This window comes from Panthera uncia (genome assembly GCF_023721935.1).
Source record: "Panthera uncia isolate 11264 chromosome A3 unlocalized genomic scaffold, Puncia_PCG_1.0 HiC_scaffold_12, whole genome shotgun sequence".
NCBI classification, from domain to species: domain Eukaryota; kingdom Metazoa; phylum Chordata; class Mammalia; order Carnivora; family Felidae; genus Panthera; species Panthera uncia.
This window is the reverse complement of record NW_026057579.1, coordinates 32078077-32198931: the sequence shown is the minus strand read 5'-3', so window position 1 is coordinate 32198931 and position 120855 is coordinate 32078077. Positions and strand designations below refer to the sequence as shown.

Here is a 120855-nt window from a genome sequence, read left to right as displayed (position 1 = left end):
GAAATATGCAGGAAACCTCCTTGGGGAGGCCGTATGCCACGGTAGAAAGATCATGGGTTCATAAGAATCATAAAATAGGCATGTTAAGCAAGTCATAAAAAAAGAAAGCACTTATTTTCCAAAATATGCAGGATGATTTCCAAGAAATCTTGAATACTTTTGTACAAAAATGATTACTTCTATTATTTCAAGAATGTATTGTAAAAGCCAATTGATTGTAAAACACAATAGTATCTCACTTAGTGCTATGTGTTAGATAGAAGATATATAGATCTACTGTACTAATTTTTGATAATTAAGGGCCCAAGGCCATTTCACCAGACAATCTGATTTCCCACTGACTCCTAAATTTGCCTTCTCATTCATTAGTGCTGGTTTCATTATTCTAGTTTTCAATCTTTGCTTCCGCTAATCTGGATTCTGCAATGCCTTCCATTTCTCCTTATATCCAGATTCTACCAGCTCCTCAAAACTCACCTTTTGAACACCTTGCTCAGTCTCCTATGTGTTCACTGTACTGCATAAATAACTTGATGGCCATTATATCTTTTTGCTAGATTTTTAAAAATTTTGTTTCATTTTAGAGAGACAGAGTGAAAGAGCTGGGGAAAGGGGTAGAGGGAGAGAGAGAGAGAGAGAGAGAGAGAATCCCAAGCAGGATCTGCACTCAGCGCAGAGTCCGATGCAGGGCTTGAACCCACAGACTGTGAGGTCATGAGCTGAAATCAAGAGCTGGACGAGCAACTGGCTGAGCCCCCCAGGGGCCCCCAGAGTGTAATAGTATGTGAAACGCATGTATATATCACCCAGCTTCAACAACGCACACATGACCCATCATGTTTCATTTACACCCTCACCACTCCCTCATCCTTGGGTTATTTTGAATAATTTTGAAGCAATTCTGTGGCAATTATCTCTGCGGGCTGTAAAGTACTTGTCTGACCACCCCCTCCATCTAGACCTGGTGGCAACCCTGAGCCCTAATTCATCTCTGGGTTCTCTGGGCCCAAACCAATGCCTAGTAGGTGGCACACTTTCAGTAAGTATTCCTTAATAAAAATGAATCGATCAATTTATCACTGCTCATCCTGACCCAAAGTCCTAATTCTTTGATCCTTACATCTTGGCCTTTGGCAATATTAAAAACAGCAGATCTCTATTCCAGATGATTATGGTTTCAAACATATCCATTTAAACATCTTGTGTCTCGGAGCGCCTGGGTGGCTCAGTCGGTTGAGCGTCCAGCTTCGGCTCGAGTCATGATCTCACGGTTCGTGAGTTCGAGCCCCACATCGGGCTCTGTGCTGACAGCTCGGAGCCTGGAGCCTGTTTCGGATTCTGTGTCTCCCTCTCTCTCTGCTCCTCCCCCACTCGTGCTCTGTCTCTCTCTCTCTCTCTCTCTTTCGAAAATAAATAAAAAAAACATTAAACATCTTGTGTCTCTAACAAGAAATGTCGGAGCTTAGAGTCAGGAGCCACACGCGAGGGAACACAGTGTTTTCTGCAACATAAAACAAGGTGTTCTTGGTCCTCAGTGCCAAGACCGCTCCTTCCCCACAGTCACCGGCCTGAGGGTTTGACCTGCCACACTCTAGGGTTGTTTTCCACTGAGAACAGAAGGGCAAAGCTCAGTGCAGTTTCTCTGGTGTTTCTAGGATCATCTATAACACAAACACTCAGTTCCTGGGATGTGATGAATTTTGAATGAAGTGCTTATTAGATGCCTTTGCTTGGAGCTAAGAGAACGGACTCTAGAGCCAGATTGCCCAGGTCCAAATCGTGATTCTACCACTGGCTACCCAGAGAGAGCCTTGATACAGAGAGTTAATCTAATCTCTCTCTACCTCTGTTTCCCCATTTGAAAAATGAGGATAATATTAGAACCCACAGGGGCGCCTGGGTGGCTCAGTTGGTTAGGCAGCCAACTTCGGCTCAGGTCATGATCTCACAGTGTGTGAGCTCGAGCCCCACGTCGGGCTCTGTGCTGACAGCTCAGAGCCTGGAGCCTGCTTCATTTTCTATGTCTCCCCCTCTCTCTACCCCTCCCCTGCTCACGCTCTGTGTCTCTCTGTCTTTCAATAATAAATAAACGTCAAAAAAAATTAAAGAAAAATATTAGAACCTACATCAGAGGGCTGTTGTAAAGATAAAAGGAGCATAAGCCATAAATCATTGAGTCCAGGACATCTATTTTTAACATCCTCGAAATCAGTGTGTTTTGTGTGTCATGCGCGTTTAGTTGACAGTGTTTTCTCCTCTAGTGATGCTTGAGGTAATGGTGCATCTTATCGCTAATGGGTTTTCAGGTTCAATAAAATACAATACAGATAAAGCACTTGGAACACCGCCTGACATTGTAAAAACTATGCATTAGTTATTATCACTTAGTCCTGGGAACCAAAATATTTAGAACTGTTTAAGAAAAAAGGAGCCAAATTTAGGCTCCAAATAACTTACATGTCTTGTTATTCGTTGCCATTTCAGAAACTTGGCAAGTAACGTTCAAGATCCCTCTGTCAATCTTTGCCTCCACGCCCAATCGATCCCCAAATCCTTTCAATTCTACTTGTCAGATGTCAGACCCATTCTTCTCTACTCCCACTGTTGTTGTAGGAGTTCAAACCTTCATCCTCTCTCACCTGGCCCATCGTAATCCTTCTTTCTGGTCTCTGCCTCCCACGGGAGACAAAATCATCTCTAACAGGAGAATCGGATCCTACCACACTCCAACTCAGAACGCTTCAGTTCTTCCCAAACCTAGAAGAACACATCTGCACACCTTTGCTGGCCTCTCTGGCCTTCCTATCGCCATATCGCCTTCATATCGTCATACTGCCCCTCCCCAGCCCCTCTCCCGCCCAGCCCCTCACCCACTGCACTCCCCAAGCTGAATTACTTACAGCTTGAAAAGTACAAGACCCCCCCCTTACCTCTTTATGCCTCCACATCTACTCTTCTGACTTCTTTCAACTCCCTCCCTCTACAAACCTCAGTAACTCCCATTCATTCTTCTCCATCCCCAGGAGGTCTTAAAATATCTAAGTTTCTCATCGAACATTGTATATAACCTCACTGCAGTGTTTCTTAAACCGGGGCTTACAGTTGTATTCTCAAAGAAATAGAGGGGTTTGTATTTCAATGACGGTCTTTTTAACAGCCCGACATGAGCGTATCTGATTATCTGCTTGGCCATCTCCTGAGAGTACTACCATTCGGTGTCAATGCCAAGTTTGCATTTAAGTTTACAGTTCACTGGTGCCACGTGTCACTCCTTTTATTGTCTTGCCTCAGTGATTAGAAGGGGAGGTGGCTGGTATGAAGTAACATGATAGGGACAAGTTTGAGCCAAGCAGAAGTCCGACAATGCCATGGCCTGCCGTGGGAACGAAGATGTTACGGTCGTTCAAACAGAGAACGTCGATGGAAAAAAATCGAATCAACTCCATCAGGTAGCGGCCCGGAATGCCAAAGAATTCATGCAGCGCTACGCATTCATTTAGCAAAGTGGCAGATGGCTTTCATCAAAATGGTATCAACCACCATATTAAATTAATTTGAATTACACTGGTGTGAACTTTTAATGTTTTGCTTGAAAATAATGCGGAAGTTTGTTTTGCTGTGTAGTGACACGAGAACTAAAACCACGATAAACTTTAGCCGGGTTTACGTGTACGTGTTCAAGCAAGACATTAAGAAGAATTAAGTCTTAAATGCAACGCGGTGTCCTGCTTTGGCTCCTGGAACAGGAAGAGGGGGTTAATGGAAGAATTAGCAAAATCTGAATAAAATCTGTAGTTTAGTAAATAGTATCGTACCAGGTGTTAACTTCTTAGTTTTTTTTTTTTAAGTTTATTCATTTTTGAGAGAGACAAAGTATGAGCAGGGGAGGGGTAGAGAGAGAGGGAGACGCAGAATCCGAAGCAGGCTCCAGGCTCCGAGCTGTCAGCCCAGAGCCCGACGCGGCGCTCGAACTCACAAACTGTGAGATCATGACCTGAGCCGAAGTCGGACGCTCAACCGACTGTGCCACCCAGGCGCCCCTTAACTTCTTACTTTTGATGAATGTGTCGTGGCTGAGGAAGATGGTAAGAGTAGGGGGAGCTGGAGAAAGTGTATATGGGAACTCTCTGCGGCGTATTTCCAACTTTTCCGTACATCTGAAATTATTTCCAAATAAAATGTTTGTTCAGAATAACCTACGCCAATATTGAGAGTGAGATGTCTTTTCCCCTTACCTCAATGAACATTATTTAAGGTTGAAGACTTTGTAATTTTTTATTTACTTATTCATATCTCCATAGATTCCTAAACTGCAAGACAGAGCCTCAGGTCTCTGATCCATGGAAAATGTCTCAGTTCGTGTAGATGCTACTAAGCATAGGTTGTGAGAATTAATAAGAATAAAATCCCTAAGTTCACTGCGTGGACAGGAAGTGTTCTAATTTAATATTTTACCCAAGTTTCCTCTTTTAATCTTTATCAGCACCTTATGGCGGGGGGTGGGGGGGGCGTGCCTGGGTGGCTCATTCAGTTAAGCGTCCTACTTTGGATCAGGTCAGAATCTCACGGTTCGTGGGTTTGAGCCCCGCATCAGGCTCCGTGCTGATAGCGAAGAGCCTGGAGCCTGTTTCAGATTCTGTGTCTCTCTCTGCTCCTCACCTGCTCGCACTCTCTCTCTCTCTCTCTCTCTCTGAAAACTAAATAAACCTTAAAAATTAAAAAAAAAAACCTTATGGCGGAGGCAGTATAAATTTTCCAATATTACAGGGGTGCCTGGGTGGCTCAGCCGGTTGAGCTTCTGACTTCAGCTAGGGTCATGATCTCGCGGTTTGTGGGTTCAAGCCCCACATCAGGCTCTGTGCTGACAGCTCAGAGCCTGGAGCCTGCTTCAGATTCTATGTCTCCCTCTCTCTGCCCCTCCCCTGATCTCACTCTCTCTTCCACTCTCAAAAATAAATAAACATTAAGAAAAAAATTTTTTTTTAAATTTTTTCCAATATTACAAATGAAGAAGGTGAGACTTAGGTTTGCAAAAAAGAAATTTATCCAAAGATGTTAACAATTGTTCATCTCTGGAATGGGTATGTGAGTTGTTGAAAATACTGTTTTCTCCACTTTTCTGTATGTATAAGAACAGTATAAGAACAGATCGGGGTGGGGGGGGAATGGGAGAGATAGATAAATAATTCAAGATGAGAATTTTTTGTTAAGATGTCAACTGTCATCACAATAATCTATAGATTCAATGAAAGCCTAATCAAGATCCCAGTGGAGTCTTCGGGTTTTGGGTTTTGTTTTTTTCATTTTCGTTTTTGTTTTTTTTTAGTGGAAATTGACAACCCGATTGTAAAATGTGTAAAATGTGTAGAAGTGCGAAGTGTTTTCTTCAAAAGACTTTGGGGCAAGGGGTGCCTGGGTGACTCAGTCGGTTGAGCGTCTGACCCTCGATTTTGACTCAGGTCATGATCTCACAGCTCATGGGACCAAGCCCCGTGTCAGGCTCCACGATGACGGTGCAGAGCCTGCTTGTGATTCTTTCTGTCTCCCTCCTTCTCCCCCCACTCACGCTCCCTTGCTCTCCAAATAAATAAATAAACATTTTAAAAAAGGACTTTGGGGGGAAACCACAGAGTGGAGGACTTGTACTACCTTATCTCAGGATGTACCATAGTAATCAAGATAGCTCCTAGAGTAAGAATCAGCAAACAGAACATGGAAAAGAACAGAAAACCCACTAATAAGCCCTGATTTATAGAATCGTCTGATTTTCAACAATGGCACCAAAACAAGCCAATGAGGAGAGGGAATCTTTTCAACAGACAGTGTTGGGGTAACTGGATCTCCACATGGGGAAAAATGGACTTTGAGTCCTACTTCATATCATACACATCATACAAAAGATATGAATTCAAAATAGATCATATAGCTAAACATCAAAGCTAAAACATTAGGATTTTAAAAGGAAACACAGGAGGATATCTTGTGACCTGGGGGATAGGCAGAGCTCTCTTAGGCCACAAAAAAATCTGTAATCATAAAAGAAAAGTCGATAAGTTAGGCATCATCAAAACTGGAAAGTTCTGGTCGTCAAAAGACATAGTTGAAATGAATAAGCAAAATACAAGTTCGGAGGAAATATTCACAACACATTTACCAAAAAGGATGGGTATCTAGTATATTTATGGAGCGCCTAAAATTCAATAATGAAAAAAATCTAATAAAAATATATTAGTATAATAATGACCGATAAGCACAGGAAAGTGTCCTCTATATATCTATTCCCCAGGGAAATGCAGGTTAAGACCACAATGAGCTGTCCTCCTACACATACCCAAATGGCTAAAACTAAAAATCCTGACAATACTCATTGACAAGTATCAGGGAGAATGTGGAACCACAGGGAGTTTCACACATTGCTGGGGGGCGGGGGGGGGGGGGGGGGGAATTAGTGCAATCACTTTGGGAAAACCATCTAGAATTATCTACGTAAGCTGAACCCGTGTAAACCCGAGGACCCAGCAATTTCACTCCTAGACACATACTCGATGCAACGTGTGCAATGTGGGGACCAAAAGACACTTACAAGAATGTTCACATCAGCATTCTTCATAATAACCCCAAATCTGAAACGAGGTCACCGGCACGCGATGTCTATGACTGACAATGAATACAGTCAATTGAGACGAACAAACCATCGCTACGCCCAAGAGCACAGAATCTCACAAGCATGTAGGATGGTTCAAGGAGCATGTGAGGATAAGGAAAGGTGGGGGGGGGGGGCAACTGATGGGGGAGATGGTCTGTCACTGGGCAGGTGATGGCACTGGCCTCCTGAGAGGAGGGACCTGTCACATCCTCGGAGACAAGAAAAAACAGGCGGGGGTGGGAGCAAGGGGTGTGCGGGGTGAAACATCCACAGGCTGGGAGAATTAGAAGGGATAGATGTCACTTTTCTTGAAGTAAGAGGCAAGGTCATGTACACAACGAAGGCTGCAAAGCCCAAGGGAGGGGATTCCCGGAGAGCGGAGATCCTAGCCTAGCTGAATCTCCTTGACAATTATGTATCGATTTACTGTCTTCCCCCCCCCCCCCCCCCCCCCCCCCCCGGGCGCCGCCCCCCCCCGGGCCCCCCCCCCCCCCTTTTTTTCCCCCCCCCCCCCCCCCCCCCCCGCCCCAAGCGGGTAAGGTCCCTAAGAGCAGGGCCCAGGCCTGTCTTGTTGACGACTCGGTCCCCAGCACCTGTCCTGGCCCGTGGTAGGTGCTCGGTGCATAGCTGTGGAATAAATGAAGGGGCCAGCGAGCCAAGGAAAAGGACCTCGGGGCTGCCAAAGGCAGCGCGGGTCAGATTTGTGTGGCCCCCTTCCAGCGCCACCTAGCGGCCAGGTGGAGATGGTGAAGAAGTTAGAGAGGAGCAAGGCAAGGGTTTGCTGAGCACCCGGGGGGGAGGGGGGGGGAGGAGGGGGTGATCCATGGCAAGAGCAGAGCAGGAGAGAACGAGGCTGCAGACGTGACGGAAGTTCAGACAGTCAGGCCTGGCAGGAAAAGAAGCAAAACAAGAAGGTGACAGCGCAGAAGGCGGAGGTGTGCGCGTGCACGCACGTGCGTGTGAGCACATGTGTGTGCATGTGAGCGTGCCCGCGTGCGCGTGCCGTGCGACACGCAGTGGGAGCCGGGCAGGGGAGCGGGGAGGACCGTAGGCTGTGCTGTGTGGGCCAGCGGTATCTAAGATTTCAGAGGTGGGGCAGTTTCAGGTGATGACAAGGGGCGGGGTGTGGCCACAGGAGTGGGAGCTGAAAGACACAAAGAGAAGAGCCTTGGGGTGGGGGAGCTCCAGGAGCCTAGACGCCGGGGGGGGGGGGGGGGGACGTTGTCCCTGGGGACACTCAAGCCACGCTGTCTTGGGCTGGAGAGAAATACTGCACCAAAGTCAGATGCCCGAGTTTTCTCGGAGGCAGGGGCAGGGGCCAGATGATGACGTTTCCCTCGCTCATCACTCATCACATTTCATTCATTCATTCATTCATTCATTTGGGAAATACTGCTGGTTAGCCTCCCCCTGCAGTGAAGCAGGCAGACAAGGGTCTTTGCCTGGTGGATCTCGTCATTCCTGAGCACCTATCATAGGACACATGTCTGCTTTCTCTCGTCCCTTCCTAGGAGGGACGGGGCGGGGGGGGGGGGGGGGGTGGTCAGCCGGATGTCAGAGTAAAGGGGCTTCTCCGCGGTCACAGTCTTGGAAGCATCTGGTGTGGCAGCAGCGGTTCCCCCACGAATGTTTTCAGGGGAGGGCCCCGGTGGGAGAACGAGGATGGTTGACGTGCGACTTGTCTACTTGCCTTGGAAGATGGCTCCCAGGATCCCTGAGGCTTCAGGACCAGAGGGAGGACGCAGAGCATTCTGGAAAGAACAGAGAGAGGAGAGCAGGGTGGGAGAAAGCAGGGATGACCAGGAAGTTTGCAGGGTGCGACGGGGCTGGTCAAAGAAATGAGGGTCCCCAAGGGCCTCTCCGAGCCCACGGACACGGGGCTCAGGCTCCTACCCAGCCTGGACCATGAGGACTTTGCCTAGAGATTTCACCCCTAGTTTAACCAAAGCCTTGCAAGCCCCACTTTGTAAGTTGGTGTGCGAATGTGAACCGTTTGACTTTGCGCAGGGCTTCGGCAGGCTTCCATAAAGCAGAGACTTGTGGAAATTTCCTGCTGCTCCTCCATGCTCGTGGAGAGTCATTGTTCCTTTAGAACATGCTCATTCAAAATTCCCCAGGATCGGGGCACCTGGGTGGCTCAGTCAGTTAAGCGTCCGACTTCGGCTCAGGGCATCATCTCGTGCTTCGTGGGCTCGAGCCCTGCGTCAGGCTCTGTGCTGACCGCTCAGAGCCTGGAGCCTGCTTCCGATTCTGTGTCTCCCTCTCTCTCCACCCTGCTCCCGCCCTGCCTCTCAAAAATAAATCAACGTTAAAAAAAAATTTTTTTTAATTTAAAAAGATCAAATGAAAAATTCCCTAGGGTGGTGCTGCTCAGTTTTCAAAGGAACCCACCTTAACAACCGTGACGTGTTTTAAAAAGGCGGCACGTTAGTTCATTCTATTTTATCAAATGTTGGCTGTGCGATGTTGAGATCAAGAGAGAGGGCAAGCACCCCGAGACTGACATCCCTGACCCCGGAGGTTGAGCGCAGCGTGCATCTCGGAATGATAGTTCCCGCAACGTGTATCAGCTGTGTACGAATCGAGGCTGTGTGATTCGCGGCAAGTGAACAATATATGTGTATCAAATAATTAACTATCTGATCGATAGACTTATGACATGTAATGTTTTTCAAGAGAAACTACGAGAATCCACTTTTACTAAACAAACATTTCCTGGCAACCCACTCTGTGCCAGGCACCGTGCTGGGTGTTGTTGACCCACGGAAGAGTGAGGAGTGATTCATGGCCTCCAGGGGCTCACAGCGCAGCCTTGGGGACACGTGAGTAACCAAGGGCCACAGCCTCATGCGCTGCAAACCGTCACAGAGGGATGAGAAATACCAGGCGGTATGGGAACCCAAACAGGGACCTGGAAGGGTGTCACGGGCAGGTCGTGCTTGAGCAGGCTTGTTTGTTTTTAGGCTACCTTTTTTAGCACGTGGTATTTGCAGCTGCTTTATTATTTTTTTGAATAGCATTATTGAAATATAATTCACATACCATACAATTCACCAGTTAAACTGTGCAATTCACTGCGGTTTTTTTTTTCTTCAGTATATTCATAGAGTTGCACAATCATCACCACAATTGGTTTACCTTTTCATCACCCCAAGAGGAAACTCCGTATCCATTGTCCCTTTCCATTTTTCCCCAACCCGTCTCACCCCGCCTCTCGCCTCCCCCCTCCCCCAGCTCTAGGCAACTTCTAAGCTCCTTTCTGCCCAATGGACTGGCCTATTCGAGATATTTCATATAAAGGGAATCATTTAATGCCCTTTTTTGTGTGTGTGTGTGACCCACATTGAAGCCTGTGTCAACACCATATTCCTTTTCGCTGCTGAATAGTACTCCACGGCATGGATATACTACATGTTGCTTTTCTCTTCATCAGCTGAGGGACATTTGGGTTCTTTCCACTTTGGGGCTATTGTGAAGAATACTGTTATTAACACATATGGCCAAGTGTTTGTGTGGTCACGTGTTTTCACTTCTTTGATATGTACATAGGGGTGGAATTGCTGAGTCATCTGGTAACTGTTCAATGTTTAAGGAGTTGCCAAACTGTTTTCCAAACTGACTGCACCTTTTTATATTCCCGCCAGCAGTGTATGAGGGTTCCAGCTCATCTACATACTCACCAACACCGGTTTTCTTCCTTCCTCCTTCCTTTCTTCCTTCCTTTCTTTCTTTCTTTCTTTCTTCCTTCCTTTTTTCTTTCTTTCTTTCTTTCCTTCCTCCTTTCTTTCTTTCTTTCTTTCCTTCTTTCTTCCTTTTTTCTCTTTCTTTCTTTCTTTCTTCCTTTTTTCTCTTCCTTTCTTCCTTTCTTTCTTTCTTTTTCTTTCTTCTTTCTTTCCTTCTTTCTTCCTTTTTTCTTTCTTTCTTTCTTTCTTTCTCTTTCTTCTTTCTTTCCTTCTTTCTTCCTTTTTTCTCTTTCTTTCTTTCTTTCTTTCTCTCTTTCTTTTTTATAATAGCCGTGGGTATGAAGTGGTACCTCATAGTGATTTTTTTTTTTTTTGTATTTCTTTAATGACTAGTGATACTGAATGCCTTTTAATATGCTCATTGGCCTTCTGTATATCTCCTTCGGAGGATGTCTACTCAGATCCATTGCCCACGGTTGTCTTTTTATCATTGAGTTCAGAAGAGCCCTTTATAAATTCTAGACACAAGTTCCCTATCGAGTATGTTTTGCAAATATTTTCTGTTGTTCTGTGGGTTGTCTTTCCATTTTCTAATGACATCCTTTGAAGCACAGAGGTTATTTTTATTTTTACTTCTCCAATTTATTTTCCTTCTGTTATTTGTGATTTTGGTGTCATATCTAGGAAACTTTTTCTTAACCCAAGATCACAAAGATTTACTGCTATGTTTTCTTCTAAAGATTTTATGGCTTCAGCATATTCATTTAGGTCTATGATCCATTTCGAGTTAATTTCTGTAGCTGGTAATGGGGGCTTGTGGAGGCTGTCTTTTGATGCTTTTCCCTTTCTCAGAGAATTAGCAAAGTTCTCTGCTGAGGGTGGAGACGGGGGAAGGGAAGTTGAACACAGGCGGAGAGGAGAGTTTGAATAGGTGTCTGGAAGAATGGGAGACAAAATGGATCAAGGGAGTATAGTAAATGACGGACTAGGTGTCATAAGCGGTGAAGAAGCAACCAGGAAGAGAAGGGTTAGTTTAAGTAGCTTGTTGGTACAGATTTCTTGGCTCCCAGCTCTCTGTCTCTGATGATAAGAATATCTTCCCTTCCTCCTGATACAGGGAGGGCACCTTTCACAAGGGAGTTTTCTCACCTGTTTTTAGGAAGAAGAAGGGTCATAGTGTCTTTCCTGCGCCTGCTGTTTCTTAAGTCCCGTTAATTCAAAACGGTCAATAAGCCAACTGGCATATCTTGGGGTGACATGTTCTGGGTTTCCTTCAAGATCAATCAGTGTGGTCCTGTGTTTTTCTCCAGCCACATACTGCTATAGGATACAGGAACAGGGCTGGTGGAGAGGTAGATTTGCCCAGGGTTGGATTTGGGGCCATCAAATAAAACACAGCAAGGAAGTGTCAAGAGCACGGAGAGGGTGAGCAAGGGGGTAGATACAATATGGACTGTAAAGTTTAAGGAGGGAAGTGAGGGCATGACCGGGGGTGGGGGGTGATAGGCAATGGCGAGACCGATGGATTTTGGTCCTGGTGGGGTGGACAGGTAGGGTACTAGGAAAATAGGGTAGTAGTGTTGGCGGGGGGGGGGGGGCAATAATCCACCTGGTAACTGAGGTAGCCATCTGTGTTCTTACGTGTCTTTATCCAAGGGAAAAAAATAAAGCTGCTCATATTTCTACGACAAGCAGCAACAGAAAGGTATCTTGATATTTACATTCCAAAGAGGTGGCTCCTAAAGCCTAAGAAAAGCCTCTCCGGGTGGTAATGTTGGTCAGAGGCTTCTGTAGCTTTAAACAGGATTTATATACGTGTCAAAAGGATAGAGGTAGGGTTTACACACATACTTTTCTCCAGCAAATGCTCTAATAGAAGGAAAGGGAGGGAGGCCGGGAAAGATTTCTTTCTCTTTGGGCAATAGGAAAAGTTCAGACCCTTTATCGTTGGCTTTTACAGTGGTCAGAGAGTGGGACACAGGGGGTTGAGACCAGTGAGGGGTCCCAGTCAGTGGTAATGACAAAGGCTAAAGACCTCAGGAGTAAAAGGCATGGACACCATCAACCGAAGGAGAAGAGTTCAAAGAAACAAGAGACCAGGGTGTGGCCAGAATCATTTCAGTATATGGTGGCCTCACGAGGTGTTAAGACATGAGTAGAGATGGAGAGAATAGGGGAGGAACTGAACGCTTCAGGAAGTAAGAGGATGTGCCTTGGGGGGTCTGTAGATCACCACGGTAAGTGGAAGCGGGAGGTACGTCTAAGCTGCACTGTCCAATATGGCGGACACCCTCCATGCGTCACTGTTTAACTTAAAACTAACCCAAATTAAATAAAGTGTAAAATTCCAGTCCTTAGTATAAGTAGCCACATTTCAAGTGCCCAACAGACACAGGGCTAGTGGCTACCACCTAGGGAAGGCAGCACAGTTAGAAAATGTTTCTATTCCATTGGACGCAGAAAAATTCCATTGGATGAGGCACCCAGAGATTCAAAGCTGGGGAGAGGTGTTGGGGGGGGATCGAGGAAGAAGCGGCTGGAAGCGGCAAGAAGGAGCAGAGAGGATACTTCCCACTAGAGACCCCGTGCTAGTAGGTGTGGGGTCAAAAAGAAGCCTCCACTTGAGAGAGCTCTGAGGAAAACAGCGGCCTCAGGGGAAGCCAGGTTGAGGGCAGCACAAGAAAGTGAGGGAGACAGAAAGGAGTCGGAACACCAAGGGTTTGCTGATGAGGGATGTGAGTTTCTGGGGGCACAGGTACAGGGGCTGAGCCCTTGAAGAGGGCTAAGAAGATGGACAGAAGGAGGGGTGAGAAGGGAACGTTGACCTGGGGGTCTCTGGCTTCCTGTGGTGACCCAATGAACAGGGATAGAGGGATAGTGGCCTCAGGGCACAAAGTAGGGCCAGGCTGTGAGTAGAGGTGGGGAACAGGACCCCTCTCTTCACTTCCACCGACTGGAGACCTGGAGGCCTGCAAAGGGAGATTTTCTTTTTATTGTAATACGGTTTCAAAATGATAGAATAGCCCATGGAATCTCCATAGATATAGCTATATGGTGAGACTATATGTAAAAAAGAGAGAGATACCTGTATCTGTATATATAATATATATGTTATTATTACTTTGAACAGTTTGAGAGTAAGTTGAAGACATTATGTCCCTTTGCTGCCCCCCATTCCAGCTCTGGAATCACCCATTCCTCCCCGGTTCCCTGCTTCCTTTTCACGGACAACGGTATTTAGAAGTCAAGGTTTGGACTATTGATGTTTTCAGTGCTTCTAGGCTCTCTCAATGAACAGAGCTAGGAAAGAATCTGTCTGTCTGTCTCTCTGTCTATCTATCCATCCATCCATCCATTCATCCATCCATCCACCTTAAAATCTAGGAGCTCATTACTGATACCTCCAGTCCCAATCGAGCAACACAGGGTTTCTTCTAGTTTTCTCCTTTTCCACATTTATAACTTTTTCCTTCTGTATGAGAAACGGGGTTTTGGAGTTTAACAGCAATGGGAAGCGGTTGGAGGCTTTTGAGCAGAGATGTGATGATGTGATCTGATATGTGTTATGAACCACGGCTCTGGGCTCTAAGGGGATGTGTTCATTTCCTAGGGCTGCCTTAGCAAAGCGCCACAAACTGGGTGGCTTAACCCAACAGGGCTTTGTTGTCTCAAGTTCTGGAACCTAGAAGCTCCAAACCAAGGTGTGAGCAGAGTCGTGCTCCCTCTGAAGTCTCTAGGGTGGACCTTGCCTTGCCTCTCCCTGCTTTCTGGTGGCCCCGGCAACCCTCAGTCTTCCTTGGCTTGTAGTTGCATCACTCTAATCTCTGCCTTTGTCTTTGCCTGGTTCTCTTCCCTGTGTCTCTGTCTCCTCCCCTCTTCTTATAAGGACCCCGGTCGTTGCATTTAGAGCCGACCCTAAATCCAATACGATATCATTTTGATATCCTTAACGAATTACATCTGTGAATACATCTGCGAAGGCCCCTTTTCCAAATCAAGTCCATTCTGGGGTTCTGGATGGACACATTTGGGAGACAAGTGTGATTCAACCACTACAGGAGACGGGAGTAAAGGGGATGAGAGCTCAGAACAGGGAGATGACGAGAAGAAAAGAGGTCAGGTGCAAGGTGCACTTTGGAGGTAGAACCTGGAGGGCACGCCTTGGACTGGCGGTGAGAGAGCTGCTTAAAGGAAGGGTTGAAGAACAGAACAGATGGGAATATTCTGCCTCATGTTTTTAAAGATTGTAGCAAAGCTGGGAGCACCTTTTTTGGTGATAGCAAATACTTGCTTAACAAGCTTTCAATGTTTATTATATGCCAGGCCTTTACTAATTTCCTCAGAAGGGTGAAAGACAATAAAATAAAATAAAATAAAATAAAATAAAATAAAATAAAATAAAATTTTGAAAAGTCAGGAAAAGGTAATTCAGGGCACTTAAAATTTAGCTCTCAACTGGGGCGCCTGGGTGGCTCAGTCGGTTGAGCGGCCGACTTCGGCTCAGGTCATGATCTCACGGTTCGTGAGTTCGAGCCCCGCGTCGGGCTCTGTGCCGACAGCTCAGAGCCTGGAGCCTGCTTCACATTCTGTGTCTCCCTCGCTCTCTCTGCCCCTTCCCTGCTCATGCTGTGTCTCTCTCTGTCTCAAAAATAAATAAACATTAAAAAAAAATAATAAAATAAAATTTAGCTCTCAAGAGATAAATATGTAACTAATCATAATAAAAGTTTTAATACTACTACTACTAATAATAATAAACAAAACAATGTAGCTGATAAAAATTGCCTAAGTGCCCAGCCTCCTGGAATCAAATGTGGATCACACACTGCATTTCCAAGAACAGAGGATGGGAACCTTCAGGGGCGCCTGGGTGGCTCAGTCGGTTAAGCGTCCGACTTCGGCTCAGGTCGTGATCTCAGAGTTTGTGAGTTCGAGCTCCACGTCGGGCTCTGTGCTGACAGCTCGGAGCCTGGAGCCTGCTTCGGATTCTGTGTCTCCCTCTCTCTCTGCCCTCCCCCCTGCTCACGCTCTGTCTCTGTCTCTCAATAATAAACTAAAAAAAAAAGTTGAAAAAATTTTAAAAGATAGGATGGGAATATTCAGATGCCCAAAAGAATATTATGAGGATCCGGAGAAAGAAATCGGAAAAAGAAGGCAGTCTCTCTCTGACTTTCTGAGCTGAAGAGTTGGGCAGGGATGGGACAGGATGGGAGATTTCAGAGCTCGGAACAGGAGGTGGAAAATGTGGAGACATTATCGCGCTTTAGTAATTGATGTCTGGTGGGGTGGATGGCTGCCCATCTGAATATCATTCAGGATTGTTCTTGAGTTTAAAAATGGTTTGTTTACTGTTAAAAAGTCGAAAATACAAAGGTCAAAGGAAAAGAGACACCTGTCATCCTACTTTCCAGCAATAACTGTTTCTACCGTCTTGATTTATTTCCTCTAAAAAGGGATATATACACATGCATGGTATTTGTCGTGTGATTTCTTACAAAGTTGGAATCTTGACTACGTCGCTCACTGTCCTCTAAAACATTTTCAATGGCAGCACGATCAGACCCTTATTGGTTTGCCCACCCCAACCCTCTTTGCTGGGCATCTCTGTTGTCTCCAATTTTCAATCTTTTTTTTTTTAATTTTTTTAACATTTATTTATTTTTGAGACAGAGAGAGACAGAGCATGAACGGGGAGGGTCAGAGAGAGGGAGACACAGAATCCGAAACAGGCTCCAGGCTCTGAGCCGTCAGCACAGAGCCCGACGCGGGGCTCGAACTCACGGACCGCGAGATCGTGACCTGAGCCGAAGTCGGACGCTTAACCGACAGAGCCACCCCGGCGCCCCTCCAATTTTCAATCTTGTGAGTATAATTAAATGACGGTGGATGTCATCATGCTTTAGCGTTTGTGCTGCCGAACGAAGCAAGCAGGACGTCACTCACGTTTGACGTACATAGCCACTGCGTACACACAGTGTTATCTCTTTGTGGCCTTTTCAAACCATTTAAAATTTCTAAAACAGAACAGATTTAAGAAGAGGAAGAACAACTCTCATTCAGCTTCCCCTGATCGTCCAAGCAGTCTCTGGCATTTAAGCTCCGTGCTCTAGGTGATCGAAAAAATATTCCCTGAGCATCTACTCAGCACTAAGAACGTTAAAAAAAAAAAAAAAAAAAAAAAAAAAAAAAGTTTATTTAGTTTTGAGAGAGAGACAGAGCACGCGTGAGCAGGGGAGGGGCCGAGAGAGAGTGGGGACAGAGGATCTGAAGCGGGCTCTGCGCTGACAGCAGAGAGCCTCGCGCGGGGCTCGAACTCACAAACCATGAGATCGTGACCTGAGCCCAAGTCGGAGGCCTGACGAATGACTGAGGCACCCAGGTGCCACCATTCCATTTTTATTATGACTCTCTAACTAGACCTTGGAGCCCCCATTTTATAGCAGAGGAAACTGGGGTTCGGGAAGATGGGGTACTCGGCAAGGGCACAGCTAATACACGCCAGAACTGGGAGGTGAGGTCGGGTCCTCTCAATTCCACAGCCAGAGCCCCACCCCCTGCGTGGCTCTTTGCTGTAGCCTCGTCCCGGAGCACTTGCTGTGCTCTGCTTCCTCCAAGGCTAACTACATCAAAGACATGTTTGAAGTGACTGAACGCATGAGTGACAAATGAGCCATGTGTTTACAAGAGGGCAGAATCGGTATCTTGCAAAAGAACCCTGTGAGGGGGAAAAGGAACTTGGAAAGGAGAGACAAAGGAAGGAAAAGACACAGAGAGTGTTGGCCGTGGCTAATACCCACGGCAACCTCGACCGATCACTTAATAGGGGCCGGTCACTGTGCCATATCATGGAGTCCCCAGAAAAACCTTAGGGGACAGGCACCGTTTTTATCCCTGTTTTGCAGCCCACCGAAGTCAAGTTCACTCAGCTAATGAGTAGAACTGCCAGGAACATAGTCACAGATGGAATGCTAGTGACTGGTTCTTGGGACAGGGCAGTGGAGGGTGGCATAGACCTTGTTGAGCAATATGCACTCAGGGGTAGAAGAATGAAGTTCAAGTTCCAGGTCTACCATTAACTGGGCTCTTGATTAGATCACTTAACCTCCCTGGGCCTGTTTCTTCATCTGTGAAACGAGGATCATGGCATTCTTGAACGCTCATACCTCATTTTTATGCATGTATCACATCCTGCCCAGAGCTTCGTATTCAGACCATAGGGAGTTGGGACTACTCAAACTTCTGCTTACCAAGCTGGTTTTTCTCCATCACTGGACTGAAAACTCTCATGTATGTTTGCGCTCCCCTCACTGCCTTGCAGACACTGAAAACAACAACAACCGGTTAAATGGGCAAAGGAAGACTGGCGTTCTCCTTAATCGTGTGCACTTGGGCAAAGAGACCGTGAGAAACTAAGAGACCTTAGTTTATCCAGTGAAAGAGTGAAAGCCGTCCTGATGGCTGTCCTTGAATCGCAAGGGTATTGGCTGGATGGAAGACGTAGATGAGCCCATGGGGAAATATGCTGGGCATCACTGAGCCACTGGTATAACCACCCACACTTAGGGTATAAAGACCTATGGGACATCTAAGACAACAGAGGGAGAGGGAAGTCAAGGGAACATTCGCTGAGCACACCACAGCTTCCAAGCCCCCTCTTTGGTGCCCCAGGCTCTCTCTCCCCCGCAGGATGAGCCTGAAAGGTGGACATAATTACGCACCCCCGCTCCCCGTTTTCAGATGGGAAGCCTGCAGTTGATCCAGGCTAACTAAGTAACTTATCCAATTGCCCAATTCCAAAGCCTAATCTGTTTCTCCAACACGGTACTGACGAAACAGACTGTTCTACTTACCTTTGTCTCCACCAGAGAGCTGTCCTTTTAGAAAAACTTCCCTGCGTTCTTCTCAGAAAAGCCTAGAAAAATCCACCTGAGCCACCTGCAGGTGGAATGGTGTGTCTGTGCTAATGGTAAGAGCATCCTATGAGGGCTGTGTCCACACTAGGCAACAAAGAGATCCCAAGGCCATCATTTGGGAGAGGCTAGAGGACAGCAGCCCAACGAGGCCAGCCTGGTCCTTCTGGTTCCCAAACTTGATGGGACTGTTCCCCCTTGTACAGACTCCAGCTGGCTCAATGCGTAACCAGTGCCAACTGCAGAAACCTTTCTGGACTAGGTAGCCAAAGCCAAATTCATAATTAGCTTGAGATTATGCCAGGCTGATAGTATTTCCTCCCTCGGCTTTATTCCCAGGAAGAGAGAGTATTCTTTATAACCTGGGTTCTTTCGGGATTCTGTCTATGAAGCACTTTTCGTAACCAGGGGGTATTTTAAAAGCAGTGGTCAAGGCACATAAACTTGTAATCGCTTAGCTGTAGATTTCAGAGACTTTGGGAGTGTGGGGACAGGCAGAGGAACCGAACACGGGTTGTTAAATGCTGTTTCAGGCTGATGTATGGAAGGGAACGACTTTCCTTAGTGGGAGTGCTGTTGTACACTGCTTTTGGTGGATTTCTCCTTATTTTTCTGTGTTAAAGACTGATTATAGGGAACTTGAGAGAATAACACAAGTCCATTCAAAACTGATGAGTACAGATGTTGCCTTTGAAAGCTGCAAATCAAAAGATTCCCCCTGGGGCAACATACTGTTGTTTTCATCTCTCTCTCTCTCTCTCTCCCTCTTCATTCTCTCTGTTCTTTTTTTCTTTCCTTTTCTTTAAGATGTAAGTTGTCCAACCAGATTTCTATTTACCTTTGAAATCCAATGCATCTGACTCAAATTCTGAGCTGTAGTAAATTGCTGATGACATTGGATTATCCTTTGCTGATAAGATAGGTTTGATAATTTCTTGATCTTTAAAAAACAATCAACAGAAGGATGCCGACCCTCATGTAGAATATGTAATCTCAGTCATGCCAAAAAGTCTATGCCTGTATTTACGAATATGCATTAAAAAATAACAAAGAGGGGGGTGCTTGAGTGGCTCGGTCAGTTAAGCGTCCAACTCTTGATCTCAGCTCAGGTCTGGAGCTCAGGGTCGTGAGTTCAAGCCCCACGATGGGCTCCATGCTGTGAGGTAGTGAAGACTACCTAAAAAGAAAAAAAAAAAAAAGGAAGAAAAAGAAGTAACAAAGAGAATGTTAACAGTGGTTATTTTGAGATCATGGAAATACAGGCAATTTTTTACTTTCTTCTTTATACTTTTCTGGTTTCCGAATCCTCTATACGCAGGATAGAATCACCTTGAGAAGCAGAAAAAAGTTAGTTGAAAAAAGTCATGCTATCTCTAGAACAGTAGTCATCAACTATTACAACTTCCGATGTTTCACAAGAAGCCCAAGCAAGATGTACAATAACCAGAAAGATTTTAGATTTTGAGTAGGAAGATTTTAAGTCAGACAAGGAACACTGGAGGCCCTCAATATTTTCTTTATCAGACATCCGGGAGTTATTTTGTGTCTGACTTGTCTTTTATTCCATGAAACAAGCTTGTTAGAGGAAACCATACTTACAGAAAAAATGGTGCCATAAGCAAAAGTTGGGAACACCTCTACATGTGTTGCCCAGTCTCTAAGAAGCCAGGTCAGTGGCTCTGAATGTTATCTGAAATGGAAAACGTGCTTTCTTCCCCAGAGTTACGACCCCGTCCTGCAGGCTTGCTGGGAGCAAGGCAAAGGACCCGCGGTCCCACGCGTAGCTTTGCCATTAGCCAGTGACACGACACCCAGCAATTCATGCAACTTGTGGGGCAACCTTACTCTTCTTTGTACTTGGGGTTTGCCCCCAGCTCTACAATTCTGTTTTGCCTAGCTGGAAAGAATGGCATCACGGGGTCAAGTCCAAGATTGGAGACCCCAGGTTCAATGTGCAACCAGGCCACTCCTTCGCTTGGAATCACCATTTAACCTCCCTGTGCCCATGGCGTTTCCTCATCCCTTGGTTTCAGGTGTCCACCCTCGGGAAGATGTTGCAAGGACTGACTAATGCACACGAGTGTCCCAATAACGATGATGCACGGCGCAGGTGTTGGGAGTTCCGAACTGCCAGTTCCAAACCCACAACAGGATTGCAGTGCGAGCCTGTTGTGATCTTAGAAACCACCTTTCTGTTCCGCATCTGGGGCTTCTCGTGCCAGCATCTGGAGTTACACCTTCCCTTCCCTTCCGAAGACCCGAAAGCATTCTCGGCAATGGGATGATGGTCCCCCTAGTTTTATCTAGGAAGGCACAGTTCATTCTCCAGGAAGCCGGCAAACCTTCTTCAACACCCCCCCCCCAAAAAAAACTCATTCTGAGATTTTTATCTTTCCCAGAAACCACCAAAAACATCGCCCACAGGGAAGGCTACACTAAAGTTTCCTCCATTACTCCAGAGGAAATGAAGTCGGGGTTTTCTTGTTTTGTTTAACATTCAGACGTTAATTTCGGGGGGGTTCCTTGTTTTTTTTCAAACAGCACGGATCACGACCCCACATCCTGGTACTCAGACTCTGAGTTTTAAACCCCTCCAATACCCAGGGCAGCTTTGAAGGGGGTAAGGTGAGGTGGGCGCGCCTGGCAGTGGGGAGTTTCCCTGGCAACCAGCGGCAAGCTCTCGCCCACAAGCCCAGGAAGGTCTGGGCCTCTGTCCAGGTGTGTTCCAGAACACACGTGGACCTGTGGCGTTTCTTCCCACAGATCAGGCCTCTTCGCCGCGGGATTCCCGAGCCCCCGTGCTCGGTCATCGCCGGGTGGGGGCGGGAGTCCCGAGTACTTCGCACCCCCTGCTTCGCTCGGTCCGGCACGTCCCGCGCGCTCCGCTACGTTGTGGACTGCAGACCCCGCCCGAGGCTCCCCCCGGGTCCCGCCCCGACCCACCTGGGCGGGGTGGGGGGCGGGGGGCGACCCAGGGCCCGGGCGGCCCGGGACGCGCGCGGGCCGCAGCCGGGCCCCCGCGGGAGGCGGGCGGCCGGGTATGCAAATGCCCGAGGGGCGGGCGGGGGCCGCCTCCCGCTCCGGATAAAAACTCGGGGCGGGGCGCCGCGCAGAAGCCGCTGCCTCCCGGGAGCCGGCCGTGCGCTCCGACCCCGTGCCCGCCCGCAGCACGCCCGCGCGGCCGCCGGCTCCCGGTAAGGACGCGCGGCGCGTCGGGGACTCGGGGCGGCGGCGGGAGAGGCGGCGCCGAGACCCGGGGGACCGGGGCGGGCCGCCCCGCGCACGCGGGTCCGCCGTCCCGGGCCGCGCTTTCCCGGTGGGAGCCAGAGAACCAGCGCCTCCGCGGCGCCCTCCCCAGGGCCGGGCAGGTGGCATCTCCCCAGCTTCTGCGCCGGGCCCGTTTGTCCCCAGGCCATCGGCGGTCAAGACCGAGAGGAACTGCGTCCGTTGTGCCCGGAGTTAGGAGGGACCGAGGGTACCTTGGAGTGGAGTGAGACGAGGGTCAAAAGGAAAAACTTCCAGGCCGGGGCTCTGGCTGGCTGTCGCCTGTTTCTCCCTAGCCTTCCGGAGACGCTTCGCGAGGCGATGGGAAGGGAGGCACGGGCCGAGGGGACAGAGGTGTGGGCGTGTGCACGTTTGAATGAGCAGAACGAATCGACTTTGCAAGCGGCAGGCGCTGGACAGAAACTGCCAGGCCCAGCACGATGCCCGCCTCTGCAGAGTGCACACCTGGGCTGGTGGAAGACGACTTTAGTCGTCCCCCCCCCCCCCCGGCTTTTTTTGCTTATTTGGGAAGGAGGGGAGCTCTTCTGAAGTCTTACTTTTAAGGCTAGCACCATTCTGAAGGCCGGTCAGTAAACGATCTGGGGTTTGCCCAAGCTCCTGTTGTGAAAACGCCTTGTCTCATTCCTGCCTTCGCTTCATCCCAGAAAGTACAATGTGGAAAGGAGGGAACTATTTCAGAAGGCCCCAGCCTGGCTGGCTGGCTGGCTGTCCACCCCCCTCACCCCCGTTTGTATTCTGATGTCAGGAGAGAGGGGAGTAAAAGGACCGGGAATCTTGCTGTCCCTATCCCTCCCCCCAACCCTTAAAACCAGTCAGAACCACCCTAGGGATGGTTTGGGAGTCTTTGTGGAGACCTGAGGGCTTTCCAACGGAAGACTTTGCGGTCTTTTCAAGCAAAGATAAGAGCACTGCAGATCAGCACATGGGTGTCCTTGGAACTAGAGAATCTGAATTGGAAGGTCGCGGGGGACGAAGAATGGGATATAGTAAAGGCAACACCTCCTGGAGAGGATTAATTCTGAGGGAAGGGAAGTGGTGAAGGAGTAGAGATATTTGACACTTCTCTCCTCCTGTTTCTGTTTGTGCGTGTTGCTGTGGTTCTGGTCAGTAACTGGATAAAAGAAGTCTGGAAGCCATGTCGGAGTTTTGGTTAATTTCTGCCCCCGGCGATAAGGAAAACCTACAAGCCCTGGAGAGGATGAACACGGTAACCTCCAAGTCCAACCTGTCTTATAACACCAAATTCTCGATTCCGGACTTCAAGGTAAAGTTCCTGGGGAAAGAGGAAGGACATGATGGTGTGGGGTGGGTGGGTGTCTCCTGGGAAGCCAAGGAGAAAATAACAGGTCAAAGGCAGCAACGTTGAGGATAAGCCTGGGGGGGGGGGGGGGACGATGCACAGGGAAGTCAGTGGTCTGGATGGGACTTCGTGCCACAGCCCAGAGTTAGTTGTGGTTCCCATGGACCCAAAAACACAGGACAGAATGAACAGGGAGAGAAGGGTGTGGGTAGCAGTGTCTTCAAAAAAAAGAAAAATGGGGAGAGGGTTTTCCACACCGAGGCTCTTGTGAGTTGTTGTTCTAGGATTCTTCCTGTTTTGTCTTCGACATCCAAGAAGCCCCACGATACAGTGGAAAGGTACAGGCGTGGAGAGCTTCGGTCTTGATTGTGCTCTTGAACTGGAAGCAGGGTGGGAGATTCAGATGGAATCTGATGGAGAGGCAGGAAGGGAACTTAACGGCGACCGGGCCGATGGCAGAAAGACACGAGGCAGGGAAGTCTAAGGGTTCTTGCTGTGGAGAACAAAGTTGGAAACTAACAAATGTGAGAGAGGAACGAGGTGTGCAGTCTTTTTACTTCCGGAGAGTAGCCTTGTCGCAGTCCTTCCTAAGATTGTAAGCTTCCAGAGAGAAGAGGCTTGAGGCATTTTTCAATGACAGCTATGCAGATGCACTGTGGGTGCTGGAGGGATGGCCCTAACTGCCCAGCGGTAGCCGTTCTAGAAAACTGCCCTATCCTCTTTTTCAAACCTCAGTCGGCCAGTCTACCAAAAGGGCTGCACCGTCAGCATCATTGGTGATGCGACCCTATTTGCTAGTGTTTATCGAGCGGTATGCTGGGGGCCAGGCACTTTGAACACACCATCTGGAATGTTCACAAGGCCCACGTTATAGATCAGGAAGGGCGGGGAAAGGAGACGAGGGTGATAGATCTGGTCAGTGGCAGCACTGATTTCTGAATCCGTACGTTGCTGCTACTGTTTGCCTGGCGACCGGCGCTGGGAAGGTCGGGGAATTCAGCATCCACTCGCCCGCTTACTCTTTGTAAGGCAATGTGTTAGACTGGAGGGAACAAAGATAAGAGGCAGGACCTCTGCCAAATATTGCTTAACATCAGGTCGCTTGAAAGAGAAGCAAACTGCACTTATTAGAGATAGCTGTGCTTCATCATTTCCTAACTGCCTTTCTTAAGGTATTTCTTAAAGTATTTTTTTTATATTAAAGTATACTTGACACGCAGTGTTAATCTTAATTGCTTTTTAATGTCCGATTGGGGATTGCTAATCTGAACACAGAGTCTCTCCTTCTGATTCCGGGAAGAGACCTTTAAATACAGTTTTGGGCTGTGTAATAATTTTCACATTAAGAAATAGATCATTATAAGTAATCTGAAAGGAGAAAGACTTGCAGGAATGATGAGGCGGGGGGAGGGGAGGAAGCTTGCCCCCCCCCCCCCCCCCCCCCACAAGATCATTGTTAATAACAGCAAAGCAGAACAGAGACAGGGATTGGTTGGACATCTTGGAGAAGAAAAGCGTTTAGAAATGGTGACTTCTTGGGGCACCTGGGTGGCTCAGTCAGTTAAGCATCCGATGCTTGATTTCAGCTCAGGTCATGATCTCAGGGTCATGAGATCGAGGCCCGTGTTGGGCTCTGCGCTGACAGCACAGAGCCTGCTTGGGATTCTCTCGCTCTCTCCGCCCCTCCCCTGCTCACACGTGTGCATTCTTTCTCTCTCTCTTAAAAAATAAATAAATAAAAACTAAAAAAAAAAAAAAAGGTAACTTCTTTAACTTGCTTTCTGGTACATTTCCTCCTCAGCGATGGGGATTGATCATGTGACCAGCAGACTGCCACTTTAAGAAGATAATGAGCTGGGGTCCCACAATGATACAGAAGTTGCTCCTTCCTGTGGCAGAAATGTAACAGTTCATCCTGTTGGCAGTAATAATAATAACAGCTAAACTTTAAAAATGAGAAAATATCCCCAATCCACTGATTCTCTTAAGAGCTCTTCCCAATTTCCAGTTTGGCCGTTGACCCAGAATAACTAAGGCAAGACGGAAGTCACAGAAGTCCCTGCACTGTTGTTGAAAGTGACCTACACCTTCCCTGCCATAAAGCGCGAGCCGCTAACGTCTTTGCAACCTTTCTAGGTGGGGACCTTGGATTCCCTTGTTGGCCTCTCTGATGAGCTGGGGAAACTCGATACCTTTGCTGAAAGGTAAACAATTTCTTATTTACTGCATACAAGTGAGAATTTGATGGTGTTGTCAAAGGACACAGCGCTCTTGCTTTGCCTGAACCCATGCTTGTCCAAACCCGATCCTAGAGGTCACATCAAGAACCAGTGTGGAGATGCCTGGGTGGCTCAGTCAGTTAAGCGTCAGACTCTTGATTTCGGCTCAGGTCATGATCTCATGGTTTGTGAGTTCGAGGCCCGCAGGGGGCTCTGTGCTGGCAGTTCGGAGTCTGGTTGGGATTCTGTCTCCCGTTCTCTCTGCCCCTCCCCCACTGGCTCTCTTTCTCTCTTGCAAATAAAAATAAACTTAAAAAAAATTATAAAAAAAGAGCCAGCATAGCGTGACTCTGCATGAGGGCCCCAGGTCAACAGCAACACTTGGGGTCCCTTGAATAGTTGTGTTTTTTTTTTTTTTTTCCTGGAGGCAGCAATACTGGGGGGCTGCCTTCAAAATGAAGAGGCTTATGGCATAAGGTGCTGAAACCTTTAGAAAAATAATTGATGCGGTTTCCCCTGAGGCTTTTACATTTTTAAGTTTTTTGTTTGGTTTTGTTTTTATGGTAATATTTGCTCAAAGTCAAAGATTCAAAGTACAGAAGGAAGGCTATCCAATTACATTAAACTTTCCTCTCATCTGGTTTCCTCTTTCCTGTTTCCCTCATTTCCTTCTTTTGAGGCAACATTATGACAGTCTTTAGGAGCACCTTCTGGAGACAGCCTGTACATGTGCAAATACCAAAAACAGTTTTACACAAATGATAGCATATATCCTGCACCTTGCTTTTCTCACTAAATCATGTATCTTAGAGATAGAGGTGTTTTGTTTTTTTTTTAATGTTTCTTTATTTTTGAGAGAGAGAGAGAGAGAGAGAGAGACACAGTGTGAGCTGGGGAGGGGCAGAGAGAGAGGGAGACACAGAATCCGAACGAAGCAGGCTCCAGACTCTGAGCCATTAGCACAGAGCCCGATGTGGGGCTCAAACCTACCAACTGCGAGATCACGACCTGAGCCGAAGTCGGACGTTTAACCGACTAAGCCACCCAGGCGCCCCACTTAGAGATAGTTTCATGTCAGTCCGCAGCTGGGTTTTTCTACTGGCTGTATTAGCATGAATAGACGCGCCCTAATTTACTTGTATTTCCCTATCGATGGACATTTGAGTCTTCTGGACTTTTGCTGTTACAACCAATGCTGTCTTGATGGTCCTTTTGTCTACTTCTTTGCGCACCTGTGGGAGCGGGTCATCACAAGTTGAAATGCCGGGTCGAAGAGTATTTGCATGCAGCGTTGTACACATATGCCCACATCCCTTCTCCAAGGAATTGTTCCCTATCCACACTCGCACCAAAAGTACATGAAGATATTTTAAAGTCTTCAAGGCATTTATTTATTTATTTTTTAATTGCTACACACCCGGTACATAAGCATTAGAAAATATATATGGATCACAGAAAAGCATGAAAACAAAAATACAGATCACCAGGAGTTATGCCATTCAGAGAAAACCACTGTGATGTTATATCGTATTTGCAGTTTTTTTCTACCCGCATTATTTATGCATGCATATATTAGTAACAGTGACATCATGTTATATGTGGTTGTAACTTGCTCTTCTCTTCATATCTTAAACTTTGTTGGTTTTTTTTTTTTTTTTAATTTTCTTAATGTTTATTTTTGAGACAGACAGACAGACAGATTCTAAGCAGGGGAGAGGCAGACACAGAATCCGAAGCAGGCTCCAGGCTTCGAGCTGTCGGCACGGAGTCTGATGCAGGACTCGAACTCGAAGCCACCCAGGCGCCCCATTCACATCTTACACTTTGGCTCTCGCCATTAACTCTTCCACTGTAGTGTTACGTCATAGAGATTTGCCATAATTTGTTTATTTGGGTGTTTCAAAATAATAATAATCCCTAGTTTGGGTGAAACTGAAAACATGTTGCTTACCAGATGGTCTCATTTAATTGAAAAAGAATGCAGGGCCGCCTGGTGGCTCAGTCAGTTAGTTGAGAGAACGACTCTTGATTTCGGCTCAGGTCATATCCCAGTGTCGTGGGATCAAGCCCCATGTGTGGCTCTGTGCCGAGTGTGGAGTCTGCTTAAGGTTCTCTCCCTCTCTCTCTCTCTCTCTCTCTCTCTCTCTCTCCCCCCCCCCCCCCGCTCCACTTCCCAGCTTGCATGTTCTCTCTCTCTCTGTCTCTAAAAAAAAAAAAAAGGGAAGACAAGAAAAAGAATACAGATGGAGTAGATGAGGAAAATGGCCCATGACGGCCAGGTCTTGACTAGGACACAGACCCAGAGCCAGCCCCCCGCTGGATCTCACCACCCCCACCGAGGGTTTCAGATCCTCAGGGCCTGTCGACGTTGCTGTTTTGTCTTTTCAGCGCAACGGTGATGTGACATGTCACCGCTTTGTTTTAACACGTTGAAAAAAAATTGTTTAATTTATTTTGAGAGAAAGAGAGGCAGAGAGGGAATGCCAAGCAGGCTCCATGCTGTCCGCGCACAGCCCGACGCGGGGCTCGGTCCTGTGAATGGTGAGATCGTGACCCGAGCCGGAATCGAGTCAGATGCTTAACCGACTGAGCCCCCCAGGCGCCCCCCTCCGCATTTTTATAGGAGCCCTACTGATCTTCGAGGAGTCTCAATCTGCAGATTGGTGCCGCGAGGTAGAAATTAGGTGTTCTGCTTCTGTTGGGGCTCACCCACCCCTTGCCTGAGAGTGGAAATCAGCCTTTGTTGGTAACGTTTTGCTACATGGAGGATGTTGCTCTGACCACATAAAGGCAGCCCTTGTCCCCAAGTAGTTGGCAGCACGGAGTCTTTGAAAAAGAAAGCAAACCTTTGGCTTTCTCATCTGTAAGATGGGATAGTACGGAACATTCTGCTTCCATAGAAGAATGAAAGGGAGTGAAATCATGTTAAATCAAATACTGTCAAATCCCAGGACAGGTTCTATGAAAAATGGACACCCCCCCCCCCCCGAAAGTGGCTTGATCCCTAAATATCAACTCCTTTCTTAGGCTGCTCTCCATAGGGAGGTGGGTGTGACAGACACCATGGGGGCCAGCCCACTGCCCTAGGCTGGTCATTGCTTTCAGTTTTCTCAGCAGCCCTGACAAACCACTTCATGAGGTCCTATAGTGAGAAGGGGCAATATTGCCTTTAAGAAGAGAATTGTTTCCAGGCCTCCTGCAGAAGTGACAGCTAGTCAACATTTTTACCTTTCTAGACTTTTCTAGACCCTTCTAGATCTTTCTTTGCTACCAATTATCTGCCCTAGTGCAGGTCCTTCGCCTGTTTCTTACTCCCCAAAGCCTCCTCTAGCTCTAAAATTCTGTGATGCTGGATTTTCATTTCCACCTTCATTTCCTTTGTGTTTTGCTTTGTTTTTATCCGTGTGCTGTTCCACACCTACTGGTTGCACGGCTTGTTTGTGCTGGTGGCACAGCGTGTGTCGAAGAAATAATATGAAAGTATGTGAGCAGGCAAGGTCAAGGCTATCATCGGGAACCAGAACCTATATGAATTAAGATGTTTTCTAAAAACAGGGCTAGGTGTGGTGAGAACTGACAGTCACTGTGCGTTGTTTCAGTCTTTTTCTTTGTGGGTACATGTTCTCAGGAGCCTTCCTACCGGCGAGAAAGGAAAATGGTGTGATCTGAGCCCCCTTTATTTCTAGCATTGATCTGGCCCGGGGGCCAAGGTACTTTGTCTCCGGAGTTAATACTGGAGCTTGGAGTCCAATAATGGGATACACTAACTGACAGGCTTCGGGGCTTTGAAATGCCCTACCTGACTCTTTAAAGAGTCCTCGAGTGTTATTAGCTAAATAAATGCTAGCTGGGTTTGTAGCTCAGGCAGCACCAACCTGTCGGCACTGCTTCTGGCCAGGAGAACAGAGGAGGGACGAGAGTTTTCAGGGTGTATTGTTTCCATATCCTTTTATTATTTATTTACTCGGGGCACTAGAGTGTTTTTCCATGTAGCTGGAAGGCAGGTTTCGCTTCCTGGCTTTTCTCTCTCCCTCTCTCCTTTTGTTTTGTTTTGTTTGTTTGTTTGATTTGTTCCTCCATGGTGACTTTGTTAATTTACTCTGTATTGACCCTGTAATTCGCGAACATTTGAGAAACCAAAGGATTCAGTCTTGAAAAAGACGCCCCCCCCCCCCCCCCATTAGCAGTTGTTTTGAGTTCTTCCCAGTGTCTTAGCTTGCTTCGACGATGCTGATTGAAATATTGCATTTCACAGGTGCTTAGACACCCGTATATACCTCCTGGGTTTCTGTGGTACATTGGTGACTGTCACTCGCCCCTGAGCACAGTGCCTACCTGTGGTATAGCTGGTGGCTTCTCTTTACCCGTGTGGTTGCATGAAGTTGGCTGAGGGTTAGCTCAAAGATGTGGATCGGAGATTACGTATCTGAGTGTGGATGTCTGCTGAATGATGCAGATCTTAAGGAGTGGGTTCTTCTAAGGGCGTTCTAGAAAGCTAGTTTGTTTGTTTTTTTAATTTTTTTTTTTAACGTTTATTTATTTTTGAGACAGGGAGAGACAGAACATGAGCGGGGGAGGGTCAGAGAGAGAGGGAGACACAGAATCCGAAGCAGGCTCCAGGCTCTGAGCCGTCAGCACAGAGCCCGACGCGGGGCTCGAACTCACGGACCGCGAGATCATGACCTGAGCCGAAGTCAGACGCTTCACCGACTGAGCCACCCAGGCGCCCTTGAGGGCATTCTACAGAGAAGCAAGGGGCGCCTGGGTGGCTCAGTTGGTTAAGTGTCTGACTCTAGGTTTCAGCTCAGGTCATAATCTCATGGTGTGCGAGTTCGAGCCCCGTGTCAGGCTCTGCGCTGACAGCTGCGAAGCCTACCTGGGATTCTGTCTGTCTCTCTCTCTCTTCTCTCTGCCCCTCCCCACTCATGCTCGCTCTCTCTCTCTCTCTCTCTCAAAATAAATAAACTTAGAAAAAAAACCCATTTTTTAAATAAAGAGAAGCAAAATATAAGTTAAAAAATTACCCTGGCCACATGACATTTCTTCAAGTCACTGGACAAATATCAACTGAACACCTTTTAATGATCTGGACTCCTCTAGGTGTCACAGTCCTAACCGGATGTGTTTGCTGTTCAGCTCTTAATGACTGTTTCCTACCTCCCCCTCCTTGTAAACCCCCAGTAGTACCCATTCATGCTGCTCAGCTCCCCCAGACTCTCCTCCCCACCCCTGCTTTCAGACGTGCTGATCTACCCTGTCCTAATACAACCAGGCACACCCCTGCGTCACAGCACTTAACCACAGCGCGCTGTAAGGTCCCTGAGGCTGGTCACTGGTACGCGTAGCTCCCTGCACCTGTAACGTTCTAGGCCCTCAAAACCAGCTGAATGAATGAATGGAAGAAAGAATCCTGAAATATTAGAGCTGCACGGAGACCCTGAGAGAGCTAATCTAACCCCTTCATGTTCCAGATGAGGCAACGTGCCCAGAAAGATGCTCTTAGAAAGAGCTTGGATGGGCTCAGGGCAGCAGAGAAGGAATAGAGCCTTGACCCAGATTCACCAGTCAATCATCATGATGTTTTTAAATACAACATTTAAAAATGTCTTACTCATTGACATTTCACAAAGTATTATATTTACACATTTAAAAAAATGAGGGGGCGCCTGGGTGGCTCAGTCGGTTAAGTGTCCAACTTCCGCTCAGGTTGTGATCTCATGGTTTATGGGTTCGAGCCCCGCATCGGGCTCTGTGCTGGCAGCTCAGAACTTGGAGCCTGCTTGGGATTCTGTGTCTCCTTCTCTCTCTGCCCCTCCCTCGCTCATTCTCTTTCTCTCTCTCAAAAATAAATATTAATTTTTTTTTTAAATCGAATGATATAGAAAGGTACAAAAAGAAAATTCCAGTTTACCCCTGTCCCTCTCCCCAGAGGCAATCATTATGAGGATTTTGTATGATTCCTTCCTTGGTAAAACAAAACAAAAAATACACATACGTTCATGCGCTAGCCCTAATATTTGTAAACTTTGAAGACCTTATTTTGAGGTATCTATTAAGTACAGGTTTTTAAACTTAGATATGTCTCAAGCATTTAGGACAGAACCTATCACATGGTTAGTGCAACAATCCTACTGATAATTTATTTAAGATTATGCTGAGGGGCACCTGGGTGGCTTAGTTGGTGAAGCGTCTGACTTCGGCTCAGGTCATGATCTCGCGGTCCATGGGTTCGAGCCCCGCGTTGGGCTCTGTGCTGACAGCTCAGAGCCTGGAGCCTACTTTGGATTCTGTGTCTCCCTCTCTCTCTCTGCCCCCCACCCCCGCTTGTGCTCTGTTTCTCTCTCTCTCAAAAATAAATATTAAAAAAATTTTTTTTTAATGATACAAAAAGAGATTACACTGAAATTATGGGAGATTAACATTCTTATCATTTTGTGTACTTCTATGAACACAGTACATCTTTCAATTGACTGAACTCCTTTTCTTTCGTCCTCTGGTAGAGAACTTTCATGTTTCATTCAGTAAAATTCCTGCACAGTATCTCACTGATTACTTTCCTCCAAATTTTGTTTTTTATTTAGTTCCTATTAGAAATGAAATCTTTTCTCTAAATGTTTACGATTTATAAATTGGGATTTTCCTGTATTAATTTTATGGCCCACAAATGCCCTGGACTTCCTTATTGGAAGCTAAGGTAAGGTGCAAAGGAGTCTAGCTCCAGAATCCTCAATTACAAAAAAGGTTTTTTTTAATGTTATTTATTTTTGAGAGAGAGACAGAAAGACAGAGAACGAGTGGGGGAGGGGCAGAGAGAGAGGGAGACACAGAATCCAAAGCAGGCTCCAGGCTCAGCACAGCGCCTGACGCGGGGCTCGAACCCACGAACTGCGAGATCATGAACTGAGCTGAAGTTGGACGCTTAACCGACTGAGCCACCCAGGAGCCCCCAGAATCCCCCATTTATTTTTAAAAAAAAGTTTACTTTATTTTTGAGAGAGGGAGAGACAGGCAGAGAGAGAGAGAGAGGCAGAGAGAGAGAATCCCAAGCCGGCTCCACGCTGTCAGTGAGGAGCCCAACACGAGGCTCGAACTCACGACCCTGGGATCATGACCTAAGCCAAAATGAAGAATCGCACGCTCAATTGATGGTGCTCCCAGAGTCCTCATTTTTAACACAAAATTAAGATTGGTCTGTTGTGTGACAGCACAGAATCACAAAGCCACATTAGTGCCGGAATGATGATGGCTCCATAAAAAGAATTTGGAAGAGTTCTCTGTTCTCCGTCCTCACTACACTGTACACATGGGGCCTTGAGCTCTTGAGAGGTGGCTAGTTTGGAATGAGATGGGTAAAGTATAAAACATCAGATTTCAAAGACTTAGTACCAAAAAAAAAAAAAAAAAAAGGAAAATCTCAATAAACATTTTATGCTGGTTACCTGTTGAAACAACCATGTTTGGGATAGCGGGTTCCATAAAATACATTATTAAAATTAGTTTCACTGTTATTTTTTTAACACGGCTACTAGAAAATTTAAAAAATTTTTTTTTCAACGTTTTTTATTTATTTTTGGGACAGAGAGAGACAGAGCATGAACGGGGGAGGGGCAGAGAGAGAGGGAGACACAGAATTGGAAACAGGCTCCAGGCTCCGAGCAGTCAGCCCAGAGCCTGATGCGGGGCTCGAACTCACGGACCGCGAGATCGTGACCCGAGCTGAAGTCGGACGCTTAACCGACTGAGCCACCCAGGCGCCCCATAGAAAATTTTAAATTACATATGTGGCTCCATTATATTTCTATTAGACAGCATTGGGCTAGAATTCTAGACAGTGCTTCTCAAACAGACAGGTGAATGCCCTGGGGATCTTGGGAAAATGCAGATTCTGACTCAGTGGGTCTGGGCTGAGCCTGGGATTCAGCATTTCTTTCTTTCTTGCTTTCTTGCTTTCTATGTTTATTTATTTTTCAGAGAGAGAGAGAGAGAGAGAGACAGAGTACAAGCAGAGGGGTGCAGAGAGAGGGAGACACAGACTCCTAAGCAGTCTCCAGGCTCCGAGCTGTCAGCACAGAGCCCAACACAGGGATCGAACTCACGAACCGTGAGATCATGACCCGAGCTGAAGTCGGATGCTTAACCGACTGAGCCGCCCAGGCGCCCCTGGGATTCAACGTTTCTTACAAGCTCTGCAGTCATACTGTGCTGCTGGGTTGCAGACCACGCTTGGCACGTCACTTCCAGACACTTAAATCAGTGGCTCTTAAACTGCCGGGTGCATCAGACTCCTCTGGAAGGTTTGCTAAGAAATAGATTCCTGGGGGCGCCTGGGCGGCTCGGTCAGTTAAGCATTCGACTTCAGCTGTAGTCATGACCTCACAGTTTGTGGGTTCAAGCCCTGCATCGGGCTCTGGGCTGACGGCTCAGAGCCTGGAGCCTGCTTCGGATTCTGTGTCTCCCTCTCTCTCTGCCCCTCCCCACTTGCAGTCTGCCTCTCTCTCTGTCAAAAATAAACATTAAAAAGAAAGGAAGGAAGGAAGGAAGGAAGGAAGGAAGGAAGGAAGAAATAGGTTACTGACTCCTCCAGAATTTCTGAGTCAGTAGGTCTGGGTGGGGCCCGAAAATCTGCATTTTCAGTGTGAAGTCAGTGCTGTTTCCATCTTCGGACATTCGAAGGGCTCTTGTGACCTCCTATCTTGCTGCTTTTTCTGAGCGTTCGGTGGTTGCCTCGTTCTCTTGTTCTCATTGTATCGAGAGCACTGGGCTGAGCCTGGGATTCAGGCTCAACATACGTGTGTGTAGAAACGACAGTCATCAATGATTTTCATACCTGCTGTGTCCACGTGTTCATACAGGGCGCGGTTTGCCGTTCTTGCCGGATGCAAAAAAGCTCTGACACTGGGGCCTCCGCCGAGGGCTGCACTTGATGTCCTGTGTGCCTCTGTTTGTGTTGTTTTCGGTCTTGAGTTCACCACCACCCTGTTCTGGCAGGTGCCGTTCACGGATCGCTCGCTGGGTGCCAGGCACCGTATCGGGCACTGCTCAGTTCTCTATTTCTTATGAAATCTTCGCCACAGCCCTGAGGACGGCGTGACTATCCTCCCGTTATAGACGAGAATATTGACCCGCACGGAGTGGAGTTGTGTGTGCAACGTCACGTGGCTGATGAGTGTCAGGCCTGAGCCCCGTGCACCTGCTTCTCTGCCTGCCCCAGCCAGAGGCTTTGGCACATGGCTCGGTTAGCTTCCCCCCTGCCTGCCCTGCCTTTATCCCTTCCTCGGGGGCCCTGCTGTGGCGATCTCTGCTTTGCCTGAGGTGGCCCAGTACCTGACAGTCCCGCCCCCACCCCCCAGCTCCTGGGAGCTCTCACCAAACCAGAAGTCCGGCCAGCAGGGAAGGAAGGAATGCCGGCTGGCCGCTTTGTGTGCAGCAGGCCTGGGGTCAGGGTCAGCCTGAGGCAACATTGTGAAATCCACAAAATAATCCTTTGGAGGCTAACTCTAGTGGAAGGCGCTTACTTGCATCTCGGATCTCTCCCGATCCTGGGACCCTAGGGCTCCACTCTCCTCCAGGCCTCAGCCCAAACACGTTCACCCTGTGCTCTGAGTTGGCTCGTCACACCTTACGTGGATGGCAGCCACTTATACTCCCCTGATATTCAGGGGCTGGAGGGGTAAGTTAAAAACAATATTTTTTAACACTTACTCATTTTTGAGAGACAGAGAGCGCAAGGTGGGGTGGGGCGGAGAGAGAGGGAGACACAGAATCCGAAGCAGGCTCCAGGCTCCGCGCTGTCAGCACAGAGCCCGACGCGGGGCTCGAACTCGTGAACCTTGAGATCGTGACCTGAGCTGAAGCCGGACGCTCAACCGACTGAGCCACCCAGGGCCCCAACCCTGTTCAATCTTAACGCATTTCTAGGAAGTTGATCTCAAGACCAGGGACTCTAAATGGAGATTAGAAAGTTTATAATAAATTTTTTTTTTTTTTTCTGAGCAGGTAATACATTCACATGCATCAAAGATAAAAACAATGAGAAGTCTCCCTTGCACTCTCCCCCTGGGTGACCCCTTCCCTGGCCTCTGCTGAAGAAAGCCAGTCTTATGAGTGGCTTCAATACATTTTCAGTGCTTCCTAATGCAAACGCAAGAAAATTCCAGTATATATCTGTATTGTTTCCCTTTTTAAAGTAGTTCTCCACATACGCTGGGGTGTATCTTGCTGATTTCTCACTTAGCATTATATGCTGGGAGATTTCTCCTGTTGGTCCATAAAGAGCTTTCTCTCTTTTTAAGCTAGCCAGCATTCCACATGGGGACGGTCCCATAGTTTATTGACCAGCCCCAAGGTGGGCACTGGCTTATTTACTCTGAAGGGGAAGGGGGCTCTTGGCAACGGTGCCTCGGGATATAATCTTGCACCTTTACCATTACTCTGCATGGGAGAGAGTGTGCGTGTATCTGCAGGACGAATTCTCAGAGGCAGACTGCTGGGTCTGAGGGTCCTATGCTTTTGTAATTTTGACAGATGTTGCCAGATGTCTCTGGGTTGACCCTTTTGCCTTTCCACCCGCAATGAAGGACAGTCCGCATCTCCCTAACCCGTTCTCATAAAGCGTGTTGTCAAATGTTGGGTTTTTATGAACTTGACAGCTCAGTAACGCTGCCTGGGTATAGTAGCTTTTTTTTTTTTTTTTTTTTTTTTTAATGGCTCTATGTAGACAAAGGATAAGCCATAGATAGCAAGTTTTCAAAGTGGACAATTTGATGAGTTTTGAGACACACACATCTGTGAAGCCACCGCCACAGTCAAGATAATGAACATATCCTTCCCCCGCAAAGTTTCTTTGTGCCTCTCTGTGATCAGTTTCCTTCTCAGCAGTTTGAACGCTGATACGCTTTCTGTCCCTATAAGACTGTTGGCGTCTTGTAGAACATTTGTATGAAAAGAATGAGATGGTATGTACTCTTCTTTTTTTGGTCTGGGTTTTCCATGCCACATCATTATTTGAGATTTATTCATGTTGTCGTGTGTCTATTAACAGTCATTTTTTAACTGCTGAGTAATATTCTATTTTATGGGTAAGCCCCAATTTCTTTATCCATTTACCTGGTGGGGGACACTTAGATGCCTTCCAGTTTGGGACTATTAAAAAGAAAGCTGTCATGAACATTCATGTAAAATCTTTGCGTTGGCCTTTGTTTTTAATTTCTCTTAGGTAAATACCTACCCGTTGAGGCAGCTGGGGTCCTGGGTACACAGAGTGTGAGTACACACATCCCCTTTGACCCTCAAACCTTTGGATTGCTTCCTGGCCCTATGGGATGGATGTGGCTTGGAGGAAGGTCACCTGGGGACCTTCTAAAGCCTGGGGTCCCCTGTGGTCCCAGGACATGGCCCCCTTGTCATGGGCTAAGCTTACTATTTCAGTTGCATTGAGTACTTAGAATTTTGTGGACATGGGGAATACTAAGTTGTTGTTGTTGTTGTTTAAGGAAATGGCCATTCTTTGAAAAGATCACATTCTGGGAGAAGAGGTAGATGACTGTAGAGATCATTTCAATCCCGTGTGACACGTGGACAAAGCAAAAATGGGGGAGGACCATGATGGCTCTGAGGAGCACCGGTCCAACATCCTGCTTCACATCTTAAGGCGAATGCCAGCATTTGCTGGGCATCTGTGCGTTTTCCAGGAACCACTGTATTTTCCTTGGAGCTGGTGGTCGTCCAATTCGTAATTTTTCAGAGCTCTCTTTGTTTTGACGGAGCACCCAGATGAGGAAACCAACACTTCTGACGGTATGATAACTGCTATGGTGGAGGGCAGTTTCTAGGGAGCCCCATGGGGGCAGCAACTATGGTCGCTTTGTTCACTAGCACTCCCGCATAATATTGCCTGGGACATAATGGACCGTGTGTTTCTGTTGAGGGCAAGAAGCAGCAGGTACTGGGTGGGGGCGTTATCCGATGCTCTCTTGTGTTTGTTAGGGGTGGACTTGCCACAAGGAGGGGCACTTGGGCTGTTGTCACAAAGGGTGAGCAGCATCCAGGTGGCTCAAGATATTCCGGGTGCCTGCAGAGGAGGCTGGCACGGGACGGGCAGTGGTGAGTGGGTGGGGAAGGAGAAGACCAGACAGGCAGGAGCGTTCTTTGTAAACTCTGCTCAGAAGCTCGAACATCAATATTTGAACTTCTTGGAAAACCGCGGCCGTAGTTGAAATGGCCCAATGGCACGCTAAGCTGTATATTTTTAGAGATCCCTCTGGTTGCCGTTGGCAGGATAGAACAGGGGGGGTCCAGACTGAGCGAGGCAAGACAACCAGAGAGGAAGCCATTGAAGGAAAGTTGGAGAAGGATGACATGGCCCGCCTCGGACAGTGATCCAGGACAGGGCTCAGGCAGGTTTGTGGGAACCATAAAATTATAGCGGTGATGGAAAAGGAAGGAGCAGAGCCAAGGAGCTTAGGAGAAGGTGGTGACATCCAGCCTAAAGGGCCAAATCTGTCCTTGACATTCTCCTCCAGACTGGGTCTTCACCCTCAAAGCCAAGAGAAAGGCTGGGGCGTGTTCTGAAAAATTAAGATATAATTCACACACCGGAATATTCACCCCTTCGATGTGCGCTAGTCATTGGTCTCTGGTGTATTTCCAAAGTAATGCAGCCGTCACCACCATCTGGTTGCAGAACCTTCTCATCATCTCAGAAGGAAGCCCTGTGCCTATTCGCCACCACCCCCTCCCTCCTCCATCCCCCCAAACCACTTGCTGTATGGATTTGCCTGTTTGGGGCATTTCATGCAAATAGAAAGCCTGGGTGTTTTCAGATAAACCAAGAGAAGTAACACCTTCCCTGCCGATTTACCATGAAATGTGTGTTGACGGGCCCTAGAAGGTGATTGACCGTGAGGGGAGTCCCGTCGTCAGAGTGGCTGGGAGGCCCCCACTCTGTGGCCTTGAGAAAATATTTGCCTGAACAGTCTATTGCTTTCTTTTCATTAAAAAAAAAAAAAAATTATCGTAGTGCAGAGACAAGGAATTTAAATGAGAAGAGGGTTTGTTTGTTTGGTTTTTAACATTTATTTATTATTGAGAGACAGAGAGAGACAGAGCATGAGCAGGGGAGGGGCAGAGAGAGGGGAGACACAGAATCCGAAGCAGGCTCCGGGCTCTGAGCGGTCAGCACAGAGCCTGATGTGGGGCTTGAACCCATGAACTGTGAGATCACAGCCTGAGCCGAAGTCGGACGCTTAACTGACTGAGCCACCCAGGCGCCCCCAAGAAGAGGTTTTATGAAAGAACATTGTTATTAACACTTTCTGGGGCGCCTGGGTGGCTCAGTCGATTAAGCGTCCGACTTCAGCTCGGGTCACGATCTCGCGGTCCGTGAGTTTGAGCCCCGCGTCGGGCTCTGGGCTGATGGCTCAGAGCCTGGAGCCTGCTTCCGATTCTGTGTCTCCCTCTCTCTCTGCCCCTCCCCCGTTCATGCTCTGTCTCTCTCTCTGTCTCAAAAATAAATAAAACGTTTAAAAAAAAAAAATTTAAATCCACTTTCTTAGTGTAAACCTGAGGTCTTATTTTTACCCCGGTCGGCTACCTCCGGGCTGTGTGACCTCAAATAAGTCCCCATCTCTCCTGGGTCTCTGAAGGCCCTTCCATCCGGGGCCCCACACAATGGTAAACTAACCATTTAGTTACCGTTGTGGGCAGACCATATTCTCGTCACCCTACCTAGGCGTGACTCTATTGTCAAGGATTTTTAATGGAGGGACAGCTTCTTTAAGTTTTTCTTTTTCGTGGTAGTAAAACACTTACTTCATTCTATTCTCATAACACCCTGATTAACATCATCACGTACATCTTCAGCCACATTTTTGGCTGCCTCCTACAGCGGCATTTCCAAAAGTGGAATTACCGGGTCAAAGGATGTAGGCATATTTAAAGCGGTTTGTACATATGGCTAAATTGTTCTCCAATGAGGTTGCCAGGAAGTCCTGTTTCATCATACCCTTGTTAGTTTACTGCCTCGAAACAGTCCTGTCGTTTACCTGGCGAAATGAAAATGAGGTGTGATTGTTTTAATGCGTATTTCTCGGTAACCCGCAAGAGGAAGCATATTTTCAGGTGCGCGTCAGCCACTGGGTTTTGTGATTTGCGGGCTCTGGCCTTTGTGCCTTCGTCCTCTGGGGCGGGCCGCAGGTTGGACCGCTCTGGGGCCGCTGTTCACACTGTGCGCGCTGGGCCCAGCCCCGTGGGGGTGGGACCCCTGCAGTTGGGCACGGTGCCTGGGCTGCTGGGTGGACTGACTTTCTGGAAAATGCTCCAGACCTTGAACAAATCCCAGTCTCTCTTCTAAGCCAGGCGCTTAGGGGACTGCCTGGTTACCCCTCAAAGGCTGTGGGACCCCGGAGCATTTCAGTAACCCTTCAGAACAAGGGGCCTTCCTTGGCCATGGCCCCTTAGGGAGCAAATTTTCTCTGAGGGTAGACTGGTTTTTGAAGAGAACCAAGGATCATCAACGACCGTGTGGGTAAATCCAGCTGCGTAATGCCAACTTGGCCAAAGCAAATTCTGTTTGGAACGATGGCGAATCTTGCTGAATGGCTTTACAAACGGTGCGCAGAGGGGATCCCTCTAAGGATGGAGAGTATCGGTCCCTTATTGCAACTCCCAGTTTCTAAGAAGCAAGGTCAGAATTCAAAGCATCGTATCTCTGTGGCCAGAGCCCTCCAGAGCCCCGAGTGGGAAACCTTCTCAGAGGCCTCATTGGATCTTTATATTTATTAAAAGAAAGTCACAGAATCACAGTCCAGTCACTTGTTCCTGATCGTTGCTGCAAGGCATGTTGATTTCATTGTCCTGTGGCCACCGAGGAGGAAGCAGAGACAAAGGAGCGGGGTGAGGTGCCCAGGGGCTCTGTGAGTCACCAGCTGTGCGGAAGCTTGTGGGCCTCACTTCTCAGGGCTTCTGTGTGGCTGCAAAGGGAGGCTGGACCTATCAGAGCCCCCCCTGCCTCCTCCTCCGTGGGGTGTGCTTGGGGTTTTGATTATCCAGAGAGGGACACATTAGCCGCTGGTGCGCTGAGAGCAGTTCTTGCCGTGGACAGAGGCTTGCGGTAGGGGCGGGGTAGGGGGGCGGTACTAGCTGATGTCAAGGCCACCGGCAGAGGGCTCTTGGGCAAGTGTCTTCGTCTCTCTGAACCTCAGTTTCCTGAGCTCACCATGGCCTCGCCTCCTCTGTCATTGGTTTATGGAAACATACATGTACACAAAGTGCCTGAGGCCCGAGGACAGCTCACTAGAGACAAGTTATTGCTACTCTTGCTTCAAAACCCTATGGAAACTCCCTCCGACCCTCCCAGTCACCTGTTGGCCCTCAACGCCCAGGCTTGGAGTAATTCTGAAAACCAGACCAACCTCAGTCTGCTTTTGCCTGAATTATCCAGAAAACCCGGGGAAGGGGGGAAAGCCCTCAGTTCTGCTTCCCAGGGAAGCACTCAGGGCCTCGGAACCTGATAACCACACTCCGCAGCGAACTGGGGGGGTGAGACTCAGCCCGTCTTCCCACAAGGCCAGGGGTGGGGCAGGTGGGAGCCGACCTCCGGCCGAAGGGGGGGCGCCATGATGAAAGCTGGGCCCACAGGGGCGCTCTGGAAGGAGGAAACACATGAAGCTTTGCTGTGCGTGGTTGCAGTGGGGCTACCCTTTAGGAAGATTGTCCTCTGTGCTTGGGTCCTGGGCCAGGGGCACTCCGGTGAGTGGAGATTAGTCCTCTCCTGTGTGTCCGTTGTCCATCCAAGAAGGGTCTGGAAGGGCCCTGGGGCCCTTCATGACAGCCGGTTGGGTGAGCGTGGGACTTCGGAGGAGGAGAGGAGGGAGACAGAGATCTCAGGGGTCTTTGTCCTACTGTGCTCTCAGCGCTTGAGTTATCCTGGGTCCCAAGGGCCGGAGGGAACAGCCCCCTTGGATCTCGGGGTCCGGAAATCAGCAGCGCTGAGAGGTGCCACACAGTGTTCTCAGAAAGAAAGAGCATTTTCATTGCACACCGGGCCCAGGCAGCCCTTCTTTCCCGACCTCTTCCCGCCCCTCCCCTGGGGTTCTAGCATCTGGATTCTGCCTGCCCAGCTCCTGAAGGGACCCCCCCCCCCTCGCCCCGTCAGTTCCCTACCTGCCCTGCCTCACACCTGGGTGATGCCCCCACCTCCCCGTCCCCATCTTTCTCACTTTCTCCCCTTGGCTCCCCATTTGACTGGCAAGGTTAATTTGAAAGAAATCTTAACCAGCTGAGCCCAGGCAGCATGCCCTTGAATTTAATACTTCATTTACTCATTGCTTCGTTCATTTGCACTACCATAATTCTTGCTTTATTATTAATACATGGCTGGTAGTTTTAAAATCCGGATCCCACCTCTGCAGTTCTATTCCATAAGAGAAACCATTTCAACAATATAGTGCCAATCTTTATGGACTTTTCCATGCATAATACAAGCGTGTAGTTTTATGGCTTTTGTTTTTGTTTTTACAAAAATGGGACCATACCTATAGGTATTATTTATTATTCTTTTTCCCCTTAAAAATGTTTTTTTTAATGTTTATTTATTTTTGAGAGAGAGAGAGAGCAAGAGTGGGGAAGGGGCAGGGGGGAGGGTGGCAGAGAGAGAGGGAGACACAGAATCCGAAGCGGGCTCCAGGCTCTGAACTGTCAGCACAGAGACCAATGTGGGGCTCAAACCCACAAACCACGAGATCATGACCTGAACCGAAGTCAGATGCTTAACTGACTGAACCACCCAGGTGCCCCTATTTTTTTTCCCCTTATACCCAAAGATGTACAACCTTTCATGGCAACCCATAAAAGACCTTCCTCCTTCTTTTTTTTTTTTTTTAATGTTTTTTTTGAAAGAGAGAGCATGAGTGGAGGAGGGGCAGAGAGAGAGGGAGACACAAAATCTGAAGCAGGCTCCAGGCTCTGAGCTGTCAGCACAGAGCCCAACGTGGGGCTCGAACTCACGAACCGTGAGATCATGACCTGAGTCGAAGTTGGATGCCCAACCGACTGAGCCACCCAGGCACCCCGCTTCCTCCTTCTTTTTTAGAGACTTCTTGGTGATCCATTTTTATCACCTGGGTCCCTTGCTGGTACCATAGAGATGTCTTTTGCATCTCTGTGTAGATGGTTTTGTGCACAGGAGCAAGATTATCAGAAGAACCAATTCCCGGAAGTGAAATTGCTGGGCCAAAGTATCTTATGTGTTAAAAACTTTTGATGGCTGTTCTGAAAGTACTCTGTAACTAGGCTGTACCGATCAACACCTTGTATCCACGGGGCATTGGTATTCCTGTTTCCCAGAGTACTTGCCAGTGCTGAAATCATAAATCCTTTCAATATGCCACTATGCTAAGTGAAAAATATTTCACAGCAAGTGAGGTTGAGCTTTTATTCTAAATGTTTTTGGGCCATTTGTTGTTCCCTCCATGCCATTAGTGCTGATTAGTGATATTTTGAGTTAATTTTTATATATGGTGTGAGGTAGGGGTCCAAGTCTTTGTCCTGTTTTGAGTTAATTTTTATATATGGTGTGAGGTAGGGGTCCAAGTCTTTGTTCTGTTTTGAGTTAATTTGTATATATGGTGTGAGATAGGGCTCCAACTTCAGTCTTTTATGTGTGGATCTCCAGCTTCCCCAGCACACTGTGTTGTTGAAACAGCTGTCCTTTCCCCCATTGAATGGTGTTGACGTCTTTGTCAAAAATCATTTGAGGATGTATCTGAGGGTTTATTTCTGGGGTCTCTGTTCTATTCCATTGGTCCGTTTGTCTGTCTTTATGCCAGTACCACACTGTTTTCACTACTGTAGGTTTGTAGTGAGTTTTGTAATCAGGAAGTATAAGTCCTTCAGCTTTGTTCTTATTTTTTCAAATGTTCTCCCACCCCTTTCTCGCTCTCCTTCTTTTGGGACTCCCACAATGCATATATTGGCTGCTGGATGGGGCCCAGAGGTTCCTTAACCTCTGTTTACTTTTCTTCAATCTTTGGTCTTTCTATTCCTCAGACTTGATACTCTCTGTATCCTGTCTTCTCGTTTGATGAGTCTTTCTGCTTGAATCTGCCTGGGAGTCCCTCTAGTGGATTTTTCATTTCAGGTACTGTATTTTTTAGCTCTAGAATTTTTTTTTTTTTTTTTTGGTGCTTTTCTTTGTTATTTTGGATTTTCTGTCTCTTTATGGATATTTCTGATTTGCTCATAGCTTGCTTCCTTAAGGTTCATCTCATCATCTTTTAGTTCTTTGAGCATCTTTGAAACAGTTGCTTTAAAGTCGTTGTCTGGTAGATCTGCCATCATGTTACATTCCTTCATTTCTTTCCTCTGAATGAGCAGTGCTTTCCTGCTTCTTTGAATGCCCTGTGATTTTTTTTCTTGAACACTGGACATTTGAGTCTAATGATGTGGTAACTCTGGAAATCATATCCTCCTCCCTCCCTGGATTTGCTGTTTTTTGTTATTAGTTTTGCTTATGTTTATTTAAAGTTTTTTTTTTTTTTAACATTTATTCATTTTTTGAGAGACAGAGAGAGACAGTGTGAGCGGGGGAAAGGCAGAGACAGAGGGAGACACAGAACCCAAAGCAGGCTCCGGGCTCTGAGCTGTCAGCACAGAGCCCGACGCAGGGCTCGAACTCACGAACCGTGAGATCGTGCCCTGAGCCGAAGTTGGACGCTTAATCAACTGAGCCACCCAGGCGCCCTGCTTGTGTTTATTTTAAATTGTTGTCTTTGTGCCAAGGATCAGCCTGACATGTAAAGATACAGTCGCCACAGGTGTTTTCTGAGCCCTTCCCTGGATTTGAACACTCATTTTCTAATGTTTCCCATGTACACGGTTGTTTTTGAATGTCCTAGTCTTCGTGTCTGACTGCCACATGAGAAAAAGGAAAATGAAGGGAAGAGAAGCTCTTTAAACCCTTTGGAGGTCTCTGTAGCTGAAGGGGGAGGAGCTTGCACAGTGCAGGGAGGTACAACAACAATGATCACCCCCTCTTTGTACCTGTGTGATCACAAGCAGCGATCAGAGCACAGATCCTCAGTGTCTTGAGGACAGGGTCGCTTATGGCCACCCTGGCTCCCATAGACTGTGAACAAGTCATTCCAGGAACACACAGGTGCCTGCCATGCGGCTGGGGGATGGGAAGGGGGTCGCTGCCACTGTGCTGAGAGCTGAAACCGATGAGCAAGTTAACCACAATTTAAGGTCTCGGCCTTCCGTAGACTCCAGACTCCCAAATGGTTACATCACAGAGACAGACACCGAGGTACCCAACACCCCAATCAAGATGACACGGTGTTTGCAGTTTGCTTTTTTTTTTTTTTTTAAATGTTTATTTATTATTGAGAGACAGAGACAGAGCACGAGCATGGGAGGCACAGAGAGAGAGGAGGAGACACAGAATCCGAAGCAGGATCCAGGTTCTGAACTGTCAGCACAGGCCCCGACGTGGGGCCTGAACTCACAAACCGTGAGATCGTGACCTGAGCCAAAGTCCAACACTTAACCGACTCAGCCACACAGGCGCCCCAGCAGTTTGCTTTTTTGATTAAAAATACGATCTGTACATCTTCCCTTTTGGATTAGTGCACATTTTTGTCAGGTCCTCTAGAGGAGAGCTCCAGAGCGTGGTATAAGCTAGCAATGAGGAGCATGGACTCTGGAGTCGTGTAGATTTGGGATCGGTTTCTGCTTGGACACCTGTCACCCTGTGTAGGGCCCCTTTCAGCCACGTAAGTCTTCACGTCTTCACCTTCGAAGTGAGGATGTTACCTGACTCAAAGCACTGTCTCAGCAGCTGAGTTCCTGAGATCCTTAAGAGCTCTTACAAGTTGGTTTTTTTTTAAAAAAGGGGAACAAGGCAGCAGAAAAACCGGCAAAGGGCTTGGGTGGGCCGGCCACAGAAGAAACCAGGCCGTTTGTAGAGTCTGTGAATCTCTGCAAAGACGGCCAGCCTCACTCATGATCAAAGAGACGCACGTCACAGCAACCATGAGATAAAAATTTTCAGCTATCAGATTGGCAGAGATTGAATGCTCATGATGCCTAACGTTGGCGAAGGTTCAGGGAAGCGGGCACTCTTGTCCATTGCTGGTGGGAGTGTAGACTGCCTCTGTCTGTCTGGAGAGTGGCTTGGCCTGTTTGTTAAAATTGTAAACGTCCGTACCCTTTATGACAGGAGTTTTTCTGTAACAACTTATTCCGCCTACACAAGCGTGCGAGACGTGTGTGTCGTGGCGACATGCGATCACAGGGAACCGACCCCCGTGTCCAGGAGAAGTAGTTGTGATACAGTCACGCAGCGAAATGCCACGCAAGAGACATCAGGAACGGGAAGCTCTGGTCCTGAAAACGTGTTCGCAGTGGACTGGAGCGTCACCAAAGCGAGACATCACGCAGACTCTCAGGCTCCTTCCGAGAAGACAAGCTCTCTGATTCCGTAATGCGACGGTTTCCTGGTGACTGTAGTTAATCGTCACAGCTAAGCCAGGGCCCTTTTTGTTATGTGCCGTAAGTGATCTTTCCAGCAGCTAGGCTTTACCGGACCGTGTTATTCTGAGATGTTCCGTGGTCGTGTACCCGCCCGAGGGCAGGCATGTGGCCATCCTGGTTATTGTTAAAAGCTTCACACAGGCTAGAATCGGGAGCAGGCAAAACGCCATCACCGAAATGGTGAGTGAGTTCTCTTTTTAGGTTGACCTGGAAGGAAGGGTGCGTGTTACTTAGGCGCTGAGGAGGGCTGGACCTCTTTTCATAGATTCGTGGACTCTACGAATGGCCTGTTTTTGTCTTCTGTGAATAGCGTGTTCATGCCCTTTGCTGGTTTTTGGGGTTTTTTTGGTTTTTTTTTTTTTTGCTGGTCGGTTCCTCTTTTTAAAAAGAGTTCGTTTATTCACCCAACAAACATTTCCTGAGCAGCGGCATTGTGGTCGGGGTGACTGATAATTACTTCAACGCATCACAGAGGAGCTGTTGACGGCATTAGGATAGAAGCTTCCAGGGAGCAGGGACTCTGTTTGGTCCATGGCGTTATGAAAGTGCTGGGCACACAGTTGCTTAATGTATGGAATTTGCCACATGAATGCGCAAACAGATGAATGAACGTGTCGAGTCAGTCTCAACAGATAACGGAAAGACACTCACATTAGGAGAATTTGAGGAGAGTCCATTGGTAAAGGGACAGACACTTGTGTGGGGGCTGTAGGTGACCCACAAGGGACGGTGTACGAAGCCAGGCAGATGGGGAGGCATTGTCACAGCCCTAGGCTGCAGAGGAAGGGAGGGGAGAGGTTTCTGACCCTGTCCCCCGCCCACCCTGATGTCCCCACGAGCCGGGGGGGTGGCAGAGAGCCCGGAGGCGGTCCACCAGGCTGCTTCGAACACAACTGGAGACGTTTGCCACAAACTCCCCGCGCCTGAAACATCACGTGCGTTGCATCAGACTCCACAAATAGCCCCGTGAGAGGCACAGCATCATCTCCACTTTATGGCCGAGGAAACAGATTTGTTGGGTAACGACGCATTGGCAAAAGAATTCTCATCAGTTATGATCAGTAAGAGGTGAGCTACGATTCTAGGAAATTCCCAACACGTTCGTAAAGACTTGAGCCCAGGATGGGTCTCGGGGACTGTAGAGACGGCCGCGTGGCCGGGTGGCTGAGAGCCTGGGAGTCCTCAGCCGGACTGGGCGGGTGGGGCCGATTTACTTCTCTGGGCCTCATCTGTAAAATGGGATAATGCCCGTCTCTAGAGTGTTTGCGGGGATCGAAGGAGATAATGATGAGAGAATGGGGTGCCCGGTAGACTCCACTAACTAGTCGGTGTTATGGACGGAAAACCTCAAGCCACATACACTGTAGAAGAGTTAAGGCTTTGGAAACCCACCGGAATGAAAGTGCGTGTTTCCTCTTGGGTGGAGGAAAACGGTCGTTCTTTTTTCCGATATTTTTTCCAATTTTGACCACGAATACATGTCACTATGCTAGGAGACCAGCTTCCTCCCTCCCTCCCTCCCTCCCTCTCTTCTTTCCGCCCTCCCTCTTTTCATTTTATCCGGGGCCTCTCGGTGCCCTTCTGACTCAGTTTCCTGTGTTGGTCCCCAGCCCCCTGGCCTCATGCTCTGAGCGGCCAACACGGCCAGTGTCTGCAAGACCAGAAGGGCCATGTTCCCCATCTGGAGTTCAGTGACCTGATCCACGCTGCCTGCAGACGAGGCCTCCCTCATGGGAGCCAAGGGAAGGTGTGGGCGGGGGGCGGGGGCGGGGGGCGCCTAAGGCAGATATTTGGGTCTTCAGGGCTTTTAGACTTGGGTCCTAGTTTGGCTTGCTTTCTGACCCGACTTCTCACCGCTCAGCCTCTAGGAGCAGACACTTGCTCCTAGATACGCGGTGTCTGATTAATATGTTGTATCAATATGTTGTTGCATTCATATGTGTGATAATCCTGCAAAATGGGCTGTACTCCGCATCCTCCAGATAAAAGGACTGAGGCACAAAGAGATGGAATAAATGAGGTCGAAATCACACGTTTGGGGGTGCCTGGCTGGCTCAGCCGGAAGCGCGTGTGACTCTTGATCTCAGGGTCATGGGTTTGAGCCCCACCTTGGGTGTGGAGACTACTAAAAAGAAAAAGGAAAAAAAAAAAAAACACCTACAAGGGGCACCTGGCTGGCTCCGTCGGTGGAGGATGCGACTCTTGATCTCAGGTCTGTGAGTTCGAGCCCCACGTTGGACATGAAGCCTACTTAAAAACTAAAAACAAAACAGGGGCCCCTGGGTGGCTTAGTCGGTTAAGCGTCTGGCTTCAGCTCAGGTCGTGATCTCACGGTTCGTGAGTTCGAGCCCCACATTGGGCTCTCTGCTGTCCATGCAGAGCCCGCTTGGGATCCTCTGTCCCCTGCTCTCTGCCCCTCCCCCGCTTGCGTGCTCGCACTCTCTCAAAAATAAAATATTAAAAAAATTAAAACCAAAACAAAGAAACGAATGACACATTTGGTAATTGGCAGAGCCGTGGGAATTTGAGTCCTTCTGCCTTGAAATCCTGTACTTCCCTTTCTTTTCTCATACTTTGGTTTTGGTTGGAGGGAGGAGACCTTTTTTGTTTGGTTTATTCTTTCCTGGATCCTTAAATGTTACATCAGTTTCAGGTATACAACAGTGATTTTGACAACCTTATGCTCTGCCAGCCCACCGTCCTTTCTCATACTTTCTGAATCCTTTGGGATCCTTGCTGGAGACTTAAACAGTTTTGATTTTCTCATTATAAAAGCAATCCTGAACTATACTCAGTATTAATTCAGTTATCACTACGATGATCCGAATTATCATTACGGATTAGGATCGGAAATACGCAAAGTTAGAAGAACGCTTTCACATGGTCACAGCCACGCTGTCTGCATAAATTCGGACCTTGGGGCTTTTTTCCACGGAAGATTATAATACGTGCCTTGTTCTACACGTTAGGAGTTCTTTGTAAACCTTATTTCCAACGGATGCCTCCGTTGGATATACCATCATTTCCTCCAACAATCCCCCATTGTTGAATCTTCTCGCGGTTTCCGGTTCTCCACTGTCAGCAGCGGTGCTGGGGAAGGACATCTTTTTATTCAGAACGGTGTTTTGTTTTTTTTCTGGTTGTCCTATTTCCTTAAGCTACTTTCTCAGAAGTGGAAATACTGGTTCAAAGACTGTTCACATTTTAAGTGTCTGCCTGCATATTGCCCCACGGTTCCCCAGAGGGCGGCACCCAGCGTGAGAATTCGGAGGGCACGTTCCTGGTCTAATGGTCTCTTGTTCTTTTCCCGAAGCCTCATAAAGAGGATGGCCCAGAGCGTGGTAGAAGTTATGGAAGACTCCAAGGGGAAGGTTCCGGAGAACCTCCTGGCCAACGGAGGTAGGTCGCTGGAATGTCCTTAGCCCGGGGCTCTCCCAGCCGCTTCTAGCCCATCGGTGGCCCTGGCCGTGCTGAAATGTTACGAGCCCCCGCGGAGCTTCTGAGTTGACACGTCGGACAGGGCCGTGCTCGCTGTTTTGAGCCCAGCAGCACGACTGGTTTGAAGAGATGCCCCTGGGCACGTCTGTGGTCCAGCGGCGGCCTTTCTAAAGCCCCAGAACCTGGCATTTCTTACCCTGTAGAAATCGGAAGGGAGAACGGGGTCGGTGGGGGCTAACGGTTGTTTGGCCTACCCGCCACGTCTGTCAGTTTGTGCTCTTATCCGGCGTGGAAAATTCCATCCGTTTCCCCCACCCCTCCCACCCCTGCCCCACCCATTTATCCCTGTCGCCACACTGGAAAATGCCTTGAGGGGCTGAGGAAAGCCTCCAACTTGTCTTCATTGTGCCCAGTAGCTACTCGAGAGAGACCAAAACTGCTCTGTGTTCTGTGTTCGCGTTTTGAACGTCCGTCTCCCCTGTGGTCCAGTAGAGACCTTCGGATTCCGGAGACATTCAGGCCCCTTCATCGTGTACCGACTGAGTGCACTTACAATGTGCACGACAGAAACTCTGAGGCTTTGGGAACTTTAGAACTCGGTGCTGAAACTCCGTGGAGGTCGTTAAACGTGTGGCTGTATGCGTGCGTGGGTACTGCACGTGTTATTCTGTAGTTAACACTTCTGTCACTCGTTACACATCAGTTCGTGTTCACTGTCCCCTCTTGGGAACCCCATAAAAGGCCGTGTTATTTGCTTGCTTAACTGGACAAATGGGAACGCTCGTACTCCCCAACCTGAACTTGGCTTCGTGTGTTAACGCAGTGGAATAACCGCCCTCCCCTTATTACGTTGCAGGTTTGAAGGAAAAACTGAAATGTTTAAAGAGTAGGTTATGCGTTGTTTGCCGTGAGTGTGCCTGGTGTGATGCCCGCATGCCCCTGGGAAGGTGGATTCTCCCCTGGTCGTAGGGGTGCGGTGATGGGGTCACGGGGGATTTCTCGAGGAACACCTTGGCACCTTGGTCACCGTATCCGTACGACCCATCGCCGGTTTCGTTCCTCTTCCCTCCCTCTCGTGCCTGCCCTGCCTTCCCGCCCGAGCACTGCATGCCTCCAGGAGTGGGGAGTGCCCTGGCTCTCGAGTTCAAGGCGGACTTCTGCATCTTTCGGCTTGTGGTCTTCTACTCGCTTGGATGTCTGTCCTCAGTGTCCCCTCTCCTGCCCGCCCTTGGAAGCCGGTTGCTTGGTGGACCCTGGCGGCTCAAATGTCAGGCTTAGCTTTGCGTGGCCCTGAGGGGGTTCACTCGGCCAAGGACCCTTCTTCTCCTGAGCCTCCTGGGGGAGCCCCTGCACCCCAACGGGCCACTCCTGGCTTCAGCGTTAGAAAGAAGGAGCCCTTTGCTTTGGGTTTTCTCCAACTGGCTCAAACTGGTGGAATTAAGGCCAGCCAACCCATTCGGGATGAGCACAAATCTTTACCGATTGGCACTTCTCCAAATACCTTTCCACATGCCATCCGTTTGTTTATGTGGAAATTTCTTGCTGGCGCTGATAAAAAATTCTTTTGTTTCATTGATCAGCTGGACTTATTTTCCAGCAGGTGACTAGACTGAAGAGGTGACTTAAGGTAGAGAGCTCCTGTTCTGCATCAAAACCTGGTCTTTAAGGCACGAGGATTCGAGCTCACATTACAATAGCAGTCAGGAAAAAATAAAATAAATAAGTAAATAGCAATCAGGATGCTTATATTCTACTCAAAATTCACGTTACTTAGAACTAGAGGCCATCACTCCACTATCCCCATCCCCAGTGCAGATGGCAGCTACTCTGAGGGCCGGCCACCTCTCATCTCGGGAGGAGGAAATTCAGCTTAAAATTTTTTTTTAAATGTTTTTATTTATTTTTGAGACAGAGAGACAGAGCATGAGCAGGGGAGGGGCGGAAAGAGAGAGGGAGACACAGAATCCGAAGCAGGCTCCAGGCTCCGAGCTGTCAGCACAGAGCCCGACGCGGGGCTCGAACTCACGGACCTCGAGATCATGACCTGAGCCGAAGTCGGACGCTTAACCGACTGAGCCACCCAGGTGCCCCGGAAATTCAGCTTTATTTGTTTACATAATCTGCTTCATTATCTCCAGCTCCCCCACCCCCCGCCCCCGCCAGTGAATCGGGTCCCTGTGACTTCTGAGACCAGAGCTTCTAAGCCTTGTTCTGTAACCAGCCCTGTGCAAATAAAGGTCAAGGGCTCTACAGCAGTGTTCCTGCCAAGGACTCCTGACATTCACAATGTGTGTCAGCATAGTAAAGGCTCTGAAAAGTACTGCAGTCAAGACCTCTGTTCAGACTGACTTTGGCTCAGGTTTTCCTGATATCGTTTGGGCTGGGAAACCTTTTTCTTTTTCTTCTGCAGGACACCCACGGAACTAGCTACTGACACGATTAACTGGAAGGCTCAGTGTTGCCCCCAGTAGGTGGGGTTTAAGCCATCTCCCGGCGGGAGGGGGTGGGGCAGCGCTGCCCGGTCAGCCAGCGGCCGCAGCAGCCCTGGAGCGGTCAGACCTGGTCCTGGACCTTGGCAGGTCACCTGTCTGGGTCTTGGTGGTTCTCACCTGTCAGTGGACTTCATCCCCTCACGGGCTCCTAGCCTGGCTGCGGCATCTCGTGTTTCTGCTTGTCCTCTGCCCCCAACTGCGCTTTGAGGCTGGAAGGACAGGGATGCTTTGGATTATAGCAGAAGCGGGGCAAGCACACCCCTGCCTGGCAGACCCTAGAACGTGACAGAAGTCACAAACACCTGGAGATCTGGCTGGCTGACCGGCAGCCCCTGTGGTCACAGGTCCCTCGTTCTGCCTGCCGGGAAGGCCTTGTTTGGGTTCTGAGATGACATCACGGTTGCTCACGAGCTGCTGTTGACGGTCTGACCTCGACCTTGGCCAACAGCCCCAGCCCCGAGTTGCTCCCTTGGAGGCCAGGCCTCTCTGACCTCAGCCAGGGGAGGGGAGGCGGTTCTTCCCTGGGCAGGCAGAAGGCTGCCGTATTGGAAGGACCGGCAGACCCAAGGGGGCCGTGGCCTCAGACCGGCCTCAGACCATGTTGTCACCAGAGGTGATGGGCGCGGACAGGGCAATGCTGCCCTTGGATGCGTGACCCCAGGGCAGGGGGCAGCGTCTGGAGCGGGTGCTCCGGACGTGGGAAGGGAGGTGTCCGAGGAGGGGAGGTCACAGTCACATCCCAGAGGTCTCCAGAGGCCTCTGCAGGGAGGTCTGCACAGTCCCCTTATCTGACAGCCTCTTCCTTCACGGCCACTCCCGCATGGCTGGCAAGTCCCAGGCGCCGTGCTGGCTGCTGGGCACGTGGAGGTGACTGCTCTCCGAGGGCTCGGGGCCAAGGGGACAGCCCCGCAGTTCCACCCACGCTGTGATGGGAACGGGACGGAGGCCGAACGCTCAGGAGCCACTCAAGGAGACGGGCAGAGTCTTGCAGGAATGGGAGGAGGTCTTCTAGAGGAAAGAGGCAACTCGTTCTCTCTGCTGTGCCATGAAGGCCTTAGAATTTGTGACCCTGCATGGAGATGGGCGTGGTCCGAAATGTGTCTCTCCCGGGCCACCCAGCTAGCTCGAGTTAGTACAGTCGCCGAGAGTTAGGAGGGAGACTCACATATGGAACCCTTGCTCTGTGCTGGGCACTGAGACAGGCTCTGGAGACACAGAGACTGTCATCTGCCCCTCAAGGAGCCCGAAAGAGAACGGGGGGGGGGGGTCATGCAGCATCACAAGCATCACAGAACAGGTGTGTGCCCAAGGCCAGGAGGAGGAGGCGTGGTCGGCGGGCTTGCAGGAGCCGGCCCCTGTCCCGATGTTGAAGGACAAGAGCAGCGGGAGAGAGAGCGAGGGGCTGGAGGTGGCTCGGCTTGGGCAGAGGTGTGCCCACAGGGTGCTGGAGGTGGCTGAGCGGGGAAGAGAAGGGGCACAGATCCCAAAGAACGCGTCTGCCCGGCATCTCCTGCCTGAGGCTGGCGGCGGGGGCCGGGCCATGGCTCCAGCCGGTCAGCGTGTGGCCGGCATTCGTGGCCCTCGCCAGGGCTCCATGAGTGGGATCGGCTGCCCCAGGAGGAGTCCTTCTCGACCTTCTGGTTCTGCCTCTGACTGCACCCCACCCCCCCATAATTCAGATGCTTGTTCTGTTCCTCCCTGGCCCGCACCCTTGCACAAATCGTTCCCTGCCGGAGTGTGGCAGTTCCCAAACCCATATTAATACCAGATTTATCCCCACATCTGTACTAGCTCGAAGTGTCATAACACAATACCACAGACTGGGGTTGGGGGGGGGGCGGTGCTTACACAGCAGCCATTTATCTCCCGCAGTTCTGGAAGCTGGAAGTCCAAGGTCAAGATGCCGGGAGGTTGGTTCCTTTGCTGCGTCCTTGGTGTGAGCCCATGGGGAGGGAGAGAGAGAGAGGGATCGATCTCTGGTGTCTCTCCTTATAAGGACGCTTGTCCTATCCGATCAGGGCCCCACCTTGGTGCCTCTTGTCTATTCCGGCACCATGGGAATCTGAAGGCCATCTTCTAGGTGCGAGTGACCCAGACGCATCAGCATGTGGTTCTTGCGCAGATGGGCCACGAGCCCCCTGCTCCCCCGCAGGGGAGCTGTGACCTGACGGTGGGCGGGCCGCGGGGGACCGTGGTCCTTCACGTGCTCCGCGGTCACCGTCTCATCTCGTAGTGGGTGTTACTTAGGTAACTACCCTGTGCCCATCCACCCTCACCTCTAAGGTGGGGAAGATAACAGTACTTAATAGGGTTGAAAGCTCGGTTGAATGAAGTAATTCCTGTGTCCTGGCCAAGGTGGGCAGTCAGCGTCCCCCACCCTCACGGCTGTCATGGGCGGCGACGGCGTCCTTATATAAGGCGCTTTCAACTTCCTGTGCGCTCATACCTCTGCCGGCAGGGCTGGGTCGCTCCTCCGAGCCCCGTTTCATTTCCACGTGCCTCCTGGGGAGTCGCCTGCGGTCATCATCAGCCTCGAACTTGCCCCTGGTTGAGCCCACCTCCTCTCCCCTCTGCCCCGTCCCATGCTGCCCGGCTTAATGCATGTCCCCTCCCTCCACCTCGCCTCCTTGGTGGCCCATGGTGCCTGCACCCTGCTGGGCCAGCCCTCCCTTTTCTGCGCCCAGAGCTGTGGCCCCTCTTAGCTGCGCCTTCTTGTCTCCCACGCCTGCACCTCTCTCCCGCAAAGCCCCCAGAAACCCCAGCGTGTGCGTGCCCTTGACTGGCTGCGTAGCCGCTGGATGCTTGGTGTCCCGGCCCGCTCGGTGACCTCTTCAGCCCCGCTGTTGGAGTCGACGTGGGGCCGATCTCTGCCGCATCATGGGGGGCTCCGTAGCTGCGCCCCAGTGTCTTGCTCGCCACAGGGAGAAAGTGCAGATGCCGCCTTCCATGACCCTGCCCTGGCCCTCCTGCTCCACCGGGTTGTCCCAGAGATTCCCATGCCCCACACAGGATGTCCCCCAGGCGCCCTCCGCTAACACCCAGCGCCCTCCCCCGCTGGCCACATGGCAAACTCGGGTCACCTCCAGCTCCCGTGTGCCGCCCTCCGTGCCCTCCCTGGGAGCTAGACACCGTCTCTCCCACCCTTAGCACCCTGATACACTCTGTTGCCGCTCACTGTGGTGTGACGTTTGCCTGGCTGTCTCTCTAAGAAACTGAGCACCTTGAAATTAGGGGGTGTGGTCTGTTCCTCCCCTCAGGGTAGCGCGCTGACGTTCAGCGTAAGTGACTGACCTTCGAGTGAGCAAAAGTGTCCCTTTTATCCGCCCAAGGACGTACTGGGAAGGGCAGGCGTGCACGTATCCCGGGGTGAGAATCTAGCATAGGAAGGCTGGTCTTGCACAGGCTCACGGGATCCTGGGGGGCTGTGTCAGCATCGCATGGGCTGACCTGACTTACTGGAAGGAGAATGGGCTGGGTGTCTCCAGCAGCTGGCCCCCGGGAGCACTCCCTAAGTGTGCATGGAGCTGATCTGGAAAGGAGGCGCTCGGAGGGCCGTGTGGCCTCCTTTCCCTGCCCCATTTCTCAGGTCAGGAGACTGAGGTGCAAAGGGACTTAGATGCTAATGTGCTCGAGGCCCCGGGTCTCGGGATCAGCCCAGGGCCACTCAGTGTGGCTTGTCTGACCTCAAACTCCAGAGCTCCTTCCTCCGCCCGCGGCTGATTAGGGAACTAGAAACCTCCCGAGGGCGGCAGGTTCAGGTTTGTTTCTGGAGAAAGTAAGGGGAGAAGGGACGCATGGTGAGAAAACACCGACTTCGTCTACTCCCTGTATATAGACTTTTATATAAAGGACATACAGCGACCAGGGCACCCCCACCCCGGGTGGTAAAAACAGCAGTCGCAGCTTCTAGGATTTTGCCAGGGTTCGACACGCCTTCTTTAAAACAGACCACGTGTGTGGAAATCCACTCCGTCCAGGGCTTGGGCGAGGGAGGCGAGAAGGCAGCTCGCCCTGAGGGCAGGCGGCACCCTACCTGGCTCTGTGGTCTTGGAGGGTTGGCTGGAGGCTCTCTGGCGAGTCTTATCTTGGAGGTACTTCAAAACAGAACAATAACCCAGCAGGGGTGTGTGTCCTACACAGCAGGAAAAGACGGGGAATCAGCCCGGCCCTCAGAAGCTCTCCTCTTGGGAGAGCGGGATCTCCCCACTGCACATCCCTGGGAGAGAGTTTGGGGTACAGGAGTGCGCCGGGTCCAGCGGCCCTGGGGCTGGTGGCGGGCTTTCCAGAGGGGCTGTGGGTGCTGCTGCGGGTCCTTGCCGAAGGCCAGCCCGCTGCCCCGGTGCCCTGCTCCCCCCGGGGACAGTGTCTTCCCAGGGCCCCCAGCCTGCCCTCCAGCTTCTCTCGGTTCAAGGGGGGACGCTTGGCCCGGGGGTGTGGCAACCTTGGTCTCCACCAGGTGGGGAGAGCCCCGCTCATTTGTTGAAATGTGTTTCTTCCAGTCGACTTAACATCCTTCGTGACCCACTTTGAGTGGGACATGGCCAAATATCCTGCGAAGCAGCCGCTGGTGTGCGTAGTGGATACTCTAGCAAAGGTAAGAGAAGGGCCTTCGCGTAGGGGACGGTGAAACTTCGGTGACCGGGGAGAGCTGACCATCTGGGGTGGATCTGCATTGGTGTCTGGACCCTGATGATGCAAAGAGGAACTTTCTGGGAGGCCAGAGCCAGGAGGCTGGGTGGGGTCCCCTTCCCACCTGCCTCCTGCCAGCCCTGACCAGGCCCGGTGCCTTTCTGAGGTGTGGCCTTCCATGCCCTGGGCAAGGATAGGGGCTTTTGCGTTTCAAGGCGGGCACCTGCCCTCCCTGCACCTCCTCTGGCCCTGTCACCCGGCAGGCGGCTGCACCTTACAGGACACTCCCCTGACCCGCTCTCGAGCCCCCAGTGCGGTGAGCCCGGACCCCGGTGTCCCTTTGGCACATCCCTCCTGCTCTTTGCTGATGGGAGCCTAACCCCCCCACCGCCACCCCCCCGAGTGTTTACCTGACGAAAACTATCTGCTTCTGTGGAGAGTCTGGCCCAGGAGCCCTAAGTCCTGGGAGGCGTTGGTGGAAGGCATCCCCAGGGGCCCAGGCTCCTGCTCTGAGGGGCCTGTGCCACAAGGGAGGCCCGTGAGTGCCGCACCCCTGATCCCACCAGCCCGGTAAGCGATGGCCTCCAGCTGTCACTTCATAAATAAAAGCCTGGTGGCACAGGTCTCTGGGACATGGTGGGGGTCTCGCGGCCTTGTTGACTCCTGCTTGTCCCGCTGAGGGTGAGCGCTGATTGTCTGTCCCCCTCCCTCCACCATAAACTGAGTCCCTGAAAGGGCAGGTCTCTTCCTGGAGTGGCCGGGAGAGAGTCTCAGCCAGGCCAGGAACAAAGCCTTCCTGTTGTCTCCTCAGAGCCCAGCGCCACCCAGGTGTGTCTGGGCAGGTCAGGCGGAGGAGATGGGCCCCTGGGACCCTGCGTTCTCCTCACAGCTCGCTGGTGCCCGGCCTGTGTCTCTGGGAACTCGGGTGGGGCCAGAAGGCTCCGGAATCTGGGTGCGGTTGCTTCGCCACTCTTACATCACAGAGGTCCCGGCCCCTCCTGCGACAATTGGGCAGTGGTTCTGGAAAGCCCTCTGAGGGGGGGCTGCCCAGAGCACCTGTGCCAGGTGTGGCTTCCCGGAGGTATTGTGCACCTCTGTCACCAGCCCAGAAGCACCCCGTAGTTTGTGGGGCTGGCCGCGCCCCGCGTTGCGCTAACGAGGCCAGGCGGAGCTGGGCGGGGCGCTCAGGCCACTCTCTGAGTCCGCTCGGGACAATGCTCGCTGGCCTGGCTGTCCCAGGGACGCCAGACGGTGATGAGGGCCCCCCGGAACACATCAGGGCGTCCGCTGAGAGGGGGCGAGCAGAGCCGTTGCAGAGGACAGGACTCAGCTTCTCTCTAGTCCCGAGACCCCGAAGGGTGACTCCGGCAGGAGAGCAGGGGTGGGAGGAGGGCAGGGGTTTTGACAGCCCTGCCTGTGTGCCCAGAACACACGAGGCTCTTCCTTCTCGCATCCTCCGGTCTCAGGTGGGGAAGCTGGCCGAGAGGTTAGGTGACCCGGGATGGGCGTGCGGGTCTTGGCTGGGCTGTGTGTGTGTGTGTGTGTGTGTGTGTGTGTGTGAGACTCAGCTTCACAAGGAAGCCCTGGGCCGTCTCCACTGCAGGGAACCAGCTCTTTGAGGCTGGCTGGGCAGAAGCAATGAGGATTGGCTCCCTGAGGTTGTCCTGCAACAGGACCACGTGTGTGATGCCCACAGCCCTGGTTTAGGTCTGTTCCTCCAGTGGGGGCCTAAATCTGTTAAGTAGAGACATCCTGGTCAAAGGAACTCCCTGCACAGAAAGACCCTCAGGGAGGCGAAAGCCGCTGGGCCGCTGGGCGTCGAGGAGCACTTTCTGGGTGTCCCGGCAGGTGTCCCAGCCTGGGAGGAGCCCCGTGCTGACATGGCCAGGGCCAGGCCTCCGGACCCTCCCAACGGCTGGGAACTGAGCCCACCTGCTTCCCTTAAGGGAAGAGGCTCAAGGGTGGGGAGGGCTTCGCCCCCTTCCGGTCCCGCACGCGGCACGTGGCGGCCCGTCGTGTCACCTGGGCAGGCGCCCAGCCCGGGGCTCTGTCGGTCTCCGCAGGCCGGGTCACGCCGCGGTTTCACAAAAGCCCCCAGATGTCACCAGTGTAACACGGCAAAGCGTTTATTCTTTCACTGCGCACGCGTCCAGCCCAGGGTGGGGTGGCTCCGGGCCAACCCCCTCGGGGCGCTGGTTGCTCGTGTCTGCACCCCCCCGAAACATCCCCGGGTTCTGCGGGGCAGTCCCACGAGGCCCCCAAGGCTGCCGGCGGGCACGGCTGCCGAGCGGTGGGCAGTGCCGGCCAGCCACACGCCGGGGAGCCCCCCTCGGCCGATCGCATGCCCTCCGCGGTGCCCGTGCAGCGGCCCGTCCCCGGGGTTGCGGAGATGGGGGGGACCCGGCCCCGCTGGAGGAGCTCGGTCTGGTGGAGGCGGGCCTCGCCTTGGGGACTGGCCCGCTCTGCGGATTCTGTGAGCCCGCGGCCATGCCGGGGCCCCGAGCTCAGAGAGGTTCAGAACCCGACCGCCAGCTCACGGGCAGACACGCAGGGAACTGGCATCCGGTTTGGGCCTGGCCGGTTCCAAAGCCCTGCCCCCTCCCACCGTCCGTTGGTTTCCAAACGCTCTTCTGCGGGGTTTCACTGGCTTGCGGTGAAACCAGGAGAGAAGGGAAGATGGAAGATTTTTTTTTTTAGTTCGATTTTTTTCCTTTAAAAACATAGATGTCATTGAATTAATTTATTGTAATTAGAGAGAGAGCATGGGGACAGGGGTGGTGAGGGGCGGGACTTGATCCCTCGACCCTGGGATCACGATCCGAGCCGAAGTCAAGAGTCAGATGCTCGCCACCCAGGCCCCCTAATACATATGTATATGATTTTAAAAATCAAGGTCTGTGCATTTGACCTGTGTCCGTTTCTTGGTTACAGTGGTGCATTAATGTTATGTAAGATGTCACTAACGGGGGAAACTGGTACGTGGGATCTCTGTGTCCTATTTTTGTAAATTTTATAATTTCCCATGAGTCTGTCTGTCATCACCTAAAAGGAAAAGGTTTGAAAAGAGATTGTCAAAAAATTATCAATCTTATTTTGAAAGTCAAACATATCGCGATGTAAAGATCAAAACGTTGAAGGCTTGCCATGACGTGGCCCCCCTCCACTTCCTCTCCCATTAACTTTTGCAAGTTTATTTATTTATTTTGAGAGCAAGAGAGCACGAGTGAGTGGGGGAGGAGGAGAGAGGGAGGGAGGGAGGGAGGGAGGGAGGGAGGGAGAGAGAGAGGGAGAGAGAGAGAGAGAATCCCAAGCAGGCCCTGAGCTGTCAGCACACAGTCCGACGCGGGGGCTTGAACTCACGGAAACTGGGAGATCACGACCTGAGCCGAAATCAAGAGTGGGACGCCCCCACTCGCTTTGAAACGCCCTACAGGTGACCAGGGTTTAACAGCTGCAAGTGGACCCTTCCATCCATATACGAAACCTCTGTGTTTCAACTCAGAACCGTTCGTGCCCTCAGATTGCCTCCGTTTCCTCGTATAATGACTCTGGGGGGTCTTCCGGGTCACAGCGGAGTGCTGACATGTCGCGTTTGTTGGCGTGGTGCCTGCACGGGCACTTGTACACCGCCGGGGGCGGGGGCACAGAACGTGGGGCTGAGAAGAGAGTTGGGAGGACCGTGTGCCGTCTGTGTCGGGAGCTGTGGGGGTTGGCCCTGCACCCCACCGCGTGCCCATGTGCAGGAATCTACTGCCATCATTTTGACGGCCGCTCGGTTCTCCATAACGCGGGGCACCATACTCTGTTGAACCAACTCTGTAGTCATGGACCCCACCGAGCCCTGGAGGGTGGCTGTGGTCGTTTTAACAGCTACTATGTTTCGAGGGCTTCCGGGGAGGTGGGCCTTGGCCGGCATTTGCCTTTCGGTGTTTGGACCCCTTGGGGAGGACGTTATCACTCTGCCCGGGGACATGGGGCATCTGAGGCCAGGCGGCCAGAAAGCAGGAGAGGGAGGCCGTGGGCCCGGGCTCGTCCCGTGTCTCCTCCTTCCCCGGCCTGCTGCGGGAGGGGGTCCGCGACTCGCTCCCTAAAACTTGAGAACGGGGTGTCCTTAGTGCCAGCGGGTGACCTGCCTCCGGGCTGAAAGGAACCTTCCTACCTGCGAAGAACGGAAGGGGCTGCTGGGCCCATCTGAGCCCGGGGACCCGGCGCTGGTCGGGCCTGAGCCATCACGTGGGTCCCCATAGAAGCCAGGTCGGGGGTCACCCAGGCTGGCCTGGCGGCCCACGAAGGGCTTGAAATCAGAAGGTTCAGCTCACTGAGTGATCCCGGCAGAGCCACTCGTGTCTCGGGCCTCGGTACCCGCAAAGTGGGGACAGGAGTCCCTTCCCTGCTCCCCTCAGGCTGCTGGTAGGGCCAGACGATGGCACGTGTGGGAGAGCAGCAGGGGCAAAAACGTGAGGATTCCTGACACGGATTCCTACGTGCACCGTGAGCAGCGTATGGCCGTTTTGGAAAGTTTGGCCGACTCTCGAAACTCTCTTGCTTTTCCGCACAGCAACTGGCACAAATCGAGACCGACCTGAAGTCCCGAACGGCCGCCTACAACACCCTGAAGACAAACCTGGAGAACCTGGAGAAGAAATCCATGTGAGTGGCCACACGGCTGGAACCGGGCCAGGGCAGGGGCCGGGCTGGGGCAGGAGCGGGCCTTTCAGGTCACTGGGTGAGCCAGGGTCACTGTGCCCTCATCTGAGAGAGACGAGCCGGGCAGGCGGACACAGGGCACGCCTGCCTCTCCAGGAGGTGTGTGCAGGGAGAGGAGAGGAGAGACCCCGGTGCACATCACCGGAGGAAAGCCTCGAGCAGGGAGGGGGCCTGTGCCCGGAGAGGAATCCGATGCTGGCCCTCCCCTGCCTTCCCTTCCTCTCCCACCCTCCCCGGTTTCCCGAGAATACCTAGGCTGTGCCCCAAGATCTTTCTTTACAGAGGACCTTCCCCGCCGAGGCAGTGGGGGACCAGACTGTCAGAGCCTGGCCCTTTGTGAGAGCCCCCCAAGAGCGGTGGGTTCTGCAGCCCAGAGCAGAGCAACCCCAGGGACTCCGGTGCCTTCTCCACTCAGCTGAAGGACCACCTCGTGAGAGAGAGGAAGCAGACTGCTTGGCCCAGCAGTCACGAGGCACCAAGATGGCAGGAGGTGTCTGGAGAAAAGCATAAGCCCGGGGTTGTGAAGGCAGCAATGATCTCGTAAGGTAGTGAGCGCCCCATTGTTGGAGGCATGTAAGAAAAAGCCAGATGAGCTCCTGCCAGGAAGTGTGGAAGTTGCTCCTGAATAGGGCTGAGTTGGCACGGAGGACCTTCCCAGTCTCCCCAGATTCTGGATCTGATTCTGTTGACAGTTCTCTGCAGATACTCCAGAGAAGGGAAGTACCCAGGGGAGGTCAGAACCGGCTGTCCTCTCGTTCGGCCATTCCTCTGAATAGCTCACCCTCTCATTTCCGCCTCTCCCTTCGGATGGCCACTGGGCCAGCCGTCTTGTGAACGAGGCAAATGGTGCCTCACTGGAAAATGGAAAACCAGGGGCGCCTGGGTGGCTCAGTCGGTTAAGCGGCCGACTTCAGCTCAGGTCATTATCTCACGGTCCGTGGGTTCGAGCCCCGCGTCGGGCTCTGTGCTGACAGCTCGGAGCCTGGAGCCTGTTTCCGATTCTGTGTCTCCCTCTCTCTGACCCTCCCTCGTTCATGCTCTGTCTCTCTCTGTCTCAAAAATAAATAAACATTAAAAAGAAAAGAAAAGAAAAGAAAAGAAAATGGAAAACCAAAAAGGGAGGGACGCACCTCAACTGGAAATGGCCAGTGGTGGCGGCCTGACTTTGTGTCAGAACTAAATGGGCGTCACCTGAGTTTTGCCTCCTCCTTGGCCCTACGGAGGGGTGAGGATGGGAAAAGGGCAGGGTGCCGATGGCAGAGAGCCCTAAATGGTGACCTTGGCGTAGGTCAGTCATGGCATTGACCATCTGCCTGCCTCATTGCATCACCGAACTGTGGGCTCCTTGAGAATTGTCTGGGGCTTAGCAAACATCTGGTGCGGCCTCTTCAGTCGACCAGTAAAGGAGCCGTCCACTGAGTCACAGCAGCATTGGTCTGTCCAGAGTGTTTGCTGAGGGAAGGAGAAGGAAGGGGAGGGCAGGGGAGGGAAGAGAAGGGAAAGGGAGGAAAAGGGAGGATAAGGCTGTTCTCTACCTCCTTGTCCGTTATTCCTGTCTTTTTTTTTTAATTTATTTATTTTGAGAGAGAGAGTGCAAGTGGGGGGAGGGCAGAGAGAGAGAGAGAGAGAGAGAGGATCCCAAGCAGGCTCCACGCTGTCAGCACAGAGCCCAATGCAGGGCTCGAACTCACGAACCGTGAGATCAAGAGATCAAGAGTCTGATGCTCAACCGACTGAGCCCCCCCAGGTGCCCCCCTTTTCCTTCTTTTGCTAAACGTTTATTAAGCACCTACCATACCCTCAGCCTTTATGCCAGGCCCTAAAGATGCAAAGCAGAATAAAAGGTCATTTCTGCACTTGGAGAGCTCACAATTATTCACTCAACAAACATTTACAGAAAATCTGCTTTGTGCAGGGAGTAGTACAGGCATAACCCAGACAGATAGGACCTGACGGGTGGGACGGTAATGTGGAAACGCCAAGGTAGGAGGTACAGGCCCTGTGCCCTCGGAGAGGGTCCTAAGGGACTTAGCAGCGACGGCGCAGGTAGGAGAGGTGAGGTCGGAGGGGGGCATTGTACCTGAGGCTTTGGCCTTCGCCGAGTGCTTGAGAGCCATTCACCAGGGAGACGTCCTGTGCTGCACTGATACCCTGGCTGGGTGCTGAGGCTGTAGACGGTCTCCATAGCTCTACCTTGGCTCGTCTGCTGATACAATAGCCTTGAACCGGGTGCTAAAAATACCACGACTTCGATGTAGACCGGGTTCCACTGGGCACGATGAAAGCTATTTCAGGTGAAGGTCCCCTGGCGGCTGGACCTGTGAGGCGTGAAAAGTGACACGGACCTCTCTCTGGTCCCTGTGTCTGCTCAGGACAGCCCGACACTCGAGTAACTCAAGCTGCCTGCCCCCCCGCCCCCCTCCCCCGCGGTCCCCTCCCAACAGCCGGTGGCTCGCACCGGGGGCAGTGCAGGCGACGGAGGTGTTGAACTCAGCCACCCCTCGCTGACTGTGACGGGGCCTCAGGCCCTGCCAGCCACAGCAGGTCTGGCCACCAGAACTGGGGGGTCAGGGACACACTCAGCCCAGGGCCCTGGCACTCCCGGGGGCGGGGGGGACATCTGAGCCCTTCCTGTCTCCTGCCTGCCCTCCAGTCCCCGGGCCCGCGTGCTGGTGGGTGTACGGGGTGGGGGGAGGGGGTCCATGCGGCCCAGAAGCCCAGGCCCACGCTGCCTCCCTCCGCCTTTCTCCTGATCACACCCCCTTTGTCCCACACGGATTCAGGGGAAACCTCTTCACTCGGACGCTGAGCGATATTGTGAGCAAGGAAGACTTCGTGTTGGATTCCGAGTATCTTGTCACACTTCTGGTCATCGTGCCCAAGTAAGTGGCCCGGGAAGGTGGGTGGTGCGGGGCCTCAGCCCGTGTTGGTGATCTCGGAAGGAAACCGGCCTGCCCGACGGAGAGGAAGGGGAGCCCCCCCCCCCCCCCCACGGCCTGGCCCCCGGGAGCACTAAATGGGAGTTGCGTGGGCCGGCACGGGAGCAGGGGGACAGCACCTGCGGTGGGACGCAGTGACAGAAGCAGCCGTTTCTTGAGCGCTCGAGGCGTGCCTGCCACACGCCTCACTCTCAACAAACCCCGGGCTGCTGTTACTCCCTTGTCCTGAGGCCAGAGAGGTCAGCTGGCTTGCCCAAGGCCACACAGGGCCGGGACTAGAAAGTTCCGACACAGTCACACGGGCCCTCTGCGGGGTCCCGGGCCCTCATGGGGAGGCTGGGGCCGGGATGGGGCTGGGCAGGAGATTCTCGGTGCCCATGGCAGGGCCTCGGGGGGTGGGGGGCACTCCGGCCCAGGCCTGCTCACTCCAGTCCTTTGGGAAGAGGGGTATACAGGGTCCCAAATACTTGGGACGCCGCGAAGTTTTTAAGCAGAAATCACTGAATGATCCCGTATCCTCGCAGACCAAGCTACGCGCAATGGCAAAAAACCTACGAATCCCTCTCGGACATGGTGGTCCCTCGGTCGACTAAGTAAGTGAGACCCCAACTTGGCACCCGGCCACCAAGCGTGCCGGAAGGTGCGAGGACCCTCGGCCCGCCCCACTCGCTCTCACAAGAGTCCCTTGGCCTGGAGCTCCTTTGCAGCCACACACCCGGCCCCATGCCAGACTCTCTCCATCTTTTAAAATGCGGTTTCCCTGCCCCCTCCTCCAGGAAGCCCTCTCTGGCTGCCTCCTGGCAGAGACCCCCCCCCCCTCCCCAGTGCACTCTGCGGTGCCTTCTCAGCCCAGGTCATTCTTCCCCGCCTGAGGGTCAAGCAAGGGCCTGGCTCTGATGGCCACAGGGCGGGAGCAGGGGAGGAAGGCATTCTCAGCGTCCGGCCTCCTGGGGTCAGAGCAGGAGTGGCCAATGAAGCCTGGGAAGGTGGCAGGAGAAGGTTCACAAACCGTGAGTGACTCCCACGCATCTGGGGAGACCGGCATCTCAGGGCCGCACGCAGCAGCAGGAAAGGCTCTCACGATGCAGCACTGAGCAGGGGAAGCAAGTTCTTTTGCTTTAGCTCTAGAAACAGACACAACGAAACCACACGCGATCTGGGCACACGCAGGTGCCCAGTAGAGCCGTGGAGGTGTGTGGGCATGGGAAACGTGGCGACCTGGGGGCACAGCGCGACGTGCACCCGGGGAGGGCCACGGGAGGGGGGGGGTCTGCCGTATGAGAATTGCTTTAGGTCTTAAATGGGGTGGCTGAGACACAGGTATTTGTTATTCTCTATACCTTTTCACACGTCTGAAATGGCTGGTCCTTGAAAAAAATTTTAATGTTCACTTCGTTTTGAGAGAGAGAGACAGAGCATGATCAGGAGAGGGGCACAGAGAGAGAGGGAGACACAGGCTCCAGGCTCTGAACTGTCGGCACAGAGCCCGACGCGGGGCTCGAACTCACAAACCGCAAGGTCATGCCCTGAGCTGAAGTCGGACGCGTAACCGACTGAGCCACTCAGGCGCCCCGCGAATGGTTTGTCATTTTAAAAGATTTGGCGGGTGAGTCTTGGCCAGACATGCCAATTCACCTGCTTCCCAGGGCACCGTGGCGAGCGGGAGGGTGGCCCCTGCCCAAGTCCATCTCGGCCCGGAGGCGTCTGGCTGGGGGTACCTGCTGCAGGGCAGCTCTCCCATTGTCACAACTCACTGGAGGTAGCAGTTAGGAGCTGAGTTGAGGGGTGCAGGGAACAGGACGGTCATAGCCTGAGGCCACAGGGGAGGCCAGAGGAACAGGCCCGGGGCAGCCACGTCTGCAGGGGCGGGGCAGGTGGGGTGGGGAGGAAGACATACAGATGGGTGGAGGGGCTGGTCCTTGAAGTCACCCGGCTCAGCAGAGACGACCCCAGCTCTTGTAACAGTGGCATTCTGTGGCCAGGTGCCAGGCGCCCCGCCCAAAAGGCTGCCTCAGTAGGTGGCTTGGCTTCTCAGACCAGAGCCCCCAGGCCCTTCGTTGTCAGAAGGCGCCCGAGAATCCGCAGAGGTGACTCAGGAAAAGTCTCTGGAGCCTGGGGCGGCCCTTCTGGGCACGGACTCTGGGAGAGCGGAAAGGTGACCCGGCCCTGAGCGTGTCCACGAGACCTGCCTGGGCTTGGCGAAGGGCTTCAGGTCTGTGACCCAAAGACGCAGGCCCCTGGCTCTGACAACCCCTGTGTTTGGGGCGGTGCCCACGGGGGTCCCGTGTTGAGGTGTGCCTCGGGAGGCCGTCCGATTACAACATCGGACGTGAGGGGACGTGGCGGGGTGGTTTCCCACCACCGAGCTCTGCCCTGCTTCGCTGTGAGCACAGCACGTCAGAGCGAGGGCCCCCCGTCCGCACACGAGGCGACTGAGACCCGGGAGTAGCGTGATCTCTTGGGCATTTCACAAACCAGAGCTGAACCGCGCATCTCCGCACAGCTAGTCTCCTGTCCTTTCCTCCCCTCGAGGGCCTGCGTTTAGATCACCTGGAGGCCCCTGAGGCCTCAGCCTGGAGGTTGAATGGCAGGAGCCCGAGAGGGCGGGCCGCAGCAGGTGGCTGAGCCCACACAGCCAGGAGTTGGGAAATAAGGGACGTCCGGTTCCCTGCCCTCCGCTGCTGGCTGGGCCCCTGCACACGGGCCAGTGGGCTGATGGGGACGGGGCCTCACCTCTACGGTGACCCGCCTCCCCGACGGGAGAGAACAGGGCTCTCCTAGCCCAGCTCTGACGCCAGGCCCGGCGATGAGTCCCGTGAACAGACGCTTCTCTCCCCCAGACTGATCGCCGAGGACAACGAGGGCGGCCTCTTCACGGTGACCCTGTTTCGAAAAGTGATCGACGATTTCAAAACCAAAGCCAAAGAGAACAAGTAAGGGCTGGCCTTGGGGGGTTGCTCCGGGTCTGGTCTGTCTGCACCGGAGGGGCCTCTGCTCCGACTGGAAGCTTCTTGGCAAACGCCTCTCATTTGCTTGTTTTAAGGTTCACTGTCCGTGAATTTTACTATGATGAGAAAGAGATAAAAAGGGAAAGGGAAGAGCTGAGCCGTTTGCTGTCTGATAAGAAGCAACAGTATGTGAGTAGACTTCGCGGCGGCCGGGCTCCGGGCAAGGGCGGCTCCTCCCTGGGGGCACACGGCCCCGGGAATGGGTGCCCCTCTGGGACTGCCGGGGTGCGTCTGGGGAAGGCAGAGGGGCCCCGAGGTGGCGCCTGAGCTGTGAGTCCATCCGAGCTCCTGAGTCCTGGTGCTGCCCTTCCAGGAAGTGACTCCCAGTTCCGCTCTGCAGCTGAGAAACAGACTCTGGGGGGGGTCAGTGAGCACCTCCCCCAGGAAGAGGGCCCCACCTGAGCCTTCTCCGCCCCAAGGTCGGGCAGGGCAAGGCGGGGATCCCTGAGTGGAAAGTGGGCGGCTCCGTCCCCTCCGTCCCCCTGCTATCCTCAGCAATGCGGCTCCCCGGGTGCGATGTGACACCTTCTGTCACCAGCACCTGTATTTATGTCCCCTACGCTTTCAGCAAAGAGTGGGTGCTTGTCCCGGAGGAACTGACAACAGCCAACCTCCGTGTGCAAGGGCAGCTGAGCTCAGGGGGGAGAAAACCAGGCTTTTAGTCTAGAAGTGTGAACAGCGTGGCCTTGGGCACCCCACTCTGTAAGACGGGCACGTTCCCCACGTGGCATCCTCCCTCTGCAGAGCGGGCCTAAGCCAGGTGGCTCCTGGGGCCTGCCTCGGTGGAATGTCTCCGGGTCCCTTCTCTCCCATCCCCCCCCCACCCCCCACCCGGGGCGGGTTCTCGGAGAAGTTTCCTAGTCAGCCTCTGGAGTAGAGAGGAGGGGAAGAATGAGTAGAATGTACTTCGGGCCTGTTGGAGGAAGACCGGTGTGTAAACATAAGGCTGTAAGTATGTGCTCGGACGATGCAAGATGTACCTCCCGTGTGGCCAAGTGTTTGCCCCGAGCCTTCTCTGCTTTCGGGCCGGGGGAGTCTGCACGTCCGACGTGACCTCTCCGGGTCGGTGGCCTTTTCACAGGGACTCCGGACAAGTCAACCCCCTCAGAAGTGGCAGCAGCATGGGGGTTCCCAAAATAGGGTTCTCCCAGCCCCCCCAGACTGGCCCATCCCCCTTGAGGAGGAACGGGGGGCTGGTTGAGGAGGAACGGTGGTGCCCGTGCACGGTTTCGGCCCCTCCCGGCCCCGAGCACACACGTATGTGTGTGGACGTGTGTGCGCACACCAGGGGAACACGCTTTTCGGATCCCAAATCTGCCGGGCTTCTCTGGCTGAGACCCCTTCCCGAGACAAAGGGCTGAGGTGGCCCCGGGCCCGAGGCCTCAGACCTGACACGCCCAGGCAGGAAAGGTGCTCGCCAACAAGCTGGAAAACCAAAGGGTTTTTCCCCTTGACCTCAGCTCGCCCCAAACCCTCATCACCCAGGAGCGCTCGGTGGTCTCTATCATAGTTGAGCAACCCTGCTGGCCTCGGGGCCGGCCCTGGCTGGCCTCCGGTTGGGGGCTAGACTGTGGCAGCTGTCACGGTGTCCAGGAGGGAGGCCCTGCCCGCAGGACAGGTGGTCAGGTCCGTGCCTTCGGCCCCTCCCTCCGCGCTGGCACAGACCCCCGAGGACCGAGGTGATACGCAGGAGCTCGACACCTGCCACCCGGGTCTCCGGTTACCCGCCGGTGGAGGGTGCTGCTCCCCGACGCTGCCCTGGGAGCCCTTCCAGGGTCTCTCTGTGCAGGGGAAATGGAGATGCGAAGGAGACACACTAGCTCGGAAACATTTAGCTCCCTGCGGGGCTCTCGCTGGGTGCCAGTGAGCGGGGGTCAGCCGGGGTCGGCCCTACCCTGGCCGCGTAGACCCTTTCCCCCTTAGCTTGTTGGGAGGCAGGTGCGGTCGGCATCCTCTGCCGTTTTGATTACTCGCCAGCCAGAGGGGACAGGCTGGGGCCTGGGGCTTCGGCCCCTCTGTGAGAGCACGGGGTGGGGGCTTCCTGTGCTTTCTGTTTGCAGAGAGGGTAAAGGAGGCTGTGTCCCAACAGCACACCCGCCGTCCGCGTGTGGCATGCTTAAGTGCACCCCGATTGCCCTGCTGCCACCGAGGCTGGACGTGGTGGGGACACGCTCCTCAGGCAGAGCCGTTTCCACGAATGCCGCCTGGAGCTGTCCCCGTCCTGTCCCCGTGGAGGGGAGGTCCTGACCAGGGCCAGGCAGAGCGGGGGGGTGATGTGGGCACCGGCTCTGTCCCTGGAATATGGGGCCTGAAGACCTTAACACCCCGGTCCCATCTCGAGTCCGACCAGCACGCAATCCCGGAGGGCGGGCCGGCCTTGCCGGCCTCCCTGTGCTTTTCAGGCGATGCGAGTTATTTCTGTTTGTTGTGATGCATGTTTGCCGAAAGATTAATAAATCATTTCTGTGCCTTTAGCAAACTTCCTGTGTTGCTCTTAAAAAGGGATCATCCACCTTCCCGGACCACAAGGTTCAGGTAACCCCGCTAGGGAACCCCGATAGGCCCGCTGCGGGGCAGACGGACAGAGAGAGAGAGAGTGAGGGCGAGGGAGAGGTAAGCAGCACCCGGGAGCCCTGGGCTTCCCCCGCTCGCATGTCCTCGCCAGTGCAGGCGTCTTCTGAGAAAACAAAGCCTTGCGTTTTCTGTGACCGAAGGTGGCTTTTGTGGGCTCAAATCAAGGAGCCCAGCATCAAACGCCTTTCCTCCTCATCCAGGGGGCCTCCTTGGAGCTGCCCCCCGCCCCCGGCAGTGGATGGTGCTTGCTGGCCAGGGTGCCCCCCGCCCTGTCTGGAGGTGGCTGGAGCTGGTGACGGGGACAGGTGCTAGTGGTCGGGCGGCTCGGCTCTCCTCCCCTGGCTGCCCCGGCTGGACCCACCCCTGACCTTGGTGGGCACTTGGAGGTGCCTTTGCTCCAAGACTCGAGGCTCCCTCCCCCCGAGGAGCGGCCACAGCGGCATTAGTGGCAGCTGTCGTGGCCGAGTGAGGCGGGCTCCTCGGAGGGCCCCCTGGAAGCGGCGGCCGGTGGATGACGCCAGGACCCCGGGGCGGCGCCTCCCTGGGAGGCGGGCCCCTTCGCAGCACAGCGTCAGAGGGAAGCCTGCGGGCTGCCTGCTGACAGCCCTGAGGTCAGGGGCTGCCCAGCCCCTGCAGCCCGGTCTGCGGTGGCCCCGCGCATGCGCCGGGTGGCTGGCCCGCAGCGCTTCCCCAGCCCCCCCCGCCCCCCCCTCCCCGGGCAGCCGGGCCGACGCGGTCCCGGCCCTCGTCCAACCACCTCGCTGCTTCCGCTGGCCGCCGGGCATTTCTTCGCCGCTCGGGGCTTGCTCTGTCAAAACCCACGTCCTCCTCGGCCTCGCGCGGGCCGAGCGGCCAGCGGGCGTCACCGGCTCTCCTGTCTCTGCAGGGCCCGCTGCTGCGCTGGCTCAAGGTGAACTTCAGCGAAGCCTTCATTGCCTGGATCCACATCAAGGCCCTGAGGGTGTTTGTGGAGTCCGTGCTCAGGTGCGTGGAGGAGGCGCCCAGCCCGGGTGGGGCAGCGAGCTCTGGGGGCCCCCTGGGCTGCCGCCTGCCCCTTCCGCCCCCCCCCCCCCCGCCCCCGTCTCCTCTGGGACCTGCCGGGCCCTCCCGTCCTCTCCGCGCGCTCCTCCTGGCTCTTGGCAACATGTTTAGGATCTCCTGAGTCACACGAGCCTCCCCTCGGCCCTGCGGGCCCTGCTGTCCTGTGCGCCGCGTCCCTGCTGTCCTGTGCGCCGCGTCCCGTTCCTGCCAGACTCTCCGCGGCAGGCTCCGCCCCGCCCCGTGCACCTGCCGGGGCCTGGCGACTCCTAGAGGAAACACCAGCACGGTCTCAGTCCTTGACCTCTGAGCCCAAGGCGGCACAAAAAACGAAAGCACTGAACCAAACCGAACTAACGACAACAAAAATTTGGCCTTGTTTGTTTTTTTCACCAAAGTGAAAACAATTACCGTGGGAGATTTGGGAACTGTAGGTAAGCACGACCAATGAATAAAAAAATCACCTGTAATTTTAACGCCGGGAGAAAACTCTGCTGGCTAGTGCGCAGGTGTGAACTTTAGGAGTTTTTGTTTCTTTGTGTTTTGCTTTTTTTTTTTATTGTAGTTTACAGATATGCATATTTTTTTTTTACTAAATTTTTGCAAAAATGGAATCAAGCAGTATTTTTTAAAGCCTGTTTTTCTGCCACGTTTTGAACATGTGCAGTGACATGAGCTATGTGGGGAGGGGGGATCTTGGTAGCATCACACACGGCTGGCTGTACCCTTTTTCTGGAAGCTTCCACCCCTGCTTCTTGGCCCCCTCTGGCCCTCTGACCCTCTGGAGTGCTCTCCCCAGCCCCTCCCCTGCCTGCAAGGCGGGCGGCCCCCGATCCCTTCCCAGCCGTCCACCTGGAGGCCTGTTCCGTACTTTCCCTTTCGAGTCTGTGCCTCCTACCTCGTCCTGTCCGCCTCTCACCTCACTCGGGCTTCCCCTGGACATCTGGCTCATCTTCCCTCCCGACCCCTTCCCCTGGCTGCCCCGTCAATGCCCATGGGCTCACGTCTTTCCTGTTTCCAGACCCCAAACCTCAGGGCGGGCTCGGATGCCTCTGCTCCCTCACCCTCGCCTCCTATGCCCACTCCTGCACCCCACGACGCTTCCGGTGGGCCACCTGGCCTGCCCCTGCTTTCTCTCTGCCCTCCGTCCCCGGCCTCGCCTGGCCGGGCCAGCTCTTGCCACGGGCTCTCACTTGGTCCTGTGCCTCCGGTTCATCCTCCACGCAGCTGCCGGTGTGGTTTTGTCCAAGCACGATATGGCGGCTGCCAGGATCTGACCGTGGCTCCTCTCGTGGTCATCCACCCCCACCCATCTCAGAGGCCCGGAGTGGCGTGGATTGTGGCACTGGGCTGCGGGGCGCAGACGAGCAAACCTGGAGTGTGCCAGCCACCTGTGGTGTAGACGGGGCCCGAGACTGACCCTGCTGGCCTCGAAAATCAGTGGTTCTCAGGCTCACTACAGTGCGATGCCCGTTTGCTCGAGAGAGGTAGAGATGGACGTCCTTAAGTTGGATGAAACAGGATTTCTCCTAAAAGTATATGTAAAAGTAATTCTTTACAAGACTCTCAATGTAGGATTTTTTTTTTTTTACTGTGTCTGTATTTTTCCGGAATACGGTTGTATACATGAGCGCTGTTTGAAAAATTCAAGTTCAGAAATACATACTGTGGAAACAGTTCCCAGTCCCCACTGCCCATAGATAATCACGGTTAATGGTTTCGAGACTCTTCTTTCTCCCCCAAATGGGATCGTTCAGTGTCCTGCGGCTTGCTGTCTTCATCTGCTCTGAATCAGTCTCTTCAGCATGGGTGAAGCTACCTGATCCTTTTTTAATGGCTTTTTCATATTCTATCCTGTGGACAGATCGTAATCCGGGAAAACAGAGGCTGAACACGTTTGCTGGGGCACACAGACGGTGAAGTTCACCTGCTCGCCCGTTCCTTTGACCCCCTGTTGGTCTTTGCCCCGCCCCCCCCAGTTGGCTCTTGGCCGCGGTCTCCCTCTTCTCCGAGCCGTTTTGTACTTCCCGCCTGGGGGGGAGGGAGGGGCCGACGTGCTCTCTGCCTCTGTCACCCCGCTCAGAGTCGGACAGATGTGAAATGGACATCTTCCAGACACTTCCAGACGTGAAATGGTCGTGGACTCCATAAAGTCAAAGTGAAGTAGACTCAGCCCTCAGTTGAGGGAGAGCTGGTTGACCCTCAGGGCGCAGTGAACCAGGGGCTGCCGGGCGCAGAGTGGAGGGGCCAGCCAGGAAGCTAGTCAGTCTGGATCTCGGTGGGGAACAGAGGTTACGGAATCCTGACGGCGGCTGTGTGGCCACGATCGTCTAGGGAGAGCCCTGCAGAGGGAAGGTACTGAAAGGGCACCTCGGGGAACCCCAATATTTAGAGTGGAGGAGAGAAGCCCATGAGGAAGTCAGGCAGGAGGAGGGAGTGGCTGACGAGTCAAAGGGAGGAGAAGCTTAAGGATTTAGGTGTCCCCGTGAAAAGGGTCACGAGGTCATCGGTGGGACAAGCTCGAGTGTGGTGGCCGGACGACTGGGTGACATGGGACACTGGGTACTCTCAAGTTTGGAATGAGAGCCCAAGGGGGCTGAGGGCGTTTCTTACAAAGGAGGGCAGGGTGGCGAGACGTTACAGGGAAGGGGACAGCGGTAGACGATGCTGGCGCCCCCGTGGCACAGAGGTCTCGGTGTGGGGACCTCACGTCAGGGCTCCCCGCCGGGTGACCTCGGCGGTCAGGGAGGAGGAGGGTCCTCTACTGAGCGGAGCAAGAAGGAGCAGCGTGGGGGCGGCCTTGTGGAGAATGAGCACTGACCCGGCTGTTCTGGAAGGCATGTTCTGAGCAGAATAGAGAAGGTGTTCATTGACATCGATCCAGAGGGAGGGTCAGCAGGGAAAGGGCTGGAAGGATCTGGGAAGAACGTGGGAAGCCCCGAAGTCGAGAGAGTGGGCTGAGAAAGGGGCCCAGGGCTTGGAGGCTTGATGGGGGGAACGAGGAGCAGTCAGTCAACATTCACGAAGCGTTGGAGTGCCCGCCGCCCTCCAGGTCTGGGGACACAGTAGACTGTGCACAAAACAGACCCGTGCCTCTGCCCCGATGGGAGCTCGCGGGCTGGGAAAGACAGGACAGCTGGGACACAGGGGTCCTCGTTCGGGAGGGTAAGCAAGCTCCCAGGGCAACCTGCAATGACTGGCGGAACGACCAGGTCGGACGACAGAGCGCGGTGGCACCATGGTCTGGGAGCTGGAATGCGCATCCTTAACGTGCGTGTTGCCTGGGGTGTGTGGTCAGCAGGTGGAGACAGCGGTGTCGGTGAGGCCGAGGGTGTGGAGTGGGTTTCTGGAAAGCACTGGGAGTTGCGGGAGGGAGTCAGGAGGGGGGCTGCTCGCTCAGGTAAGATGGCCGCGGCCCCTCCGCTCACTCCCCCGGGGGGTACCGGAGCTTTGTGGTAAGAGGGGACACGGAGATGAGGCCATTCCCCTCGCCCGTGACCCAGCCCACGCGCCGCCACCCGTCTGCACCCGCCAGCTTCTCTGGCTCTTGCCTCCCGGAAAGACCGTTTAGGCGGGGCTCGGACATCGGGGTCCTGCCGGCCCAGCATCCTGGAAACGCACGGGACTAAGCAGGTGTTAGGCTCGGCGTGTGGCGAAGGCAGCGACACGCGTGGGCACGGCCTCCTTCACGTACACTCTGCTTTCCGCCCGCAGATCCAGCAGACCTCCGCGTTTTAGCGCACGCCGCACCGTTATCCAGAAACGGCCGGCTAGCCTGTTCTGGCACATTCCCCTCCAGAAAAATCCAGTCACCAGTCTCACCTCTGACCCTAAATATTTCATTCCACTGAGTTGTACTGTCTTAAGCGGTGTCAGCTGAAGCTTTTTCCTTCTTACTAGCACCGCCTGTTTCTTGTCAGGGTTGTTTTCCCCGTTTCCATCTGGGGTAACTTATCCGCACATTTTGTCTGTCTGGGAAGGTACGGGCTTCCAGTGAATTTCCAGGCGGTGCTCCTCCAGCCTCACAAGAAGTCCTCCACCAAACGTTTAAGAGAGGTTCTGAACTCTGTCTTCAGACATCTGGATCAAGTAGCGGCTGCAAGCGTGTTGGATGTAGGTATACGATCCAGAAGCGGCCGGGGTTCTGTGCTCAGGTCAGCCTCCCCACCTGGGAACTTGCCAGATCCCGAAACTGCCTGTTACGAAGATGTACGTTTCACAAATGCGAAAGTGTAACAAGGAAGAGGCTCTGGGTGTGTGTGTGTGTGTGTGTGTGCGCGCGCTCGTGCCTGGCGAGCGTGCGCTGCGCGGGGCAGAAGAGGCCGTCACGGCCCGGAGAGCCTCCTCAAAAACATAAAGACGGGACAGCGAACTGCCTTCTGCACCTAGAGCGACAGTGCCGCGTCCTCTTTTGCAGGCGTCTGTGGACATCCCGGGGCTGCAGCTCGGCAACCAAGACTACTTTCCTTACGTCTATTTCCACATCGACCTCAGCCTGCTCGACTAGGAGCCGCTGGCCCCACGAGGCCTTCCCGTCCGTGCGGACTCCGCAGACGCCGCTCTTTCCCTCGGCCGCGGAACCCCACGGAACTTAGAGTTTGAGAGAAATTGCTCACAAAAGTTAGTTACAGTTGTATTTATTTTTTTTTAAGTTACAATAAAGAAATGCCCCGTCCTTTGAATGGTCTTTTATGTTCGAACGTAATTCAAAACCTCACTTTACATAAATGGGGACTGCCTAGAAATTGGTCACCTGCTGTTTTAATTTTGTGTCTTAACGGATCTCTTGGGACGGCTTGGGAAGAACATTAAAAATCCTGAGCTGACCGTATAACCAGCTAGATTTCCTAACAGTCAGTGGGGATGGCCCAAAGACAAAATGTTGGGCATGAAATGTCGTTCTCAACGGACAACCCACTGTTCTTCATCCTTCTTTCCGTAAACTCGCCTTACGTTTCACATTCCACAGATGGCACCTGGCCTTGCGGGACACACGTAAAAATCCGTATTGTGGCAGGCGTCCAGATGGTGTCCTTGGAATCACGAGTATTTTATAGGGAGGAAAGACATCAGGGTCATCCCTTCATGGTATCAATTTACTGAATGGCTAAATTTACTGAATTTATGATGTGGACACTAATTTCATACGTATATTGGCATTGTCCAAAATATTATTTTATTTTTTAATGGAAAAAAGCCATCAATATTCAAATGAAAGAATCACATTAAAAAACTTATATATAAGAAACAGCCTCCAAGAGCATTCAAGCAGCAGTCAGAGAGAGGGAGGGAAAAATATTTCAACAGCCCATCAGTTTTCTCCAAAATATTACTTGACAGAATACAACCCAATTCACCGGCTACAACAATTCATAGAATTTTTCATTGTTTTCTTGAGATGCAAAAGTTCACTGTTGCAGTGTTTTCAAATGACCAATCAAGTGCTACTTCTTGGTTAAAAAGGCCACTGGTAGATTCATCCGATCATGAAGAATGTTCCTTCACTGCTGGGGAAATCTGCTCCCAAGAAAAGAAAACTGAAGTCTGTGCCAAGCCTCTCACAGCTCATCCTTTTCCAAATCGTCCAGCTCCACGTCACTGAGGTCAATGTCGTCTTCCACGGGAAGCTGGGAAACAAAGCCACTTGTTAGGCCCTGCAGGAAGAGCTGGGAGAGCTCGCGGGCTCACGGCGGAGGAGCGAGGTAGTTTCTAGAGACACCCCAGATCCCAGAGCCGGTTCTGCCCTAATCTGGCTCCCGCTTTTCGCTTTGCCTATCATTTTACAGCCGGAAAAGCCGAGAACTTAGGTGAGGTAGGATCTTAACAGATCACCTACCTCTTTAACACCGACAGCTACTTAGCTCGTCGTTTTGAGGGGGGAGGGGCAGAAGTGTGCCAGAATCCACGATAATTCCAAAGTTGTCATTTTGTGCTTCTCAGACACAAAGTAAATGGATTCCGGGTGAAATGCTCCGTTTAGCGGTAATCATCAGGAATGAAACCTCATTCCTGAAATTTATCTTGGTTGTCTGTCAAGACTCTGTCACGCAGCCCTGAAAGGCTCGCGAGGCTATGGCACTTCTGACACCACGCCACGGATGGAAAGGACTCGGCCTACAAACAGCAAAGGCGCCCTGGGCCGGGGAAAGTGAGGAGAGGCGGGCGGGACAAGCACCCCGGTGAGGAGTCCCGCACGCGCGTAGCCTCCAGCCCTGGGGACTCACCTCGCCATCCTTGCCGTCCCAAGGCTCTCTGGTGCTGATGGCGGGGAAGGCCCCACCTCCCACAGGTGCTGTAGATCCGCGCCCGAAAGAGAGCTCCCTGAGGGGACAGTGACCAAAGCAAGGACATACTGATGAAGACACGATGTGTTAAATACAATGACTCGCCGGCTAAGTTTCTGCACAGGTGCCTCTCACGTCTTGCTCCCGCAGTGCTATCCGCTCAAGCAAGGACGACAACGTAACCAGGCATGAAATGACTAAGGTCTTGGCATCAGATAAAGCTAGTTACTACTACTAATTAAGAAAAATAAACTTATTTTGCTAGAATACAAATTTAAGTACGCAAAACCTATCAAACATTAACGTAGAACACAGGCAAAACGTTTGATGAACAAAACTGTAGACTAACCCCCAAAACACTTTATGAAAGACGGCATCTTAAAACGAAAATTCGGTTTCCTTCCCCAGACTTCCAATAGCGAGCAGAAGCACTTAACACCAGCCCACAGGCAGATCTAGAGGTGATGGTGGCAATCCTCATCTCCAACTTTTAAGACACAGAAGAAAGAGTTCTATGGTGACAGGGCGTATTAGGTCTTGACTCTGACCAACTCTGATAAACATTTCATTAGAAAGATGTAGAGGCAACCGCCAGACTGGAAGCAAGCCTTCTTTAAAAAAAGTTTCCAAATGGTGAAGGGTGCTTGGACTACAGGGAAGAGAGGAAAAGAGACAGGAGTGGAAGTGTCCCACGTGTGTCTGGCAGTTCTTTGGCTTGGTGGAAAAGGGGGGAATTCTATCCACTGCCTTTGGCTACCCTGCATTTTTTATGACGTGTTATCAGTGGTTCTCAATGGAGCGAGTTTCTCCCTAGGGGACATGTGACAATGTCAGGAGACATTTTTATCATCACAACGGTGTGTGTATGCGGACAGTGTGCAACTGGCATGTAGAGGACAGGTACTAAACACCTGTAACACACAGGACAAACTTCTGGCCCACGATGTCACAAGCGCCAACATCGAGAAACCCTGATGTCCGAAGAGGAGTTACGTTCAGAAAACCGATTATCCACATGCTCTAGAGCCGCGCTCCACCGCCATCCGCTGAGCTCTAAGTGTGACACAGGGCAGGACGCTGGCCTCCATGCCGTTGCGCGTGCAGGGTCAAGAGGTACTGGGCACAGCGAGTCAGACCTGTGTCCCTCGTAGTCCCTCAAAAACCTACACCAGAATGGCTCCATTTGCTGTGAGGGGACACAGGCCAACCCAAGCTCTGGCTGACCTAAGAAATACAAACCCATGCAAGTAATCAAAGGCAAGCCAGTGCTTCTACTTCTTACTAGTTTGGGACCCTTAATCAGATTATTCATCATCTCTGAACATCAGTCTCTTCATCAAGAAGATGCCGAGATGTAGGGAGTCGGTGCTCAGAAAGCAGCTACCTTCCTACTTTTTTTAATTAGAAAAAGATTTTTTAAGGTTTATTTTAGAGACCGAGCATGAGCGGAGGAGGGTAGAGAAAGAGAGGGAGACACAGAATGCGAAGCAGGCTCCAGGCTCTGAGCTGTCAGCACAGAGCCCGTCACGGGGCTCAAACTCACGAGCTGTGAGATCATGACCTGAGCCGAAGTCAGCCGTCCAACCGACCGAGCCACCCAGGTGCCCCAACATTCCTACTTAATGTCCTCAGCAGCAGCAAACCAGAAGGACTAATGGAAAGATGCCAGGCCTCCTTTAAAGTGGAACAAAATTCTTCTTTTCTAATGTTTATGTATTTTTTGAGACAGAGAGAGAGAGAAAAAAAACACAGGATCCAAAGCAGGCTCCAGGCTCTGAGCTGTCAGCACAGAGCCCGATGCGGGGCTCGAACTCATGAACCATGAGACCATGACCTGAGCTGAAGTCAGATGCTCAACCGACTGAGCCACCCAGGCGCCCCAAAAGGGAAAAAAATTCTAAGGGAACTATGCCTTGAGGGCAGGGTTCGATTGTTTAAAAAAAAAAAAAAAAAAGTGTTTTAACAGCTCAGTCCCGCTCCTCCCCTGCGCCCCCATTCTCTTTGCAGGGCTAAATGCTATCGTCTCTTCTCAAAGAGCCCCGAGAAACACGGCTGCTGCTTCAAACAACGAACTTCTGTGAAACTCGAGTCCTTTCTTCACTTCCGGCTGCATCACGCACAGTGACGTACTCGTATGTTTGGCTGCTACGCCGAAAGGAACACTTCAATAACACACCTGCAGGGAGAGGTATGGGAATCGCTAACACTCGTCTTGGGTTGACTGTAGCTGTGAGTTGCTGCCAACGTATTCATCACGGGCCGTCTCGGCTTCAGGTCTGTGGTTTCCAAGCGCACACGTTGGTGGACGTGGACACCGACTCCCTGGCGGGCCTGGCACCGTCCACCGGCGGCAGCCCCCTCACCCCTCCCCGGCGACGAGCCGCACGCACGTCCAGTCTCGTCAGAAAACAAGGCGCACGGGACTAGAGACAAGTATACTGTCGCCCACTGTGTCTCCTTTCCACCCATTACTGCGTCCTCTTCCCCACTGGTAACTGGGTGGGTTCTGAGGTTCTCCGCCGCCTTTAAGGCACGAAGTTGGAGAACCGGTGGCCTGTACGATCTCCAGCGCAACAGCGACGGTCTCAAGTTGACAATGCGCTACTGTCCGCAGCTTTCCCACGAACCAGCCACCTCCTCCGTACTAAGACACAAAACACACGACAAAGAACAACAAACCAGAGAAGGGAAACCGGTTGAAAGAAATGTGAATAAAATCAAAGCCGCAGTTCGACCTGCCATTTCCAATGAGTCCACAGGCTCAACCTCATGGTTACTGATCCCCCTCAGACATTTCTTACGATTTTCTCACACATTTCTTACGATCTGTGACACTGGAATCAGCTGCTGAAAAAGGATGACATTTGATAAGCACAGCTGACCCCTGCACGTGGGGTGAGCCATACAAGTCCACTTGCATAATTTTACGGTAACGTGAGTGTATTTTCTAGCATCTTCTTAATAATACTTATTGTAAGAATACAGTAGATGGTACACAAACCATACAAAAACCGTACTATTTACCAAGAGCTGACGATCAGCCAGGCCCTGTAGTAGTGAGCAGAGAGAAGGTCCGTGAGAGATGTACCTGTGAGACTCAGTCAGGAGGACGAGGTACGAACCAAATTACCGCACACCTGAGAATTAGCACAGTGTCAATGCCTCATGTTTACCTGAAAGATGATCAAGTCAACTTTTGGAGGAGTTGAATGGCCGGGCAAGACAGAGAGCTCTATCAACTGGATTTTGAGTTTCAGAACCCATTATGTTGTTTGCACGTTGCTGGAATCACTTCAGAAGTACACGTTCTACCGCTACCGGCCAGAAACGGAAGCCGCGTTAGCTGAGGCGAGAGGCACAAAGCATGCTGGGGGGGCGGAGGGCTGCTACCAGCCCAGAGGAGACTTGCATGAGATCAGAGAGCTCGATGCAATGGCGCAACAGCAAGGTGGCCTCTTCCCCTACAGAATGCTTCCACGGAAAAGAACAGAAGCGCAAAACGATGACTTAGAACTCGAACACCTAATTCCCCGGAATGCCAAATGCACACTAACTCCACGCACTGCCTGGTCCACGTAAACCTAGCTTTGAACCCACGCCACGCAGAACCAAGCCACAGAACAAAAACAACTCAAGGAGGCAAGAGATTACCTGAGAAACTCGTTAATGCCTTGCTCGCTGAAAGATCCTTTCAGAAGAGCAAATTTCATCTTGCGTGCATTGATGGCTGCCATGGCAGGGTACCCGAAGCCTCCGATCCCCAACGCGTTTTCAAGCTCAGATTGGGCCCCAGCTTCTGTCCACAGCCACCTAGAAAAACAGGCTTGTTTTAGGGTAAAGATCCCTTTCAAAGTAGTTAGAATCGAATCAGCAGATACTAAAAAAAACAAAACAAAACAGATTACACTCCCAACATTTTATGGAATGAAATGGATGCAGAAACAGAAATAAAATACAAAAATAATGTATTCTGGATGTTCCCTACACTCTACCTCCAGAAGTCTCCCAAATCTATATACAGTTTGCTCCCAGCCTCCAAAATACTGTCCGCTAAACCTGCTGGGTTTTCTGTCTCTATTACGTGAAATGCTACTAATATCATTTGGACAACAGGGCACGTTCGCCAGTAGGATAACTTCTTCTTAAGACTTACTGGTGTATCATTATTCAATCCCTGTAACAATGCTCAGCCACAGTTCTTACTCAACTTCTACAATGGTGAAGAAGAAGGATGCCAGAATGCGGTGCTCTGTAGGCACACCACACTTTGTTGAACTAACGGGAGGGGGCACAAGGTCACTTGAGGGGGACAGCAATGGCCCGAGGAGGGTGAGACAGCAATGGATAGAGGACGAGAAACAAAAAGTTAAATCGGAAAGAAGCAGACATACTTTGTTTTAAAAACACACCTGTATCTGGGGCGCCTGGGTGGCTCAGTTGGTTAAGAGTCCAACTCGATTTTGGCTCAGGTAATGCCCTCACAGTTCGTGAGATCGAGCCCCGAGCTGGGCTCCGTGAATTCTCTCTCTCTCTCTCCCTCCCTCTCCCTGCCCCTCTCCCACTCATGCCTGCACTCTCAAAATAAACTTAAAAAAAAAAATAAATAAAATGATTCTTATGAGAAAAGGTGCTGTGGCACAGACAGGTAAAAGACCTGCATTACTTCTTTTCCTTCTGAGAGACGAAGAGACACAGCACAAGCGGGGGAGGGGCAGAGAGAGAGACACAGAACCCGAAGCAGACTCCAGACTCCGAGCTGTCAGCACAGAGCCCGACGCGGGGCTCGAACCCACGAAGATCATGACCTGAGCCAGAGTCAGACGCTTAACTGACTGAGCCGCCCAGGCACCCTGAACCAGACGGTATCCAGGCAGCACTATGCTCTCCTGTCCAAATCATACTGAGAAAATAAGTTCAGCAACTTACCCCCACATTTTCTTTTTGTATTTGTCTGCCAACTTAAGAAGAACTTCTAAGTACGAGTTTCTGCCAGCAGCTCCTAATTTAAACAGAAAATTTTGAAAAGGTAAAAATAAAAGGATCTGAAACACTCATCAGCTTAGAAAGCGTTCTCAGAGCAGGCAGCACAGAGCAGTCACGGAGAAGGGCGCCCCTGGTCGCCGTACCCGTGTCCAGGATGTGGGGCAGCACGGCCACGACACACAGCTGGTGCTCCTCACAGGTCTTCTTAGCGATGTCCTCGTCGATGATCTGTGGGCCCAGAGCACAAGGGGTGGTTGGAAGGCCACGGACACAAAACCCAAAGGTGAGCCTGACGACAGAGACTCGGTACCATCACGTTCAATGAAGAGCAAAGACTTCAAGAGACAGAGCGACTCCCCGACACTCCAGGTTCGCGCTACGGCACCACGGACAGCTGGCCTTCCGGGTCTGTCCCCGGGCCATCCCGGTGCTGACGCGGCACCTGCTGACACACGTGGGCTCTAGAAGCAGACAGCCTCGGAGGAGCCTGGCTCTGACAATCACCTAGCTAGACAGATACACGTGTATTATATATTTATGGGGATTTGAGGCTCTCTGTGCCTCTGTTTCCTCACATAAAATGAGATAAAAACAGTATTTACCTCTAGGCATTCACGTGCGAACTGAAAAGAAAATATACGTAAGAGCAGAATGATGCTGTCACACTGTCACATGACTAGGTGCTCCACAAACAGCAGCTGCGGCTGAGACAACGGGGAGAGAGCGGCCAGGCGCATTCTATTTTTAAAAAGCTTGGCACACTCGTCCTCCTAGTGTAAGGATTGTAGTACTAAAATTATGAAAAGCAGCAGTTTATCAGGCAGGTTTTCCCCACTTGAAAGTCCAATAATACTTTAAAGAGAGCATTTTAAAAGAGAAGGGACAAAGTCCATTTGGAAACACCAAAGGAGTGTCATTACTGTGTGAGAGCCTCCCCCATCAGACATGGTCGGTTCTGATCACGAGTGACGGAAGCGGTTTACCTCAAGCAGCTCAGGAGGTGGGGCATTGTCAGAAAACAAATCCAGGGCCCGGGAGACGATGTCAGATCGCGTCCGCCCCCCATCGTAATCCACAGGAGATTCCCCCTTCTGAAATATCTTGATTGTAGGAAATCCCCTAATCTATTAAAAAAGACAAGAATATAAAATCAAACTAATATTTAATAAGGAATAATCTTCACGGGTTCTAAGGCTACCTTATAGGTAATTTAATAGAACAATAGTCCGAGGCTGCATCAGTGATCAGGGAGGATACACAGAGGTCTGTTGATCAGGCAGTTTTAACAGCCTGCCCACCAGGCTTAGCGGAGTATTATTCAAACCTTCCATATGTACTGAATACAACGTTATCTGCTCTAGAACAAGCGGACCAACTTCAAAAGCACTAGTAGTGACTTGTAAGAGCCTGAGCAAGCTGAAAATTCACATGCAGCACACAGCAGAAACAGTGAGATACTGTACTTAAAAGAGAGAGAGAGAGAGAGAGAGAGAAAGAAAGAGAGAGAGAGAGAGAAAGAAAGAGAGAGAGAGAGAGAGAGAGAGAGAGAGAGAGAGTCAGTCCTGAGTTCAAGACTCGTTAGTTTTAACAATAAAGTAATTTAGTTTCATTACAAAATGGCCAAACATCTCCCCTCCTACCACACAGGGAAGCCCGGATACCCGATGGAGTCACAGCTGAAAACAGCGTGTACTCCTCAAAGACGTTCGCCATCTGGACACTCACCCCGTACCGGCCGGCCAGAACCTGGTTAACCGTGGCGTCCACAGCCGCGAGCTTCACTTTTCCTTTGGTTTGCTCTTTGACCTCTGTGGCTGCAGCAGCCCATTCTGGCTCAAGACTATGGAAAAATATTTGCACTTTAAAAGTGTGTTTTAACCGTCAGCACGAATACTTTAACCGAGACGCGCATCTCTGCCCAATGCAGTCACACCGCGCTTGGAAACCACTGTGCGTAGCTTTGCGTACAATGTGATGCTGTCTTTTCACGTTCACCTCCCAGGTCTCCGTCACTCCCTCCCCCGCGCTAGGTCCCTGTTAATCTTTGAAGCTGTGACAGCAGAAACTCGGCACCAATGCCAATGTTTAACATTCACTCGGGGTCAGAGCTTTCCTGGAGGAGATCTTGGTGACTGACCTGCCGTCTGGGTCAGCTTTTTCAGAGCCAGCTAGGTGAATATATTAAAAGCACCGGGACTCAAAATACTTGGTAAAAGGCCCTTACTTTTTGCAGTGTCCACACCAAGGAGCGTAAAACTCAACCATCCAAACGTCTTCACTATCAAGGACATTCTTGTCGAAGCTGTCGTCTGTCAGCTCAATTACATCCTTCTTACTCGAACTCTCACCTCTACCCTGTCGCATGTGACATTAAACAGTTAGTTACACTTGGCCAGGAAGAACGCTGTTCTTATTCTAAATAGGTAACAGACAATGATCCCTTCCGCATCTTAACGAAGTTTGGAGTTCTTCTTTCTAGTGAAAACCATTCTACTCCACTTGGGGTCATTCCTTAATATTATTATCACTTGTCAAACAGTGTTTACTCTCAATCACCAGCACCTCCAGTGTGAGCTATGAATATACCGGAATTCTCTCGCCTGCCGTCGTGCTAAGAGAAACCCCCACACGGCTCACAGAACCACCCGATTCTACTCTAGTTCCGACTGGGCACAGCTGCTTCCTCATCCCAGGATGTTAAACATAACCAGTTACTACCTTTCCATAGAGAAAGTCTCTACCATTCAAGAGAGCTAAAAGTAACATTCAATTCTTTATTTTCAAAGAACGTTCTTGAGTACCAAACCTAAGAAGCAGTTTCACTATACTGCTTTCGGATGCCTGGGCCAAAAGCCAAGAGCATGGAATCTTTGGGTAAATTCTACATCTGTATAAAGAAGCTACTTTTACTGGTCTCTGTAAGAGTGAAGGGCCATTTTACCTTCATTTGTAAGAATTTAATGCCCTTTCACAAGAGCATTTGGTTAAACTTCACATCTCATACATGGGCATCTAAAATACCAATCCATGGAACAGGAATTTTTCTCTTCTTCCCTGTCCACTGAGATTGAATTTTCCAAAATTTCAGGCTGATTGCCAGATACAGGCCAAGAGGTCGTTCAAATTTCATCCCTCTTTGTCCCCAAGCCGATCTGGTCTCTCTCTCCCCACTCCGGAACTACAAATGCCAAAGGGTCCCAGAACCTGGCTTCCCGGTCTGAAGCTCTTTCTCGAGAGGTGTACAGCCCAAACTCTTCCCTTTCAGTGCTGGGCCGAGGAAGCCCATCTTGTGGCCTGATTCTTGGCCTATAGTGGTGGCCAGATGCTCTGGGACTAGAGACTTCTGAGGAGGCCAAATCAACAGGCTACGTGGCTCATTCCCTCTGGCATGAGCTGATCCAACCTTGTAATATCTTTTAACTGAAAGTTCACTAATTTAAAACATTAGTAGTAACTACAAAAAAAAAAACCCAAAAAACAAAAATAACCCGCCCCAAAACTATCCTCTACAAAGAGTCCATATTGTGGCATCAAACTCATCACACACATTCAAAGTTGACATCACACAGTCTTACTTGTTTTCCAGAACTATATCCACCACCCCTCCCCCCAAGGCGATCCTTCACGAGCTGGCGCAGAGCACTGAGAGCAGCATCTACAATGGCTTCGCCAGTTCTGCCACCTACAGAAGACAAAGGACAATCAGACGAATGGGTGGTGGGGGCCGTGTGCCTATAATGACACGACCTAAAGACATGGCCCTTTACATTTGTCAGATTTCTGTCAGCTTTATCTGATGTTTGAACAGACCCAACAACACATGGGTATTTAACACACAGTCAAGTTCTCCCTGTAATATACACCGCACTTGACTTTTCCCTTGGAAAACCAAATCCTCTCCTTCAGTTTTAGTTTATTAAACACAAACATCCTGTTCACCTACTAATGCCATCCGCAAATGAGAGAAACTCACAAATGTCTACTGAACGTGTAACATGTATACAGATGAATAAGCCTATTATCTAGTTAAAAAAAAGCAGGGGACGTTTCTAAATACAAATTACATCGAGGAAAATACAGGAAAACTATTTTTTTTTTCTTCCTTCCTTCCTCTTTCTATTTTATTTTTGATCTATTTCTCTCCCTTTCTATTTTTTTTATTTTTGAGAGAGAATGAGGGTGCACGGGGGCGGGGCAGAGACAAAGGGAGACACAGAATCCGAAGCAGGCTCCAGGCTCCGAGCTGTCAGCACAGAGCCCAATTCAGGGCTCAAACTCACAGACCACGAGATCATGACCTGAGCTGAAGCTGGATGCTTAACCAACTGACCCACCCGGGCTCCCCAGAAGAAACTATTTCTATGATGACAAGCAGAAAAAACTGTAGAAAAAGTAGTGAAGCCAAGTAACTGGAAAGCAATCCAGGCGCCTTCTTTCTATCTTGCTTACAATACTTGGGCTGTTTTAGGTTCTTTAGCTGAATTCTCTCCTAATCTAAGAAGTAACAAACACTGTACTGAAACTCAATAATGACAACAGCCTTTAGAAGTTTAACCAAAAAACTATACACTCGAGAAAAAGTCAGGGGGGCCTTTAAGGTATGAAAAACGTACGAATAATATGGGCCACGCTATCTTTAGCGTTCAAAGGGAAAACTCTAATAAAATGTCTCTAGAAAATTCCATGTATTTTTTAAATAGTTTCTTACCAAACTGCCAAGGAAGATAGAAAAACATCTGAGCACACTTTTAGCCCTGACATTAGAAAGAAAATACAGTACAGCAACACGCAGTATATAGTCAGATCGTGTGGGACTGTGGTATATATTCAGATGGTGTGGGACTGCGGCCCCGGCTGACATCACCACGTGTGTCACTTTCTAATACAGAAGGGCCAAGACCTCCATCCTCAGAACCGGTGCCCCTGCTACCAATCTACTTGGAAATATGCCAAATCAAGAAATATACTAGGAGGGGCGCCTGGGTGGCTCAGGTTAGGTGTCTGACTCTTGATTCTGGCTCAGGTCATGATCTTGCTGTTTGTGGGAATGAGCCAGTGAGGGGCCTTGCTTGGGATTCTCTCTCCCCCTCTCTCTGCCCCTCCCCCACTCGCAAACTCACTCTCTCTCTCTCTCTCTCTCTCTCTCTCTCTCAAAATAAAAAAAGAAAACAAATGTACTAGGAAAAAAGAGAGGGGTTTTGCGCTCTAGACCAAGAGGTGGCAAACTCTTTGTAAAGCGGCAAACACAAACGATTTTGAGGGGTGCGGGCCACCCGGTCTGCTGCAGCGACTCGCTTCGGCCACTTCAGTGTGACAGCAGCTACACACGACATGAAAGTAGGTGTGACTGTTTTGAAAACCTTTATTTACAAAAACAAACGGGCCCTTGCTCCTATTTTTTACCTACTTGTTCAAATTAAAATTCCAACCAGGGGAATAGGGTAGTTAGGAAAAGTCCTTACCCTGATAATCTTCTGGTCTGTTTTTGTTGGATCCAAAAATCTTAATGGTAGGAAATCCCTGAACACCATATTGACCTCCCAGGGACTGGTGTTTGTCTGCGTCAACTGCGCCAACTTTCACAACATCCTGTGAAAATGTAAGAGTTTTATCCATTTTTCTTTTCCACTGGAGCAGATTCCACAAAGATCCATCACTGAACTCATGTAGACTCCAAGAGGATACAGGGCAAGGTTAGGTTTACAGACAGATTTAACGAGACCTGGGGCCTGGGAAGTCACGCCTGCGTGGAATGACGGGAGAAGTGGACGGAGCTCTGGAGGGGCCTCTGCAGCACCAAGAATTGGTGAGACCGCGAGGATTATGTCATTAATCCGGAAAACTGACTCAGTGAAAATAGCCAATGAACTTCCGGCGGCACGTTAAGCCCGGCTGCGTTCTTACTTATTATACACACACAGGTGAATGCACGTGGGCGTCTTGGAAACTTACTTTTAGCGCGGTTGCTACTTTCTTCCATTCTGGTGTCAACCTCTGGCAGTGGCCACACCTTTCAGGAGATAAAAGCACAAATGAGGCAACGGTTCAAGTCTTCGATCGTCGATTCAAAAATACTCTACCGACACCCTACTGAGGGACACGCACAGGGGTGGCTGCTGGCAGGGAGCACAGGCGCTAGTGAAACATGATCGGTGACGTGAAGGAACTCGCCATTTTAGGATTCTACTATCACTCTTCCTCATGTACTAATTTTAAAAGCTTCCAAGCCACTGTTTTTTGTTTTTTTTTCTAATTTTTAACATTTATTCATTTTTGAAAGAGAGAGAGAGACAGCGTGTGAATGGGGGAGGGGCAGAGAGAGAGGGAGACACAGAATCCGAAGCAGGCTGCGGGCTCTGAGCTGTCGGCACGGAGCCCGACGCGGGGCTCGAACTCAAACCGTGAGATCATGACCTGAGCTGAAGTCGGCCACTGAACTGACTGAGCCACCCAGGTGTCCCCCCAAGCTACTGTTTAAATTGTGTTTAAAGAGTTTAAACAAACCAGCATTTGTAACTCTATCCCTGGGTAGGAACTTTAGCATTCATCTGGTCAAGTGTGTCCCAATGTGTGGTCTGAGTTGTAAGCCTGGGCAAAAGGCAGATTCTTAGGCCGCATGAAATCCAAACACCTAGAGAAGGGGTTCAGGAACCTACATCTTAGGAAGTTCAACCAGTGATTTTTAAGCCCATCAAGATTTCCTATTCCCTGATCTAGTCCAACCTTTTCATTTTACAGATGAAGCATCTGAATTAGAGCCTAAATCTCAATGCTCTTTGGCTCCCACAGCAGCACGTGGGGTTACAAATGTACACGTAATCCCAATTTTATATGCCTAGCAAGCTGAAAAGTATTCAATACCACAAGATGGTGACAGAAGAACAGGAGCGAGCAAGAGACAGAGATAAGAAGAAAAGAAAATCCTTCACGTTACAGTATCTGAAATAAATTATTGTGAAACATCACACACAGACAGTGCTTCTAAAAGTTATATATACAAAAACCTGGTACGTTCATACCATTTATCAAGGTTGCAGTTTTACTGTTCATTTTCAATACTGAATAACATCCACTGCGTGAAGATACTAAAGCTAGTTTATCCACAGGTGATTAGTTGTTTTTTTTTTAACAAAGTCGAGTCTCCTAATTCAGTTTTTAAGAACCTAATGAGTAACCGCCAGGTGCCCAGACCAAGAGGAGCCCTTCATACAGGATTTCATTCTGTCAGCACATCACTGAAGACGGGCCTTGCCATTTTCATCTTACAGATGAGGAGACAGGGGCTGAGGAGTTAAGAAACCTACCCAGTATCACAAGTCATCTGGTCACAGAGCTGCCGCATAGGTCTATGTGGCTCCAGGTCCCACATTCTTCATCCCTGTATATTGGTGGCCCCTTCCATAGGGGCCTAACCTTAATCCAGTATTTTAAAGGTCAGGATCTTCTGAGAAATGTCCTGTGATGCTGGTTTACGTACTTGCATATAGTAGTTTTTTGCAGTTCAGGTGAGCTACTTAGAAGTCTGGGGGTCAAAGTTTTATAGGACTTTGTGCCTCTTTCAATGAGTTTATTCTATGAAAGGACCCCTATTGGAGACATCAGAGTCCATACTCCTTCAATTTCAATATTAAGCGTAGTGAAGACCGACAGAAATGCCACACGAGTCGAGGTACAGCACACCTCTGACCCAAGGGTTCTTCCCCTGCAGTCCAGACCCCGAAGGACTGGTGTATAAAAATTCAGGGGCTCTAGGAACTTTTGGTGGGGGTAAAAACACCTCTATTTCACTTTTTGGGTTTTTTTTTTAATGTTTTTAAGAGAGAGAGAGAGAGAGAGAGCCAGAGGAAGAGAGAATCTTAAACAGGCTCCGCACTCAGCACTGGAGTCCAACACAGGGCTCTTTCCCATGACCTTGGGATGAAGACCTGAGCTGAAATTCAGAGCCGGATGCTCAACCGACTGAGCCATCCAGGCCCCCCCTATTTCACTAACTTGTAAATGAGACGCAGACTTCCCTTCAATTATAAACATTAACAACACACCATGAGCACTTGTGACTTTGTCACAAGTGAAAACTCAGCCCCTTTCAGATCGCTACTACAGTTTAACTTCATTTCTGTCCATTGCTGTTTCAAAATTATGACGTCTAGGTGTTACATCTGCTGCTGGAGCTTGGTATTTGCTGTCCCAGTACAAGAGTACTACATAATCACATCAAAATTTGTTTTAGTATTTTGTGAATGTTATTTCAATGTTTTAGGTTCCCTTTGGGATCCTATATGCTTTACTCCATAGATGGAAAAGGAAAACCTTTATTCTGGAAAGAATTCAAAGCCTTCACCAAGCTGCCAAGTCTGAGCACAAGAAGAGGTTAAAGGCACCTGCTCTAATGACACCACCTCTTACCCAAAACACTGGGAGGCCCAAGTGCCATGTCACAAGAACAATTAACTACAGGATCCAGACCCATCCTTCTCAATGATGCTGTTTGATTCCATTTTGGAATGAGGTATATTCTCTCATAGCGAAGCTTCCCAAAACAATGTAAATTACTCACGTCATAAATGATTAACAAAAAAAAATCAAACTTGCAAAAACTGCATACAAAGGCATTCAACAAGATAACAGTTCGTACATTTACAATTTGTACATTCCACACAGAATCCTCATTTGGATTTGACACACAAAAAACAAAGAGAAGCTTTAAAAAAAAATGATGAAGGGGGCGCCTGGGTGGCTCAGTCGGTTAAGCGTCCGACTGCAGCGCAGGTCATGATCTCACAGTTTGTGAGTTCGAGCCCCACATCGGGCTCTGTGCTGACAGCTCAGAGCCTGGAGCCTGCTTCCCATTCTGTGTCTCCCTCTCTCTCTGCCCCTTCCCTGCTCATGCTCTGTCTCCCTCTGTCTCAAAAATAAATAAACATTAAAAAAAAAAAATTAAAAAAAAAAATGATGAAGGCATTAGGATGAACAGTATTCACAAAGTGGTAACATAAATTTTTAAGCAGAGGGTATTACCTTAATTTGCTACACTGAACATTAAGCGAAACAGTCCACAAGGACCGGCATTGAGTTTCCAAAACTGTTTCATGGTCTTGCAGAGAAAAAATGAAAGCAATAAAAGGAAACCTCTCATCAGGCATACTCTGAAGTGCACCCACTCAGGTAAGAAGAATTTGTGATAACTCCATTCACTACCTCCTATGTGAGCTTAGGGGACATCGCTCACATCTACAAGGACGATCGGGATCTCAGATAGCTGTACGGTTGATCTGCAGATACAGCTGGCTGGGGCTCAGGCCTCCCCGGACCTGAGTGCCCACGGCCCTGCTGGTTTAGAGAAGTAACAGCTTCGGGCACCGTTTGCAGTTTCCATTAACCAGTCTCTGCACTTCTACCTGTTGCGTTTTTGTTTTGTTTGCATTACACGTTTAACTCCATAAACAATTAGTGCAATACCGTGTTTTGACTATATATAGTTGTGACCGTTAATTTCAATGAAAATTCTATCTTTACTCCACAAGGGTTTTTTTCCAGCAATGCATGTAAGTCAAGAGAGGAATTTTTAAATTAAATCAGATTGTTACAATTATGTATTTCTAGAAGCCACTCTCTTCTTCAAGAAACAGAATGGAATCGATCACTAGCTTTTCCCTTTCCTATGCCCAATATTCTTTCAGCATAAAGGAGTTTCCCTTCCATCAAGACCCTACTTATTACCTCATTACAGAGATATATCTTCTTAAAATTATAAGAAAATATTTCTTTCTTCTTTCTTGCAACAATTAGCTACTTCAACCTTTTTCCCCCCCAGTGGACTCAATCTCCATGGCCTTTAACAGACAACACTTTGTGGAATCCCCCATTTTCCTCTCTACTTCTTTTATTTATTTATTTATTTTTAATTTTTTTTTTTTTTAAACGTTTATTTATTTTTGAGACAGAGAGAGACAGAGCATTAACAAGGGAGGGGCAGAGAGAGAGGGAGACACAGAATCTGAAGCGGGCTCCAGGCTCTGAGCGGTCAGCACAGAGCCCGACGCAGGGCTCGAACTCACGGACTGTGAGATCATGACCTGAGCCGAAGTCGGACGCTTAACCGACCGAGCCACCCAGGCGCCCCCTCTCTACTTCTTTTAAACACGCAGTAAACTAGACAAACTAGATGACTAAATAAAATCACATTTTTATATAATATTCCTAATTTTATAAAGTACCATAAATAATCCACAAGTGCTTTATACTTACCATGGGGCATAGAACTCTACAAGCCACAGACTATCACTTTGAATAACTTCTCGGTTGAAATTGGATGGAGTTAATTCAATTACATCGTCACTAGAGGAATAGAGACCATTCACTGCTAGAAAGAAGGTACAGCTTATTAGACCTGCAGTAAAAGACAAAAAGCACACCATTAATGACAGGGCTCAAGCTCTGGCAGGAAACGTCTTCTTGAATTGCCCAAGGTTCTTCACACAGGAGGATGGCCTGGGTCAGGTCCTTTCTAACCCCCCAGTGCCCATCCCCCTTGTTGCTGTGGCAGCCCCTGGAATTTCACTGCCACCGGTGCAGCACAGAGCAAGTAGGAAAGAGATCCACACTCTCATCTCTTGAGCTGCAATCGAAAAAGAGCTCTAACTTAGGTGCTTTTTACGTATTAACATTTTCACTCTTCACAATCACCTCGTGAAGTAATAGTATTCGTGCCATTTTATGGGCGAAGACACCGAAAAATTGGGAGGCTACCCTGTGGCCCCGAGTAATCCACACAGCATTTATTTTTTGTGTTATTCAGTTGCAATATTAGCACACTATCTCTTTTTAACGTCTATTTATTTTTGAGCAAGAGAGAGCACGAGCGGGGGAGGGGCAGAGAGAGAAGGGAACAGAGGATCCGAAGTGGACTCCACGCTGACAGCACTGAGCCTGATGTGGGGCTCGAACTCACGAACCACAAGACCATGACCTGAGCCAAAGGTGGACGCCCAACTGACTGAGCCACCCGGGCGCCCGAGTACAGTATCTTTATTAAACTTCCTTTGAAGGAAAAATTAATTATTTGTCTTGTCTACTAAACTGGGACTCTATCAAGGGCAATACTTGTTTTTATAAATATTTTTATTTCTACTCACACTATGTATGGCAGTCACCAGACACTTGCAATGCTGCTGGATGAGCTTACAAAGAATTTTCACGTAAATGTTACAAAAGAAGGATGGAGTGTTATTGTCTTATTAACAGCATAGTTTAGCCACACTGTGGCCCAAATGCATTTTTGTTGGCTACTGTAGGAACTTAAAACGTAATTGTTAACAATTATATAGGAAAACAAGTTCTGGATGGACTTAGAAATATCTTAAAAACTAGGGGCGCCTGGGTGGCTCAGTCGGTTGAGCGTCCGACTTCGGCTCAGGTCATGATCTCACAGTCTGTGGGTTGGAGCCCCGCGTCGGGCTCTGTGCGGACAGCTCAGAGCCTGGAGCCTGCTTCAGATCCTGTGTCTCCCTCTCTCTCTGCCCCTCCCCCACTCTCACTTTGTCTCACTCTGTCTCTCAAAAATAAATAAATATAAAAAAAAAGAAATATCTTAAAAACTCAAAACGTTTTTGAATTGGTAGTACTATCAAAATTCCAATCTCCCTTTAAACATATGATTTCTTTATGTTTTCTAATTGCATTGTCTAAGACCTCCAGAACAATGCTAAGTAATGGACTGTTCTTGACTTTAGTATTTTCTCATTTGCTGACTTTTGAGTTGAAACAGATAAACTTTAGGATATTAAAGAAATTTCTACCTATTTCTTTTTTTTAGCATCTGTGAAGATGATCATACAACTTCTTTCTTTTAATCTACTGATGCAACAAACGGTGAGGCGGACCTGTGTCCTAAGGCAGCGGACGGGTATGCCATTGTGGTCACCTGCTCATATGCTTATTCTGTAGACGGAATTTGGAAGAGTTCAAATGGAACCTTTTTGAATAACCCAATGGTAAATTTCTTCTGGAAGGAATGTACACCAGTGTTAACTGTTCTGTTGCTAAATATTTCACCTTATGCTTACGGAACCACTTTCAAATGACTCCAAATACACTGGACCACTTGGGTTTTCACAGCATTACTAACTAAGAGTAGGAATCGCCCCTCGTTTGTAAATAAGGAAACAAAGGCACTTCTAGGGACCCATCTGCTGTCTCTAACTTCTATTTCCAAGCTCTTCCCATTAAACCATGTTGTCTTTTAGAGCTCAGGATAAAATGGTTCAGTATGTCAGGGGCATGAATAAACAACATAATTCTATTTTTCAAGAACACTGCATTTGATTTGTAGACGTGGCTAATAACGTAGGAACTTTATATGAAATAAAACTGTGGACTTTGGTAAGGGGGACATGAAACCACTAAAAGGCTATCCTGCAGGGGGTATGACCAGATTTGCTTTCCAGAAAGGGCGTTTTGGCTGCAATGTGGACAGCAGATGGGGGAACTATCAGGAGAGTGGGGTCACACCTAAACTCAGGGGAAGATGGAATGGCCAGCAGTAACACCCGCTGCTGGGGGGTCAAGTAGGAGACTGAAAACGATCTGGTGGATTTCATGACAGAGGATCCCCAGAGCCCAGGACAGCTGAGGTGGAGGAGTGAAAACAGGCAGCAGCCAATCTGCAAAAGACTGGAGACAGTAGGAGGGAACAAGTTCATGAAAAGGGAACTCTGTAACAAGTTTCACTATAAAGAGCACAAGAGAGCAAGCAAACGTGGGGCAGAAGGAAGGTTTCTTTTTAAAGATGAGAGTGATCTGAGCTTGAAGGGAAAAAAAATATGTGGAGTGGGAGAGGCTAAAGATAAAGTAGAGGAATAATGAAACAAAATGCCTGGAATCCGAATCGGGAAGGGAGGGAACCCAGAGTCAGTGGCAGGGGTAGCCTGGGGCAGGATGGCCCCTTTTCCACTTTGAGAGGTGGGAAAGAGTGCATGTGGATGGAGGTCAGGCCAACCAAACTGGGGTTGCCTTAATAACTGCCGCTGTCCAACATGCTAACCACTCACCACATGGAGTGAAGGTATACAAAGTGCTAAATTTTGAAGACTTGGTAGGGGGAAAAAAAAAGTACCTCATTAATATTTTTGATATTGGTTACATGCTACAATGATATCTGAGATACAGTGGGGAATAAATATGTTAAAATTAATGTCCCCTGTTTCTTTTTGCCTTTTGAAATGTGGCTACGAGACTATTTAAAATTAGATATAAAATTTGCATATCTCTACTGGATTGTGCTGCTTGATAATCTTTTTGTTGCTGCAGTAAAGGTTAAGTGGAGTTTGACATATTTAACGAATCAAGTAAATTAAGACCAAGCAGAGACCATGCTAATTCTGAATAAGCTCACAAGTTAAGACTGGGCCTGGAAAATCCTCCATGGAGATCTACTTTCTAAAGTGTATTTTTTGTAAAAAATCAACATAAATCAATACTTGTTCAATACGCTGAGCTCAATGTGAAATTTTCAAAACTGGAAAAGCAAAAGAAAACCCATGAACAGTCCCACTAGAATGGGCAATTCATATTTTGGTGATATTCATATGGACTTCTCTGTGCTATTCGGAAGTCTAAAACTTTATTATATTTATATGCATGTGATCTTACTATACATTCCTTTTTGTAGCCTTTTTTCCCACTCAAAGCAAGTTTTCTACATAATTATGGATTACTTTTTACCCCCCGTATAACCATTTTTAATGGCTATATCACATTGCCCATCCACCACTAACAGAATTTCTTTCCAATTTTTCACTATTAACAGGCCAATGCTGAAAATTCTTACACTCTTCCCCCTTCAGATAAATATGAGTATTTCCTTAAGAGAGAATCCTACAAAGGGATTGGGGGTATAGTATAGCTAACACTTTGATCTATGTATCTATCCAACTACCCTCCAGAAACTGACATGTTAACTGAGAATAACACTTAAATGACACTACACACCAGGCAGTGCGTAAACACTTAGGATATATTAACTCATTTTAAGAACTCTATGTGGTATGTGTCTCATCATGCCCATTTTTAGACCTGGAAATGGAGACACAGAAAGGGTAACTTGCCTAAGGCCACATAATTAGAAAGAGAGAGAACACGGTTATGCAACCCACATTTTAAACCAAAGGACTGGAGACTGCATTAGTATAATCCCAAGGAGGGTCATTAGTTAGCTTGTGGCAGGAGAAGTAGGTTCACTGCATTCTCTTGCCAATCCGGGACAGCAGGCTGGAGTCACCAAAGGGATGGACCATGACTCCACCTCAGGAATGTGCTTCCTTTACATACAAAGATGGTCGTGGTTGCTGACACTCAGTATAACAGGGACTTGGGCTGCTTTTTTTTTTTTTTTTTTTTCTCCTAGTAACGGTGCTAGGCTTTTTGTCTTTAAAATTTTTTTAATGTTTTTATTCATTTCTGAGGGAGACAGAGTGCTAGCAGGGGAGGGGCAGAGAGAGAGGGAGACACAGAATCCGAAGCAGGCTCCAGGCTCCGAGCCATCAGCACAGAGCCCGATGCGGGGCTTGAACCCACAAACCGTGAGATCACGACCTGAGCGGAAGTCGGACGCTTAACCAACTGAGCCACCCAGGCGCCCCGACTGTTTTGTCTTTACGTTTTGCCGAATTCTCAGAAGAACCCCCCCCCCACCTTCCTTATAAATGGCTCTCTAGTGGGAATGTCTTGATGATAAAGATTTGAGACTTACACTCCCTAGAAGGCAATATGACCACATAGGGCTGGAAAAAAAATCGAACCATGCTACTCAGAAAAACAGACTGAAAGATGTTAACTACCCCCTATGAAAACCCTCAAGAAGACAAACAAAACACTCCGGGCCACTTAAGATGATAAACTGGGTCAATGCCGACTAATAGTGTTCTGTTTCTAAAATTCACGTGGCTGTTCCACTCACTGATAATGAGCACCAATGGGAAACTGGAACATCCAAGTGTCTAGAATCTATGTGAGCAGATGGTTTTGCCATCTGTGGCTCCCCATTATTCGTCCACGGTAGTGAAGGATGTCATAAATCCCCATCAGTAGCCTCTCTGTCCCACACCTGCTACCAAGAGTACACGATCCCCTAGCACTCACCTAGAAACCAAGAGGGCTCCCCAAAAGGTCTGACTCCATTGATGCAAATAAATGATAGAATCACAGACTCTTTCCGCGCCCAGTATGAATTCACCCAAGGGACACTGAACAGAGACTAGAATCTTTTCCCCTCCTCTACGTTCTCTCTGCACTACAGCAAATATTTATATCTTGTTTACCCTCTTGACACCCATGTGAACTCGTGCATCCTGACAACCACCCAGCGGGGGAGGACTAGCCCAGAGTGACTAAGTCACTAGCTCGCCGACACACAGCTAAGAAATGCAGGGCAGGGCCGGCTGGGGCTCAAACTCTGCGGTCTGGATCCAGGGCGTTCAGGTAACGAAGGTTAAGGGCGCCTCGGCGGGGACCAAGGCGAGCCAGAAAAGGGTCGGGATCCTCAACCCCACTCACTGCACAGTTTCTAAAACAGGGATTTACATAATTCATGGTGGTCTGCGTCCCATTTAGTTTTTAGAAGTTCGCTCACACTTGAAGCGCTTTGGGAAGGCACCGTTGCCTTTCTAAAGCAAACTCTTCGGCCTTTTCCAGGGCTGGGTTTCGGTATTTCAGTTTTTCTCAATTAGTGGGGACGGCATTAAACAAGTGGTGAGGACAAGCTGCAGGGTGAGGACCCCGCGGCCGTGCCGTCTACACGCCAGGGTGAGGAGGGCGGGCCCAGGACAAGGGACCCCTGACCCTAACCCTCTCCGGTCGCCCCCGGCTCCACCTCCGCCAGGGATCGAGTCCTAGCTGCTCCGCACGGCTCGAACGCAGCTCCCGGCCCTCACCCTCGCCCGGCCCGGGGCTCCCGGTGGTTCTCAGGACGCACCACCCCGGGACTCCCCGACCCCGTCGCGCTCGCTCCCCGGGGTGGGCTGCGGGAGCCCCGCCGCGCTGCCTCCCCTCCGCACGCGCCCCGAGACCGGCAGGGCCCCGCACCCCCGCGCGAGGGGCGGCCCCGGCCGCATCCCCCACCCCAGCCCTGGCCCCGCGAGGCCGCCCGCCCGCCCGCCCTGCCCCGGGCCTCCCCGGCGGCCCCCCGGGACGAGGAGGCTCGCGCCTACCCAGCACGAGGCGAGCCATGCCGAGCTCCCGGGCCGCCGCGCAGTCCCACCGACGCCTCAGCTCCGCGCGCCGCGCCCCCGCCGCCCCACGTCCCGCCCTCGGCCCGTGAGGCAGGCGCCGGGCGGTGCGGCGGGGACGGGCCGGAAGGCGCTCGCCAAGCCGTGGCCGCGGCCCATTGGTTCCAGCAGGCTTCGCTCATTCGCGTGACCAATGGGAGGCGGCCGGGTAGAGGTTACCGGTTTGATTTTTTTATGGAGGGCGGAGCGAGCGGCGGAAGGAGGGGCTTGCTGGGGGCGGGGCGGACCACCCTTTCCTTCCTCCGTGGCTCTCGGATTCCCCCAGCCCGAAGCGGGCTGTCGGTACTTTCCCCCACGTAGAGTCCAGTATTTGGTTCTTCTTATCTTAAGGGTCTTTATTCTCTCTTTCCCTCCCTTGCCTCTAACGAGCCCCTTTCTAGCCTTCACTCATCCCCTGCCCCCCCTACTCTCCACCCCTTATCCTCTTTGTCCCCCAGAGAGGATAACTTTCTTTGGGCGCTCAGTACATGTATGACCTTATTAAATGACACTTTAATTTGTCCTGTGCCTTGATGGGTATTCAATCAAACTCTTCCTAATCATACTGTACGTACTGTGCCTACCATAATTCAACACTTATTTGTTTGGTTGAATTACTTTAGTTAGAAGTTCCCACGTCCAGGGCATCTGACTCCAAAACTTTTTTTCATTGATAGGACCTTGTTCTCTGTAGAAGCCCTTGGGGCTTAAGCTTCAGAGCTCCTCAGAGGGTTTCCTTCCTCACCCTGGGAGGGGCCTTTGCAATATGATCAGTGATCACGTGTTTTGTAAAATTTGCAAAAGTAAAATATTTTAAGCGTAGCAGGCTAAGACATGGCATCTTTCCACTCAGGTTTCCCCTCCTGTGTTTGGATTGACCTTGAGCATTTTGTTTTCGTATTCGTACTGGTTTATTTCTCTGTAGTGCTGAATGCGTGAGACAGCTCTGCTTCTGGCGGAAGGATTTGGGAGTCACTACGGTGGAAGCCAGGAGTTGGTGATGGCCTGTAGGGAGCGCTTCCTGGAGGAAGTGGCCCTAGAGCTGAGTCTGAAACGTTTGCTGGGCAAACAGGAGAGTCATCCACGCACAGGAAGCAAAGGGAGTGAAGAAGCTCCCTCAGGGTGAACTGACACCAAGCAGAGGAAGCTGGCAGCAAATGCCAGATGATGGGGTGGTGCTGGGGGGCTGTGTGGAGAAATCGTGAGACATCCAGAGCATTTGTGGGCTGGGCCCTGTGGATCCCCGATTTTTGATTCTCTGAGAGATCTCTTTGGGTTTACTGATGGCATTGTAAAATCTAGGGTTTGGTGTGTCAGGATAATCACTGGTGGCCTCTAAAGCACACAGCCCTAAAATCTGGGTGGCTTACCCCATAATGCTTTATTTCTTGCTCTCGCTGGAAAGGAGCTTTCCATGGGTGACTCAGGAATTCTGGCTTCTCCCATCGTACAATGCCACCATCTTCTAAAACATGCACTCTCAGCATGGGAGATGTTACTCCCAAGAGGGCAAAATTGGTTCTTGGGGGATAGCAGTGAAAAAATCTTAGCTATTACAAGGGCCACAATACATAAACGGATATACAGTGTATCTGTGTTTTCCAAATTTCATGGGAGAGAGGAATTTAGGAAAAGATATATCTAAAAAGTCTCCTTAGGGGCATGATAAGGAAAAAACAAAAAAAGAAAGAAAAAAAAAAAAAAAGGCTGAGAAACGCTGTTCTAGAACAGGATTGTTCAATGGAAATATAATGTCGGCCACGACATATGAAAATGGAAGATTTCTAGTAGCCACGTTAAAAAGGTAAAATGAACACCCTAAACTAATATAACATTGCATGTTAACTGAACTGGAATTAAAATTAAAAATTTTTAAAAAGTAAAAACAAAACTAACAAAAGTAAAACCAAAGAGATTAAATCTAATAATATAGTTTAACCCAAAATATTCCAAATGTTACCATTTCAACATGTAATTATATAAAAATGGTTAATGAGCTGTTTTACCTTCCCCCACCCCCATGTCAATTCTTTGAAACCCGGAGTCTATTCTATACTTAGGGCACATCTTAAGTTAAACTGGCCACATTTCACGTGGTCAATAGCCACACAGAGCTAGTAGCTATCTGTTGGACGGCACAGTTCTAGAACCTCCTTAGAGTCCTTGATTGGTTCTTCTGCCTGAGTGACTGAGGAGCAAGGTGGGACTAAGGGAGACGGCACAGGTAGTTCTGGCCAGGCCTGGTAGTGTCCTTCCACTCACATTCCATTGGCTAGAGCCAGCCAGTGGCCCCAACTTAACTGCAAGGGAGGCTGGGAAATAGTGTTCTGTCTCCAAGAAGAGAAACTGCATTGGTGACGATCAAGACAATCTCTGCTGCGGTATGTGCTCTGGCCTCCAAATATCCATGTTTACTTCTTCTCCACATGTGGAACACATTTAGCCTCTCCCCAGAGGAGTCAACCCGATGTGTATCGCTATAGCCAGCTCGAGGCCCTGGATGTCTAGGTGAAGTGTTGACTCCCCCCCCCCCACCAGGTCAGGGTGTGAGTCCGCATGGTGTAGAGCTCATGAACTGAAAAGAAGAGCTATTCTCCCACCCCCAAACTCAGAATATATGATGTGGGGACAGAGCAGGAGAATCGTAATCAATATTACCTTTCAGAAAGGAGAAAAGTAAGAGATACACTGCAGTGCATGGTTCAGGGTAATTCTGAAATCCCTTACGGGTGGACACCGTAAGGCTCCCACATGGAGGAAAGACAGCCCCTCAATTAGGTTCTGATTCTGTTCTCTGGGAGGAACTCTGTGGTCTGCTCCACTCTTTGGGAGGCTTCCCCTGGTGATTAGTCTCCTACCCATCTCTCCTTGGGACGGGGGGGTTCCTCTAGCCAAAACCTGTCTCTTGCCTAGGAAAGATTGGGAGTCAAGGGTTTTGTTTCGTTTTGTTTTGCTTTGTTTTGTTTTGTTTTGTTTTGAAGTAGGCTTCACTCCTGCCCAGTGTGGAGCCCTATGCAGGGCTTGAACTCACAACCCTGAGATGAAGACCGGGGCTGAGATCAAAAGTAGGACACTTAACCAACTGAGCCACCGAGGCGCCCCTCCAAGGGCATTTTGGGTTTTGTGTTTTGCCTTTTGTTTTGCTTTAAGTGAACCTTTTATTAAAATACCACATTGTTGAGGCACCTGGGTGGGTTCAGTAGGTTAAGCGTCTGGCTCTTGATTTCGGCTCAAGTCGTGATCCCAGGGTGGTGGGATCCTGCCCCACATGGGGAGGGGGGGGGGTCTGTGCTCATAGCCTGGAGACTGCTTGGGATTCTCTCTCTCCCTCTCTCTTTGCCCCTCCCTCTCTCTCTCTAAAAATACATAAATGAACTTTAAAAATAAAATAAAGTATGACATTGTTATTGACTGAATTGTGTCTCCCCCAAATCCATAATGTTGAAGCCTTAATCTCCAAATGACTATATTTGGAGATAGAGCCTTTAAAGAAGTAATTCAGGTGAAGTGAGGTCAAAGGGTGGGGCCCTAAGCCAATAGGACTAATGACCTTATAAGAAGAGGAAGAGACACCAGAGTGAGCACACACAGAAGATAAGCTTCGTGAGGACAGCTAGAAGTGGTCGTCTGCAAGCCAAGGAGAGAGGTCTCCCCAGAAACTAACCCTCCTGCACCTTGATCTTGGACTTCCAGCCTCCAGGGCTGTGAAACAGTGCATTTCTGTTTAAGCCCTCCAATCTGTGGTACTTAGTCATGGCAGCCTGAGCAGGTTAATACAAACATCCCCCTTAAAATAGAGCACAATTCTTTAAGGGCAACAGTGCCTTGACGTTTCCATAAAGTGAATATCACATTTGACCTTGCATCCCCTTTCAGAGGCCAGACACACACCTTCCTGTTAATGCTGCAGGTCATTTTCAAAGTATTGCCAAGGGTATCATGGGCTATTCGAGTTTAAAACTCAGCTCCAACATGGGGCGCCTGGGTGGCTCAACCAGTTAAGCGTCTGACTTTGGCTCAGGTCATGATCTTGCAGTTTGTGGGTTTGAGCCCCACATCGGGCTCTGCACTGACAGCTTGGACCCTGTCTCAGATTCTGTGTCTCCCTCTCTCTCTCTCTCTCTCTCAAAAATAAATAAACATTTAAAAAAATAAAATAAAATAAATAAATAATAAGTGTTTAAAAAAAAAAACTCAGCTCCAACAAATACCTCATAACCACCAACTATTTAGCAGACCCGACGTCACTTGATCAGTGCCACTTAGTACAAAAGAATTATGCGATGACGAAAAGAGTCAGCGGTCTACGGAATCAGGTTTGCGGATGCTTCCCTCAATGGCTATGCGTTTGAAGCATCCTAGATGCTGTGGGGAGAACAGAAGAAACATGGAAAACACTGTTTTAGCCATCACAAGGTGGGTTGATCAGTATGTTTTGCTATCATCTAGGATATTCTGTCTCTTCTTAAACAAAGGCTTAAACGCGTTCGCTGTTCACTCATTCATTCGCTCATTCCATCCTCCACTCATTCATTTGAGAAGTATGTACTGAATATCCGTTTATTTCAGGTACGGTGCTAGGTCGGGGGGGTGGGTGGTGGTGGTTATTATGATGATTAGTAGATGTTCCCGGCTGATAGAAGCCCACGGTCCACGAGAGGATGCAGGTCAATAAGGAGCTACAACGGAAGTATATACAGAAAGTTCTATGAGACCACGACAGAGGCAAGCAGTTTGCTCTGGTTGAGGGAGTCTGATGTCGAAGAGGCTTTTCTGGGGTGACAGCGAGGCAGGAGGGGTGCTCCCGGCAAGGGCAGCCCATGAACAAAGGCACAGAAGCAGAACAGTGTGCAGGGTGCAGTGAATCTTGGACAGCCCTCCCGGCAGGCCCATTGAGACCAGTCTCAACAGCTACGCTAAGCTGCAGAGACGACAAACACTGCGGGTCGCCCATTTAGCGACACTGGGTTTTAAGATCAAGAGATCAAAACATTTTACGTGAGTAAACTTTTTGAATTCTAGAACTTTGGGTGCAAATTCAATACTGCTTTTTTTGGTGCTGAGTAAACTCAGTGTTCCAGAGTTAGGCGACCAAGATTTGAGACAGTTCCAGAAAGTCTCATTGGCCTGGGCCGGAAGCTGAGCCAATCAAGCCCCAGCGCTGGGCCCCAGTTCCTGGAAAAGACAAGGGACAATAATATTTTCTCAAGTGCAGCAGGCTTCTCTTCCTGTTCTGCCTTCTCTGTCTTGCTCACTAACCAGAAAAGAATAAACCAGAGGATTTAGGGAAGAAGAAAGGACAGTCCAGAAACCTGGATTTTTTTTTTGTAGAACAATGAACAGAATTAGTAACTCGCATTTTCACCAAACTTCACATACTTAATAATGATAATAAATAACATATGATAACTTTGCATGTGCTTCCCCAAGATTTTTTTAAAGTTTTTTTAATTTATTTTGAGAGAGAGAGAGAGAGAGCACACAAGCAAGAGGGGGCAGAGAGAAAGAGAGAGAGGGAGAATCCCAAGCAGACAGCAGAGCCTGACGTGAGGCTTGAACCTACAAACCCTGAGATCATGATCTGAGCTGAAATCAAGAGTTGGGGAGGCTTAACCGACTGAGCCACCCAGGCTCCCCTTCCCCCAGGTTTTTTTTAAGCAGGGTGTAACATGGGGAGGTCAATGAATAAACCAGAAATTTCTTTTTTCTTGTATTTCCCTATGGTTTCTGCCAGCTGCGTTACTGTGGTTGCTGCTTACCTGACCTTGTCCCTCACCCTGACTTCCTAAAGCACCCTTTCCATTCAGAAAGGAGAGTAGACAAAGGCAGATGGGGCTAGATTAGAAGCATCTCTGGTGGGGCGGGGGGGGGGGGCGTTCTCATGGTCATGATATTTGCTTAAAAGTGAATGAAATTCGGGGAGCCTGGGTGGCTCAGTCACTTAACCATCCAACTTCAGCTCGGGTCATGATGGGGCGGTTCGTGAGTTCAAGCCCCACGTCGGGCTCTGTGCTGACGGCTCAGAGCCTGGAGCCTGCTTCAGATTCCGTGTCTCCCTCTCTCTCTGTTCTTTCCCTGCTCATGCTCTGTCTCTCTCTCTCTCTCTCTCTCTGAAAAATAAAGATTTTTTAAAAATAATGAAGAAAAAAGGGTGAATGAAATGAAAACCCTGAGGGAGGAACTGGATTATCACCTGACCTCGCCCCCCTTGCCACCAGCGGAGGATTTTACCAGCCAGAGGAAAAGGAGCAAGGTGTTCCAGGCAGAGAGCCTGGCATCAGCAAAGGCATGGAGGCATGAGAGCACATGGCTTTATCTCTCCGCTGCTGGATTTTTTCTTAAAACCGGGCACAGGTCTTAGAATCCAACTACAACATGCTGGTTGCTTCCCACATGTCAGGCATGATGCTAAGCTCATGCTCTTGAACTTTATTGATTTAGGGAATCTGCACACAAGAGTCTACCTATCCTTTTCAGCCTTTATGGCTCTGCTTGAATTTCAAGTCTTCTGAAGCTCTTCCCCGACCGCACCCTGTGAGGCTGGCCACCGCCCCAGGCCACCATGATTTTCTATCGCCTCCCCTTGCTTTTCCCCTTCTCGGAAATTGTGTCAGCTTCTCGCGGCTGTTGTAACAAATTACCTCTGCCTTAGTGACTTAAACAATGCAAAATTTCTTATCTCCTGGTGCTGCAGGTTAGAAGTGCAACACAGGTCTCACTGGGCTGTAGACAAGGGTTGGTCCCGGCTGGGCTCCTTCCTGGAGGCTCCGGAAGCACATCCGCTTCCTTGGCTTTCCAGCTTCTAGAACTTCCTGCCTTCCTTGCCTTGTGGCCCCTCCTCCATCTGCAAAGCCACCGATTATGGCCGGCTGAGTCCTTCTCACATCCCATCTCTCTGTTCTCTCCCTCCTGCTTCCCTCCTCCACTTTTAAGGGCCCTTGTTGATTCCAAGGGCCCATCCAAATAATTCAGGATAATCTCCCTATTAACTTAATCAGCAGCCCTTCATTCCTTCTGCAACCTGAATTCCCCTTTGACGTGTAATGTCGCACTCAGTGAATGTGTTGAGTGAAGGAACGAATGACCCTACATGGCAGGTGTTATCACGACCCTTTTATGTGTCAGGCGGGGCTCAGAGAGGTGAACAAAGGCACCCAAGCTCACAGAGCCATGGATCTTAGCACCGGTGATGGTCAGGATGGGCTAGGTTATTCTATAGTACATAAGGCCTCATCTCAGGGGCTTATGATGACGAAGGGTTTGTTCTCCCATGCCGCCTGTCTCTCGCGGGCTGGCCACGGCTCTGCTCCATGGCACCTTTGCTCTGGGACCCAAGTAAGGGAACAGCCTCAATAGGGACATTGCTGTTGTCACGGCAGAGGGGAAAGGAGCCTCTGGTACGACCCCACCACACAGGCTCTTCAATCTTCTGCTTAGAAGTGGCACTCCTCACTCACTCCTACCCACATTCAGTGAACCAACCGGAACTCAGGAGTTGAGCTAGCGGGGATTGTCTTAGCCTGCTCAGGCGGCCACAACAGAACGTCACAGATGGGGCCACTTAAACCACAGAAACGTACGATCCCACGGTTCTGGGGGCCGGAGATCCACGATCATGGTGCCGGACGCTTTCTCCTGAGGCCTCTCTTGCCTTGCCGACGGCCATCGTCACACCGTGTCCTCCCGTGGTGAGGAGCCTCCCCGGGACACGAACATCACTGGTGTCTCTCGCTCTCCTCGTAAGGACGCCTGTTGTATCGGATTAGGGCGCCACCCTTATGACCTTGTTTGACCTGAATTATCTCCATCAAGGCCCTATCTCCGAATATATAGTCCCACGGAGTGGGGCGGCGGTGGGGGTGGTGGTGGTCAGGGCTTCAACATGTGAATTTTGAGGGGACACTAGTTGGTGACAGTGATGTGTCACTTTCTCTTACGGAAGAACATCGTGGGGAGGGGAAGTGGAACGTTTGGCAGGAAATATATATAATCCACCACAGATCCTAACCCAGCCTCTCTGATGCCAAAGTCCAGCAGGCGGATCGTGAGCTCACTGAAAGAGAGAGGCCTCGCTTTCTCCTCTCTGTCCTCCGAGCGGCCTGGTCGGTGGCTGCTAACGACTCATCACATGCACTCAGATGTGCACACGGTTATTATTTTATTGGGATGGTAATTAACCCCCATGACGCTCCCGGCCACCACCGAGGGAGCGCTCCTGGGGTGGATGCTGGGTAGCGGGCTTACATGGATCGTGTCACCGCCGTCTGGCCGCAATCCCGTGATGAGCAACAGTCGGGTCCCAGTTCTCAGTCAGGAGGCAGAATCAGGAAGGTTGAGTGATGTGTGCGAAGGACCCACAGGTGATAAGAGCAGTAGAAGGTTCCCCCCAAGTCCGTCTGCCTCCAGGCCATGCACCGCACTCCCATGACGTTACCCTGCCTCTCCTCTTGGGGGAACCCACTGCTCTAGGACAGTCTGGTCGCCTGGGCACCGCCTCCGTGGCCCCCACGTCTGGTTCTCCCTGGCGCCCCAGCCTCATCCCTGGCTTCCCCACTCGGTCCCCTGGCTTCCAGAACTCTCACACCCTCCCAGCGTTCTATGTACGGCTGGCTCCGCTGGGGATGTCCTTCCTCCTGCCCAGTTGCTTGACTATTCTACACGTTCCTCCAGACTAACTCAGCTCAGAGATTATTCTTCACCTCACACCCGCTAGGATGGCTATGATTTGAAAAATGGAGGGGCCCCTGGGTGGCTCAGTCCGTTAAGCGGCCCGCTTCGGCTCAGGTCATGATCTCGCGGTGCGTGAGTTCGAGCCCCACGTTGGGCTCCCGCCTGTCACTGCAGAGCCCGCTTTGGATCCTCAGTCTCCCTTTCTCTCTGCCGTTCTCTGCTCACAGTCTCTCTCTCTCTTTCTCAAAAATAAATAAACATTGAAGAAAAAAAAAGAATCGAAAGCTGGGGCTTAGACAGGTCAATATTCACTCCAGCATTAGTCTCAGGACTCAAAAGGTGAAGACTATACCGTTGTCCGCGGATGGATGAATGGATAAACAAAATGTGGTACATCCATACATCGGAATATTAGTCAGCCTTACAAACGAGTGAAATTCGGACTCACGCTATAATATGGATGAATCTCGAAAGCATACATGCTAACGTATGTACAATATGTTATGTGTATGAAATACACCAGACACAAAAGGACAAATAGTATATGCCTTAGTCAAATCCATACGGACAAAAAGTAGAAAAGAAGTTTCCAGAGCCTGGGGAGGGAGTCATGGGGAACTGTTGTGTAATGGGGACAGAGTTTTTGTTTGGCAAGATGAAACAGCTCTAGAGACAGCTGGCGGTCATGGCTGGACAACAATGTGAATGTACTTACTGCCACTGAATTGTGTACGGGAAAACAGTTAAAGTGGTAACTTTTCTTCCATGTGAGTTTTTCCACCATAATCACACGCAGAAAGAAGGTATTCTGGGGGCGCCTGGGTGGCTCAGTGGGTTGGGCGTCCAACTTCAGTTCAGGTCATGATCTCACAGCTCTTGAGTTCGAGCCCCATGTCCGGCTCTGGGCTGACAGCTCAGAGCCTGGAGCCTGGTTGGATTCCGTGTCTCCTTCTCTCTCTGCCCCTCCCCCGCTCACACTGTCTTTCTTTCTCCTTCAAAAATTAAACATTAAAAAAAGAAGAAGAAGAAGAAGGTATTCTGCTGGGCTTCCGGTGTCTGTGTGCCTGTGGGGGGATGTCTCCGGATCAGTATAATGTACTAGTATGTTCTGTGCTTCTCTGTTGGCCAAGTGCCCCCCCAGGGCTCAGCAATGGCGCCTGGGACGGTACCTGACATAATTAGGCCGCTAATATGTGTTTTGTTTTAGTGAGAAAAGAAGCGAGTGACCCTTAGTCTGGTGCATTTCTGGGAGCTTGCCCATGTACAGCCTGTTCCACGAAGCTGAGCACCTCGGGGGAGCTCAAGTTCACTGAGCAGCCCCTGGAGAACAGGCAGCGCTCCGGTATAGGCAGCAGGGAGTAACAATCTCTCCTGTTTCCCCAAGAGCATCAGGCAAATTGGGACAGAGAGCACACGTCATGGAAGGCCACCTTTCTCAGAAGGGCGTCCTAGCAGGACTGCTGTCTGGACACTGGGCCTGGAGAGGCTGGGCCCGCCTTCCAGCTGGAAGATCACAAACTCCGCGCTCCTCGCAGGCAGATGGCTGTGATGGCCGCAGGGGCCCCCTGGCGGCGAAGTGAGGCAGTGCCCCGGAACCTGGAGGGCGGGGAGATGAGGGCGCCCCCTGCAGGTGACAGGGATCAAATCCGCGATAATCACCTATTGGAGGGGGAGTGTGTTAAGTACAGGGGTCCAGAGGCTTCCACGCCGCGATTTTGGATGGACTGCTTAAGAGCCTTATGAATGTACCACCATTGATTTCCCTGGTCCTCTTTGTTGGCCATTTTATTGGTTTCCCTTTTATTTTTGCTACTATGAGTGAGGCTGTGCTGACCACGGTACTAAATTACGGTTATAAGTAACAACTGACTTAAATGGAGTAGGGAGCCGTAGGGTGAGGGCAGGAGCCGTCCCACCCGGCCGAGGGAGGGCATGTGCCTGCCTTCAGGGAGGGACTGGAGAAAGAGAGCCATGTCTCCCCCTGCCCTGCGCCCCGCCCCCCCATCTCTCCATTCATCTGCCTTGTTCTTTTTTCTGCTGGGTTCCCATGGTGGAAGGTGGCTGCTATGGTGGTCGCTAGGGCTGCCCTAACGAAGTACCACAGATAAGACCATGGAAAAGCATGGTCTCACAGTCCTGGGGGCCAGAAGTCTGAATCAAGAACCCTCAGGGTAGTGCTCCCTCTGAGACTGCAGGGGAGTCCTCTCTCACCTTTTTTGGCTCCTGGCGGTGTTCTGGTGCTCCGTGAAGGTGCCTCGCTCCCATCTCTGCCTCTGTGACTCACACGGCCTCCTCCCCATGTCTGGATATCTCCTCTTGAAAGGTCTCCCGTTGTATTGCATGGAGGGCCCACCCTACTCCAGTATGACCCCATCTTAACTCATTACACCTGCAAAGACCCCGTTCCCAAATAGAGCCACGTTCTGAGGTTTGAATTTCAACATAATCCTTCCGGGGGACGCAACTCCATCCAGAACAGCCACAGTGTAGCTTTTAAGTTTTGACATCTTTCCATTTAAGGGACCAGCTGAGAATAAACTCACATTTGGAAGTCAAATTCCAACTTCCTGGGGACAGAATCCTGATAGGTGCAGGTCACGTGCCCAGGCCCGTCCACCATACCTGGAGGGGCACGACTGCCGAGACCAACCCTTGGGACGGAGAGAGGAGGGCAGGGTCCAGGCCAACGAGAGAGGCCATTGGCATCCACCACAGACATCCTGGAATATTGATTTATATTATTTTTAAAATTTAGTTATTTTTAATTTTTGTTCCAATATAGTTAACAAACAGTGTTATATTAGTTTCAGGGGTTCAGTATGATGATTCAACAGTTCTGTTCATTACTCAGTGCCATTAATCACCATCGCGCTCATTAATCCCCATCACCTATTTCCCCCATCTCCCCATTCACCTCCCCTCTGGTGACCATCTGTTTGTTCTTAATAGTTAAGAGTCTGTTTCGTGGCATCTCCCTCCCTCTCTTTTATTCCCTTTGTTTTGTTTCTTAAATTCCACATCTGTGAAATCATATGGTATTTGTCTTTCTCCGACTGGCTTCTTTCACTTAGCATTACGCTCTCTAGCTCCGTCCACGTCATTGCAAATGGCAAGATTTCGTTCTTTTTTATGGCTAAGTAATATTCCACGGGAGGCACGCTACGACATCTGTACCCACTCATCTACTGACGGGCGCTTGGGCTGTTTCTGTATCTTGGCTATTGTAAATAATGTGGCAGTAAACAGAGGCGTGCACGTATCCCTTTGAATGAGTGTTTTTGTGTTTTTTGGGTAAATACTCACTATTTACAATTACTGGATTGCAGGGCAGTTCTATTTTTAACTTTTTGAGGAACCTCCACGCTGATTTCCACAGTGGCTGCACCAGTTTGCGTTCCCACCAACCGTACAAGGGACTACTGATGTTTAAAAATTGCGTCTCTTGACTATTTCCTTAGGTTTCACTCTTAGTGACTCACAAGGCCATCTACTTCCCCATGCGTTATTATTAAAAATTTCAAACATATAGGACTACCGAAAGAATTTTTCAGTGAATGTTCATAAACCCACCATCCAAGTTCTATATAATGTTTTGCTGTCTTTGCCATATTTCACCACTACGTGCCTACCCACGATCATTTTAGGGATCTTGATTTATATTTCCCGGTTACCTTCCAGATATATCTTTTTAATTTTATTTTTTTAATGTTTATTCATTTTTGAGAGAGACAGAGCATGAGCGGGGGAGGGGCAGAGAGCAAGGGAGACACAGAGTCCGAAGCAGGCTCCAGGCTCTGAGCTGTCAGCACAGAGCCCGTCACGGGGCTCGAACTCACCAATGGCGAGATCGTGACCTGAGCTGAAGTCGGAAGCTTAACCGACTGAGCCCCCCCAGGCATCCCTATCTTCCAGATATCTTATGTCAATTTATAGTTCGATCAGCAGCATTTGAGAGTGATCACAACAGTTCATGTCTAAGTTTCTCCAAGGAATGTATTTCCAAGAGTGGGGATTTTTGACACTGGCCACGGCTGGGGTAGTATCTGTAGGCTCGCTCACTCGTGTCTGGAAGTTGACGCTGACTCTTGGCGGGGACCTCAGCTGGAGTTGTCGGCTGGAACCCCTACCTTGCTCAGTGGTCTCTACATGGGCTAGTTGGGGGGGGGTCCCTTTCAGGTCTGGAAGCTGGGCCCAAGAGTGAGCCCCCCAAGATTCAGCTAGAGACTGAAGCTGCCGTTGGCTGAGCAGTGATAGAACCCAGACTCAGGGGAAGGGGTTTAGACCCACCTCTCAAGACCCACCTCGCAATGAGAAGAGTATCAAAGAATTTTATGGCCATGTTTTATAATTTTTTAAATGCTTATTTGTTTTTGAGAGGCGGGAGGGGCAGAGAGAGAGGGAGACAGGATCCCAAGCTGGATCTGTGCTGACAGCCCGACATGGGGCTCGAACTCATGAACCGTGAGATCACCACCTGAGCCGAAATCGGACGCTGAACCGACAGAGCCACCCAGGCGCCCCTTATGGGCGTGTTTTAAAAGTGACTTCAGAGCTTTATTTTATTAAGGAGCTGGAAATTTAGTCACAGGTTGGAATTGTTCTTTTCTCACGTTTCCGCTGTTGAAATTCTGCTCATCCTTCACATCCCTGCTGAAACCTGTTTTCCTCTCCGTTGAAATGATCTTGTTTCCCGTGTCTCTACCATTGCTCTCCTCAGTGGAGAGCAGGATTTAGTCCATCGATATTCACCGCTCCTGCGGCCAGACAGAACGTCCCCTACAAGGCAAGCACCCCAATAAATGAGTGTTGGATAAATGAATGCTAGCTGAGAAACTGAAGGGGTAGAGGGAAAAGGAAGAGGGTGCAGGGAAGGCCAGGTCCCCACATGCGGGCGTCCTCTGGCCGCGCAGTCGGGTGTTGCCTCTTATTCAGCAATATCTGAATCGATGTGAACCAGACATCCAGAAAAATGGAAGCATTGTTGGCTAACCCGGCACTTTTCCCTCTGCAGGGCGGTAAGTATTTCTGTGGCTTTAGAGTTCCTAGCTGAGGGCAATAACAAATGATTTTTAGTGTGGGTCAGCAAACAGAGATAACTGGGCTTATGTTCCTTATCTGGAAATCCTTCCTAAAGAGGCATTTCACGGAGCAATGCTGTCCCCACCCTCTACACCACCTAACAAGTCAAACAGGCAGCTCAGGGGTCACCCCAGTGGCTTTTGATAACACGTCCTGGCCTGGCTTTACATTGCTAAACAATTTGCAAGGTTCCTAGGCAAAGCTAAAGCCAAAGGAACAGCCACTTTACAAGACCAGTGCCCTGCCCCTTGAGCCGTAGGGGCTCAAGGCCACTGTTCAAGGGCAATGTGGGGTCGGCCTTCTTTATTACACGTTGCTCTGGTACCAAGTCTCAGGAGACTGGTGGTGAACAGAGTGTCCTGAGCACAGACAGCGGGGTGGTGGGTGGGGGGGGGGGGGGTCTCCTTTCCCAACCTCTCTTGGTGGCTCGTCTCCAGCTGGAGCTCTACTATAGGCCGTGGAAAGTTTTTATGCCTGCATCCCATGACTTGTCTGGGGCTGATCTTAGAATACTCCAGGGTCTTGGCGTGGCTTATGCTCATCCGGTCTGGGACAAGACTACAGTGGATAGCACGCTGTGACGCCTTTCTCCAGAGTAGAGGCGGTCTGAATAAGTCACCTTGTTGAGTTTTTCCTTGGGTTTCAGAGGTTAAAGGTTTGATGCTAAATGGAAGTTAAGGGGCTTCTTGGCTGATTGAAGTCTCCCGGGTCCCTTCTGGGCCACCTACAACCCAGAGCCCGGTGTGATGGAGACTCCCCCCCCCTGCCCCCCCCCAGGATCGCTGGCTCCCGCAGCCTCAGGAACATTCCACATCCCTCCTCCCTTCCTGGTTGAGCAGTTCGATTCCATCCTGCTCCTGCAAACTCTCAGTCCCCAGCCTCCCAGACCTGATCCTGCCTGCGACTTGGCCAAAAGCCATCAGACCAAGGATGTTGACTTTCTGCTCTCCAAACACAAGATCCTGTGGCTACCAGGACCTGTCCTCATTAGCAGGCTCATGGGTTATTAACCTTTTTTTTTTTTTTTTTCCTTTTCACAGAATCATCACCAAATCTTGCTAAATTTGAAGCATCACTAGCATTTCTCCTCTCCTTCCACAGAGATCCTGACCTGGCCGGGGTTTCAGCATTTCAGACCTCAACTATTACAACAGCCCCCTGCTTCACCTTCTTTTGGTTCTCTTCCATTCCATCCTTCTCCCCAGAACTTTCTAGAACACCCCGGAGGTTGAGAGAGGCCCGGGCCCCTTCCTTATTTTATTTTTTGACATACTAGAAAACAAAGACAAGTCAAAACAGGGTTGCAAGGTTATGATGCATTATACGTGTTTGCTTTTCACAGAATTAATGCTTTAGATTAAAAAAATGTAATGCTATTCACTTGGGCTACTCACAAGATAGTGGTAGAATTAAAAAAAATTAAAAGAGTACATTCCAAATGGTGTGACCTGCTCATAGGACGCAGGTCCAAAGTAGTTTCACGAATACTACCTTTTTTTTTTTTTTTTTTAACTCTGCCAGTATGTCCTTGTGACGGAATGTTGAATCTTATTTGAAGATATAACCTTGAAAGTCCGACCGTAGATTCCTTTGAGAATTAGAAGCTGGGTTTCCCTGGAGGCGCCTGGGTGGCTTAGTCGGTTAAGCCTCTGACTTCGGCTCAGGTCATGGTCTCACAGTTTGTGGGTTCGAGCCCCGTGTCGGGCTCTGTGCTGACAGCTCAGAGCCCGGAGCCTGTTTCGGATTCTGTGTCTCCCTCTCTCTCTCTCTGCCCCTCCCCAACACACGCTATGTCTCTCTCTCTCTCTCTCTCTCTCTCTCAAGAATAAATAATTTAAAAAGAAGAAGAAGAAGGAGAAGGAGAAGAAGGAGGAGAAGGAGGAGAAGGAGGAGAAGAAGAGGAAGAAGTTGGGCCTTCTGGCCACCCACTGTGGCACAAATCAAATTTCGGTGACTCCGGGGGCTGTACTGTGAAGTCCAAATGCCTTGTCCGGGCCGCCTACCCCACCCTGCTTGGGTGTTTCGGGCCTTGTAGATGCACTTCGGTCTCTGGCTTCACGCCCATCCTGCCCTTGGCTGAATCCCATTCACCCTCTAAGGTCTAAGGCCACGTGTGTTTTCCCTCTGAGCAGTGTCCCCACCTGTGCCCCTCGGGAGGTTGAGGGACTCCTCTTCCCAGCTCTGCCTGCATCCCGTGCGGCTGACTTGGTACCACCACGCGGAGAACGGCTCATCGTGTCCGGCCCCCTCCAGTGCTCCGTGAGCTACTTGAAGACAAGGACCACGGCTCGGTCCCGTCTACGTTCCCAGCTTCTCGCAGACGCCCAGGGAAATGCATGAATGAGCGTTCCAGTGAATAAATGTAAAAATGAATGAAATGCCACCCGGTGCTCTGCGGATCAGTGCTCCGTTGGTTTGGGGCTAGATGCTTTTGTTTCAGCTGGTGGAACTTGGTGAATCTGGGAGACTGCCACCGTTGCGGCCAGAGGCCCAAATCCTCCTACTCTGCCGGCGGCACGAGGTTACGGCTCCGGAGTGGAATCACGAGGGCCACCAGGTGGCGCTAAGTCCCCGTGCTGGACAGCTGCAAGCCACATCTTCTATCTAGTAGGGCCCCGGGAGCCCATTCCAAGAGACCCAAGATTTTTGAAGGTTGTATTCTGCAAGGTGCGTCCATGAGCTCACTCTAAAACCCCAAGCGTAGCCCACGGAGGAAAAGAAATTTTGTAAAAGATATCTAAATTCGGTGGAAGGGAGAGATTAGTCCAAAATGAGTCCAAATGGGGCAGAACTGCGAGACTGTTCTTACGGGCCCTCTGGTCACCCCTGCTCCAGCCGCCGAGGCCCCAGAGAGGGCGCGCCTGTGCCCCCGGACACACAGGAAGTCTGCCTTCACAGAACAGACTAGAACGTGCGGCTAGAAGTCGAGAGGCTAGAGCCACAATGCACTGGCTCTCTCGGCCCCATGTCTTCTAGTCGGTAGTGACTCCTTGCTCCACAGGCACCCTCCTCTCACTGTCCCTGAGCTGTGGGGGCTCCTTCCCTCCCTGCTTAACTCGGGAGTCCTTCTGGAAGTGAAAGGAGCACCGCTCTGGCTCTGCTTCCAGTCCTTGCTGAAACCACCCCTCGCACCCATTCCTTTCTTTCTGGGATCCCTTGTGCTTACAGTCAGCTTGGGTCAGTTTCACACTTGACACCCGCAGCCAGAGGTGACACTCGACACCCGTTGCAATAGGGTGGGGTGTTAGACTTGCAGCAGGACAGGCTTCGCGTTGATTGGCTCTGGGACCACTCACGCCCCGCCCACTTAGCCTTCCCCCACCCCCTTCCCCAGGCCAGGGCCTCCGCTTTGAAGGCCTCCAGGGGCCCCGCTTATATCGTAATCTACGTAAGTGGCACCCACTTGGCTTGTGGGAACCCCGGGCCTGGCTGGTCCCCGAGGGCTATGCCACCTCTGCAGAGCCACTCAGTTTGCTAAGTTACACGGCACTGGTCATGTTGCCTGCGGAGAAGGTGCCCGGGTCTTCTGCACGGAAAGCCAGTGCATTGTGGCTCTAGCCTCTCGACTTCTAGCCGCACGTTCTGTGTTTTATCCGACGGCCGCATACACAAGGCGGGGATGGAGCCTCGTCAGGCCTCTCCACAGCCCGGATGGGATGCATCGCCAGGTACTGATTCAAGTACAATAAGTGGCCTGCAGCCCAGCCTTCCGGTGGTCAGAAGGGGCAGATGTCGGCTTGGCCTCCAGACCCAGTCTGGCCCAGGCTGACTCCAGCTGTGGGAGGGACGCTGGGATTCAGGGTCTCCTCTCCTCTACCACTTAACTCTCCCCTCCTTCGGTCCCACTGCTGGCTACAGCTGCTGCCAGCTTCTTTGGAATTCTTGGGACCAGGATGGCCTGGAGGCAGGTTCTCGGGGCTCCTTCTCTGCTACTGTTTTTCCCAGCTTGTACGCACCCCACCTCCACTGGGGGGGGTGTCAATCAGTCCTACACAGCACAGACACAGACAAGGGGAGTGGCCCCAGGACCTCAGAAACCCTCGGAGGGCTCATTCCCTGACTTTGGCCAACAGTCGGCTCAGAATGTTTCTGAGCCCCTTCTCAGAACTTTCCCGAATGCCTGTATACTTGGTACAGGTCTTCTAAGCCCCTTGAATTGGGACACAGCAGCTCTGAGTACCAGGGCCCCGGGACAGCAGGTCTGAGAACCAGGGCCCCGGGACAGCAGCCATCATCTGCTAGTAGGAGCTGTGGGCTCTCATCATAGAGAATCTTTCCTTTCTCCCAGGCCTTGCCACTGCTTCTCTCCATTCTCCTTACCATTTGCTGATGCCATAAGGAAATGGAATTCTAAAATAAATTCCTCTCCCCCCCCAACCCCCAGACTTCTGAAGAAGATTTAAGCCTCGCGTTACAAATTTTCTAAATAGTGTTGCAAAATCCCAACAGCTTAAACGGCGTGCAAAGTGCAGATCTGAAGAAAAATCCCCAATGAATTTTTATCTTTTCTCTGGTGGAATAGCTGCATGATTTCAAAGGGAGGCAGCCACTCAATCTCCACTCAGGTTCGACTTCTGGGCAGAGATTAAAAAGGTAAAAATCTCGAGCTGGATCAAAGGGAAGCTCTATCTCTATGTGGGCCACGGATGCTGCCCACAGCACTGTGCTTTGGAGAGAAATAGACTCTCAGTGGAAAGGGAACATTCTGGAACCTTCTAGACTTGTGTGCCTCTTCCTCTAAGAGGCTTCCTTCCCTTCCTGGGGCAGGTACAGACCTCTGGCAGGCACCAACCGGTGGTACTTCCCCATGTGACCACTTGCCCCTCTGGTCTGAGACCCCTGGGGAGGGAGGGGCTGGGGGGCTCTTGTTGGGCCTGGACCCACGAGGTGCTCAGCAACCGATGTTGATTGGATAAAGGACTGGGGCTCCTGTGGTCTAGGGGAGTCCAAGTCCTTCTTTGATATAAACACAAAAAAGTAAGTCTCTTCCCTTCTCTTTGGCCGTGTGTGCCTGACACAAAGGCACTGGACCTTGAACAAATGTTTGTTGAATGAACTAATTTTGTAACGTGTATTTATGAGCGTCTCACCATACTGATGTGCAGTGAGTGAGTGAGTGGGACTCTGTTTTCTGACATATCACTGTCTGGCCTCATTCTTGGGCATATTTCTTTGAGCACCCTCTTCCAGAAGCCTTTGCTCCGTCTGGCTGATGGAAGCTACCGGCGAGGCCCTCAACGTCCGCCAGGTGTCGCTGCAGGGAGCGCGGGAGGTGGCGCGGGAGGCCTGGGAGGCTGGGAAAGAGGGGGGAACCGGAAGTAGGGCTGCTCAATGCATTGAAAGCCACGTCTATGCAATCAAGAAAATGTTTTCGTAAGTGAAAGGCGGACCTGTGGGACCCAGGAGGAAACTGGCGCGCAGCGCTGGCTCGGCTCCACCTTTGAGTTTCGTCTTTGTTCAGCAGTCAAATGAGGATGCCTGGCGGCCTCAGCCCTCAAGCGAAGGAATGTCTCCAGTAGGCTTGGAAACTGAAAGCGCTGCTCATGCCTGAGATGATCGCATTAACCGAGGTGCTAGCCGAGGGAAGGGTGTTGCTTGATCCCGGGCCTGATTCCTCTCCCATTTTAGGTGATTCTCTGCGACGGAACTTCTTAAGGTTCTGCTTAAGTGACAATGGCCATTTGTCAATGCGGACAGTAAAAATAAAATCTGGCTTCCCACCTTACCTTGTCTAATGTTTACCCCGGGGTAGGGCAAAATCAAAGAAGCAGCATTCTAAAATCTGGTGTTTGGAGACGGAGCTTCCCCTATTTTCTTTTATTTCTTTATGTAATCTCTACACCCGAGGTGGGGCTTGAACTCATGACCCCAAGCTCAAGAGTCCCTTGCTTCTCGGGCTGAGTCAGCTGGGCATCCCCCGAGCTCCCAATCTTATACGTAATCCTGAGACTTTTCCTCGTGAAGGGAACAGGGAGTCCCTCTTTGGCCTTGGTTTCCACAGGGAGGCGAGGCTGAGGCCTCCGTGATAGCAGAAGGGGCCTCCGCAGATCAATGCAAGAGACAGAGTGCACGCGGCCGAGAGGCAGACAGAGGGAGACACACAATCTGGAAGCAGGCTCCAGGCTCCGAGCTGTCAGCACAGAGCCCGACGCGGGGCTCGAACCCACGCACCGTGAGATCGTGACCTGAGCCAAAGTCGGACGCTCAACCGACTGAGCCACCCAGGCGCCCCTCGGGCATATTTATTTGCAGAGTTAAAATATGAGACGGTAGGAAAAGAACGCAGTGAGAAGTAAGTCTTCCTTGGCCCTGAGCCCGGAGTCCCCTTCTCAAAACCAGTGTCTGTCCTCACTGGTAGTGTTTCGTTCCAGAGGGAGTCTGAATATAGGACCGTGTGTGTATATATCTCCCTTCGGCACAGCGGTAGCACTTGATAGGCTGCTCTACCCTTGGCCGTTTACTGATAGGCCACAGAAATCATCCTGTCTTAGCACATGCGATCTGCGTTCATCTTTTGCTGGCTTTAACATGTTCCACGGATTCCACAGTCTGCATTCCACGTTTGCCCCGTGGATGGGCCTTTGCTCTTGTAAACAAAGCTGCGATCGATATCCTCACCCGTGAAATGTGTGCCCTAGAATGAAAGCCCCGAAATGGAATTACCGAGTCGAAGGGCATATATCCATTTGTAACTTTGATGAACATTGCCAAACCGTCCCTCCCAGGCGGGGAATTCGTCCTATTCACACGTGCCTGTGCCCGAGGACATTAACTGCAGCAGGGACGCGTTGAGTGCTGGGTGACCGGGCGAGGTGGGTTGTCCAGCCGGAGGCAGGGAATGTGGACAGGTGATTAGTGCGACGTCCCGGAGAGAGACATGAGGGTCTGATGTGAGGCAGTCACAGTGGTGGCCACCAGGAAGGGATGATTTGGAGAGACACATTAAGAGGAAAGTCCCCCTGGGGTGCCTGGGGGGATCAGTCAGTTAAGCGTCTGACTTCGGTTCACAGTTTGTGAGTTCGAGCCCCACATCGGGCTCTCTGCTGACAGCACAGAGCCTGCACCCGATCCTCTGTCTCCTTCTCTCTCTGCCCCTTCTCCACTGGTTCTCTCTCTCTCTCAAAATAAATAAATAAACTTAAAAAAAAAGAGGTAAAATCCGCCTAACCACATGATAGAGAGGCATACAAGGGGATGACGGGGGTGGGGGGAGGTGACCTTCCACCCCTGCCTTGTGTAACTGAGGGGTGCAGGTGAGTTTATGGATAGAGATAGAGAATGCAATCTTTTGGGAGGGTCGTTTCAGAGGAGCTGAGGGCGTCCAGGTAGAAACGTCCAGAAAAAGTTGGATGCATGTGCCTGAGGCCAGGGAGAAGCTCTAGGTGACGCTCCAGTAGGTATGGGAGTTGGGGCCTGAGAGCTGAGGGGGCAGCCTGGGCCAGCACGCCTGGGGAGCCAGCATCGGAGTGAAGGGCGAGCCAGGGGCCCGGATGCAGTGCCACACGAAGGCCTCCCTTTGGGTCCCAGCTGTGCACTTGCACATCTCGAGAGGCAGGGTCTCCCTAACTGTTGCTGTCCGGGTCCCTCCCTGTCTCACTCTGTGCAGGCCCAGGTCGAGGGGGAGCCTGGCGGTCCATATTTAAGGGGCAGGCTGAGAGAAGAGGCACAAGGAATGTTCTAGAAGCCCATGAGATAAACTCCTGAATCTGGAGGCAACAGGTCTTATAAGGGAGGGACTCGAATGTGTCCATTAGGCACAGCAATTAGGAGATCACGAGCACCCTTAGCGGAGTCGGTTTCCGACGTGGACAGAGACTGGGATTCTATGAAACAGTAATAGAAAGTCAGCGTGTTTACTCATTGGTTGTATCCTAGCAACAGCGTGTTCTCAACAGGGCTAAGTGTTCTAGAAAGCAAGACCAAATTATACAAGAACACCGCGTTCTAGAATGTCTGCATGGGTTTGTCAGCCAATTTCCTTCTTAGAGGTATTCGGGAGATTGGTAAAAACTACCCTCTTTTCCTTTCAATTTCCAGGTAGTCCACGATAGGCGTTTAGTACACTAATAGAATTTAAGTGCTTTGCCTGGGTCACGGCCTGGGTCAGTCCTGGAATTCAAAGTTAACCTGAGGGCGAACAGGAGAAGAGTGGGGTCCCAGCAGGGAAAATGAGCCGTGAGTCGTACTTAGCCTTTAAAATCAAACATCACTTAAGAAGTCGCTGTGGGATGATCTGCTCTCCCGGGACAATACAGGCAGTGCCTTCTTTCCCTCCCCTCGTGGTGGCTGATTACCAGAGCTCACAAAATGGGATGGGTATTTGACCTCCAGGCTGCTGTTCCCCTGCTGGGTACTCCCTCCCAGCACCTGGCGTAGCTCAGGGAGAGCACTTGGCCTTCCCGATGTAGGCTGGTTGTTCTCTTAATTCCTGTCTCCCAACAGAGAGCTAGGGAGCTGGTCTGGGAGGCGGGGTGGGGCTCAGGTAGAATTCCCTCCCAGGGGTAAGGGGTCAGGGGCTGCTGTGTGCCAGGCTTAGGAGACGTGAGCACGAGTAAGGTCTGGTCTCCTCCTCTGAGGGTCCCGTGGTTGAGCGGAAGACGTAACCTAGTCCTTGGACGAAATGCAACAAATCAGAGAGAAGAAACCAGGATGAGGGGCATCTTACCCAGCACGGGGGCAATCAGCAGATGCTTCTCAGAGGAGGTGATGCCCAAGCTGTGCGTCTTGTAACACAAGAAAGAGTCAGCCTGGTAGAAGGCATAGAAGGATGTTTCTGGCCTTGGAAGGGGTGGGCTAGCATGGCAAGTTATAAGACGCTGGGGCCCAGGGTCTAGAAAGGCAGTTCCCGGACACTGTGCCTGGCACAGGGTGGCCCTGGCCACGCCGTGGGATCAAGAAGTCGACAGGTTCAAGGTCTTTCTTTAGGCAAAGCAGGGTGAAGTGCGAAGTCACCCTCCGTCCTAGAGCCTCTGAGCCTGGGGGCGTGGCGAGAACGAAGGGGATGGGGTCCACTCAGCCCTGCAGACTGGTGGGCTTTGAGGCAGCATAGAGTCTGTTCCCGCAGAACCCGTCCCCCATGCGAGATGACAGAGGGATAGCAGCTGTCCCTCTGGTTCTCTTGAGTGTTACATAAAATAATATGAAATGGCCTTGGGTGGGGTCGAGCCTCGGATCTTTCTC

General features: G+C 50.7%; 2 protein-coding genes and 1 long non-coding RNA gene across 10 annotated transcripts; 1 reads left to right on the top strand and 2 right to left on the bottom strand.

Annotated features, from left to right (window-relative positions):
* The first annotated feature begins 21338 nt into the window (after positions 1-21338).
* Positions 21339-75079, top strand: ATP6V1C2 (ATPase H+ transporting V1 subunit C2). 8 transcript variants are annotated; one of them, XM_049652526.1, is made up of 15 exons: positions 21341-21433; positions 22633-22788; positions 24961-25028; positions 48886-48971; positions 49867-49896; positions 56002-56096; positions 60690-60781; positions 63622-63720; positions 64302-64370; positions 66618-66710; positions 66821-66914; positions 69261-69320; positions 70246-70343; positions 74378-74514; positions 74815-75079. In XM_049652526.1, the coding sequence occupies exons 2-15, from the start codon at positions 22660-22662 to the stop codon at positions 74997-74999; spliced, it is 1335 nt and encodes a 444-aa protein (XP_049508483.1). In that variant the 5' UTR covers positions 21341-21433; positions 22633-22659; the 3' UTR covers positions 75000-75079. The 8 variants fall into 8 exon arrangements, with proteins under 8 accessions (XP_049508482.1, XP_049508483.1, XP_049508480.1 ...); XM_049652523.1 differs by having other exon boundaries at positions 69261-69398; XM_049652527.1 differs by having other exon boundaries at positions 21342-21433; positions 69261-69398; positions 74378-74510.
* On the bottom strand, positions 50747-57067 carry LOC125937684 (uncharacterized). Its single transcript, XR_007462472.1, has 5 exons — positions 56542-57067; positions 55944-56188; positions 53351-55634; positions 51620-51711; positions 50747-51054 (listed from the first exon to the last, which is right to left on the bottom strand). It is a non-coding gene; the product is annotated as an uncharacterized LOC125937684 (long non-coding RNA).
* Positions 75019-97975, bottom strand: PDIA6 (protein disulfide isomerase family A member 6). The gene is made up of 13 exons (XM_049652532.1): positions 97870-97975; positions 91913-92054; positions 87617-87674; positions 87127-87253; positions 85240-85346; positions 83889-84019; positions 83390-83504; positions 82648-82788; positions 81808-81892; positions 81608-81680; positions 80333-80491; positions 76622-76718; positions 75019-76024 (listed from the first exon to the last, which is right to left on the bottom strand). Exons 1-13 carry the CDS (start codon positions 97886-97888, stop codon positions 75956-75958), a joined length of 1323 nt encoding a protein of 440 aa, XP_049508489.1. The 5' UTR covers positions 97889-97975; the 3' UTR covers positions 75019-75955.
* Positions 97976-120855: the final 22880 nt, after the last annotated feature.

Excerpts from the sequence above, each read along its gene's own strand:
- ATP6V1C2 (XM_049652523.1), top strand. The coding sequence starts at position 22,660 with ATGTCGGAGTTTTGGTTAATTTCTGCCCCCGGCGATAAGGAAAACCTA. Across the intron at positions 48,972-49,866 it reads GAACCTCCTGGCCAACGGAG|GTTTGAAGGAAAAACTGAAA; the intron begins GTAGGTCGCTGG and ends ATTACGTTGCAG. Across the intron at positions 49,897-56,001 it reads AAAACTGAAATGTTTAAAGA|TCGACTTAACATCCTTCGTG; the intron begins GTAGGTTATGCG and ends TGTTTCTTCCAG.
- PDIA6 (XM_049652532.1), bottom strand. Across the intron at positions 83,505-83,888 it reads TGGTGTGGACACTGCAAAAA|TCTTGAGCCAGAATGGGCTG; the intron begins GTAAGGGCCTTT and ends ATTTTTCCATAG. Across the intron at positions 76,025-76,621 it reads GGGACGGCAAGGATGGCGAG|CTTCCCGTGGAAGACGACAT; the intron begins GTGAGTCCCCAG and ends TTTGTTTCCCAG.